At 43.0% G+C, this 140815-nt stretch overlaps 11 protein-coding genes across 21 annotated transcripts in view; 6 read left to right on the top strand and 5 right to left on the bottom strand.

The window, feature by feature from the left end:
* The window catches only part of LOC110534391 (chloride channel protein), a 55868-nt gene extending 47862 nt beyond the window's left edge, over positions 1-8006 (bottom strand). The window contains exon 1 of the mRNA XM_036941153.2: positions 7469-8006. Within this exon, the coding sequence (XP_036797048.1) occupies positions 7469-7519 (51 nt within the window). The 5' untranslated portion in view covers positions 7520-8006. The remainder of the gene's footprint in view (positions 1-7468) is intronic.
* An 876-nt stretch (positions 8007-8882) lies between these two features.
* Positions 8883-21989, bottom strand: casp2 (caspase 2, apoptosis-related cysteine peptidase). Of its 4 annotated transcripts, XM_090191625.1 has the most exons (12): positions 21867-21989; positions 20970-21126; positions 19506-19667; positions 19205-19345; positions 16202-16274; positions 15574-15665; positions 13914-14096; positions 13433-13561; positions 13261-13351; positions 12964-13152; positions 11122-11231; positions 8886-11010 (listed from the first exon to the last, which is right to left on the bottom strand). In XM_090191625.1, the coding sequence occupies exons 2-12, from the start codon at positions 21120-21122 to the stop codon at positions 10876-10878; spliced, it is 1458 nt and encodes a 485-aa protein (XP_090047751.1). In that variant the 5' UTR covers positions 21123-21126; positions 21867-21989; the 3' UTR covers positions 8886-10875. The 4 variants fall into 4 exon arrangements, with proteins under 4 accessions (XP_036797029.1, XP_036797036.1, XP_036797031.1 ...); XM_036941134.2 differs by lacking the exon at positions 19205-19345 and having other exon boundaries at positions 8883-11010; XM_036941141.2 differs by lacking the exon at positions 19205-19345 and having other exon boundaries at positions 8883-11010; positions 20970-21123; positions 21867-21934.
* Positions 21990-33715: 11726 nt separating this feature from the next.
* LOC110537306 (rap1 GTPase-activating protein 2) lies at positions 33716-43174 on the top strand. Of its 4 annotated transcripts, none has more exons than XM_021623252.3 (19): positions 33716-33969; positions 34118-34150; positions 34319-34409; positions 34754-34789; positions 34903-34950; positions 35212-35409; positions 35532-35629; positions 35727-35805; positions 35921-35974; positions 36168-36251; positions 36349-36449; positions 36625-36754; positions 36856-37035; positions 37141-37212; positions 37298-37384; positions 38695-38850; positions 38940-39026; positions 39136-39161; positions 39270-43174. In XM_021623252.3, the coding sequence occupies exons 1-19, from the start codon at positions 33899-33901 to the stop codon at positions 39367-39369; spliced, it is 1731 nt and encodes a 576-aa protein (XP_021478927.3). In that variant the 5' UTR covers positions 33716-33898; the 3' UTR covers positions 39370-43174. The 4 variants fall into 4 exon arrangements, with proteins under 4 accessions (XP_021478927.3, XP_090047734.1, XP_090047723.1 ...); XM_090191608.1 differs by having other exon boundaries at positions 33761-33969; positions 35218-35409; XM_090191597.1 differs by having other exon boundaries at positions 33775-33969; positions 34316-34409; positions 35218-35409.
* Positions 43175-43328: 154 nt separating this feature from the next.
* On the top strand, positions 43329-53242 carry gstk1 (Glutathione S-transferase kappa 1). Of its 3 annotated transcripts, none has more exons than XM_036933452.2 (9): positions 43329-43487; positions 46558-46582; positions 47087-47158; positions 47428-47509; positions 47669-47797; positions 49877-50022; positions 50271-50387; positions 50544-50637; positions 53132-53242. In XM_036933452.2, the coding sequence occupies exons 3-9, from the start codon at positions 47087-47089 to the stop codon at positions 53173-53175; spliced, it is 684 nt and encodes a 227-aa protein (XP_036789347.1). In that variant the 5' UTR covers positions 43329-43487; positions 46558-46582; the 3' UTR covers positions 53176-53242.
* A 303-nt stretch (positions 53243-53545) lies between these two features.
* Positions 53546-63782, top strand: LOC110534384 (tyrosine-protein kinase STYK1). The gene is made up of 10 exons (XM_036941118.2): positions 53546-53979; positions 57044-57099; positions 57251-57436; positions 57712-58083; positions 58643-58824; positions 58948-59028; positions 61621-61829; positions 61921-61961; positions 62135-62231; positions 63343-63782. The coding sequence occupies exons 2-10, from the start codon at positions 57045-57047 to the stop codon at positions 63533-63535; spliced, it is 1416 nt and encodes a 471-aa protein (XP_036797013.1). The 5' UTR covers positions 53546-53979; position 57044; the 3' UTR covers positions 63536-63782.
* A 3766-nt stretch (positions 63783-67548) lies between these two features.
* LOC110537299 (polyhomeotic-like protein 1) lies at positions 67549-75847 on the bottom strand. Its single transcript, XM_036941117.2, has 15 exons — positions 75644-75847; positions 74905-75026; positions 74390-74503; positions 73570-73635; positions 73302-73445; positions 73052-73216; positions 72837-72918; positions 72004-72701; positions 71760-71901; positions 71361-71539; positions 71161-71227; positions 70735-70822; positions 70409-70580; positions 69063-69303; positions 67549-68497 (listed from the first exon to the last, which is right to left on the bottom strand). The coding sequence occupies exons 2-15, from the start codon at positions 75019-75021 to the stop codon at positions 68346-68348; spliced, it is 2427 nt and encodes an 808-aa protein (XP_036797012.2). The 5' UTR covers positions 75022-75026; positions 75644-75847; the 3' UTR covers positions 67549-68345.
* Positions 75848-84451: 8604 nt separating this feature from the next.
* On the bottom strand, positions 84452-91566 carry LOC110537283 (cation-dependent mannose-6-phosphate receptor). The gene is made up of 7 exons (XM_036941114.2): positions 91165-91566; positions 89705-89883; positions 89170-89336; positions 88873-88982; positions 88551-88681; positions 88029-88155; positions 84452-86878 (listed from the first exon to the last, which is right to left on the bottom strand). Exons 1-7 carry the CDS (start codon positions 91168-91170, stop codon positions 86756-86758), a joined length of 843 nt encoding a protein of 280 aa, XP_036797009.2. The 5' UTR covers positions 91171-91566; the 3' UTR covers positions 84452-86755.
* On the top strand, positions 91555-108074 carry LOC110534373 (uncharacterized). Of its 2 annotated transcripts, none has more exons than XM_036941106.2 (15): positions 91555-94817; positions 96314-99666; positions 101877-101919; positions 102590-102639; positions 104072-104472; positions 104662-104822; positions 104966-105118; positions 105245-105374; positions 105516-105590; positions 105703-105792; positions 105939-106081; positions 106242-106385; positions 106512-106582; positions 106694-106798; positions 106997-108074. In XM_036941106.2, the coding sequence occupies exons 2-15, from the start codon at positions 96336-96338 to the stop codon at positions 107137-107139; spliced, it is 5040 nt and encodes a 1679-aa protein (XP_036797001.2). In that variant the 5' UTR covers positions 91555-94817; positions 96314-96335; the 3' UTR covers positions 107140-108074. The 2 variants fall into 2 exon arrangements, with proteins under 2 accessions (XP_036797001.2, XP_036796993.2); XM_036941098.2 differs by having other exon boundaries at positions 96314-100452.
* A 1012-nt stretch (positions 108075-109086) lies between these two features.
* LOC110537275 (gamma-aminobutyric acid receptor-associated protein-like 1) lies at positions 109087-113521 on the top strand. Its single transcript, XM_021623198.3, has 5 exons — positions 109087-109341; positions 111898-111987; positions 112326-112404; positions 112641-112759; positions 113032-113521. Exons 2-5 carry the CDS (start codon positions 111898-111900, stop codon positions 113095-113097), a joined length of 354 nt encoding a protein of 117 aa, XP_021478873.1. The 5' UTR covers positions 109087-109341; the 3' UTR covers positions 113098-113521.
* Positions 113522-113666: 145 nt separating this feature from the next.
* Positions 113667-123096, top strand: LOC110537264 (uncharacterized). Of its 2 annotated transcripts, XM_021623177.3 has the most exons (8): positions 113667-114129; positions 114352-114453; positions 115496-115573; positions 121091-121195; positions 121366-121533; positions 121765-121916; positions 122086-122183; positions 122313-123096. In XM_021623177.3, the coding sequence occupies exons 1-8, from the start codon at positions 114051-114053 to the stop codon at positions 122437-122439; spliced, it is 909 nt and encodes a 302-aa protein (XP_021478852.2). In that variant the 5' UTR covers positions 113667-114050; the 3' UTR covers positions 122440-123096. The 2 variants fall into 2 exon arrangements, with proteins under 2 accessions (XP_021478852.2, XP_021478861.2); XM_021623186.3 differs by lacking the exon at positions 115496-115573.
* Positions 123097-129483: 6387 nt separating this feature from the next.
* The window catches only part of ecac (epithelial calcium channel), a gene marked incomplete at its 3' end in the record, with an annotated part of 12374 nt that continues 1042 nt past the window's right edge, over positions 129484-140815 (bottom strand). Inside the window, 15 exon segments of the mRNA NM_001124455.1 lie at positions 129484-129806; positions 129950-130056; positions 130262-130530; positions 130697-130763; positions 130904-131069; positions 131185-131261; positions 131369-131455; positions 131566-131701; positions 134982-135061; positions 135141-135293; positions 135386-135561; positions 135656-135754; positions 135840-135980; positions 136085-136305; positions 139290-139450. Coding sequence (NP_001117927.1) covers positions 129533-129806; positions 129950-130056; positions 130262-130530; positions 130697-130763; positions 130904-131069; positions 131185-131261; positions 131369-131455; positions 131566-131701; positions 134982-135061; positions 135141-135293; positions 135386-135561; positions 135656-135754; positions 135840-135980; positions 136085-136305; positions 139290-139420 — 2184 coding nt within the window. The 5' untranslated portion in view covers positions 139421-139450.

Here is a 140815-nt window from a genome sequence, read left to right as displayed (position 1 = left end):
TGTACATACACCATAGCCAAATACATTTAAACTCAGGTTCACACAATTCCAGACATTTAATCCTAATAAAAATTCCCTGTTTTAGGTGAGTTAGGATCACCACTTTATTTGAAGGTAAAATGTCAGAATAATAGAGAGAATAGAGAGAATGATTTATTTCAGCTTTAATTTATTTTGTCACATTGCCAGTGGGTCAGAAGTTTACATACACTCAATTAGTATTTGGTAGCATTGCCTTTAAATTGTTTAACTTGGGTCAAACATTTTGGGTAGCCTTCCACAAGCTTCCCACAATAAGTTGGGTGAATTTTGGCCCATTCCTCCTGACAGAGCTCGTATAACTGAGTCAGGTTTGTAAGGCCTCCTTGCTCGCACACGCTTTTTCAGTTCTGCCCACAAATGTTCTATAGGATTGAGGTCAGGGCCACTCCAATACCTTGACTTTGTTGTCCTTAAGCCATGTGGCGGCAGGGTAGCGTAGTGGTTAGAGTGTTGGACTAGTAACCGGATTGTTGCAAGTTCAAGCTGACAAGGTGCAAATCTGTCATTCTGAACAGACAATTAACCCACTGTTCCTAGGCCATCATTGATAATAAGAATTTGTTCTTGACTTGCCTAGTTAAATAAAGGTATAATAATACAAAATTAAAAAAATTGCCACAACTTTGGAAGTATGCTTGGGGCCATTGTCCATTTGGAAGACCCATTTGCAACCAAGCTTTAACTGATGTCTTGAGATGTTGCTCCAATCAATCCACATAATTTTCCTATCCTCATGATGCCATCTATTTTGTGAAGTGCAGAAGTCCCTCCTGCAGCAAAGGACCCCCACAACATGATGCTGCCACCACCGTGCTTCACGGTTGGGATGGTGTTCTTTGGCTTTGCAAGCCTCCTCCCCTTTTCCCTCCAAAGATAACAATGGTCATTGTAGCCAAACAGTTCTATTTTTGTTTCATCAGACCAGAGGACATTTCTACAAAACGTCCTTTGCTGTGGTTCTGGGATTGATTTACACTTTTCGGCACCAAAGGACGTTCATCTCTCGGAGACAGAACGTGTCTCTTTCCTGAGCGGTATGACGGCTACGTGGTCTCATGGTGTTTATACTTGCGTACTATTGTTTGTACAGAGGAACGTGGTAACGTTTGGAAATTGTTCCCAAGGATGAACCAGATTTGTGGAGGTCTACAATTTTGTTTTGAGGTCTTGGCTGATTTCTTTTGATTTCCCATGATGTCAAGCAAAGAGGTACTGAGTTTGAAGGTAGGCCTTGAAATACATCAACAGGTACACCTCCAATTGACTCAAATGATGTCAATTAGCCTATCAGAAGCTTCTAAAGCCATGACATAATTTTTGGGAATGTTCCAAGCTGTTTAAAGGCACAGTCAACTTATTGTATGTAAACTTCTGACGCACTGGAATTGTGATACAGTGAATAATAAGTGAAATAATCTGTCTGTAAACAATTGTTGGAAAAATTGTTTGTGTCATGCACAAAGTAGATTTCCTAACTGCCTTGCCAAAACTGTAGTTTGTTAACAAGAAATTTGTGGAGTGGTTGAAAAACTAGTTTAAATGACTCCAACCTAAATGTATGTAAACTTCTGACTTCAACTGTAACTGTATCATCTGCTTATAGATGTAACTTCGCTGGTTGCATCCCATTTCCCAAATCATTAATAAAAAGTGTGAGCAACACAGGAGCTAAAATGGAACCCTGGGACACACCTCTATTAATCTCAAGAATGCTAGAGTTGTGATTGTCAGTATATACACACTGTGTCTGTCAGAAAGATAGTTCCAAACCAAGCTCCTGCCCCTTTAGTCTAGCTAGCAACAATTCACGGTCAACTGAATCAAAGGCCTTTGATAAATCCACAAACAGAGCAGCGCAATATTGCTTTTTATCAAGTGCATTAATGATGTCGTTTGCCAACCACTGCCATAGCTGCAGTTGTGGTGCTGTGCCCCGATCTAAAGCCAGACTGAACCCCGCTCAGTATGTTCTTTTCAATTAACTGTGAGTTCTGTGAGTTCACTAGGGATTCATAGATTTTGGCCAGGATGGGGAGTTTAGAGACAGGATGCATCTGAGGGATCTCCACCCTTTAGTAGTGGGAGTACATAAGCTGATTTCCAAATGTTGGGTATGGAATTGGTCAAGAGACTCAAGTTGAAAATGTGAGCCACAGGTTCAATAATAATACCAGCTGCTATCTTTAACCTCTCTGGGATATGTGGGACGCTAGTGTCCCACCTGGCCATAAGCCAGGGAAAATGCAGAGCGCCAAATTCAAATAAATTACTATAAAAATAAATCACATGCAAGATAGCAAATTAAAGCTACACTTGTTGTGAATCCAGCCAACATGTCAGATTTCAAAAAGGCTTTTCGGCGAAAGCAAACGATACTATAATCTGAGGATAGCACCATAGTAAACAAAGAGAGAAAGCATATTTCAACCTTTCAGGTGCGTCACAAAATGCAGAAATAAAAATATAATTCATGCCTTACCTTTGACGAGCTTCTTTTGTTGGCACTCCAATATGTCCCATAAACATCACAAATGGTCCTTTTGTTCGATTAATTCAATATATATCCAAAATGTCAATTTATTTGGCGCGTTTGATCCAGAAAAACACCGGTTCCAACTTGCTCAACGTGACTACAAAATATCTCAAAAGTTACCTGTAAACTTTGCCAAAAGATTTCAAACGACTTTAGTAATACAACTTTAGGTATTTTTTTACGTAAATAATCGATACAATTGAAGACTGGATGATCTGTGTTTAATACAGGAAGAAAACAAACTGAAGCATGCTTTCTGGTCACGCGCCTCTATCTAACAGTACACTTCATGTGACCCTCGTTCAAGATGGCCGTACTTCTTCATCACACAAAGGAAAAACCTCAACCAATATCTAAAGACTGTTGACATCCAGTGGAAGCGATGGGAACTGCAAGAAGGTCCCTTAGATATCTGGATTCCCAATGAAAGCCCATTGAAAAGAGAGTGACCTCAGGGTTTCACCTGCTAAATAAGTTCTGTTATGCTCACAGACATGATTCAAATAATATGCACATCTTATCTTCTGGGGATGAGTAGCAGGCAGTTGAATTTGGGAATGCATTTCATCCGGACGTGAAAATACTGCCCCCTGTCACCAAGAAGTTAAGAGGTAGCGGTCCAGGTTGTCTGGACCTGCAGACTTTTTAGTGTCTATTGCCTTTAGTGCTTTATAGACCTCAGTATAAGAAACAGGCTCAAAGTTCAAATGGTTCACATGAGGGCCTATATCATAGTTGACTGTAGCCGAGTTTACATTAGAGGCCTGGGCCCCACCATTATCAAAAACTGACCCAGCAGATATGAAGTGCTTGTTAAAAGCCCCTACAATATCGGCTTTATCCTTCACAGCCAAAGGATACATTAGAACCTGATACTGATTTGATTAGCTTCCAGAACTTGGTAGGGTTGTTTAGGTTCTCTGTCACTGCATTTAAATAGTCATCTGATTTGGACTTCCTGATCAATCCTGTGCAATTGTTTCTTAGCACTCTGAAGGAGGCCCAGTCAACAGGAACATTTGTATGTCAAGCTTGAGCCCAATAGATATTTCTCTTTCTAATCAATTCTGCCAAGTTATCTGAAAACCAGGGATTGTCCCTTCCACTGATTCTAAATGTCTTCACAGGGGCATGCTTAGTCCCAGGCAGTGTCAACATCGGGAATCAGACTTACTGTCAACATTATGGTACAGATCATGTAAGAATGCTTGCTCATCAAATTGTCTAAATGTCGTTTAAAAATATAATGGGTTTTGGCTTTGGTCATTTTTGTATTTCTAACACAAGTAATTGCACAGTGATCACTGACATCATTACAGAATATCCCAGTCGATGTGTATTTGTGAGGAGTCTTCGTTAGAATAATGTCCAATAGCGTTGATTTGTTAGGTGCTCTTGGATTCGGTCTTGAAGGCGCATTAATTCATTGAGTGAGATTCAGAGAGTCAAACAGTTCTTTAAATGAGTTCCATACAGATGTAAACATGTCCCAGTTCAAATCTCCTAAAATAATGAATTCAGAGTGATTAAGCTTGCAGGACATCAGAAAGAGAGTTGAGAGCGTGTCCCGAAGCCGAGGGCGGTCTGTAGCAGCCAACTACAGTGATGTGGGAGTCCTTATATATGTTCACTTTAACCGCAAGCAATTCAAAATGTTTGGCTTTGGAAATTGAGAGAATTTCAGAGGTGTTAAACTCAGATTTCACATAAATTGCAATCCACCGTACTTTACTCATCTGATCATTCTTAAAACCATGTACCCATTATCTGACTCAGATTTATTTAGCCAAGTTTCTGATACAACCATTACGTCTACATTTGTCATTTTGGCCCATTTTCTAATCATGTTTGGAAATAGACTTCTGACGTTAACATGCAAGTGGCCAAAATCTGCTTTGTTTTTAAAATCATAGAGAGTCGGTAGAGATAGCATGGTATCTACCGGCCCAGGGTTTGGTCGCACGTTACCAGAGATCAACAATAAAAGCATATCAATATATCCCAGTTGCCCAAGTGTGAGGACTTGGTGGAGCCTGCACCATTGTTAATAAAACGTACTGAGTCTAAGCCCCAGAGCAGGCAAAGAAGGTATTTAGCTTGTCTGAAAGCAAGACGTCACTGTCCCTGACGTGGCTCGTTTTACCTTCGTAGTCCGTGATTGTCTGTAGACCCTGCCACATACGTCTCATGTCTGAGCCATTGAATTGTGACATTTTGCCTGTTTGATTGCCTTATGGAGGGAATAACTACACTGTTTGTATTATACCATATTCCCAGTCACCTTGCCATGGTTAAATGCGGTGGTTCGTGTTTTCAGTTTGCGCGAATGCTGCCATCTATCCATGGTTTCTGGTTAGGTTTTGATAGTAACAGTGGGAACAACATCCCCTATAAACTTCCTGAAGAACTCAGTCACCGTGTCCGTGTATACTTCAATGTTATTCTCAAAGGGTACCCAGAACATATCCAGGCGGCGTGATCAAATCAATCTTGAAGCATGAATTCTGATTGGTCAGACCAGCGTTAAATCGACCTTAGCACGGGTACATCCTGTTTGAGTTTCTGACTATAGGAAGGGAAGAGCAAAGTGGAGTTGTGATCTGATTTGCTAAAGGGAGGGTGGGGGAGGACCTTGTAGGCATCTCGAAAGGGGGAGTAGCAGTGGTCAAGTGTTTTAGCAGAGCGAGTACTACACTAAATGTGTTGATAGAACGTTTTCCTCAAATTTGCTTTGTTAAAATCCCCAGCTACAATAAATGCGGCCTCAAGATATGAACAAAAGGACTTGAGTTTCTGTTTGTTATCACAATCACACAATCACTCACTTCTTCCCGGAGAGTTCTTTATTCCTGTCTGTGCGATGTACTGAGAACCCAGCTGGCTATATGGACGGAGAAAGTATATCCCGAGAGAGCCATGATTCCGGAAACAGAGTATGTTACAGTCCTTGGTGTCTTCGTGGAAGGGGTTCCTCGCCCTGAGCTCGTCTACTTTATTGTCCAGAGACTGAAAATAAGCGAGTAATATACTTGGAAGTGGTGGATGGTGTGCACAATTCCTGAGTCGGACTAGAAGTCCACTCCGAATACCTCTTCTCCACCGGCAGGGTCTTGGAGCAGCCTCTGGGATAAGTTAAATTGCCCTGGGGGGTAGAAACAAAGGATCCAATTCGGGAAAGTCGTATTCCTGGCGGTAATGTTGATGATTTACCGTCACTCTGATATCCAAAAGTTATTTCCGGCTGTATGTAATAACACAAAAAACGAAATACTGCAAAGCTGCAATGTCTGTCAGCGCCATCTTGCCACATCGGAGAAATTGAAGCTGTTCCAAGGGCAAAAGGAGGGGGGGAGGATGAGGGTGCAACTCAATATTAGGAAGGTGTTCCTAATGTTTGGTATACTCAGATGAATGGGGGGCCATGAAATCTCATACATGAAGAAGCAACAAGAATTCAGATTCTCTTCTTGAAGACAGGCCAGGAGAGAACGAGGGAGGACTAGGTTCTCTACAGCGTCAGATATTTATGTCATCACACCAGCAGAACAGACAAGCTCATAACACCTGAGCACAGAACATTATTATAGCTTCAAGTTCCTTGGCGCTCACATCACAACCTCAGGAGGCTGACAAGAGTGGTGTGGTGAGTCCAGTACATTAATGTGGCCGAGCTCCCTGCCATCTAGGACCGCTATATCAGGCGGTTTCAGGGAAAGGACCAAAAAATGACCAAAGACTCCAGCCACCCAAGCCATAGACTGTTCACTCTGCTACCGTCCGGGCAAATGGTACTGGAGCATTGGCTCTTGGACCAATAGGCTTTGAGTCAGCTTCTACCCGTAAGAAATAAGAATGGCACCCAAACTATCTGCATTGACTATCTTGCACTGACCATACGCACACACACTAGACTAAATTCTGTATACAAACCATATGCACACACTAACTCACACACATTACATTGACACTCCCACACATACTCACAAGCACAGACATGCAGACCAACACAACACAAACACACATACATACACAATACACATCATTTGCTGCTGCTACTCTGTTCTTTATTTTACTCTTATTATTATTTATTCTGATGCACAGTCACTTTACCTTGCCATCATATACATATCTACCTCAAATACCTTGTACCTCTGCACATTGATCTGGTACTAGTACTCCCTGTATATAGCTCCATTCTTGATCTGCTACTGGTACTCCTGTATATAGATCCATTCTTGTTTTTTATTTTATTCCTTGAGTTACAATTTTTATTTTTTTGCATTGTTGGGAAGGGCTCATAAGAAAGCATTTCATGGTAAAGTCTATACAAGTTGTCACAAATAAAATTTGATTTGCAAATGAGAGAGAAGTGGACGGATGGACAGACGGGCAGAGAGTGAGAGGTGGACAGGCGGGTAGAGAGTGAGAGGTGGACAGACGGGTGGAGAGTGAGAGGTGGACAGGCGGGTAGAGAGTGAGAGGTGGACAGACGGGCAGAGAGTGAGACGTGGACAGACGGGCAGAGAGTGAGAGGTGGACAGGCGGGTAGAGAGTGAGAGGTGGACAGACGGGTGGAGAGTGAGAGGTGGACAGACGGGCGGAGAGTGAGAGGTGGACAGACGGGCGGAGAGTGAAAGGTGGACAGACGGGCAGAGAGTGAGAGGTGGACAGACGGGCAGAGAGTGAGAGGTGGACAGACAGGCAGAGAGTGAGAGGTGGACAGACGGGTAGAGAGTGAGAGGTGGACAGACGGGCGGAGAGTGAGAGGTGGACAGACGGGCAGAGTGAGAGGTGGACAGACGGGCAGAGACAGAGATGGACTGAGACGGACGGACACTCGGACAGGTAGAGTGAGAAGTGGACAGACTGATGGACAGACAGACAGAGACCTACCAGGGTCTGTTGGTATCTCAGAGCCTTCCTTTGCGACGCATCTGCAGCCATTGACACGCTGTCACTGACCCAAAAATAACCCTGATGGTGGCTTCAGCATTTCCACCCGCACACTCTCAGCTAAACAAACACACGTCAAGAGTGTACACACTTTCTTACATATGCATTCTAACATACACAGCAGTTCAGTGCGCACACACACACTTGAGATTGACACTTGTTCAGATCCAATCTTGTTCAGTTGATCCAGAGGCGGTGTACCCTCCACCTGTCCTGTAAGACAGTCAACAGAAAGACGTCTGTACAGAGACTCCTGGTAGTGATATGAGGCAGAGACAGACGCAGCGCTTTCCTTTATTAGAACAGCAGACACCTAATCACACACACAGCAGGGCTCACGTTAACGACACCGATACTGGCATACAAGCCTCTTGTCCCCGTGAGCAGGCCAGCTAGACCCATGGGCCATTAGATCTTTGTTTTTGGATGGGGTGTTTTTGTTTGGACAGGCAGGGGTGAGGGTGATGCCACCCCCCACAGGGCTGCCCCTGCAACGTGAGGGTAGGTGCACATTAACACCCCCGTCATCAGCCAATGATGCAAGGCTATCCCTTCGAACCCTCACATGCTCCAAGCCCTCATTCCCCCTGCTGTATCAGCATACCTCTTCCCTATCAGCAATCTGTAATGGACTTCACTAGGCCAGATGTAGCAGTCAAAATAACGCACATTGCCATCTATCCCATCTGATATAATGGTTTTCAGTCTGGGTTGTAGGCGTGCATCTCAAAAGTCTGAAGTGGTTCTCACTCAATCATGTTTACTGCTCTGAAATCACCTGTTTCCATTTCAGCCGGATGAGACAGCATGGCACATGGCCCGCCCAAAGAGAGGGAGAGAGAGAGAATGGCCCGGCCCCACCAATCCCTTAACCCTTCTCTGCTTTGGAGACCACACGCCACCACATTACAACCTAATCTCACTGCATGGTGGTGGCCAGAGAGAAATGTGTCACTCCGACCGCGGGCGAGTGTGTGATGTGTGTCAGGGAGAATGATTATGGACAGCTGGCTGAGGCACTACCTGATACACAGAGAACATTATCACAGTGGTGGTGGTCAGTGTGTGATGTGTGTCAGGGAGAATGATTATGGACAGCTGGCTGAGGCACTACCTGATACACAGAGAACATTATCACAGTGGTAGTGGTCAGTGTGACTCACGACGCATATTGTGCAGTCATAAAACAGTCCTTACTATAGGGTTATGAGATATACTATACCAGTACACTGAGGGGGACTGGATGTACACTGTGATATAAAGGAACAGCAACAAGGAGAGATCAAAATATATCATGCATAGTGTACATATGTACAGTGCTCTCACACACACACACAGCGCACGTCAACACAACTCATAGAAAAACCAAAAAGGCTGTTTATTTTCCTGAACATTTGGCAGTCTTTGTTTTAGACATAAATACAGTCATCTTCTCCCCCCATCCCCAGCAGCTCCTTAGCTTATGGCAGTGAACCCCAGCCCTCAGTACTTCACTTTCAAGGGATAACCTACTTCACCACAAAATCTTTCTGAAAATGTACAATAACAAAAAATATGACTTTGTCACGACACCAGTTGTGTAGATGCTATATTGTATACATTAAGTTAGTTGAAACCGAACTAGAGGCTTCAAACCGAATGGAAAACGTCTAACAAACATCTGGCACTTAGAATTTGGGGTGAACTGTCCATAGAATTAGAATACTAATTTAACAGGATCTCTATGGAACTGTATTTTTTTTAACATGAGCACCACATGCTGCCGCTGTGATTGGTTGGTCAACAGCTCAATTCATACTGTTCCTGTCATATCACTCCTCCCTACAACACTGTTAGAACCAAACACATTGCTGCTCATTCTGAGAAACATCAATATTGCTGCTCATACAGTTGAATGTGATGCATGGTCCTATGTAAATGATTAACTAAGTATTTTAAAGACAATACTTACCACAGCTTTCACATGGCACACATTGCTATGGAATATTTCATATAAAATCTAAAAGGGAAATACTGTAGCTGCTTTAAAACCAATCCATACATCTTTAAACATCCATGTACATCCATCTTGTGAACTGAAATCTTAATGGCCAAGGAAGCATTGACAGTGGATAACAAGCAGTTACATAGAATTCTAATATAATTCATTAGTGTAACATGTAACTAATGTAAATACAATGTTGACATCTTTCATCACATCTAAGTAATAACAGTCTGGTTACCAATGTAGTTATAACATTAATTAACCTACGTGTCTTAACTTGTCTACATTTTTTATTTAACCTTTATTTAACTAGGCAAGTCAGTTAAGAACAAATTCTTATTTACAATGACGGTCTACCCCGGCCAAAACCGAATGACGCTGAGCCAAATGTGCACTGCCCTATGGGACTCCCAATCACGTCCAGATGTGATACAGCCTGGATTCGAACCAGGGACTGTAGTGACGCCTCTTGCACTGAAATGCAGTGCCTTAGACCGTAACCCCCTCATGGAGGTAGAGATGGGAGGGAGAGGACAGTTGTTTGTGAGAGAAATGGTCATGACTCCATTCTATTCAAATGGAATGCAGTACACTTGTTGCCTCAATAACACATCAAATCATTGCTAACAAACATGAAACTCCCAATATCACATCTACTTGTCCCAGTATCCTTCAGTGGAAGACTCAGATTACTAGGAGGGTATTGAAATGCAGCTCCCTCCATGCTGCATCCTCAGCCAATACCTCTACACCACCACCTGTCTGCCCATCAGATGGACACAGATACATACCTTCATTTGGTCAGGGGGGATTTCCTATTATAATGCTATGCATTTTATAATTAAAAAACATTTAATACAAAAAGGAGACGAGGGCTTTACAATTCTTACAAAAAAACAGCTTCAAAATGATTTGATACAAAATAAATGGATAAAAATAGATCTGCATACAAAATACATGTTTATAAAAAGAATAAACTTCAAACACAAAAGTTGCTGTTTAGTAAGAAATTAAAAGCGATACATTTAAATATATTCTGGTGTGTTAGCAAGCTAAAATATTTTCCTAGAACATTTCAATCCCATTTCTAACTGGCACAGATACACATATAGCAAGCCTAGCTGATAGGTAGGTACACACATCAGCTGCATACCAGTCATGTATACTTCATGCCCATTACCAAGCACATAGATTTACAACAACTCGGTCCATTTTCCTTTCCAAGTTCGTCTGTGAGAGGGAATTTGCACAGCAAATGTGAATGAATTAATCCTCTATGATTGTGTGTAACAGTATGTGTGTGTGTGTCAGTAGTGGGTGCGGTATGTGTGTGGTGTTGTAGAGGTGCAGAAATGTGTGCGTGTCAGTACTGAGGGTGGTACTTGGGGAACAGGTAGAGGTCTTTGCAGAGGGAGCTGGTGAATTCAGACATCTCCTTACAGCGATGGTGGGGGGTGCCAGGAGCATAGCCTTCTCTGTCTTTAATACGACCATTCACCTGAGGACAGAGGTTACAAAAGGTTACTAGCACTGAACTTGCTGATAACTACTTTATTGAGGGAAAATGTACTTACTATGACTGTGATATGTGGTGTGTGTTTGTGTTTACCTGCACCAGTATGTCTGATAGGTGTGTGTCTCTGGCTCTGAAGCGGAGTGCTGAGTTGACCTCTTGGATGAACCAGGATCCTCTCTTGGTGTTCCTCATGGCTGCAGTGCCTAGTAGGGCCCAACAGACACTACATTACCTAGTAGGGCCCGACAGACACTACATTACCTAGTAGGGCCCGACAGACACTACATTACCTAGTAGGGCCCGACAGACACTACATTACCTAGTGGGGCCCAACATATTACCTAGTGGGGCCCAACACATTACCTAGTGGGGCCCAACAGACACTACATTACCTAGTGGGGCCCAACAGACACTACATTACCTAGTAGGGGCCAACAGACACTACATTACCTAGTAGAGGCCCAACAGACACTACATTACCTAGTAGGGGCCAACAGACACTACATTACCCAGTAGGGCCCAACAGACACTACATTACCTAGTAGGGGCCAACAGACACTACATTACCTAGTAGGGGCCCAACAGACACTACATTACCTAGTAGGGGCCAACAGACACTACATTACCCAGTAGGGGCCAACAGACACTATATTACCCAGTAGGGGCCAACAGACACTACATTACCCAGTAGGGGCCAACAGACACTATATTACCCAGTAGGGCCCAACAGACACTATATTACCTAGTAGGGACCAACAGACACTATATTACCCAGTAGGGCCAACAGACACTATATTACCTAGTATGGCCCAACAGACACTATATTACCTAGTGGGGCCCAACAGACACTATATTACCCAGTAGGGCCAACAGACACTATATTACCTAGTGGGGCCCAACAGACACTATATTACCCAGTAGGGCCAACAGACACTATATTACCTAGTGGGGCCCAACAGACACTACATTACCCAGTAGGGCCAACAGACACTATATTACCCAGTGGGGCCCAACAGACACTATATTACCCAGTAGGGCCAACAGACACTATATTACCTAGTGGGGCCCAACAGACACTACATTACCCAGTAGGGCCAACAGACACTATATTACCCAGTGGGGCCCAACAGACACTACATTACCCAGTAGGGCCAACAGACACTATATTACCCAGTGGGGCCAACAGACACTATATTACCTAGTAGGGACCAACAGACACTATATTACCCAGTAGGGCCAACAGACACTATATTACCTAGTAGGGGCCAACAGACACTATATTACCCAGTAGGGCCAACAGACACTACATTACCTAGTAGGGGCCAACAGACACTATATTACCCAGTAGGGCCCAACAGACACTATATTACCTAGTAGGGCCCAACAGACACTATATTACCCAGTAGGGCCCAACAGACACTATATTACCTAGTAGGGCCCAACAGACACTATATTACCTAGTAGGGCCCAACAGACACTATATTACCCAGTAGGGCCCAACAGACACTATATTACCTAGTAGGGCCCAACAGACACTATATTACCTAGTGGGGCCCAACAGACACTATATTACCCAGTAGGGCCCAACAGACACTATATTACCTAGTAGGGCCCAACAGACACTATATTACCTAGTAGGGCCCAACAGACACTATATTACCCAGTAGGGCCCAACAGACACTATATTACCTAGTAGGGCCCAACAGACACTATATTACCTAGTAGGGCCCAACAGACACTATATTACCCAGTAGGGCCCAACAGACACTACATTACCTAGTAGGGCCCAACAGACACTATATTACCTAGTAGGGCCCAACAGACACTATATTACCCAGTAGGGCCCAACAGACATACACAACAAAGAAACACCACCAAATATTCCAACATTCACATCATAAACAGACAACACACATAATAAGCACACACACACACCTTTGAGGGAGGCGAAGCCACAGATCATGTCAGAGCGCTGGGGCAGTTTGACTCTGAGCCTGCCTCTCTCCTCCGTCTGCCTGGTGTCTCCATCTCCCTCTCCCTCCCTCCCTGCATCCCTCTGTTCACAGCCAGGAGACTGGGTCCTCTCTGGCCCGTCTGACTGCTCCACCCCACAGTCCATCTCCTCTGGAGGGAGACAGAGAGAAGACGGGTTAGAAGAAGAGAACAGGGGAGGGAGTGTTGGGGAAAGGGAAGGAGGGAGAGTGAGGGCAGAGAGATTGTGTGTGAGCTCACCTCCTCTGCAGGCCTGGATGAAGAACATCTTGGGTTTATTCTGCAGTAGAGGACAGTGGGCATTGTCAAACGCCTCAAACACCCAGTCCAACTGAGAGAGAGACAGAGATTCAATTAATATGATTATTATCATCAGAAAGGGTTTCACTCAACTGAATGAGGTCACACACACCTCCAGCAGCTGTCCGTCTGTGCCGTAGATAGCCCCCTCTACTCCATGGGACAGCAGACACACCACACAGCTGGATACGGTCTGGTGCTGCTGCCGTCTGCCAAACTGCTCAATGCACTCCCGCATGCCCTGTCATAGAGAGAGATTAAACTATATTTTAATTACATTGCACTTTTAGAATTATTTTGGTACATTTTGTCACAAAGTGCAAGCGCCACTAGTTATACAGAGAGGAAGTGTAGAGCTGTAAATTCACCCTTTGTTCTTTGCATTAAACATGGCCATGGAAAGACCAACGCTACAAACAGCTGTCTCCACTAGCTAACAACATGACTCTAATAGCAACAGGTCTATGAAGATCAAGGCAAACAAATGCCTGAGTGCCACTGATTGAAGCCAGTGGAGGATCCACCGATACAGTCCATGTTGGTTGAAGCACTGCTGTACCTTTGGCACCACTGTCTTGCTCTGTGTGTGTTACCTGAGCTGTGAGGTCTCTCCGGACAGTGACTATGTAGTCCAGCTCAGTGAACACCTTCCTGAGGACCTCCTCGTCCACCTCCCCTCCTTTCCTGGAGTCCAGGTCAGGAGCAGCACAGGGGTCAAAGGAGACGTTACTGATCACCAAGGCCAGGCCACGAGGACTGGACACCATACTATAGGACTGAAGGGGAGAGGACGGGACAAAGAGAGGAGAGGGGGAAGAGAGAAAGTGTGAGGGGAGTAGAAAAAGGTGCGAAGGCAGGAAAGAAAGCGAGAAGGGAAAGGAGGAGAAAAGAGTGAGGGACAAGAGACAAAAATGCAGCGTGAGAAAATGACATGGTTTACCTGAAGGAAAATAATGATGTGCTTATGTTGCTGCTGTTCTCAGTAGTGTTTGTTGTGGTTTCTGTCCCTGTACTTCAATGACAGTTTTACAACCCAGTGGAGCTCAGTGATGAATCATCCTCAACCTGAGCAGGTTTACAGAGACTTCAACACATGGGCTGGGGGAATTCTCCCCGTGTCTCTTTCCTGTCAAACTGACTGCGGTCTAGACAAACACTGTCTTCTACGGACCAGTGGGACTCGCCTGGTACTGTCTATACCGCAGAAGTCTAATAGCTGTCTGTTTAGAGTGGAGACACTTCAACAGCTGTTACAGGTTGAGGTGGATGAATAGGAAGATCTACTCTCCTGCTCCCTAGAAATACCTTGGGGAACAATGCAGCTAAACAGCAGCTGGAAACACATTCTGGACACAGGAAGTGCATGCATGCATTTGTTGCAAAGGTGCATGTTGCAGTGGGTGCTGCCTTGAAACTAACTGCCCTAGGGGGTTGCATAAAGTTGCATTGTAACAGTTGTATTTGCAGTGACAAATATGAGAACCAAAAATATACAGCAGTTAACAACGTTAATCGTCTCAGGTAAGAGATACCAGACAGAGACTGTGTTTTATCTGTTGGCAGTGACATGGTACAGACAGTGATTTACTGGTTTGTATTAACAGTGAGCATTGTACCTGTTGGAAGTGACATGGTACAGACAGGTGATTTACTGGTTTGTATTAACAGTGAGTGTTGTACCTGTTGGCAGTGACATGGTACAGACAGGTGATTTACTGGTTTGTATTAACAGTGAGCGTTGTACCTGTTGGCAGTGACATGGTACAGACAGGTGATTTACTGGTTTGTATTAACAGTGAGCGTTGTACCTGTTGGCACTGACATGGTACAGACAGGTGATTTACTGGTTTGTATTAACAGTGAGCGTTGTACCTGTTGGCAGTGACATGGTACAGACAGTGATTTACTGGTTTGTATTAACAGTGAGCGTTGTACCTGTTGGCAGTGACATGGTACAGACAGGTGATTTACTGGTTTGTATTAACAGTGAGCGTTGTACCTGTTGGCACTGACATGGTACAGACAGGTGATTTACTGGTTTGTATTAACAGTGAGCGTTGTACCTGTTGGCAGTGACATGGTACAGACAGTGATTTACTGGTTTGTATTAACAGTGAGTGTTGTACCTGTTGGCACTGACATGGTACAGACAGGTGATTTACTGGTTTGTATTAACAGTGAGCGTTGTACCTGTTGGCAGTGACATGGTACAGACAGTGATTTACTGGTTTGTATTAACAGTGAGCGTTGTACCTGTTGGCAGTGTTTTAAGTAGAAGTCTGGTGTACAGGGAAGAACAGAGCTGGTGATGGGACTGTCTGCATCCAGACACATCTCCATTGACTCTGAAACACATATTAGGATGACATTACACTCTGCATTCATTCCAGAAATTACACCAGTGGAGACAAGCAATTACAATAATGTCCATCAGAGCAGGGTTCCAGTCAAGGTCACGTTTCTGCCTTGAAAGGGAAGCTGTTAGCAACATATAATGGTGTTGTAACAACCTTTGTACTACAGCTATGTGAGCAAGTCACACGGGCGTGGTGCCTGCAGGTGGCGAGACTGGCTGGGCTGTGGCACTCCATACCAAGGCTACAGCACACTGCTTCCACACTGATCAAATTATACAACTGGACTCAATTGGGACATTTTCATTTACAGTTTTATTGGATTTATTAAAAATAGCTTTTTTTTAAAATAAAAGACTGAGTTACAAGCCAACAAACAGAATAATTACATTTATTCATTTTTTCCCCAAACAACCACACAAACAACCCCTCCCATGATCTCCTAGGAAACGTGCAAATATTGTGAATGAAACAGCTGTAAAACTGTGATCTTGAATGCACCCAGCTCAGATGACTGCTCTACTCACCTTGTGTTCTGGCTCTCTTGGCTGGAACCATCCCCTCCTGGGTGGGAAGTGGGAGGGGAGAGTCCACATATCTCTGAAGGACAAAGGAAAAGGAGAATTTAACCATCTTTTAACTTACCTTCGACGTCAATACAATCTAAACATTTTTGGGAAAACCAGTTCATTCCTGATTTGTTTCCTCGCCTGCAGTGTGAATACCAAAACATCCAGAGGAGGCTTGGGTTGGGAGTGATGGCTGACTCTCACCTCTCTCCCAATCTACATCTCTCCTCCTCTTTTCTTATTCCCCTCTTTCTCCCCATCCCCCTATTTATTCCTGTTACAGCAGTCTGTAGCTTGGGTTGGGAGTGTTGTGGTCACTTCTTTCTCTAGTGACTATCTGGGGACTCTGGGGGGGACTGTCTGTAGTAGAGTTGAATGGCAGGAACCCGGTTTCCGAGATTTACTGTCCAAAACCACTCCTCTTTCCAGGGATAAATAACTGCGAGAAACCGGTAAATTATAATAAATTATTTATATGAACAGCATGGAGTGAAATGGAACTGTTAAAATTATATGCAATGTCCAAATCTGGCTTCTCTACGGCCGCTGATTGATGAATCAACGCTCAGGGTGGGGACAGACAGCCCATCTCAGTATGGAGCGCAATTCACAGTGCATGTAGGAGGACCTACTGTATTGGCATTTTATTAGGATCCCCATTAGCTGTTGCAAAAGCAGCAGCTACTCTTCCTGTATCATCTCATCATGGTAACGTGTTTTCTTGTGACAGGTAGGCCTACATTAACTGCAGCATAGCCTATGCTACAGTAATATAAAAACAGAATGATCTGGCTTTCAGGGGTCACCTTGTTTTTCTTGTTTTTTAAAATTGTATTTATTGTAAAGATTTTTAAAAACAGCCTATCACTCGATTAGCGTTGCTTTAAATGAGTGCACACACACAATCTCCATCAACTCCATTCAAGTTGCATCCAAAATTGATAATCCTGTTCTAAATTGACATATGTAGGCTAGAAAATCTATATAAAAAATATATTGCATCCCTCTTCGAATAGTCTATTGGTGTAAGAAATGCTAAAAAGATTGTCTAGCTTTTCCTGCATGGGACTCAGAGCTAAGGACGTTTTGTAAGGCGAGGACAGCGGAGCACAGGCGCTTGCGTAAGAGACAGAGGCTATAAGTTAGATGCTTATTATGCGTAACCCATCATTAATTAGCTAAATATAAGGCTAATAATGTATTACCTTCTAATAATGTATTACCTTGTATTATATTTAGCTAATTAATGCAATATATTTTTTGCTGAATGTTAAATACAGCAGCCAACAGAACTCACGGGTAGTTTGAAAGAACAGTGAACGCGTGCGATGGCGGCAGGCTATAGCAGTTGTTTATTCAGACCCATAACCATTCAATCTTCATGAAGAGAAGCCTTCTGCATCTAATTCTAGCCATATATTTTTTTATTTCACCTTTATTTAACCAGGTAGGCCAGTTGAGAACAAGTTCTCATTTACAACTGCAACCTGGCCAAGAATAAAGCAATGCAGTTTGACACATACAGCAACAGAGTTACACATGGAGTAAACAAACATACAGTCGTCAATAATACAGTAGAAAAAATCTATATACAGTGTGTGCATTTTAAGTAAGCATTTCACCTGTTGTATTCGGCGCACATGACAAATAAACTTTGATTTGATTTGCAAATGAGGTAAGATAAGGAAGGCAATAAACAGGCCGTGGTGGCAAAGTAATTACAATATACCAATTAAACACTGGAGTGATTGATGTGCAGAAGATGAATGTGCAAGTAGAGATACTGGGGTGCAATGGAGCAAGATAAGTAAATACAGTATGGGGATGAGGTAGTTGGATGGGCTATATTACAGATGGGCTATGTACAGGTGCAGTGATCTGTAAGCTGCTCTGACAGCTGGTGCTTAAAGTTAGTGAGGGAGATATGAGTCTCCAGCTTCAGTGATTTTTGCAGTTCAGTCCAGTCATTGGCAGCAGAGAACTGGAAGGAAAGGCAGCCAAAGGAGGAATTGGCTTTGGGGGTGTTTAGTGAGATATACCGTCTGGAGCGCGTGCTACGTGTGGGTGCTGCTATGGTGACCAGTGATCTGAGATAAGGCGGGGCTTTACCTAGCAGAGACTTGTAGATGACCTGGAGCCAGTGGGTTTGGCGATGAGTATGAAGCAAGGGCCAGCCAACAAGAGCGTACAGGTCGCAGTGGTGGGTAGAATGTGGGGCTTTGGTGACAAAACGGATGGCACTGTGATAGACTGCATCCAATTTGTTGAGAAGAGTGTTGGAGGCTATTTTGTAAATGAGATCGCCGAAGTCGAGGATCGGTAGGATGGTCAGTTTTATGAGGGTATGTTTGGCAGCATGAGTGAAGGATGCTTTGTTGCGGAATAGGAAGCCGGTTCTAGAATTCATTTTGGATTGGAGATTCTTAATGTGAGTCTGGAAGGAGAGTTTACAGTCTAACCAGACACCTAGGTATTTGTAGTTGTCCACATATTCTAAGTCAGAACCGTCCAGAGTAGTGATGCTGGACGGGCGGGCAGCGATTGGTTGAAGAACATGTATTTAGTTTTACTTGCATTTAAGAGCAGTTGGAGGCAGTTGTATGGCATTGAAGCTCGTCTGGAGGTTAGTTAACACAGTGTCCAAAGAAGGGCCAGAAGTATACAGAATCTATGTAGAGGTGGATCAGAGAATCACCAGCAGCAAGAGCGACATAATTGATGTAGGGCTCATTAAATTTATCGGACTCAGGTAGCATTAGGTTTGAATTTTCATTACATATTTATATGCTTTATAATGCTTTTGAATGGCACTTCCAGTTTTGGCAAGAAACACATAGTTTTTTTCATGGGAAACACCCATGAGAAAAGTTGTTTTATTCTTGGGATGGAACATTTGTAAGAATACCAGGAAAATATTCTAACTTAGTATGTAGCTTGGGCTAGGTGTTGGGTAGCGCTCACCTCTTTCTCTTCATCCCCCTCTTCCTCACTGTCTTTGACTGGGGTCTTTGTGAATGGGGAATAGCGGTCTGAAGCTTGGATTGGGTATTTTGTAGAACTCACCCCCTCAGCCCTGTCTTTCACCCTAGCTGTCTGGGGACACTGAGTAAGGGACGCAGTTTGAGGCTTAGGTTGGTTGTGGCACTCACCCCTCTCTCCATGTCTACCCTCTCCCCTTTCTATCTTTGTCCTTCTGCTCGTCTGTCAGGATCAACATCTGATTATTGTGCTGGTTGTGGTGTGGCTCCCAGTGCCCACTCACCTGTCTCTCTCCGTCCCTCTCTGGTGACTCTGTGAGCAGGGCACATAGGTGCTGCTGCTCTGTGTCTCTCAGTGCTGAGCAGAAGCTGCTGAAGGCTCTGGGACCACGCTTGGGGAGCAGGGACAGCAGACGCCAGCTCCGCTTGTGGGAGGTTGGCTCCGCCTGGGGAACAACGGATATCAACAGATTAACAGATTAGAAAGAAAAAATAGAAAGTGAAATACATGTTAATCTACACCAGGGTTTCCGAAACTGGGTCCTGCTGCCCCCCCAGGTGCACATTTAGTTTTTTGCCATAGCACTACATAATTCAAATAACCAACTCATCATCAAGCTTGGGGGGGGCGGCAGATTTAGTGGCTAGTGAGCCTTATAATTTATACTTGCTCAACAGTGCCTGCTACTGCCCGTAGATGCAGGTGACCTATAAACTTTTCTCAATTTTACTCCAGGCATGATTTGGGCAGCTACTTTCCTACATCCCTAAACTGAATCAATCCATACTACTTTCAGATCCAATGATGTGGTTAATTAACCTCAGAAGTGAGGAAATAAAATTGTCAGATTATGCAAATAGATCATTGCTATCAGCACGGCAATCCTATATTCATGCCAGGCATGGCCATACGTGTGTGTGTGTGTGTGACAGAGTGGAAATTCCAGAGGGGGGCAAACACTCCACACAAACACACCCAAGATGCACCATGGTCTGGGGCAACAGTACTTCTAGGTCTCAGGAGAGTAGTAGTGATGCACCGCTACATCCTCCTCCTGCATCCACAGCAGCCAGGCAGAGCACAATTGTGTGATCCAAGTCAAAGCACTGTGACAGAGTGGGGAAACCAAGCATACTATTGACCCATAAAATGCATTTTTATATCTGTGGCAATAGTACTTCTACATCTCTGGAAGCTTCCAGCGATACACTTAGTCATCCGCTATGACACATTTTATACAAGTGTATAGTAATGAAAGGTATATTATCAATACACTGGTAAAGGATAGGCCTATGTCAGTGTAGGCTGCTGAGGGGAGGACTGGTCATAATAATGCCTGGAATGGAGCGAATGGAAACCATGTGTTTGATGTTGATCTCTTTTCACCTATTATTTTCCAGCTATTACCATATGCCTGTCCTCCCCAATTAAGGTGTCACCAACCTCCTGTCGCCTATGTATAATACACTGGTAGCATAGTGTACCCTACTCTACCCTATTATGCACTTTTGGATGTAGCTAAGGGGGGGGGGGGGGGGGACATGCACATAGGGGGCAAGGACGAGTTTCAAGGACCAAGTATGGGAAACCCTGATCCACACTAACATTCACATTTGGTTACGTGATTGAAGTTAATGACATACATCAACAATAAGACATTTGGGCATACATTTTTTGGAAGTTGATAAGGGTCATAAGTCACCTGACCTGGTAGTAGTATCGAGCTACACAATTTAACACAACATACCAGGATGCTTTCTGCCATGCTGTCGGTGAGAATGTCGTCTGTCTGCAGCGACTGAATGAACAGCTCGTCCACCACCATCTCTTTGCAGAGAGTCACAGCGTATTTCCGAAGCCCCCTTCTGTCTCGTTCCTGCATACCGCATTCTCCCAACATTCTGCTACGAGACAACACACAAGAAAACGCTTAATTTACTGTCAACTTCCATTCTTCTTGCAAAACCGTGGCGCGGTATATAGGCCTAGCTTCTCAACAACGTGTTAACGTTACTCATTGGAATTGTATCTAGTTACTATAATAGCTCAATTTACCTTGTTTTCTAAATCGGAGTGGTAAGGATGCTGAATACGTTTTTCTGTAAGATAACCAACATTATACTAGCTAGCTATAGTAGCTGTCTGGATGAATACTTGAAAGTAATTGGTAGTTATATCTCCTATTCTTTCCAAAGTCTGGTAACACTCAGCAGCAGATACTTACAATGGCTGTCAGGTAACGTTAGCCAACTGTCTCCAGCTAACGCGTTAGCTAGCTAATAATTAATGTGTGAAGGAAAAGTTGACATCACCTTGACGTCCGAACAATACTAACTTGTAAGCTATTGCATAAAAACAGGTAGCTATGCTAAGAAATTTGTTCAAAATGTAAGCAAGTGTCAATCAGTTTCGTTGCATTTTTCAAAACAATGTACATTTACCTTTAGATATGCAACTGCAAATAGCTAAGTTAACGTTACATCGGCATGCTAACGTTGGGATTTTTTTGTTGTTGGTGGATTTCAAACATTCAGAACACCTTCAACGCGGTCATCTGCTCCCAACCCATATGTCCTAAAACTAGATAGCCAATTTAGCTAACTGTATTTGAAAATATTTCGCACAAATTAACAACATAACTTACCCAAGTAAACCAACTTCCGCGCCTCTGCAATGTGTGAAAATGGTAGCGGGAGTGGTCTAAATTCATTGTGTTGGATTATAGCCAATGACAGTTCAGAGGATTTGGATTGACGTTTTCCTGGTCGAATACGAGTCAGCTTTCCCAGGGCGAGGTTGGAAACATATAAGCAAATACATTTTGAATTTGAATCGGTTGTTACAGTAAATAATCAACCAATTGATAAGAATATCATGGAAGACTGACATAAACAGCTACCTAATTTTTAGATGAAGTAAAGAGGATGGCATGTCCTTTGTAGGAAATAAGGGAGGGGATTCAGGAATGAACTGGAAACAGCTCACATCTGTCCACAAGGAATTTTTGATTGTGAGAAATCCATATTTGCCCAACTGCTGTTGATTGATGTGAAAAATGATTCTTAAAATGCCACGACATAATTGACCTTATTGCACAAATGGAGCCTAATATGGTGTATTTATAGATACAGTATGAACATACAGTGCATTCGGAAAGTATTCAGACTTTTTCCACATTTTGTTACGTTGCAGCCTTCTTCTAAAATTGATTGATCTACACACAATACCTCACAATGACAAAAAGCGGAAACAGGTTTTTCAACATTTTTGCACATTTTATTTACATTTACTATGAGACTTGAAATTGAGCTCAGGTGCATACTGTTTCAATTGATCATGCTTGAGATGTTTCTACAATTTGATTGAAGTCCATCTGTGGTAAATTCAATTGATTGGACATGATTTGGAAAGGCGCACACCTGTCTATATAAAGTCCCACAGTTGACAGTGCATGTCAGAACAAAAACCAAGCCATGAAGTCAAAGGAATTGTCTGTTGAGCTCCGAGACAGGATTGTTGAGGCACAGACATGGGGAAGGGTACAAAAAAAATTCTGCAGCAGTGAAGGTCCCAACGAACACAGTGGCCTCCATCATTCTTAAACTGAAGAAGTTTGGAACCACCAAGACTCTTCCTAGATCTGGCTGCCCGGATCAAACTGAGCAATCGGGAGAGGTCCTTGGTCAGGGAGGTAACCAAGAACCTGAGGGTCACTCTGACAGAGCTCCAGAGTTCCTCTGTGGAGATGGGAGAACCTTCCAGAAGGACAGCCATCTCTGCAGCACTCCAAACCCAAAAATAGCTGTTCAGCAACACTCCCCAGCCAACCTGACAGAGCTTGAGAGGATCTGCAGAGAAGAATGGGAGAAACTCCCCAAATACAGGCGTGCTAAGCTTGAAGCGTCATACCCAATAAGACTTGAGGCTGTAATTACTGCCTAAGGTGCTTCAACAAAGTACTGAGTAAAGGGTCTGAATACTTATGTAAATGTGAAATGTCTAAAAACCTGTTTTTTTGCTTCGTCATTATGGGGTATTGTGTGTAGATTGATTAGGGAAAATGTAATCAATTTTAGAACAAGGCTGTAACATTACAAAATGTGGAAAAAGTAATAGGACAGTTTTCAGACCCCAAGGCAATGTATATGGATCTGTGCCATTTACTTTGAACTGGACTGTGTTTATAGCATGAGCGGTCATGAGTAGATGTGCTTGTTTTGAGATCAAAGCGAGAGCCACGTGTGCATATTTTGTTCATATCCTTTGCTAGTTAATGAGTTTTTAGCCCAGTTACATTTATTTGTTGACAGCAATAGGGGAATGATTGCTTCCTACAAGAGGACAAACGTGTACATTACTTGGCATCTTTGAAAAGCGAGTCAGGTAATTAGCTTTTTTTGTCTTGAAGGGGCAGTGTTGTGTTTTGGGACAGGATTGAATAAGCTAAGTAGCCAATAGGCAGAGGGTAGCATCATTTATCTGATTCTCTGTAATAGTGGTATGGGAATAATAATACATTTTATTTTGTAAAGTGGTTTCTTGCATCAAACAACACAACAACATTTTCAGACACCTCCTTGTCTGAAGGACAAGTGGATAAACAGGTTAATGTCAAGCCCTGCATGTTTTTTTCAAAAGTCTCATGGAATGTAGGCCGACATTGAACACCACTCATTGGCTGCTGCTGTGGGCTTAACGGCAGAACAGCTATTTCTATGTAAAAATGTTATGGGGTGCATTTTCTCCATTGTTTTTGCTGGTAGCTTTCTTTGGACACTGTGTTAACAACCCTCCAAACAAGTGTCACGTTCTGACCTTTATTTCCTTTGTTTTGTATTTATTTAGTATGGTCAAGGCGTGAGTTGGGTGGGCAGTCTATGTTTGTTTTTCTAGGTTTTGGGTATTTCTATGTTTCGGCCTAGTATGGTTCTCAATCAGAGGCAGGTGTCAGTAGTTGTCTCTGATTGAGAATCATACTTAGGTAGCCTGGGTTTCACTGTGTGTTTGTGGGTGATTGTTCCTGTCTTTGTGTTTACACCAGATAGGACTGTTTTAGGTTTTCTCACGGTTGTTGTTTTTGTTAGTTATTTCATGTGTAGTGTCTTTATAAATTAAAGAACATGAATAACCACCACGCTGCATTTTGGTCCGCCTCTACTTCACCTAAAGAAAACCTTTACAACAAGCTTCAATGCCATACAACTCTCCTTCCGTGGCCTCCAACTGCTCTTAAATACGTTAAATAAGTAAAACTAAATGCATGCTCTTCAACTGATCGCTGCCTCCACCTGCCCGCCCGTCCAGCATCACTACTCTGGACGGTTCTGTTAAGGGAATTTTTACCTATAATGACTAATTATGTATACATTTCAATCAGGCCTGACGAATCAGAATACTGTTATGTTACTGTACATGTATGAATTTTCTTTCTTGATCCCAGTACTGAATATAATATAATGTGTGTGAATGTGGTCAAGAGTTAGAACAATGACGGTCTGTTCCTTGGTACAAATGAATGAACTATATCTCCAGACTGACTAGAATGCTTATCTACACTGGCTGACCTTGGCTCTAGGCGAGGAGAGAAGGCTTGAGAACTATAGAGCCTTTCTGCCAGTGTCAAGAAGAGACGGAACATTTAGAAAACGCTGACGTCATTTTCAGTTTATAACCTGTGGTAAAATGTGTAAGTACTCAGTACTCTTGAGAATAAACTCTGCTGTTTGATTTTGAGACTGGGCTCTGTCTATTATTATAGAATAAGGGTCTTACAAGTCCTTATGAATGGACAGAGTGTTTAATTTTAATTGGATATTAAAACAGAGTAATTTAATTCCTTCAACAGGTTCTGACTTAGAATATGTGGACAACTACAAATACCTAGGTGTCTGGTTAGACTGTAAACTCTCCTTCCAGACTCACATCAAACCTTTCCAATCCAAAGTTAAATCTAGAATTGGCTTCATATTTCACAACAAAGCATCCTTCACTCATGCTGCCAAACATACTGACCATGTTTAACTGACCATCCTACCAATCCTCGACTTCGACGATGTCATTTACAAAATAGCCTCCAATACCCTACTCAATAAATTGGATGCAGTCTATCACAGTGCCATCTGTTTTGTCACCAAAGCCCCACATACTACCCACCACTGTGAACTGTACTCTCTCGTTGGCTGGCCCTCGCTTCATACTCGTCGCCAAACCCACTGGCTCCTGGTCATCTACAAGACCCTGCTAGGTAAAATCCCCCCTTATCTCAGCTCGCTGGTCACCATAGCAGCACCCACCTGTAGCACGCGCTCCAGCAGGTATACCTCTCTGGTCACCCCCAAAACCAATTCTTCCTTTGGCCGCCTCTCCTTCCAGTTCTCTGCTGCCAATGACTGGAAAGAACTACAAAAATCTCTGAAACTGGAAACACTTATCTCCCTCACTAGCTTTAAGCACCAGCTGTCAGAGCAGCTCACAGATTACTGCACCTGTACATAGCACATCTATAATTTAGCCCAAACAACTACCTCTTCCCCTACTGTATTTCTTTATTTCTTTATTTTGCTCCTTTGCACCCCATTATTTTTATTTCTACTTTGCACATTCTTCCACTGCAAATCTACCATTCCAGTGTTTTACTTGCTATATTGTATTTACTTCGCCACCATGGCCTTTTTTTGCCTTTACCTCCCTTATCTCACCTCATTTGCTCACATCGTATATAGACTTATTTTTCTGCTGTATTATTGACTGTGTTTGTTTTACTCCATGTGTAACTCTGTGTTGTTGTATGTGTCAAACTGCTTGGCTTTATCTTGTAAATGAGAACTTGTTCTCAACTTGCCTACCTGGTTAAATAAAGGTGAAATAAATCAAATAGATTAAGTAGCCCACTCTGGTAGGCCTACATTATGATCAGATAGCCACAGTAGCCTACATGGCCACTGTTTAGACTGTAACTTAAAGTGGGTACAGCCTCTGTGTTCACAGTAAACGCATGCTCGAAGTTGCACTGACTTTTCACAACTGTCAAGCCTGCACACTGCAGACCTTAAATTTGCTCAGTGCCGGAAAAAAATGTGAGGGAACATTGCTCATGACTTGTATGGGATTTGTGCCACAAATGCTAACGTTTGCATGTGCAAACTGCCAGGGAAACTAAACCAATTCATGGATTGCTGTCATACCTTTTCCATAGACTGCTTCCAGGATAACTCAATTGTTATCAACCCTGGTTCCAAAGGTTAACCTACCCAGTGCAAGGTTTAGTCCTGGTGTACTGTACAATAGATAACTTTGGTAATATACTTCTAAAACAGTGACATAACTTTTGGAAAATCATAGAAGCAACTGGGATTGCCTATTTGTTATTAAATAGCTGCACAAGTAGGGCTGGCACTTTAAACATATAGCCAGCCGTATAACCGACAATTCTAGACAACAAAAAATCTGCAGTTATGGCTAGTCATGAACTACAAACTATAATAGTTATAATCGTTTTAGCTAATACATTTTGTATATAGTAGATATATTTTCAGGTATAGGCTTATACTTTACCCAATAGCAGTTTTAATTTTTTACATGAAGAGGGTAAAATTAGTATTTATTTTAGGAGCAGAGTGCACTTAGCTTATAAATTAACTAGAGACAATGTCCAAGATGGATGCCCGTTGTTTTCAACATAAACTACTCACTTTCGCATGGTCATTGCTAGATGGGATACAGTTTATCAAATTGATGTCAAAAGTTGATTATTTTTTTTATTTTAGCGAACCCTAACCTTTTTCCCAAATCTAACCTAATTCTCCAAACCTGCTACATTTATTACCCGAGCCTACGGTGTAAGTTCTCCTAACCTGCTATGAAAAGTCCTTTCTGACAAACTAACCATCTAGGCAAAACCTGTTTGCAAAACCTGTGTTTATTGCCCTCTTTTTAGATTTGGTTTATCAGAGCAGATAACACCTGCACACTAGCACAGCTCAGTGCTATCCAAAATCCTTGTGACGTCCCTACCCCATTGAAGTTGACATTTCTGAAATGTAACATGGTTAACATGGATAATTAACAATTAACAGCCTAAGCATTGCTTCCACTGTCTTGATGGCCTTCCTCCCTGTGGTGCCTAGTAGTCATAATGCCCTGTAGAAGGATTGACCTTCGAACCTTCTGCATCCCACTTCGACAGACTCAGAACTTGCTCTTTGGTACTGCTCCACCAGGTCCTCGTACTTCAGCCCATTTTCTTTCATTTGCCTCCTCAATGCGGTCCTCCCAAGGGACAATGAGCTCCATTAAGATGACCTGCTTGGATGTTTCAGAAAGCAGCACATCTGGCCTCAGTGTTGTTGCTGTGATGATGTCAGGGAACTTGAACTGTTTTCCCAGGTTGACTTTCAGCTCCCAGTCTTGAGCTGTTGCGAAAAGACCTGTGTAGGTTCTGGTAGCTGGTGTTGGCTTTTCCCCGGCTCTGATGATTGCAATTGCCTACTTCGCTTGTCGGGGGCGCTTGCAGTGGCTGAACCCACTGAAGATGGTTTCCACAAAGGCTTTAAACACCAGGTTGTGGCACCAGCGGTAGTGACCCTAGCCTAGGGCTTTTGAGCAGCAGTTGAGGATGGATGTACTCCTCTCTTTAGGCAGAGAGCATGATTGTGAATCGATCCTTGCCCCAGCAGAACAGGTTAGATGGGCTTGGTAGGATATTGTAGATTATACCCTGATGAAGACAGCTGGGCTGTTTATTGCATCTGAGCTCCTAGAGTCTGCGGCTCTCCTTTTCTTTTTCAGGACATCGTAGACATCATAGAACTTGATGCGATGGGGCTCGGCCTTCCACAGCTCGGACCATGTGCTTTCCACCATTTTCTCCCATCTTGTTGCCTTATTGCCGCATTCCTACCATCCTGCTGGCTCCCTCCTCCTCGACTGTTGCTCACACTTCCTACCGCAACCAGCTTTCGCATGTCTTTCCCCTGTGCCTGGTCATAGTGTGGTGTTGCAATGCTACCAAGGTCAGCTCTTCCCAGAGTCACCTTACCCACCAGCACACTGTGCCATAGCCGTGACTCAGCCTGCTCTACTGCATCCTGAGCCCTCCCCTTCCTTTCTGTCCTCACCTCTATACCTGCCTAGGATACTTTCGGGTTGCTTGAATCCCTGTATTGCAGCACCTCCCTTGTACGAGTTACAATGAATTCCTCATTCAGGCTGCTGATGGGTAGCTTCAGTTTGTTCTTGTGAATGTACAGGGCAATGCTGCTCAGGCTTCAAGATAATCCCAGCCATTTGCAGAGGTAGCTACTGAACCTTCTTTCAAAGCACTTAACTGTAGAAATCGGGACCTTGTAAACCAGGAGGGGTCAGAGGATCCGTGGGAGGACACCATGTTGGTATATCCAGGCCTTGAACTTGCCAGGTAAACCTGACATGTCCACTGTAGCCAACCACACTCCCAGCTCCTGGTTGGATGTCTTGATGGATGCTGTATCCCCCAGGCTGCTGTCAAACTTGAAGTTCAAGTGGCAAGCTTCCCCAACCCCTGCACAATCCATCTACTCCCTGGGATGGATGTTGTTGTCACAGTCAGGTCGTCCATGAAGACTCTGTTGTCGCATGCCAGACTTGGTCAGCAGGCCTCAACATTCCACCTCCGCTGACATGGCAAGGGCGAACAGGATCACTGAAATGGTGCAGCCTGTGATGATTCCATTCCCAGGCCTGTGCCATTCCAATATTGTGGACGCAAAGGTGACTCTCAAACTGAAACTGTTGTAGTAATTCAGTATGAGATCCCTGATCTTGTCTGGGATGTAGGGTATGAAGCCTTTGGCATTTGTGAGGTCTAGCCACATTACAACAAGGTATCTTCTGTTCTCCCGGGCTTCCCTGATCATCTGCTTGACCACACCTGTGTGCTCCAGTCATCCTGGCACCTCCAGGATCCCTTCTTTCTGGACTGATGTAGAAGTTCTTCAGGATGTCGTCTGTCAGAAGGCTGGCCCCAATGCTGAATAATATATTTCCTTTAACACTGAGCAGCGAGATGGTTCTGAAATGGTTGATGTTCTTCGAGTTCTGCTCCTTCAGAATCCATACTCCTTCTGCACATCTCCACTGTTGAGAGACTTAGCCCCTCCTCCAGGTCACCTTCAGGATGCTCTTGCCCTCTTGACAACCTCACATCCTTCCAGCAGGGCTCCTTCTTGTTTAACTCTGTGGTTGGTACTGGTAGATTTATCAAAGCCTTGCATTGCTCCAGATCTTTCTCTCTGATTGCGTTGCTGTACGTGCTGCAGAGATGGTTGTTGATCTCATCTTTGGAGCAGGTAAGGTGACCACTGTGCGTCTGACCTAGCAGCTGTTCGGTGAATCCAAAGAGATTTGCTAAAAGGCAGCCCGCTTCCTTGCCCTCTTTTTCCTGTGCCTTCTATGCCACTCAGCTCTCTGAAAGGCCCTGGGGATGTTCCGTAGTTCTGACAAGGCTGGTCTTTCTTCTTCACTCGCCTCCTTGAACTGTTCTTAACTCCTGCCTTATCTGGTGCATCTTTGCCGCTCTATGCCCAGTTGGTTAACCAAGCTGTCTATGACCTGAAGGAGTATTCTCCTTTTGACAGCTCTCAGCTCTCACTAATTAACGTTGGCCTACGGTTCACTATACATCCCTTTATTCCTGTACATATCTACGTCAATTAACTCGTACCCCTGCACATCGACTCGGTACTGGTAAAAAAAAGTTAGCATTACTCATTACTTTTATTATTCACATGTGAAACTGCAATTCACACAATGTGAGTTGAACACATTTTATGTGAAAAGGTGGTGTTAACATGTGATCTTAAAATGTAATACATGTGAACATATGGTTTCACGTGAAAATTTCAGCTCAACATGTGAAAACAGCTATTTCATATGTGAAAATGCAAGTATGACATTTTTTTGTAAGGTCGATTCTTAGATGAGCTTCACAACAGCTCACTGATACGGATGATTCTGCAAGGTTACCATGTTTGATCTCTAGGAAGCAGCTCCTTGAAATCAATAAGAATGTCGCCATTATGGAACCAGTTGTGAACTTTGATTCAAATCAATATTTGTGGTGGATAAACAGAACTAGATTGAGCAAATTCAGACTTCTTCTCTTCAATGTTCATGAATACAATTACATGTATAATATGTTCCTGGTACATTTGATTTATCAGTCAAACTGGGGAAATATCATTCAGCATGCCAACTGAAGGGTTTTCATATAGAATATAGTAATCTGTTCATCCAACATAGCTAAAACTTAATACCACAAACGTTGTCTCCATTTGAGAATCTTGAGTTTCATTGATTGGAGAGCCCGGCTCTATAGTAAGTGGGGCTCCTATGGTCACAGCCAGAGGAATAGATCCTTTGTCTGGATATGACAAAAAATGTGACATGTCACTCCCTATGCAAATGAGGTGTAAGATTTCAAACCCTGCATCTCAGCTCCTTGCGGAGAGCGCCAAGCTGAGTTGGGAGACTCAGCTGTTTTGCTGAGTTTAAAGCAATTGACGTTGCACTGTTCACAGAACGTTCTGTACACAAAAATTGAGGTCATTCGGAACCAGTCCAGAACTGCTACTAGTCCCCTAAATAAGGGACTTTACATCAGAGGTTAACAATGTACCCTACTAACAACCAACTTCCGCACCTCTGCAGTGTGGGAGTAGTGGGACTGATAGAAGTTTTGGGTTACAGCCAATGACAGTTCAGGGAATTTTGATTGACGTTTTGCTGGGCAAACACATTTTTGGTTTCTCATACACTTAAAATGTTTTGATTATTGCTTGAATAGTCGCAAATATTATATTTGTTTGTGATCTTTAAAAAACACTATTTTGGATGTACAGTGCCTTGCGAAAGTATTCGGCCCCCTTGAACTTTGCGACCTTTTGCCACATTTCAGGCTTCAAACATAAAGATATAAAACTGTATTTTTTTGTGAAGAATCAACAACAAGTGGGACACAATCATGAAGTGGAACGACATTTATTGGATATTTCAAACTTTTTTAACAAATCAAAAACTGAAAAATTGGGCGTGCAAAATGATTCAGCCCCCTTAAGTTAATACTTTGTAGCGCCACCTTTTGCTGCGATTACAGCTGTAAGTCGCTTGGGGTATGTCTCTATCAGTTTTGCACATCGAGAGACTGACATTTTTTCCCATTCCTCCTTGCAAAACAGCTCGAGCTCAGTGAGGTTGGATGGAGAGCATTTGTGAACAGCAGTTTTCAGTTCTTTCCACAGATTCTCGATTGGATTCAGGTCTGGACTTTGACTTGGCCATTCTAACACCTGGATATGTTTATTTTTGAACCATTCCATTGTAGATTTTGCTTTATGTTTTGGATCATTGTCTTGTTGGAAGACAAATCTCCGTCCTAGTCTCAGGTCTTTTGCAGACTCCATCAGGTTTTCTTCCAGAATGGTCCTGTATTTGGCTCCATCCATCTTCCCATCAATTTTAACCATCTTCCCTGTCCCTGCTGAAGAAAAGCAGGCCCAAACCATGATGCTGCCACCACCATGTTTGACAGTGGGGATGGTGTGTTCAGCTGTGTTGCTTTTACGCCAAACATAACGTTTTGCATTGTTGCCAAAAAGTTCAATTTTGGTTTCATCTGACCAGAGCACCTTCTTCCACATGTTTGGTGTGTCTCCCAGGTGGCTTGTGGCAAACTTTAAACAACACTTTTTATGGATATCTTTAAGAAATGGCTTTCTTCTTGCCACTCTTCCATAAAGGCCAGATTTGTGCAATATACGACTGATTGTTGTCCTATGGACAGTCTCCCACCTCAGCTGTAGATCTCTGCAGTTCATCTAGAGTGATCATGGGCCTCTTGGCTGCATCTCTGATCAGTTTTCTCCTTGTATGAGCTGAAAGTTTAGAGGGACGGCCAGGTCTTGGTAGATTTGCAGTGGTCTGATACTCCTTCCATTTCAATATTATCGCTTGCACAGTGCTCCTTGGGATGTTTAAAGCTTGGGAAATATTTTTGTATCCAAATCCGGCTTTAAACTTCTTCACAACAGTATCTCGGACCTGCCTGGTGTGTTCCTTGTTCTTCATGATGCTCTCTGCGCTTTTAACGGACCTCTGAGACTATCACAGTGCAGGTGCATTTATACGGAGACTTGATTACACACAGGTGGATTGTATTTATCTTCATTAGTCATTTAGGTCAACATTGGATCATTCAGAGATCCTCACTGAACTTCTGGAGAGAGTTTGCTGCACTGAAAGTAAAGGGGCTGAATGATTTTGCACGCCCAATTTTTCAGTTTTTGATTTGTTAAAAAGGTTTGAAATATCCAATAAATGTCGTTCCACTTCATGATTGTGTCCCACTTGTTGTTGATTCTTCACAAAAAAATGCAGTTTTATATCTTTATGTTTTAAGCCTGAAATGTGTCAAAAGGTCGCAAAGTTCAAGGGGGCCGAATACTTTCGCAAGGCACTGTAGCAGTTGTTAGCTAGAATGTGAAAATCCAATCATAATCCCTAAGTAATGTTAAATTGGGCAGCAGGTAGTTGAGCATTGGGCCAGTAACCGAAAGGTTGCTGGTTTCTAATCCCCAAGTCGACTAAGTGACAAATCTGTCAATGTGCCCTTGAGCAAGGTACTTAACCCTAATTGCTCCAGGGTCGCAGTCAATCATTGCTGATCCCTGGCTGTGACCCCACTCTCCGAGGTTGTCTCAGGGGGAGAGGGATATGCAAAAAACAAATGTCCAATTCACAAATGTGTATAATACACACGTGTACATGTGTGAAATAGGACAAATGTAAGCACCCACCTAATTATTATTATTATTATAAATCTACTCATAAGCAACATGTAAATGGAGGCTTTCTTAGCTGGCCGTCTATGAGAACTTCCAATATGGTGCGCATCACCCCCCTGCGGAAATGTTTGCAAACACAGAAAAGGGTCTTTTGATTGACATGAAAAATCTTCCTTGATAACAAAGATTTGTTTAAATACTACCAATGCCACAACATAATTGACCTTATTGCACAAATGAAGCCTAATGTTGTGTTCATAGATACAGTATTTCTAACCTCCCTTCCTCTTTTGTATTCCCCCTTTAGCAGGGTGCCTCAACACCCCTCCCCCTCCACTACCACCCCTCCCCATTCCCCTCCTCTCTCCTCTCCTCTCCCGCTGCCTTGCACCTCTCTCAGTATGTGCTGTCAATAATTGATGGTTCTACAGACTCAAAGGGTAACAGGTCCAATCTCTCATGTATTTATTTATTTACCATTCCTACACACACCCAGTCAGTGAGACCACTATCTGTGTTTCTTAGAGCATGGCGATCGATACCCAGCGACTCCTCTGTCTCTATGTCCATACATGTACTGTATGTCAGGGCAGGGTCATGGGGGTTTGTTATCCATCAGTGCGTGTCCCTGCGGCCAAGATGGGGTTAATATTGCTAGTCTGGCTGACAGCAGGATAGATGGAAGGAAGTAGAGAGATTAAATGAGTGAGAGGCAGGGGGCAGAGGAGAGAGAGAGAGAGAGAGAGAGAGAGAGAGAGAGAGAGAGAGAGAGAGAGAGAGAGACGAGTGATTTAGTACATCCCTGATTGACTATAGCTAGCACACTGGCGCTCACAAGCACTAACACCCACACCGAACGATGGAGAGAGACAGCAGAAATGAGAAGTTCTTCTCCAGAAAGAGAAGTTTCACTTTTGGGGCATATGGAGGGTGAGTAGCAGTCAAAGTATTGACAACGAATTAACATGCTTTGGTTCTAGTGTCAGAATCTGAATAAAATCTTGAAATAGTTCATAGAAGTAGTCCTTAATGTCATGTGTCAAATTGTTGAAAGAGTTACCACTTTCCCCATTCACAGTGTGGACAAGTTCATCAGTGAAAATGAGACTAGGTGAGAAAAACTTAAAAACACCTTTATTTACCTTTATCCACATTAGATGTAGTTTATTTCTCACTGGTCATTTTACACTGGATTTAAAGCTTGATACACTTGCAGTTGATGAATAGGAAAAGTGATGGGTTGCATTGCTTTGCTCTGTCATTCCACTTGTTGCAGCAGACCAGAACCTTTAGAACACAGCATTCTGGATATTTTGGACTCCCCTACCAGCGAGACCAAACCGTTCCTTTCTGCTGGCAGCAACAGGAAGGTAAAAGGACTTAATTGTGATAATGTGTCTTTCATCATATCCTTTTTGCATTTGTTGATCACATCGTCACTAATTTAGTCTCCCTGCATTTCCCTTCATCTGTGTTTGTCTAATGTTGTTTCTCTTTCTCTTCCTGTTTCTCCCTGAACCTCCTTTCTGTCTCTGTCTGTCTGTCTGTCTGTCTGTCTGTCTGTCTGTCTGTCTGTCTGTCTGTCTGTCTGTCTGTCTGTCTGTCTGTCTGTCTGTCTGTCTGTCTCTTTCTGTCTGACTTTGTCTGTCTCTTTCTGTCTGACTTTGTCTGTCTCTTTCTGTCTGACTTTGTCTGTCTGTGTTTTCCATGTAAGGTGACAGAGCTGTTTGAGATCATTGAGAAGTTGCAGGTGAGTGTACAGCACCATTCCCTCTCTGTTTTGTGTAGTCTCTATGTGTACATCAGTTCTCTTTCCAGTTAGTCAATCAGTCAGTCACTGTTACCTTCACTCTCCTTCATCAGAGCAGCAGGCTAGATGAACAGCGCTGTGAATTCCCTCTGCCTTTGAGGGTGAGTCTTTCTCCTAAAATATAATGTCAAGATCTGTGTGCACACGTGTGTGTGTTGACATTTGACCTTTCAATATTATCAACGATACAGACATTTTTGTTCCCTAAAACACTGACGTCAGAATAGTTGTAACACTCATGCCAGCATACATAAAACTCATTATTAGGTATGCTGATGCAACCATCATCCTACAGATACTGCTAGATCTACATTTAATTTGATACACCAGACTTTTTAATTCTCACCTCACTCTTTTGAAAGTCTCAGATTTTGAAGATAGGTCATGACCTTCCTCTGATCCTGCCTCCAAAGCTGGGTGGTTACTGGATAGACCCCCCGCTACAAAAGTTTGCTGAGACCAGTCCGACATCCTCTCATTATGGACTAGACCGAGAGACCTATGACATCATGGAGAGAGACAGCGAGGCCACATACTACCAGGAGTTCTTCCGCTCACGAGTTAGTAGAGTACCGCCCATAGGACTACTCTTATTCTGTTCCATTTGATGGTAGAGATGGACTATGATCCAAGATGATGAAATACATACATAGTAGCTGTGTGACTTTCTCTCCTATGTCAGTATCATCACTCGTTCACAGCAGTGGACCCCTCCCTGGGACCCCTCCTTCTCTCTGTCTGTTTGGAGGAAGAAGAGAAGAGGCTGAGAGTAATCCTGAGGTTATATCTGAAAGAATGGAATTTATTCAATTAATGTAATGAAACACCCTGGTGAATTCCATGAGCAACAGTATTTACGTCTGTCTTTCCTTTCCAGGATGAGGGAATGCTCTATGCATGGGGTTTTCTCTGTGTCTCTATTCCCAAACATCCCGTCTGCTGTGGAGCTGGCCAAGGTACCATTACTAGTCTCTCCAACAGACGTGTGTATTTTAGATGAACCTTTACTGTGCTTTTACTGAAAACATTTACCATCATTGAAAAAACCCAAAATGACCATGTCCTTTTCAGATGCTATGCGACAGTGTGACTGTGTCCAGATTTGATGTGGTCAGTTACCTCAAGGTACTTCTTTTTCACTGTACACATTCCCAAATGCTTTAGGCCTTCATGTTACACAGAATGTACTCTTCAAATGACCTCTAAACCCTGAGACCATTTTGACAAAAATGTGTGCTCTCTCCTTCCCCTTTATCTCTCTATCTCTCTCACCCTCTCTTTGCTTCTTTCTTTCTCTCTTCCCCTCTCTGTCTTTCAGGCACCAGATCTTATAACAGCATTTGATGAACACAGAGTGTCTCTGAATTTCAAGTTTGGTGTCTTGTATCAGAGAGAGGGACAGGTAAATAACTGGAATGCAGGCAGAAGCTTGGAAGCATTAAATAGTAGCACTTGTCTACTGTACATTACCTCTCATATTTTCTCTCTATCTTTTACAGTTGACAGAGGAGGACATACTCTGTAACAATGAGGAAAGTGAAGAGTTTCAAGAATTCCTCTCTATTTTGGGAGATACAGTCACACTTCAAGGGTTCACTGGGTAATGTACAGTAACCGACATTTTGACATGGCCTTATGGAGAAATTACAGAAATATGACATTGTAACAGGAAGAGATGAATAAGAAGATACCAGCAGCTTACTGTCACTCCCTCTCCCCGACTGCCTCTTCCCTCTTTCTCTCCCACATTCTCTCTCTCCCTCCCTCTCTTCCAGGTTCCGAGGAGGTTTGGACGTGTGTCACGGCCAGACAGGAAGTGATGCGGTCTTCACTTCCTTCCACAGCAGAGAGATCATGTTCCATGTGTCCACCAAACTGCCCTTCACAGAGGGCGATACACAACAGGTTAGCTCGAATAACGACACCTAATCATCCTCACCCACAGTCAATCACTTCAACCCAGCTCCAGTGGCTCCCGCTTACCCTCTGCTCATTACTCCTTACAGCTACAGAGGAAGAGACACATAGGCAACGACATCGTTGCTATTGTTTACCAGGAGGGCCACACCCCTTTTCTGTCTGATGTCATCGGCTCACACTTCCTGCACTGTTTCCTAGTGGTCAGGAGGGTGAGGAAGAGAGTGGGGGAGGAGGGGGAGGAGGCAGGAGGAGGAGGGGTGTTCCAGGTAAGAAGATAAAACAAAAGGAGAGACACATTGATCTCTTATCACTGTAGGTATTTTTATTGGAATGGAAAGCCTTTTTCAAACCTGGAAGTGGTCTGTTTGCAGGTGTCAGTCACAGCGAGAGAGGATGTACCTCCCTTTGGTCCCTCCCTCCCTGATCCTCCTATATTCACAGAGGTGAGCAGAATTCACATCTGAACTTGGTGACAAGGTAAAAGACCATGATGCATTCTTAGTGTGTCTCTGTTGGCCTATCTTCCAGAGCTCCCTGTTGAGAGAGTTCCTTCTGACCAAGCTTATCAATGCAGAGATCTCCTGTTATAAGGCTGAGAGGTTCAGTAGACTGGAGGTAACCACAGAAGAACAACTCTAACACCATTATAAATGTATACAATAATTCTTGAGGCATTACACGCACATATCCAAAGACTTTCTAGATGCAAATCTGGTATATTTTTATGTGGAACAGAAACAAAAGAAACAGGTCTTTCCTCTTCTCTAATAGCCTCTAGTGACTCCCCATCCCAGGTGCGGGAGCGTAATCATCGACTGACACTAATTAGCATAACGCAACGGACATAAATATTCCTAGAAAATATTCCTATTCATGAAAATCACAAGTGAAATATATTGAGACACAGCTTAGCCTTTTGTTAATCACCCTGTCATCTCAGATTTTCAAAGTATGCTTTACAGCCAAAGCTAGACAAGCATTTGTGTAAGTTTCTCGATAGCCTAGCATAGCATTTTGTCCAGCTAGCAGCAGGTAACTTGGTCACGGAAATCAGAAAAGCAATCAAATTAAATAGTTTACCTTTGATGAGCTTCGGATGTTTTCACTCACGAGACTCCCAGTTAGACGTAGCCATTGTTCCTTTTTTCCAAAAATATTATTTTTGTAGGCGAAATAGCTCCGTTTGTTCTTCACGTGTGGCTGAGAAATCGCCCGGAAATTGCAGTCACGAAAACCCAAACAATATTCCAAATTAGCTCCATAATATCGACAGAAACGTGGCAAACGTTGTTTATAATCAATCCTCAAGGTGTTTTTCAAATATCTATTCGATAATATATCCACCGGGACAATTGTTTTTTCAGTAGGACCGATTGGAATAATGGCTACCTCTGTATTTTACACGAGAATCACTCTGGGAGCCATCAGGTGACCAGTTGCGCAATGTAGCCGCTTACGTGTATTCTTCAACATAAATGCGTAAAACTACTTCACAATGCTGTAGACACCTTGGGGAATACGGAGAAAAAGTCATCTGGTTGATAGCCCATTCACTGCTCAATAGGGACGCATTGGAACGCAGAGCTTTCCAAAGATGAGTCACTTCCGGATTGGATTTTTCTCAGGCTTTCGCCTGCAACATCAGTTCTGTTATACTCACAGACAATATTTTTACAGTTTTGGAAACTTTAGAGTGTTTTCTATCCTAAGCTGTCAATTTTATGCATATTCTAGCATCTTGTCCTGACAAAATATCTTGTTAACTATGGGAACGTTGTTTTTCCAAAAATGAAAATACTGCCCTCTAGTCACAAAAGGTTCTAATTCCTCTCTTCTGCTCCCCATCTCTTACTTAACTCCTATATGATGCCTCCTCCTCTCCTCTGTCTCTGCCTCCCTCTCTCCTCTCATCCTATCTTTTCAAGCTGCGCACTCGTTCATCCCTCCTGGAGGGTCTGCAGGCGGAACTGTCCACACGCTCCCAGTGCATGATGGGAGATTCGCCTGTGTCCACCCTCTCGACTTCTGACGGGATGAGGGGTGTAACTGAGGGTAGTGGCGGGTTCATCGAAAACTTTAAGGTGAAGTCAGAAATCCTTGACTTTTCACTCCAGTATGGGGAAATAGTGGGTTTTGGACTTGGCATCCATATTTCCTGTCTTTGTTGCAGAGAGCCATTAGGGTGCGCAGTAATTCTTTTGACACTCTTGGGGGACCTAGAAAGATGGGCGGGGTGCCGCTCCCACAGAAGCCCAAGGTAACCCATACTGAAGATGGAAGCACTTTCTCTTTTTTCACTGAATATCTTATTGATATATTTGTGGGAAATACTGACCACCTCTGTTGGTTTTTGTCTCCCTCTCCAGGCTGCTACAGAGAGAGATGGAGAGAGGTAAGACACTACAGAGAACGGACAAATCAGACAGATGTACGGACAGACGGATGGACGGACGGACGGACTGACAGACAGACAGACAGATGTTGTTTTTTTGTCTTTCAGTGAGTTGGCCTACAAGCCCCCTGAACCCAGCTTTCCGCCCACAGACAAACTGGGCTCCACAGAGGTCAAAGACCACTCCAGTCCCCAGGAGAATATGTAGACAGACAAAATTATGTGTATATTTTAGTAATAACCGAGTGGATACTTTGTATGTACAGTGCATTCAGAAAGTATTCAGACCCCTTGACTTTTTCCACGTTTTGTTACTTTACAGCCTTATTCTAAAATTGATTATTCTAAAATGGATGAAAAAAAATGCCTCATCAATCTACACACAATACCCCATAGTGACAAAGCAAAAACAGGTTTTTAGACATTTTTGCAATTTTATAACAAATAAAACACTGAAATATCAGACCCTTCAATCAAATCAAATCAGATCGTATTAGTCACATGCGCCGAACAGGTGTTCACCTTACAGTGAAATACTTACTTAGGAGCCACTAACCAACAAATGCAGTTTAAAAAAATATGGATAAGAATAAGAAATAAAAGAGCAGCAGTAAAATAACAATAGCGAGACTATATACAGGGGTACAGGGTCAATGTGCGGGGCACCGGTTAGTTGAGGTAATGTACATGAACATGAAGGTAGAGTTATTAAAGTGACTATGCATAGATGATAACAACAGAGAGTATCAGTGGTGTAAAAGGGGGGGGGGGGGGGCAATGCAAATAGTCTAGGTAGCCATTTGGGTAGAAGCTGTTTAGAAGCCTCTTGGACCTAGACTTGGTGCTCCAGTACCGCTTGCCTTGCTGTAGCAGAGAGAACAGTTTATGACTAGGGTGGTTGGAGTCTTTGACAATTTTTAGGGTCTTCCTCTGACACTGCCTGGTATAGAGGTCCTGAATGGCAGGAAGCTTGGCCCCAGTGATATACTGGGCCGTTAGCACTACCCTCTGTAGTGCCTTGCAGTCGGAGCCCGAGCAGTTGCCACATCAGGCTGTGATGCAACCAGTGCTCTCGATTGATCAGCTGTAGAACCTTTTTGAGGATCTGAGGACACATGCCAAACCTTTTCAGTCTCCTGATGGGGAATAGTTTTTGTCGTTCCCTCTTCACGACTGTCTTGGTGTGTTTGGACCATGTAAGTTTGTTGTTGATGTGGACACCAAGGAACTTGAAGCTCTCAACCTGTTCCACTGCAGCCTTGTCGATGAGAATGGGGGCGTGCTCAGTCCTCTTTTTCCTGTAGTCGACAATCATCTCCTTTGTCTTGATCACGTTGAGGGAGAGGTTGTTGTCCTGGCACCACACGACCAAGGCTCTGACCTCCTCCCTATATGATGTCTGTTTGTTGTCGGTGATCAGGCCTACCACTGTTGTGTCATCAACAAACTTAATGATGGTGTTGGAGTCGTGATTGGCCGTGCAGTCATGAGTGAACAGGGAGTACAGGAGTGGACTGACCACGCACCCCCGAGGGGCCCCTGTGTTGAGGATCAGCGTGGCGGATGTGTTGTTTTGTTACCTACACTTACCACCTGGGGCTGCCCGTCAGGAAGTCCAGGATCCAGTTGCAGAGGGAGGTGTTTAGTCCCAGGGTCCTTAGCTTATTGATGAGCTTTCAGGGCACCATGGTGTTGAACGCTGAGCTGTAGTCAATGAATAGCATTCTCACATAGGTGTTCCTTTTGTCCAGGTGGGAAAGGGCAGTGTGGAGTGCAATAGAGATTGCATCATCTGTGGATCTGTTGGTGCGGTATGCGGGTCTAGGGTTTCTGGGATAATGGTGTTAATGTGAGCCATTCAAAGCACTTCATTGCTACAGACGTGAGTGCTAAGGGTCGGTAGTTATTTAGGCAGGTTATCATAGTGTTCTTGGGCACAGGCACTATGGTGGTCTGCTTAAAATATGTTACAGACTTACAGGAAGAGGTTGAAAATGTCAGTGGAGACACTTTTATTTTATTTTATTTATTTATTTTATTTTATTTATTTATTTTTTCTAAGGGGTGGATCAGCTTAATATTGCGGAAAGATTGTTGCTTCCATCAATGTAATTGTCTGCATCATTTCCAATCCCCCATATATTTTTTTGGGGGTAAATATATATATCCATATACATATGCACATACAGTGGGGAGAACAAGCCGATTTTGCAGGTTTTCCTACTTACAAAGCATGTAGAGGTCTGTCATTTTTATCATAGGTACACTTCAACTGTGAGAGACAGAATCTAAAACAAAAATCCAGAAAATTACATTGTATGATTTTTAAGTAATTAGTTTGCCTTTTATTGCATGACATAAGTATTTGATACATCAGAAAAGCAGAACTTAATATTTGGTACAGAAACCTTTGTTTGCAATTACAGAGATCATACGTTTCCTGTAGTTCTTGACCAGTCACTGCACAGCTATTTTCGGGTCTCTCCAGAGATGTTCGATCGGGTTCAAGTCCGGGCTTCGGCTGGGCAACGCAAGGACATTCAGAGACTTGTCCCGAAGCCACTCCCACATTGTCTTGGCTGTGTGCTTAGGGTATTTGTCCTGTTAGAAGGTGTACTTTCACCCCAGTCCTGAGTGCTCTGGAGCAGGTTTTCATCAAGGATCTCTCTGTACTTTGCTCTGTTCATCTTTGCCTCGATCCTGACTAGTCTCCTAGTCCCTGCCACCAAAAACCATCCCCACAGCATGATGCTGGCACCACCATGCTTCACCGTAGGGAGTGTGCCAGGTTTCCTCCAGATGTGACGCTTGGCATTCAGGCCAAATGGTTCAATATTGGTTTCATCAGACCAGAGAATCTTGTTTTGTCATGGTCTGAGAATCCTTTAGGTGCCTTTTGGCAAACTCCAAGCGGGCTGTCATGTGGTTTTTATTGAGGAGTTGCTTCCGTCTGGTCACTCTACCACAAAGGCCTGATTAGTGGAGTGCTGCAGAGACGGTTGTCCTTCTGGAAGGTTCTCCACAGAGGCTCTGGAGGTCTGTCAGTGACCATCGGTTTCTTGGTCATCTCCATGACCAAAGCCCTTCTCCACTGATTGCTCAGTTTGGCCAGGCAGCCAGCTCTTGGAAGAGTCTTAGTGGTTCCAAACTTCTTCCATTTAAGAATGGAGGTCACTGTGTTCTTGGGGGACCTTCAATGCTGCAGAAATGTTTTGGTACCCTTCCCCAGATCTGTGCCTCGACACAATCCTGTCTCGGAGCTATACGGACAATTCCTTTGACCTCACGGCTTGGTTTTTGCTCTGACATGCACTTTCAACTGTGGGACCTTATATTTGTCTTGCCTTTCCAAATCATGTCCAATCAATTGAATTTACCACAGGTGGACTCCAATCAAGTTGTAAAAAACATTAAGGATGATCAATGGAAACAGGATACATTTGAGCTCAATTCTCATAGCGAAGGATCTGAATATGTAAATAAGGTATTTCTAAAAACCTGTTTTCACTTTATCATCATTGTGCTTAGATTGAGGAGGGAAAAAAATATTTCATACATTTTAGAATAGGGCTGTAATGTAATAAAATGTTGAAAAAGTCAAGGGGTTTGAATACTTTCCGAATGCACTTTACAAAATATAAAATAAGATGTCAAAATGTATACTTTCATAACAGGTAATACAAATATATTATTTTAGAATATTTTCACTGTTAATATATGTACATCATTGTAGTAAAGGTATGATAATGAAATCATGCAATAATTATTACTATTTTACTATTTCAGAGCATTGTAATAATTCAGGGCTACCAACTTTTGAAGAAAGTTTGGAGTGAGATTTGCTATGTGAATTTCATTGCCCCCTGGCCAATCCATAGACGGAAGACTAGTAGTTTACTGTTTTAAAGCGAATTTCCTGAAATTCTATGTATTTTGACATGGCTTAGGCCTATTACCAAGGTGTACAATTAGGTTTATTCAGGATGCTTTGAACATTAAATGAACACTCCAAATTTGACTACTTTGCTACTTTTGGGTATGATATGTAAAGTATGCTAATATGTTTTTAAATGTTTTTTTAGGTGGTTTGACACTTTTTTCAGACAGTAATGAAATGAGATAGGGAGACAGGCAAGTGTTATAAACAGTGGGAAGGTTGGAAGCCGGGATTGATCCCTGTTCTCAGGTAGAAAGTTATGAGACATGTGCCCGGAAGTGTTAGCACTACAACAAGGCTCTGCACAGGAAATGTCAATATCAATGGTTGAAGGCAGTGGGTCACCAAATCATAGATTGGAGTCTGCTTGTCCATAGACTGCTTTGAAGGTAAGGAGACAAACATTTCATATTTTGTCATTTGGGATCAATCTCTTTAAAATGTTGGTGGAAGAAAATCCTCTCCAGGAGGGTTGGCCACCCAGATCTATGTTCACCAAGTGCTGGGTGTTTGAAAATGTTCTTGTTGTAACACCACATTTTTCAAGATGACCCAACCTTCAAGAAAAATCGAATGAAGATCAATATTTAGGTGGTTTATGACAACTAGTTGAAGATCAGTATTCAGGTGGTTTATGACAACTAGTTGAAGATCAGTATTTAGGTGGTTTATGACAACTAGTTGAAGATCAGTATTCAGGTGGTTTATGACTACTAGTTGAAGATCAGTATTCATGTGGTTTATGACAACTAGTTGAAGATCAGAATTCAGGTGGTTTATGACAACTAGTTGAAGATCAGTATTCAGGCGGTTTATGACTACTAGTTGAAGATCAGTATTCAGGTGGTTTATGACAACTAGTTGAAGATCAGTATTCAGGTGGTTTATGACAACTAGTTGAAGATCAATATTCAGGTGGTTTATGACAACTAGTTGAAGATCAGTATTCAGGTGGTTTATGACAACTAGTTGAAGATCAGTATTCATGTGGTTTATGACAACTAGTTGAAGATCAGAATTCAGGTGGTTTATGACAACTAGTTGAAGATCAGTATTCAGGCGGTTTATGACAACTAGTTGAAGATCAGTATTCAGGTGGTTTATGACAACTAGTTGAAGATCAGTATTTAGGTGGTTTATGACAACTAGTTGAAGATCAGTATTCATGTGGTTTATGACAACTAGTTGAAGATCAGTATTCAGGTGGTTTATGACAACTAGTTGAAGATCAGTATTCAGGTGGTTTATGACAACTAGTTGAAGATCAGTATTCAGGTGGTTTATGACTACTAGTTGAAGATCCTTGCCATCATTTTACTCTACATAGACATTATGTGATGTGTTTATGAGTTGTGAGTCCACCTACCATCTCTGCCTAGCATGTGCACAATAATAAAATGTTAAAAATGATATTTGATTCCTGGAGCATATAATATCCAATGCAATGTATGACTTATTCAAAACTGTCCATGACTGGCAAAAATACATAGCCTCATATAATTCATATTCAAAGATACAAGTAGGCATATCAGATTTCAGATATGAGATTGCGCTGGCAAAACTGGAAAGAAGTGGAATACTAAAATACGTGTGGGGGGTGACAGTAGTGTTCTTGTTGACAAGCACAGTAATTACCCTATATTTTAGCCCATTGTTAAGAATGAGAATTGTTCCACTAATCAGACTAAATAAAGTAAATAGCTAATAAAATCTCCTGAAGAAAATATTACATAAATCTGCCCCTACACTCTACCCAAACTATTTTATATTTTTTTGTATCCCCTCTAGAATGAAATGTACTCTTTTGGGTTCGCAATCTGTTTGACAAAAGGATTTCATAGTTACAAATCAGGTCATCCTACCCAACGTCCCTGCTAAAACCTACTGCAGGTCTGTCTTCTGCCCTTTCATTGTCACAGCATAAATGCCAATCACCACGTGAGGGGACTAACGCAAGTGTGGATGAAATCGACTTTAGTACATAAAATCAAATCAAAATTGATTTGTCACATGCGTTGAATGCACCTTATCGTGAAATTCTTACTTACAAGCCCTTAACCAACAGTGTAGTTTTAAGAAAAATAATAAGGAAATCAGTGAATTGAAATAAATGAATTAGGCCTTAATCTGTAGATTTCATTACTGGGCAGGGGCACAGCCATGGGTGGGCTTGGGAGGGCATAGGCCCACCCACTTGGGAGCCAGGCCCAACAACTGGAGGGCCAGGCCCAGTCAATCAGAATGAGTGTTTCAGACAGAAATACTGTCTTCTCCCCAATTTCGTGGTATCCAATTGGTAGCTCCAGTCTTGTCGCATCATTGCAACTCCAGTGAGAGGTGGTCGAGAGCCATGCATCCTCCGAAACACGACCCCACCAAGTCGCAGTGCTTCTTGACACAATGCCCACTTAACCCGGTGCCAGCCACACCAATGTGTTGGAGGAAACACCGTGCACCTGGCAACCGTGTCAGCGTGCATGCGCCCGGCCCGCCATAGGAGTCGCTAGAGCGCGATGGGACAAGTACATCCCAGCCGGCCAAACACCCCCTAACCCGAATGATGCTGGGCCAATTGTGTGCCGCCCCATGGGTCTCCCAGTCGCGGACGGCTGCAACAGAGCCTGGACTCGAACCAGGATCTCTAGTGGCACAGCTAGCAACTGAGATAAGTGGATGGACTATCTTGACAAAGGATAAAATGCTCACTAACACAGATGTAAACAAATGTGTGCACAACAGTTTAGAGAAATAAGCTCTTTTTTTTGTATGAAACATTTCTGAGATCTTTTATTTCAGCTCATGAAACATAGGACCAGCACTTTACATGTTGCGCTTTATATTTTTAGTGGATGGCTGCAAACTAGGGCAGTGTTTTTGTATCAAAACGAGCAAAGCGGTAGAAGAATGTCTAGTGGTACAGGTACGGTAGGTCGTGACCGGTATCACACTCCAGGGCAGTAGGTGGCAGTGTATGCACATATCAGTTGGTTGCGATTCGCCAATAAAATTTGAAGAAGAATGTATAAAGTAAACAAACACGGTTTTGACTAGACGGAGTACAGTTTATGTCACAATTGACTATACTTTACTTTTCGCAGCAGGTTATGATAATTAACGTAGCAGGTTATGATAATTAGGTTAAGGTTATGAAAAGGATTAGCTAGTAAAACTACTTTATTTAACGTAATTTAACACAATGTATCCCATCTAACAATGACCCAGAAGCACTGCGCGCTAGACTGCAGCTAAATCCAAATTAGTGTCTTTATTGTTAGTTTACATGTATCCTTGAAATACACAACGAAAGAACAAAGTTAACAGCTTGTTTGACTTTTGCATGGGTAATTTGAATGATCGTTTGGTGCATATGTACACATTTCTAAACTTGAAAACATTCAGAGTTCAAAGTGCATTTGATTGTTTTCAATGGTTGAACTTTGACATTTTTTTCTTTGACAGACGGACATCTAGCTGGTGGTCAAAGGTAACCTGCACATAATTAACAATGACGTAAAATAGAACGTTTTAATTTACCCCACAAAATAACGTTATAACCAAGTGTATGTGGCTACAGAAATGTTTTTACTTGCAATAACAATGTTACACGGATGTTACAACTAGCTAAATATTTTGGCTACAGGAACGTTTTTACTTGCAGTGCGATAACAATGTTACACGGATGTTACAACTAGCTAAATATTTTGGCTACAGGAACGTTTTTACTTGCAGTGCGATAACAATGTTACACGGATGTTACAACTAGCTAAATCTTTTGGCTACAGGAACGTTTTTACTTGCAGTGCGATAACAATGTTACACGGATATTACTGTATCCACACATTAATGATGTCCTGAATTATATTTTTTTCGGGGGGGTTTGCCTGGTGTTCTATTATTTCTTTTTTTTTCATTGTATTCACAAGAATGTCCCTGTATTGATGTGTAATATTGTTATTATTGTTGCAATAATACAAAAAAAATCCTTCAGATGGCAAGTTCTAGGAAAGTGATTGAACTGTTTTATGACGTGGTCTCTCCCTACTCATGGCTTGGCTTTGAGGTTAGTGTCTTTAGATCAGGGCCCAACCCTCTTCCTGGAGATATACTATCCTGTTGGTTTTCAGTCCAACCCTAATTTAACACAACTGATTCTACTAATTAGCTGCTGAATCAGGTATGCTAAATTAGGGTTGGACTGAAAACCTACAGGACAGTAGATCTCTAGGAAGAGGGATGGGCAGTTTGGCTTTAGATTGTACATTGTTAAATTTCAGACGTAGAGTTATATGCATTGACTGATCATTGTGCATGCATGTATCCGATCCTTAGGTCATGTGCCGTTACAGAAATGTTTGGAACATTGACCTTAAACTACGTCCTGCGTTCTTGGGTGGCATCATGCAAGGATCAGGTAAGTAGCTAAGATCAACATTACACAAACCAGGCTTCACAATAGGCTATGGATGGATTGTTATGTTTACATTGCACATGTTGTCAGTCAGCCATTAAGTCATTATGATGAGGCATCTGCATTGTGACATAAAGTATGTACTTTTATCCTATATTCCAGGTAATAAGCCCCCAGGTCTGGTCCCAAACAAGTTCCTGTATATGACCACAGACCTGCACCGTCTAGCCCAGTACTTCCAGGTCCCCATCAGTCCCCCTGCTGACCCCTTTGAGGCCATGTTTGAAAAAGGTGCACCCCCCCCCCTGCATGTCCTTTATGTAAATTTGCCGGTAGCCTATTTTGCCAAGCTTATGACAACGCTATTGGATATATATTCAGGATACACATGGGTGGGAACAGCATTAATATGCCAGTACTGTTTCTTATATAGAACGTATCTTAAAGATCAATGACGGTTTCCTAATATAGATGGAACAGCATCTTTAACAGGTCTAGGCCTCAATGCAGTAGGCCAAGATTTGGTAGCTGGTCCTGTCAGGTCCCTCCCTGTAACATTCCACTGAGTACTGCTGTCTGTTGGGGACACTCAAGGGGAAAAACGTCTGTGCTGTCAACATGCCTGTTCTATATTATCAATGAGCTTTATCCTTCTGAACCTAATACACTGCTCTGTATAGCCTCTCTTAGCCTTTTTGTGCCTTGCTGTCATGTAAAATAAACTCCTTGCTGACCTCAGTCACCACATTTTTCTCTTGCAACCATGTACAGTGGGGCAAAAAAGTATTTAGTCAGCCACCAATTGTGCAAGTTCTCCCACTTAAAAAGATGAGAGGCCTGTAATTGTCATCATAGGTGCACTTCAACTATGACAGACAAAATGAGAAAACAAATCCAGAAAATCACATTGTAGGATTTTTTATGAATTTATTTGCAAATTATGGTGGAAAATAAGTATTTGGTCAATAACAAAAGTTTATCTCAGTACTTTGTTATATACCCTTTGTTGGCAATGACAGAGGTCAAACGTTTTCTGTAAGTCTTCACAAGGTTTTCACACACTGTTGCTGGTATTTTGGCCCATTCCTCCATGCAGATCTCCTCTAGAGCAGTGATGTTTTGGGGCTGTTGCTGGGCAACACGGACTTTCAACTCCCTCCAAAGATTTTCTGTGGGGTTGAGTTCTGGAGACTGGCTAGGCCACTCCAGGACCTTAATGCTTCTTACGAAGCCACTCCTTCGTTGCCTGTGCGGTGTGTTTGGGATCATTGTCATGCTGAAAGACCTAGCCACATTTCATATTCAATGCCCTTGCTGATGGAAGGAGGTTTTCACTCAAAATATCACGATACATGGCCCCATTCTTTCCTTTACACGGATCAGTCGTCCTGGTTCCCGTTGCATAAAAACAGCCCCAAAGCATGATGTTTCCACACCCATGCTTCACAGTAGGTATGGTGTTCTTTGGATGCAACTCAGCATTCTTTGTCCTCCAAACACGACGAGTTGAGTTTATTACCAAAAAGTTATATTTTGGTTTCACCTGACCATATGACATTCTCCCAATCTTCTTCTGGATCATCCAAATACTCTCTAGCAAACTTCAGACAGGCCTGGACATGTACTGGCTTAAGCAGGGGGACACGTCTGGCACTGCAGGATTTGAGTCCCTGGCGGCGTAGTGTGTTACTGATGGTAGGCTTTGTTACTTTGGTCCCAGCTCTCTGCAGGTCATTCACTAGGTCCCCCCATGTGGTTTTGGGATTTTTGCTCACCGTTCTTGTGATCATTTTGACCCCACGCGGTGAGATCTTGCGTGGAGCCCCAGATCGAGGGAGATTATCAGTGGTCTTGTATGTCTTCCATTTCCTAATAATTGCTCCCACAGTTGATTTCTTCAAACCAAGCTGCTTACCTATTGCAGATTCCCAGCCTGGTGCAGGTCTACAATTTTGTTTCTGGTGTCCTTTGACAGCTCTTTGGTCTTGGCCATAGTGGAGTTTGGAGTGTGACTGTTTGAGGTTGTGGACAGGTGTCTTTTATACTGATAACAAGTTCAAACAGGTGCCATTAATACAGGTAACGAGTGGAGGACAGAGGAGCCTCTTAAAGAAGACGTTACAGGTCTGTGAGAGCCAGAAATATTGCTTTTTTGTAGGTGACCAAATACTTATTTTCCACCATAATTTGCCAATAAATTCATTAATCTTACAATGTGATTTTCTGGATGTTTTTTTCTCATTTTGTCTGTCATAGTTGAAGTGTACCTATGATGAAAATTACAGGCCTTTCTCATCTTTTTAAGTGGGAGAACTTGCACAATTGATGGCTGACTAAATACTTTTTTGCCCCACTATTTATCTGTCCCAGGCTCGCTGTCTGCCATGCGCTTTGTGGCGGCGGTACAGGAGAGGGAGGTGGGAGGAGATAAGCAGGTAGAGCAGGTGTCACGGGAGCTGTGGATGAGGATCTGGAGCCAAGACAAAGACATTACCCAGCCTGCATCACTCTCTGAGGTACCAGGAAGTACTCAGTCGCTGTAGCTTGAGTTCAAGGTTTCTCTCCATTCATCTGTCTAGTGTTGGTCACATGTGCCTTTCATATAATATCTGTTAAATAAGTGCTATCTCCCAACACTAATGGAGTTGCACTAGTGGAGGGCATAATCCTCCTAGAGCATTTTGAGATTGGGTCTGGTTAGATGGTGGCGTGACGGAGTTACATTGCAGGTTGTTTGTTTAATGTGATTCATGTTTTTTTCCAGGCAGCCATGAAGGCGGGGCTCTCAGCCTGTGAGGTGGAAGAGCTGCTGAAACTGTCCACCTCTAAGGAAATCAAAGACAAGCTGAAGAGATCCACCCAGGAAGCACTGGACCATAGGGTCAGTATCTCCCCCTCGTCTCCCTGTTCCCTCCCAACCAACCCCACCCCATACATGTAGATGGTTTAGATGGCTGTTAATGATAATAGCAGCCATCAGCATCAGTACATTCACTTATTTTGTTATCTCACCTTGTCTCTGTACTCTTTCATTCAGGCCTTTGGTTTTCCTCTGGCTGTGTGTCATGTGAATGGAAAGGCGGAGGTGTTCTTTGGCTCTGACCGGTTTGAGCTCATTGCCCACTGCATAGGTGAGCCCACACTTCCTCTGGCATCATAAGATGTCATGTTCCTGCATAAACTCCCACTTTGGCTGCATCAGAATATTCACAAATAGCATATTATAGAATTGACTTTAACCAATATGACTTATTAATTAACCATTATACCAGGGCATGTAATGCTTAAAAACAAATACAATTTGGATGAATACAATATTTAGCTACAGAAGTGCCATTTCTTACCGATCTCTATAGCGTCTGTCCAAAAACGAATCCTGTGATATTAGGTCAACACATACTGGAGGAGTTACTGGCTAGCTTAGCTAATGAACTAGCTACGTCGGTCGCGGGGTGCGCATGACCAGAATGACACATCGATGAACCACCAAAGTCACACCCCAAATTGAGAAAGGGGCGGAGTTCAACCGTTTTGTGTCCAAAGTCAACCTTTAAGATAACAATTACTGTAGGCTATATACAGTGCCTTGCGAAAGTATTCGGCCCCCTTGAACTTTGCGACCTTTTGCCACATTTCAGGCTTCAAACATAAAGATATAAAACTGTATTTTTTTGTGAAGAATCAACAACAAGTGGGACACAATCATGAAGTGGAACGACATTTATTGGATATTTCAAACTTTTTTAACAAATCAAAAACTGAAAAATTGGGCGTGCAAAATTATTCAGCCCCCTTAAGTTAATACTTTGTAGCGCCACCTTATGCTGCGATTGCAGCTGTAAGTCGCTTGGGGTATGTCTCTATCAGTTTTGCACATCGAGAGACTGACATTTTTTCCCATTCCTCCTTGCAAAACAGCTCGAGCTCAGTGAGGTTGGATGGAGAGCATTTGTGAACAGCAGTTTTCAGTTCTTTCCACAGATTCTCGATTGGATTCAGGTCTGGACTTTGACTTGGCCATTCTAACACCTGGATATGTTTATTTTTGAACCATTCCATTGTAGATTTTACTTTATGTTTTGGATCATTGTCTTGTTGGAAGACAAATCTCCGTCCCAGTCTCAGGTCTTTTGCAGACTCCATCAGGTTTTCTTCCAGAATGGTCCTGTATTTGGCTCCATCCATCTTCCCATCAATTTTAACCATCTTCCCTGTCCCTGCTGAAGAAAAGCAGGCCCAAACCATGATGCTGCCACCACCATGTTTGACAGTGGGGATGGTGTGTTCAGCTGTGTTGCTTTTACGCCAAACATAACATTTTGCATTGTTGCCAAAAAGTTCAATTTTGGTTTCATCTGACCAGAGCACCTTCTTCCACATGTTTGGTGTGTCTCCCAGGTGGCTTGTGGCAAACTTTAAACGACACTTTTTATGGATATCTTTAAGAAATGGCTTTCTTCTTGCCACTCTTCCATAAAGGCCAGATTTGTGCAATATACGACTGATTGTTGTCCTATGGACAGAGTCTCCCACCTCAGCTGTAGATCTCTGCAGTTCATCCAGAGTGATCATGGGCCTCTTGGCTGCATCTCTGATCAGTCTTCTCTTTGTATGAACTGAAAGTTTAGAGGGACGGCCAGGTCTTGGTAGATTTGCAGTGGTCTGATACTCCTTCCATTTCAATATTATCGCTTGCACAGTGCTCCTTGGGATGTTTAAAGCTTGGGAAATATTTTGGTATCCAAATCCGGCTTTAAACTTCTTCACAACAGTATCTCGGACCTGCCTGGTGTGTTCCTTGTTCTTCATGATGCTCTCTGCGCTTTTAACGGACCTCTGAGACTATCACAGTGCAGGTGCATTTATACGGAGACTTGATTACACACAGGTGGATTGTATTTATCATCATTAGTCATTTAGGTCAACATTGGATCATTCAGAGATCCTCACTGAACATCTGGAGAGAGTTTGCTGCACTGAAAGTAAAGGGGCTGAATAATTTTGCACGCCCAATTTTTCAGTTTTTGATTTGTTAAAAAAGTTTGAAATATCCAATAAATGTCGTTCCACTTCATGATTATGTCCCACTTGTTGTTGATTCTTCACAAAAAAAATATAGTTTTATATCTTTATGTTTGAAGCCTGAAATGTGGCAAAAGGTCGCAAAGTTCAAGGGGGCCGAATACTTTCGCAAGGCACTGTACTTACAGCAATTTGGCATTTTACGTCATTTAGCAGACGCTCTTATCCAGAGTGACTTACAGTAGTGAGTGCATACATTTTAATACCTTTTTGTGCTGGTCCCCGTGGGAATGGAACCCACAACCCTGTCGCCATGCTCTACCAACTGATCTACACGGGACTGCAATCAATACTGTACATCTTATTGTAATATGTCATTGTACACGTTTTATGTCATGCACCTCACAATCTTTTGATAGATTTAGCTATCAACAGGTATGTAAACACACAAGACAGTCAATATCATTATTGCGTCCTGGTTGCTAAATATGGTAGATTCTATTGTTTTGAATTTTGGTTCCTATATCATTACTATCATCTCTTTGAGCCCATCAAGATTCACCTCAGTGCAGACCGTATCCAATCGTATCTTCTGTCTTCTAGGAGAGAAGTGGATGGGACCCCAGCCTGCTGCTGCCAAACTGTGACTTGAAACATGAAACTGGGACTGTCATGTATGGAATTCATTAAGATTAATAAATACTATAGATATGATTTGAAAGTGTCTTTTTTCTAAATCTGCCTGAAATGTATTCTTTGAAATAGGTGACTGTCTTTTCACTAATCACGTTTACTGCCACAAAGAAACCTGACATTTACATGTAAGGACAAGCAAGGCTTTAGGAAGATTAGATGCCAGATATGCGACACAAAAGGAAGAGGACAGAAAGAGGTGGAAGGACCTGTTTCCCCAGACAAAAGATAGTTGACAAAGGGCTAGCAAACACAACGAGAGTTTGACAGGTCAAGACAGAATAAGGAGGGAAATAACTTCTACAGAGAGAAGTCCACTAAACTGGTTTAATATTACGATAGACTCCCTGGATGAGGGAGGAAATGGAGTGAGAAACGGTGGGAGAGAAAGATGGCTGTAGTGCAGGTGATGAGGGCGGGGTTGAGACGACACTGAACGTGTGACTTACACAAACACAGAGCCGCACAACCGTAATCCCTGGAGCCTGACAAACCCCCTGAGAGGAGAGAGAATGGGAGAGAAACCACGACACTAACCCTGGACTACACACACTGACACACAACAGTAATCCCTGGAGCCTGACAAACCCCCTGAGAGGAGAGAGAATGGGAGAGAAACCACGACACTAACCCTGGACTACACACACTGACGGAACAGGGAAAATGTATGAAATGTGTTGGTTTCTGTGACGGAAAGGACCAAGGATTGTATTACTGGATTGTTAAGGTTTATTTCTTAAGGTCTGAGGCGGAGAGAGGTAAGATGACTACATGATCTTGATCAGATGTTTACTTTGTCTATGTGATTGTTTTATAATTTGTCTGAACTAGATCTTGGTTCCATTACTGTATATACGCGATAGAGAGCGATTTGTGTGTGTTCCTCTGAGTGTGTGTCATTGTGCTTTACCTGGTTGAAAAAATGCAGCCGGGCAAGTTAAGTAATCACTGCACTGACACACAGGTGATTAGGGAGATTTAGTTTCCTTGTGTAACTGGGAGACACATTTTCATAGTTGGCCTGCAGTAAAACGGTAGTAATGTGTTAATGCCAAACCAGGCAGAAACCCCAGATGCTGTGTCTCATATGTGTACAGATGTGCATTGGTCCTGCAACGTGATGCTTTATACCAGGTTGTGCCCTTTTGTGAAGTTTGGGCATATAATTCTGCATTCACAGCTACAATGAGCTGTGTATGTGAGAGTGAAACGGGGAGTGGAGGTTGAGAGAGCAGAATAGAAAGACTTGACAGGACAAAGAGAGAATTTGATTCCTTTAAGTTAGTACAATTGGTTTCCTTTAAGTTAGTACAATTTCTGAATAAATTGGAGGTGACTGTGTGTGTGTGTCTATGATAATCACAAGTTGTATTAGTGTCTAGGCACACCTCAGATTGATTGTGAGAATCTCTGAAGGTACTTGCTAGGTTCCTGCAAGGTGAAACATCTGTCTCGTGTGTCTTTCGGGGTAGTGGTTGGGATAAAACAGAAGTCCAATTTCAGTTGGACTTTGTGTACACCTGACGAATAAAGTGATCATAATCTCAATCTTAATTCACATCACAGGATCTGATCTAGTTAGTCCACTATAAACAGAGGATCTGAAACTCACTATTACTGGCCATCATGCGAGGATGATGTTGTTCATCATTCATGTGATTCATCCGTTCTTGTGTTTTAATGTTTAAGCAGGTTATGTGTGTAAGTGTGACCTTTCCTCATGGGAAAAAAATAAACAGAGGATGTGTTACGTGAATATTCCTCTCCCAGTCACTGAGCTGTCTGCCACTGAAACCTTGTTTTAAACCTGATTGAATGTCATCTCTTGACATACAGTACTAGTCAAACGTTTGGACACACCTACTCATTCAAGGTTTTGAATTTATTTTTACTATTTTCTACATTATAGAATAAAAGTGAAGACACCAAACTATGAAATAACACTTATGGAATCATGTAGTAACCAAAAAACTGTTAAACAAATCAAAATATATTTTATATTTGAGATTCTTCTAAGTAGCCTCCCTTTGCTTTGGTGATAGCTTTGCACACACTAGGCATTCTCTCAACCAGCTTCACGGGGAATGCTTTTCCAACAGTCTTGAAGGGGTTCCCACATGTTGAGCACTTGTTGGCTGCTTTTCCTTCACTCTGCGGTCCAACTCATCCCAAACCATCTCAATTGGGTTGAGGTTGGGTGATCGTGGAGGCCAGGTCTGATGCAGCACTCCATCACTCTCTTTCTTGGTTAAATAGCCCTTACACAGCCTTGAGGTGTGTTGGGTCATTGTCCTGTTGAAAAACAAATGATAGTCCCACTAAGCGCAAACCAGATGGGATAATGTATTGCTACAGAATGCTGTGGTAGCCATGCTGGTTAAGTGTGCCTTGTATTCTAAATAAATCACTGACAGTGTCATCAGCAAAGCACCATCACATCTCCTCCATGCTTCATGGTGGGAACCACACATGCGGAGATCATCCGTTCACCTACTCTGCATCTCACAGAAACACAGAGGTTAGAACCAAACATCTCAAAGGAGTGATTTTCCACCGGTCCACCGGCCCAAGCAAGTCTCTTCTTCTTTTTGGTGTCCTTTAGTAGTGGTTTCTTTGCAGAAATTCAACCATGAAGGCCTGATTCACACAGTCTCCTCTGAACAGTTGATGTTGAGATGTGTCTGTTACTTGAACTTTGTGAAGCATTTATTTGGGCTGCAATCTGAGGTGCAGTTAACTCTAATGAACTTGTCCTCTGCAGCTGAGGTAACTCTGGTTCTTCCTTTCCTGTGGCGGTCCTCATGAGAGCCAGTTTCCTCATAGCGCAAGATGGTTTTTGCGACTGCACTTTAAAAAAAATGTTTGACCTTTATTTAACCAGGTAGGCCAGTTGAGAACATGTTCTCATTTGCAACTGCGACCTGGCCAAGATAAAGCAAAGCAGTTTGACACATACAACAACACAGAGTTACACATGAAATAAACAAACATACCATCAATAATACAGTTGAAAAATCTATACATAGCATGTGCAAATGAGGTAGGATAAGAGAGGTAAGGCAATAAATAGGCCCTGTTGGCAAAGTAATTACAATATAGCAATTAAACACTGGAAATTTAGGACGTGCAGAAGATGAATGTGCAAGTTGAGATACTGGGGTACAAAGGAGCAGGATAAATAAAAAATACAGTATGGGGATGAGGTAGATTGGATGGGCTATTTACAGATGAGCTATGTACAGGTGCAGTGATCTGTGAGCTGCTCTGACAGCTGGTGCTTAAAGCTAGTGAGGGAGGTAAGAGTCTCCAGCTTCAGAGATTTTTGCAGTTCGTTCCAGTCATTGGCAGCAGAGAACTGGAAGGAGAGGCGGCCAAAGGAAGAATTGGCTTTGGGGGTGACCAGTGAGATATACCTGCTGGAGCGCGTGCTACGGTTGGTGCTGCTATGGTAACCAGTGAGCTTGAAGAAACTTTCAAAGTTCTTGATCTTTTCTGGATTGACTGACCTTCATGTCTTAAAGTGATGATGGACTGTTGTTCTTGAAGCTGGTTGAGAGAATGCCAAGGGTGTGCAAAGCTGTCATCAAGGCAAAGGGTGGCTACATTGAAGAATCTCAAATTTAAAATATATTTTGATTTGTTTAACACTTTTTGTGTTATTTCATAGTTGTGATGTCTTCACTATTATTCTACAATGTAGAAAATAGTCAAATAAAGAAAAACCCTTGAATGAGTAGGTGTCCAAACTTTTGACTGGTACTGTACAATGTTGTAACCTACAAGGCCTCATGTTTTACCCACTTTGCCTTGCTTTGTTGTTAGAATGTCTTCAATGTCAGAAGCAGACTCCCGCTGTAAACCGGGAGACACCATCTGTAGTAAGTGTTACACACACACACACACACACACACACACACACACACACACACACACACACACACACACACACACACACACACACACACACACACACACACACACACACAGTTATCTCTCTTCGTTGTCTTAATGCTCACGTCTGTTCCTCAGATATTAGTGTGTACGAGCAAGAAGTGATCATCGTGCCCATCCTCCTATTGGGTAGCTTCCTGGTCGTGCTGGTCTTCATCATCCTGCTACGGTACTGTCCTGAGAAGGTGGACAACATTCGACCACAGAACACTGTGGCCACGTCCAGATCACAGCGCTCCAGGAGACAACTGCACGGCATTGATGGTGAGTGTGTGTGTATGTGTATTTGTGCTCAAGGATGTGACTTTGAAAGACTGTTTTCATAGTGAAACACTGTAGGTAATTCGAGGTAATGAGTGTGTATGTTTCTGTCTATGTCAACAACATAGGCGCTTATTCTATTTGCACAGGCTAGTAATGAACAGAATCAAACCTGTTATTATAATGTAGCTATCTACTTCTAAACGTCAGGTAATAACCTCTTCCTCTCTCTGTCCTCCCCCTCCTCTCTCTATTCATCCTTCCATCCCACTCCGCAGCTCCCCTGGGTATCAACCCCCTGGAACATGAGACTATTGCTCTCGATGCCCCCTCCTACTCTACCTTCTCCCCAACTCACTCCCACCCCTCCTCAAACTGTCTCTCCTTCTCTGTGAGGACTCCCTCTCTCCCCCCTATCCCCCCACCCAAGACCTTTACCCCATCCTCCCCGTCCAGCCCCCCACCCCAGTCCTTCACACCTTCCTTCACCCCTATGGTCCAGCCCAGGGAGCTGCCTCGCCAGAGGCTGCCAGAGTCCTTCAACCTAGTGGCCTCGCTGCCCGCAGCCTTCTCCCTGCGCTCTGACAAGGCTGTCTCTCTCTACAGGGCCCGCATGGACAACAGGAACGCTGTGCTCCGAGTGCTCAACGGTGAGAGGAGTGGGAGGAGATGAAAAACAGCTACTACTGAAACAAGCTATTTAATAATGGCTTATAAGCAGTGTATTAGCATACCAAAGTGGTGATATAGTCAGAACTACTTAGGTTTAGGATAAGGGTTAAAGTTAGGGTTGACATTAGTGTAAGGTAGAATTTGTGGTGAAAGCATGTTACTTCAATCTTTTCCAGCATGGTCAAGAAGTGAGGAAACAGCCACTGTAACGAGCAATTGAATGGGGGAACAGCGTCATTAGGTAGTTTCTTCCCTGGTTTCAATAGGTGTGGCTGGTGCTTGTGGATTGTTAGACAATCACCACTATAATTACAGCAACTGTTTACTTTGTAAAACTGGTCTCTCTACAACCTGTTTCTCTGACCTCCCTTTCAGAAATGTAATTACCAACTGGTACAGCAAATCTGCTTCAAGGCTTTGAGATAAAGACAAAATATGTTCAGCCATAGCAGTTGTTTATCAAAGGCTTTGGAAGGCCGTTTTCGCACAGCATGTTGGCAGGCAATTTCATTTTCCTCTCCTCCTACTCTCCCTCAGACTCTGCGAGCGCCACAGAGAGGCACAACTTCCTGTGCTTTGCTTCCTTCTTGTCCCAGCTGGGGCCACACCCCTTCCTGCCGGAGCTCTTGGGCGTGGTCTCTCTGCGTGTGCCCCTAGTTACCGTTGTTGAGGAGCTAGAGAACAGAGATCTGCTCAGCTTCCTGTGGCGGTGCAGACAGGTAGGAACCACATTACCGATGAGACATTGTCTCTACTAGCCCATTATTTATAGTAAAATTAGGAGCTGTTTGTGATAAGGATGTTTTGGGGTATAAATTGATTCTCTTTGTGTGTAATGTAAGGATGGTGTGGGCGGGGACCCTCCATGTGAGATCACAGAGAGACGTATGTTTACCATGGCCAAACAGGTAGCCTCTGCTCTGGTGAGTAGACTATGGTAATATGTTGGCTTAATGTGTTTCTGCCATATGTTTCTGTCACAGAAATCAACATGTTTAAACCATGAACATGCCCCATTTACAAAACATGAACATCCCCCATCATCAAACCATAAACATGCCCCATGTTCAAACCATCAAACCATGAACATGCCCCATGTTCAAACCATGAACCTGCCCCATGTTCAAACCAAACCATGAACATGCCCCATGTTCAACCATGAACATGCCCCATGTTCAAACCAAACCATGAACATGCCCCATGTTCAACCATGAACATGCCCCATGTTCAACCATGAACATGCCCCATGTTCAAACCAAACCATGAACATGCCCCATGTTCAACCATGAACATGCCCCATGTTCAACCATGAACATGCCCCATGTTCAAACCATGAACATGCCCCATGTTCAAACCACACCATGAACATGCCCCATGTTCAAACCATGAACATGCCCCATGTTCAACTATGAACATGCCCCATGTTCAAACCACACCATGAACATGCCCCATGTTCAAACCACTCCATGAACATGCCCCATGTTCAAACCATGAACATGCCCCATGTTCAAACCATGAACCTGCCCCATGTTCAACCAAACCATGAACATGCCCCATGTTCAAACCATGAACCTGCCCCATGTTCAAACCATGAACATGCCCCATGTTCAACCATAAACATGCCCCATGTTCAACCATGAACATGCCCCATGTTCAAACCATGAACCTACCCCATGTTCAAACCAAACCATGAACCTGCCCCATGTTCAAACCAAACCATGAACATGCCCCATGTTCAACCATGAACATGCCCCATGTTCAACCATGAACATGCCCCATGTTCAACCATGAACATGCCCCATGTTCAAACCATGAACATGCCCCATGTTCAAACCATGAACCTGCCCCATGTTCAAACCATGAACATGCCCCATGTTCAAACCATGAACCTGCCCCATGTTCAAACCATGAACATGCCCCATGTTCAAACCAAACCATGAACATGCCCCATGTTCAACTATGAACATGCCCCATGTTCAACCATGAACCTGCCCCATGTTCAAACCAAACCATGAACATGCCCCATGTTCAACCATGAACATGCCCCATGTTCAAACCAAACCATGAACATGCCCCATGTTCAACCATAAACATGCCCCATGTACAAACCACACCATGAACATGCCCCATGTTCAAACCAAACCATGAACATGCCCCATGTTCAACCATAAACATGCCCCATGTACAAACCACACCATGAACATGCCCCATGTTCAAACCAAACCATGAACATGCCCCATGTTCAACCATAAACATGCCCCATGTACAAACCACACCATGAACATGCCCCATGTTCAAACCAAACCATGAACATGCCCCATGTTCAAACCAAACCATGAACATGCCCCATGTTCAAACCAAACCATGAACATGCCCCATGTTCAACCATGAACATGCCCCATGTTCAACCATGAACATGCCCCATGTTCAAACCAAACCATGAACATGCCCCATGTTCAAACCAAACCATGAACATGCCCCATGTTCAAACCATGAACATGCCCCATGTTCAACCATGAACATGCCCCATGTTCAAACCATGAACATGCCCCATGTTCAACCATGAACATGCCCCATGTTCAAACCAAACCATGAACATGCCCCATGTTCAACCATAAACATGCCCCATGTACAAACCACACCATGAACATGCCCCATGTTCAAACCAAACCATGAACATGCCCCATGTTCAAACCAAACCATGCACCTGCCCCATGTTCAACCATGAACATTCCCCATGTTCAACCATGAACATTTCCCATGTACAAACCAAACCATGAACATGCCCCATGTATTTTCCACTGTGGCTTCCTGTGCTTATGTATTTTCCACGGTTTTCTGTGCTTATGTATTTTCCACAGTGGCTCCCTGTGCTTATGTATTTTCCACAGTGGCTTCCTGTACTTATGTGTTTTCCACAGTGGCTTCCTGTGCTTATGTATTTTCCACAGTGGCTTCCTGTGCTTATGTATTTTCCACAGTGGCTTCCTGTGCTTATGTATTTTCCACAGTGGCTTCCTGTGCTTATGTATTTTCCACAGTGGCTTCCTGTGCTTATGTATTTTCCACAGTGGGTTCCTGTGCTTATGTATTTTCCACAGTGGCTTCCTGTGCTTATGTATTTTCCACAGTGGCTTCCTGTGCTTATATATTTTCCACAGTGGCTTCCTGTGCTTATGTATGTTCCACAGTGGCTTCCTGTGCTTATGTATTTTCCACAGTGGCTTCCTGTGCTTATGTATTCTCCACAGTGTGTTCCTGTGCTTTTGTATTTTCTTTCTCTGCATTGATTTGGTCAGTTGAATTCCATGGTAGGTTTCCTGTATGTCAGTGTACTGCACCTGTCCTGTGTATTCTGTACAGAAGAGGGAAAGGAAACAAGAGGACAAAGTCACTGTGGACTTTAGAGACTAATTGAATGAAAGGGAATAATTTACGAATGTTGAGATATGACACTGTCCCACAGCTTTAACCTCTGACCTTTGACCTCACGTTATCCCCTGTCATCCAATCAGGAGTTCCTCCACAGCCGAGACCTTCTTCATGGCAACGTCCGTGCTCACAGCGTACTGGTCAGCCGGGAGCTGACGGCCAAGCTGTGGGGACTGGGCGGGGTCTACACCAGGAATACCCAGGGAGCTACTCAGACTGAAGTTCCTGGCATGAAGAAATGGCAGGCCCCCGAGCTATTGGCTAGGAGGCCTGCCAATCATAGCAGTGACGTGTGAGTTACCCTACTTAGTCTATGCTGACATTTCAATCAATTTTCAAGATATGCAAAATACACTGATACATGTTTGTCTTTCTCTCACTAGCTGGTCGTTTGGCATCTTGTTGTTTGAAATGGCAACCTTGGGTGAGTTACATGAAATCTATTCTTCTGACTTTGAGTGCCCCTTTTGGCCAATGATACACATAACAACCACTCTCATTTATTCTGATATAATCTCTTTCTCTGAGCTACAATCTCTAATTTGTGTCATTAACCTTTCCTTCTCTCCCCTCTTTCTCTCTTTCTCCCTCTCTCAGGTGATGCTCCGTTTTCAGATATCTCCGTCAACGAGCTTCTACAGTTTCACCAGAGAGGGAAAACACTGAGAAAGCCAGCCAACTGCTCCAACTCACTGTAACTATCCATTATACAGCACTATTATTACTGCGTTATTGCCAGGAGAGGGGGCTTCTTTAGACTGTTACCAAAGAGATAGATAGAGGACTCTAGTTCCTAAAAGCCTGTTTTAGTATGGGCAGCACCATTGAGGAATTTCACAATTTTGAAGTAGTCAACTGGGTGGGACTTCCTATGGGTTAAGGAAAGGTCACATAATTCCATCCAGGTGATCAGGAGGGATCGGCCAATGAAATATACTTATGAGCAGGGGAAAGGCGGTACGGGGTCCTGGCAAAATAAATAGTTGGGGTACACCGTACCGATAAAACACGAATGAGCATATGGTAATAATTAAAACAAAATGTAGGCTCTTCCACCTCTTTTTATCATTAACAAATGTCAGAGGCATGACAAATGAGCGAAACTGACTTGGAAACGGGTGGTATTGCCAAAATGTGATGTGATTCGACGAGATCACAAACATTTGGCAAGGCAGAGATGAGTATCCGACACCGAGGTGAGTACAGACAGCAGTGGAAGCATAAGTTATTGCCTTATGTACACTTAGTGGGGTTTGGTGTAACAGATTCACGTGCCTGGATAGCCTAGTAAAGGAGGCCTTTGAAGAGATGGTTTGACAATCAGATGAAAATATCATGACAGGTTGTGTTTATGCCACAGTAGAAGGTAATACATTGTAAAAGTTCATTGACACATTTTGACGACTAGATCCACAGAGATCCTATTAAATGAATAGGGATTCTATATGTAAGTAATGATTAAGCACATAAAAAGATTTATGCACGCACTAATAGGAGGTCCCGTACCAGGAAGAAATGAATTCTACTTTCATCTGTGCTTGTGAGCAAACATTCCGTAACTGCAGGTGGCAGTAAATCCCAAACCTTGGCTTTATACTTCAAACAACACACTCCAGGTGGCAGTGTGCAGCCTTTCAGTTTGTTTACCAACTCATGGAAGTAGTAGAAGAAGAAAATTGACTAGTTCATGCCCATGCTCTCACAGACGCCATAATGGGACAGACAGATACAATGTTCTTTATCCTCTGTCTTTATAACTGAGATATACCTCTATTCCCTCTTAACCACGCCCACCCTTCTCACAGGTACTCCATCATCAAGGCCTGCTGCCAATGGAAGGAGCAGGATCGCGCCACATTGGCTGAGGTTGACCGCAAGCTCCAATCAGGAGAGAAGAGTGCCAACGACAAAGTCCTCAAGGTGACTGAGCCAATCAACATCGAGCAGTACCTGCAAGAGGCTGGATATGGGGAGTCCAACAGCTACACTGTTTTCTGAGTGGCGGCTGTGCCGTCCAACGAAATGCACTATGCCGAGGGACGACGGTGGATGTTTATATATGTATGCCTCCATTCATTCCAGAAAGATATTAATTTCCTTCTGCCCTTTTTGTCTTTGTACCATAGACTTAAGATAGTTGAACAGACACAATCGTTGAGTCAACTTTGTAGTTGATTGTTTGTAGTTGATCGTGTATACCAGTAGAGGCTGCTGAGGGGAGGACGGCTCATAATAATGGCCAGAATGGAGGGAATGGAATGGTATCAATTTCATTTGTTTGATACCATTCCATTCAATCAATTCCAGCCCTTCCACTCCATTCTAGCCATTATTATGAGCCGTCCTCTCCTCAGCAGGCTCCACTGATGTACACTACTGTTCAAAAGTTTGGGGTCACGAAGAAACGTCCTTGTTTTCCATGAAAACATACATAAAATGAGTTGCAAAATGAATAGGAATTATAGTCAAGACTTTGACAAGGTTATAAATAATTATTCATTTTTTATGATTTTTTAAATGTATTTATGAAGCCCTTCTTACATCAGCTTATGTCACAAAGTGCTGTACAGAAATCCAGCCTAAAACCCCAAACAGCAAGCAATGCAGGTGTAGAAGCATGGCGGCTAGGAAAAACTCCCCAGAAAGGCCAGAACCTAGGAAGTAACCTAGAGAGGAACCAGGCTATGTGGGGTGGCCAGTCCTCTTCTGGCTGTGCCGGGTGGAGATTATAACAGAACATGGCCAAGATGTTCAAATGTTTGTAGATGACCAGCAGGGTCAGATAATAATAATCACAGTGGTTGTAGAGGGTGTAACAGGTCAGCACCTCAGGAGTAAATGTCAGTTGGCTTTTCATAGCCGATCATTAAGAGTATCTCTACCACTCCTGCTGTCTCTAGAGAGTTTATAACAGCAGGTCTGGGACAAGGTAGCAGGTCCGGTGAACAGGTCAGGGTTCCATAGCCGCAGGCAGAACAGTTGAAACTGGAGCAGCAGCATGGACAGATGGATTTGGGACAGCAAGGAGTCATCAGGTCAGGTAGTTGTGTCCTTCAAACTTTGCTTTCGTCAAATAATCCTTCATTTGCAGCCTTGCAGACCTTTGGCATTCTAGTTGTCAATTTGTTGAGGCAATCTGAAAAGATTTTACCCTATGCTCCCTGAAGCACCTCCCACAACTTGGATTGGCTTGATGGGCACTTCTAATGTACCATACGGTCAAGCTGCTCCCACAACAGCTCAATAGGGTTGAGATCCGGTGACTATGCAGGCCACTCCATTATAGACAGAATACCAGCTGACTGCTTCTTCCCTAAATAGTTATTGCATAGTTTGGAGGGTCTTTGGGTCATTGTCCTGTTGTAGGAGGAAATTGGCTCAAACTAGACACTCAAATGTACTTGTCCTCTTGCTCAGTTGTGCACCGGGGCCTCTCACTCCTCTTTATATTCTGGTTAGAACCAGTATGTGCTGTTTTGTGAAGGGAGCAGTTCACAGCGTTGTATGCGATCTTCAGTTTCTTGGCAATTTCTCGCATGGAATAGCCTTCATTTCTCAGAACAAGAATAGACTGACGAGTTTCAGAAGACAGTTTTTTTTTTATCTGGCCATTTTAAGCCTGTAAACAAACCCACAAATGCTGATGCTCCAGATACTCAACTAGTCTATAGAAGGCCAGTTGTATTGCTTCTTTAATCAGAACAACAGTTTTCAGCTGTGCTAACATAATTGCAAAAGGGTTTTCTAATGATCAATTAGCCTTTTAAAAGGATAAACTTGGATCAGCTACCACAACGTGCCATTGGAACACAGGAGTGATGGTTGCTGATAATAGGCCTACGTACGCCTATGTAGATATTCCACTAGAAATCAGCCGTTTCCATCTACAATAGTCATTTACAATATTAACAATGCCTACACTGTATTTCTGATCAATTTTATGTTTTTTTAATGGACAAAAACATTTTTTTATTTAAAAAACAAGGACATTTCTAAGTGACCCCAAACGTTTGAACGGTAGTGTATATACTGTATATCAGGGATGGGCAACTCCAGTCCTCAGGGGCCTGATTGGTGCCACACTTGTGTCCTAGCCCCAGCTAACGTATCCGACTCCAATAATCAACTAATCAGGATCTTCAGTTTAGAATGCATTTAGTTTAATCACTAGGAATGGGGATGGGGAAAAGTGACACCACTCCGGCTCCCGAGGACTTGAGTTGCCCATCACTGCTGTTTATGAAGGTTTACAAATCTCGTCTTCAAAATGATTGTGTAATAGCAGTAATAATATATGACTAGAAATCATTATTTTTGTTGTGATTTGAGGGACTGAAAGAACACACGGGTGGAGACACCAGGCTTCATAAGAGATTTATAAGGTGTTTATAAGTTGTTTTGTGACACTTCATTTATCATTTTAAGTCCAAAAATGTATGTAGCAACTAATGATTCTAGCTTTAAATACGCCTGTCTCATAAGTAGGACCAGAGTTCTCCTGACCACGTAAGGTGAACAGGAAAAACTCAGGACCCTGGTTGCGCCTCCAGTTTGTTCTGGTCAGGTCATGTGATCATGAAACCTCCCGGAAGAGGAAGCAAAATCTCACTCACTCCTTTTTTCTGGTTCATAAACAATCAATGAAATTAAGAAGACCAGACTCAGCCGCTAATGCCATGGTGCCACCCTTAAGCAGACTGGAACTGTGACAATTTTTTGTTCTATGGTAAATGGCATGAGTGGGATATTTGATACAAGCTATATGGAAGGTCAGAGTTCAGTGGTTGATGTTCTACTGTAAATGAGCACATCTGAAGTCACGTCATTTGCACACTTTCCACAATGTGAATCAAGATAGAAGTTTACCAATGTCAATTAAAACCGTTCACAGTGATGCTTTTTCTCATCTGAATTGGTCAGGAGTACTCTGTGCCAGTGGCTGTTTTTGTCTTTTGAATTCTGTTGTCATTTTTTTCTACTTCTACTTAATGCATTTCTACAAGCCAGGTGTTACAGGAGTTTGGCCTTGAATGATTGTATCATTGCGCAGTGAGAACCCTACAAGTAATTGAAATACCACTATAGAGTCAGGGCTAATTATACTGAACAAAAACAGTTCATATGAGGAAATTAGTCAATATAAATAAATTCATTAGGCCCTAATTTATGGATGTTAATTGACAAGGAATAAAGATATGCATTTGTTGGTTACAGATACCTTTAAAAAAATGGGCCTGACAATGGGCCTCAGGATCTCATTGCTGTATATTTGTGCATTCAAATTGCCAATTGATAAAATGCAATTGTGTTTGTTGTTCATAGTTTATGCCTGCTCATACCATAACCCCACCGCCACCATGGAACAGTCTGTTCACAATGTTGACATTAGCAAACTGCTCGCCTACAGCGACATTGGAGGCTGTTTATGGCAGAGCAATTTACATTATTTGCTAACAGCTCTGGTGGACATTCCTACAGTCAGCATGCCAATTGCATACTCCCTCAAAACTTGAGATGTCTGTGGCATTCTGTTGTGTGACAAAACTGCACCGTTTGGAGTTGCCAGCACAAGGCAAACCTGGGTAACGACCATGCTGTTTAATCAGCTTCTTGATATGCCACACCTGTCAGATGGATGGATTATCTTGGCAAAGGAGAAATGCTCATTAACAGGGATATAAACAAATTTGTGTACAAAATTTGAGAAAAATAAGCTTTTTGTGCATACAGAACATTTCTGGGATCTTTTATTTCAGCTCATGAAACATGGGACCAAGATTTTACATGTTGTGTTTGTATTTTTGTTCAGTGTAATTCTGGTCCCGGAGAGCTGAAACATTTCTAGTTTTCATCCTCTCCTAATAAGGGACTGGTTCAGACCTGGGACACCAGGTGAGTGCAATTAACTACCAAGTAGAAAAAAAAACAGAAGTGTTTCAGCCCTCCAGGACCGGAGTTGAATAGCCCTGACAGTCTGTAGCAGCCATATACAAACAACACTCAGAGCATAGTTCCAGTAACAGGTGTTTATTGGTAGTACTGCATACAGAGTATCTCCCCTCTCAGGACAAATACCCATATTCAGGTAGTTCAGTCAGTTACTAATACTCACTACATCCCCCTCCATGAAAAACTTCCACACCAAAATAATAACTTTGATTGTAGTACAAAAGATCAAAGCTATAAAAGAGTCATATCTGGTGACATAAAAAAACTATTTGTTAAAGCTCTTCAATGTCCTTTCATACACTTGATTAGAGCCTGGCATCTACATTAACATTACAAATCCACTTTGTAGAAAGAAAAGTGAAATGGACCATTTTCAATAATAACACTATGGTTATAGCACCGTTGAAATGTAGAAAAAGGCAACTTGAACTGTCCTAGCTAGCTAGCCACGGTTACTGTAGGTGACCACGTTTGCAGTGTCAAATGAGTGTGTATATGTTTCTACTGACAGACACACACATACATGAACTCATCCATGCTTTGTCAGTTTACCTCACAAACATGAACTCTAAAGACAGACTATCTGATGCTCATGCTCACCTCTCACTCATAACAGATTTTTTGCACAATCAATGTCCAGTAAAGTCAAAGCATATTCTAATTATTTCCCCTCTTACCTATATTTAACCCCCTTCTCTTCATCTAGTCTCTAAAATGATTGATGTTTATGATAAAAATCAAACCCCATTTTCCCCTCCCTTTCAGTCTTGGTCTCAGGCTTGAATGTCACTAATACAAGTCTTTAGTGTTGGTCCCAGTTTCAAGTTAATTGAAACCCCTTTTCCTCCTCCCTCCCCCGTCAGTCTCGTAGGCTGTTGATGAAGGCACAGATCTTGAGGGCGGGTCCTAGTTTGATGTTCATGGTGGAGATTAGGTGTTCTTCTCTGAGTAGCAGCAGGGCCTGTCCGTCAATCTCCTGTGACAGGAACTGGGCAGCCAGGTCCTCACAACCTGGGAGGGGAGGAGAGTGAATGCGCTATGAAAAGGGACTGCTCACTAGCAATGAACATCGACCTAAAATACACTTTGGCGTGGGTTATGGGCAAACCAGAACTCTTGGTTTCTTTGATCTAATTCAAGGTTACCTAAACTGGGTCCTGGGGCCCCCCTGGATGCACATTTAGGTTTTTGCCCAAGCACTACGAAGCTGATTCAAATAAGCAACTCATCATCTCAGGCTTTGAATCAGCTGTGTAATGCTAGGGAAAAACCCAAAACGTGCCCCCAGGACCCAGTTTGGGAAACCCTGATCTAATTGACCAGATGGCCATGGGTTCCATTTTTACAGATTCCCCTACTATGAAGACTCTTAATTCATTGTTTACTTCATTGACTGTTAATGAATGTTTTCCTGTTTTTCTTTGATTTTTTGTTGGGTTTTTTTCCCACTTTTGTAATTTTAAGACTCTTAATTCATTGTTTACTTCATTGACTGTTAATGAATGTTTTCCTGTTTTTCTTTGATTTTTTGTTGGGTTTTTTTCCCACTTTTGTAATTTTAATTTTTCATTTTCACCTTGTAGTGAAGAGATGAACCTGCAGACCTCCTCCACACCCCAATGGGCGGGGCTCCCAGACAGGAAGTTGGCCTCGTCCAATGGAAGGCTGCCTTGAGCTGAGTCATCCAAATGGGGATCACAGTGGGCGGGCCTAGGGCAGGAGAGGGAGGAGCTAGGGGAGAGTGATGGGGAATCTTCCTCCTCCTCCTCTCCGTCACAGCTGGACACATCCTCTGAGCGACTGGACTCAGAACGACACTACAGCCAATCATAGAGAGAAGAGCGTCATACATGTAGGCCTGCAGTTTAAATATGGTACTGGAACTGACCCTGTATGTATGTATGTATGTATGTATGTATGTATGTATATTATACATACACACTGAAGAAAACTATAAACACATCATGCAACAATTTCATTGATTTTACTGAGTTACAGTTCATATGAGGAAATCAGGCAACTGAAATAACTTCATTAGGTCCTCATCTATGGATTTCCCTACTGGGAGTACAGATAAGCATCTTTTGGCCAAAGATAGCAACAACAAAAAAATGTCCTCAGGATCTCATCACTGTATTTTTGTGAATTCAAATTGCCATCAATAAAATGCAATTGTGTTTATTGTCCGTAGCTTATGCCTGCCCATAGCATAACCCCACCATGGGGTACTCTGTTCACAATGTTGACATCAGCTGACCACTCAACATTCTGCCAAATTCTCTAAAACAAAGTTGGAGGCGGTTTATGGTACAGAAATTAATATTAAATTATCTGGAAACAGTTCTGGTGGACATTTCTGCAATCAGCATGCCAATTGCACACCTCAAAACTTGTGACGTCTATTGTGTTGTGTGACAAAACGAAACATTTTAGAGTGGCCTTTTATTGTCCCCAGCACAAAGTGCACCAGTGTAATGATAATGCTGTTTAATCAGCTTCTTGACATGCCACACCTGTCAGGTGGATGGATTATCTTGACAAGGGAGAAATGCTCACTAACAGGAATATAAACAAATGTGTGCCAAAAAATTGAGAGAAATAAGCTTTTTGAGGGTATGGAAAGTTTCTGGGATCTTTTATTTCAGCTCATGAAACATGGGACCAACACTTTACATGTTGGGTTTATATTTGTGTTCAGTATAGTATGCTTACTTACTTTATCATGTTCTTCTCTCTGGTGTGTTTCAGTTCTACCTTTTTTAGTTTTAGTATTACATTGTTATTGATTACTGCAGTGTTGGGGTTAGAGCTGGTTAGAAACTATTTTCACTGTACTTGTGTATGTGACATTCAAACTTGAAACAGGAGGAGAGTAAACAACAACAACATTTCTATTTCATGGATCAGAAACATCCCCTTTACCTCCTTGACAGGCAAATGTCTGCCGGCTATTTTAGCGCAGGCGATCTCCGAGCTACTCCTGCGAGGACCCCTGCGTCTGACGATGTTTTCTGGGGGAACGGGAGGACCGGGCGGCCGTGCAGAAGCTCGCCCCCTACTGACCTGGAAGTGATGACTGCAGCTCACATTGTATCTGGAGGAGAGTGGACAAAGCACAAGGAGTCAATAGTGTTGGCTGCACCCAGGACAAAAATGTGATGTCAACAGTGCTGACTTTAAAGTGTAGACCTGTTCTGGTCAGAGAGGTGTGTGATATAGTGAGAAGACAGGTGAGGTGGCTAGGGTACCTCTTAGCGCAGGTCTTGGAGCAGAATCTCTTGGAGCCCCTGAACTGGCTGGCTGGAGCCAAGCTCTCACAGTACTCGCACTTCAACACTGGTGAGGAGAGAGTCAGACTGTTAGTACAGAGATGACTAGGGGTCAGAGGAGGCTGGTGGGAGGAGCTATAGGAGGATGGGCTCATTGTAATGGCTGGAATGGAATAAATGGAACGTTGTCAAACACATTACAATGATTCCATCCTCTTATAGCTCATCCCACCAGCCTCCTATGCTAGGGATGACAACTACTGTACAGAATCAAGCTATAGTACTGCAACCTCTCACAGACAACTGGATCAGAGGCAGAATCAAATCAAAATAAAGGCTGGTGCATTAGTTAGCTGGTATGGAGTGTATTCTTTAAGGAAGGTAGAAAATATACCACCCACTAACCTGCAGGGCCTCCATTGTCAGCCTGTTGAACACCCATGGCTAGAGGCTCCTTCACTGGCCCAGTCACCTGTCAATCGATGTCAAGTTTGGGTGTTAGAGAAGAATATGTTCTGGCCCTAAAGCAAAGTTCTGTGCAAACAAAACCACATCTCCTCTCCTGATCCATGGTAAGCAGGTGCTAGCCAGGTATGTGAACTCACAGGGAAAGGCTCAGCTCCCTCCTGGATGACAAAACCCTCTATGAGGTGGGTGAGGACCTGAGGTTTGACCACCGCCTGGGGCAGAGGGGCTCTGTCTATCTGACCCCCCACGCCCCGAGACAGGGGCAGAGGCAGAGACAGGGTGGGGGGAGAGGAGAAGGCTGGCACCACTTTAGGAGCTGGAGAAAAGGAGAGAGAGGAAGTGAGGGAACCAGGGTAGAAAAGAAAGTGGGTGAAATGTCAGAGTTTTTACACTATTCATTAAAAAAACAAACATGAATTTATCAAATATGAATCTAAGTTTTACAACTTAACCTTAAATCCTTGTATCAAGCGATCGCCAACCTTAGATAGGATTCAACTAAACAAGAACACACATTATGTCTTCAGACATCTTACCTGAGTCCAACGTGGGGGCAGGAGATAGAGGAGGGGCAGAATCTCTCATTGGTGGACAGCAAAGTTGGGAAAGTTCGACTGCCATCTCATTGGTTGCATCAGTTTCCGACTTCCTCTTCAATGAGCCAATTGCAGGCTTTGCCTGATGCAACAGGAAGAGACACGTTTTTATTAACACACACACACACACACACACACACACACACACACACATCCCAACTCTTTTAGTATCTAAGTGGGTTACCGTGGTGTTCCCTCCAGTAGAGGCTATAGCAGTGCCGTTGTCCTGGGGGCAGCAGCTTCGGGCCTGTGCCAAAGCCTGGGAGTTTCCTACTGAGCCCTGCCTAGCTCCCACCAGCTGGACTGGGACATGGGGCGGGTGATGGCACCCCGTATTGGGCGGAGCCGGGAGGATAGGTGGAGGGTGGCGTGGGGGCAGCTGGACAGGTAAGCGGTGACCCTGTGAGGTTTTGGGCTGTATGTGCACAGGGCCAGAGCTGTGGCTCACCTTGTCCATGTTAGTGTTGGACTGCTGCAGTGGCTGCACCACCAAGGTCTGGGTGTTGATGTTAGTTTTGGGAGCGACTGAACCTATGGGGTAGCCCTGGGAGGAAGTAGGAACGTTGGAGGTGGGGACTAGGATGTGCGTTACCGTGGCAGCAGGGGTAACTGTGGTTACCGCCCGGGCCTGACAAAGGCCTGAGGGGGAGATGAGGAGCTGGGAGAGAGGGAGCGTGGGGGAGGCAGGAACTGAGGTGGCAGCGGTTGGGGCCATATTCAGCTGATTTCCAGTCTTGACATTTATACTGGGGAGAGCAGTGGGATGAGTGTAGCTAGTCAGTTTGTTGGCCATATGTTGCTGTTGCTGCTGGGTGTTCTGAGAGAACTGCTGCTGTTGCTGCTGAGAATGCTGTTGTTGTTGTTGACTAAAAGAATAGTTGGCTGATAGAGGGAGAGAGAGAGAGTTTAAAGCATGTTTAAAGTTGGAATGAGAGAGACAGTTCTTTGCATCTTAGTGGCACACAAATTGATAAAGAATTGTGTCTGCATATTGGAGGCAAAGATAAGTCTTTTCACCTGCGTCTCTCCTGTCTGGAAACTCAGTTTTCACTGCGGCCACTCTGGGAGTGGAGATACAATGGAGAGCCAGGTTCTGCACCTGAGAGAGTAAGTAGAGGGAGAGAGAAAATAAGGCAAACAATTAGAAACAATATTATCTGTGCAAAATCTTAATTACAGACAAAAGTTGACTGACAAAAAAATTGCTTTTCACAACAGGAAGTGGTTACTACCTGGTCATTGTCGGATTGGGCATTGGAGGTGGGATGGACTTCCTGTTGCTGCTGTTGTTGCTGAGGCTGTTGCTGTGCAACTGTCGCTACAGCAGCCGTTGCTGTGCCACCAGGCATGAAGATGAGCTGGGAGGCTGCGAGGGGTGCCCTGAGGGAGCGGTTGACCTGTGGGCTCATAGGTCAGAGGTTATTGAATATAAAGAGGCTTCTTCTCAATTGACAAAAAAAGTATTCTCCTCGTTCAACTCACTCTCAGGTACATCTGGCCCTGTCCGGCTGAGTTCCCACCCAGCAGCACTGATTGGCTGAGAGCTGATGATGTCACTGACGTGGCAGGGCCGAGGGGGCGGGTATTGGTCATGGTCCCTCCCCCAGAGGCGGTGCTCAGATTGACCTGTGACAAGAGGGAAAATGTTGACGCTGCCATATGTGAGGAATCTCAAAGAAAGCTAAGAAACTGCAATTAAGGATAACAGCGCTTGCCACGTTTTATTTGAATTATTGACTGTGAAACTTACAGTGGTGGTTGCTTGGGAGACACTGTGGTTGGGAGAGTTGGACTGGCGACTAGCAGCGAGGGTGGCCTGAGAGAGAAACACAAAATGAAAGAGGTCAAGAGAAAGTAAAAACTTTGAACGTTGTGGCAGTGCATTCCTCTGCTTAGTGTTATTGTGGGAGAACTAACCTGTTATGTAAGGGATAACTAACGACGGGTGATGCGTTCTATGGAAAATAATGAATGACGTGGAAGGTGTGTTCCACGATGCGCTAGCGAAGTGGAACTGACCTTCCATGAGGTTGCATTATTTTCCAGAGAACGCAAAGTCCTGAGTTGATTATCCCTTTTATACCATGGCTATAATTTAACACATTTACTGCTAGACATGTGTTAATTTGCCGGTAGAAATGTGTTCAACATCCACTGAAGTAGCTAGCAAGTTTACTAGATAGCTACAGTTGTCTTAGTAAAACAAACAAATTTGCTAGTTTAGCTAACCAAAACATCATACCTAGCTTGCTACTATGAACATCGAATTCAACAATACCAATGCTTTCAATTCAACTTTTGCTTTCAAAAGCAGCTCAACAGAACATGCACGAATGAACTATAGCCATTGAATTCTACAGTGTGTTATAGGGAAATAATGCATGCTCTAGAATGCCATTCAAGCCAATCAGAAACAAGTATTCAACAATGCCATGGTATAATAGTGTTATTACCTGTTGTTACCTGCTACTGTGTTATTAGCTGTTACCCATTAGTCTTATTACCTGTTCTGTTACCTTTCATTGTGTTATTAGCCGTTGTGCTACCCGTTATTATTGTGTTATTATTACCTGTTGCACAGCAGCCAGGTTGTGAAGCTGCTGGGCACTGTTGATTTGCTGCTGCAGCATGAGCTGCTGGAAGTACTGGGCTGCGTTCGGCTGTCTCTGCAGCGCCTGAAGGGCCTAGAGAGTACATCATCCTCAACATCATATGCATTAAGATTAACATCACTTCATTGTTCAAATACACACAAGGTCCAAAGGAAAATTGACTTCCGCTTTTAACCTAACCACTACGAAAGACACACGTACAGGTATTTTCTGGAGAGGTGCGGGGGGCTGCAACACTGGGCGCCCGGGGAGCTGTTGTTGTGTGTGGGGGGGGGGGGGGTTAAGTGCCTTGCTCTAGGGCACAACTGCAGGCAATGGCATCTAGGATTTTATACCAGCAACCCTCCAGTATGCACATGCTCTTCTTGACTGGCCATTCCTAGACAAGGCTAGTCGTTCAACATTCAGTGCAGACAGTCACCCTGTTATCAAAGATAATGATTCATGCAGCAGGCTTCTTAAAATAAAATCACCTGCACAGCTTGCCTCTCATACAGAGACATGTGGGCTATCTGGGGAGGGCGGGTGTTCCCAGCAGACGGAGCATTCCCATTGGTAGAGCCCGTGTTCTGGTCATCACCTGCATCCATGCTCTCTGCACAAAACACAAATGTCAATCAAATCATGCACTAATTTCTTACAGTACTGTCAAATCATTATTATTTTTCTTTCTTATATGAAAATATATACCATAACAATTGCAAAGTAATTATATAACCTAGAAATCTATATTCTCAGTATCACACATTTGACCTCAATAGACCCCTACCTAGTTATCACGTTCTAATCTAGTCTATAAATTAACTGGCCATAACTGCTAAAGCTATATCTTGCTGTATGTTTTTGCAGTTGCTATTTTTAGCTAGCGAATGCAATGGGTGAAATTGTCATTAGCGGTAGGAGGCTGGCTGGCTGTCAACAACATGATCGATGACCGAGGGATGCAGCCAGAAGGGAACAAGGACGGACAAGAAGTTGCTCTTCCAAACGTTTAAAACGTTAAAATAGACATTCATTTAAGGACAGCCAATTGCGTTTTGATATTAGCTAGCTATATAATTTACTTTCAATGACTGGCAATGTTGAATTAGAACAAAAACTAGGCGAGATCATTGCAGCAACAGTGCATATGGCTAACATTAGCATAGCTAGCTATTAAACTAGAGCTAGATAATAAGTTAACCGCAAGACTTTGTGAAATCTTTCTCTTACCTCAATCTCCTGGACCTTTATTTGTACTTTTTTAATATACAATCCAGCTTTTATCCGTAAACGTTTTACGCAATTTGCTTTTGGAAGAAACCTTTGGTGATGTTTTTCAGATTTTTGTTTGAAGCAAACAACGGTGAGGCAGATGAGAAAAATCCCGCCCCCTCTCTTTCTTTACCGTTCCTTTCCGGCGCCAAAAATTACGTCATTGAGATGCATCAGAGACAGAACAGTAGGCCAATCCAATTATTGCAAGAACTGCGAGCTCTTTAAATTTTAGGTGTCCAAATACCTTAGAAAATGTGGTAGTAATCTTGCTAAGACCAGAAGAGCTGAGGAGGAAAAGGTGATCATTAAGATAACGTCCCTTTCTCAGAGGTCCCCAGCAGGCCTCTCGGGGAGAAGAAGGTGGAACTGATTGAGTTACAAAATTAACTGGATAATATATATAGATTCAAAGCAGAAGGAGCCTTTATTAGATCTAGGGAAAAATGGATTGAGGAGGGAGATCAGAATTCATCCCATTTCTTCAGACTTGAGATATTTCACTCTACAAATAACACTATCCATAAGTTAAACATTGATGGTGTTATTACAGATGACCCAAAATTAATCGCTAAATACTGTGGCAATTTTTACAGAAATGTGTATAGCTCTACGTACTGTCAGGAATCCACATACAGTGCCTTGCGAAAGTATTCGGCCCCCTTGCGACCTTTTGCCACATTTCAGGCCTCAAACATAAAGATATAAAACTGTATTTTTTTGTGAAGAATCAACAACAAGTGGGACACAATCATGAAGTGGAACGACATTTATTGGATATTTCAAACTTTTTTAACAAATCAAAAACTGAAAAATTGGCTCTCCATCCAACCTCACTGAGCTCGAGCTGTTTTGCAAGGAGGAATGGGAAAAAATTTCAGTCTCTCGATGTGCAAAACTGATAGAGACATACCCCAAGCGACTTACAGCTGTAATCGCAGCAAAAGGTGGCGCTACAAAGTATTAACTTAAGGGGGCTGAATAATTTTGCACGCCCAATATTTCAGTTTTTGATTTGTTAAAAAAGTTTGAAATATCCAATAAATGTCGTTCCACTTCATGATTGTGTCCCACTTGTTGTTGATTCTTCACAAAAAAATACAGTTTTATATCTTTATGTTTGAAGCCTGAAATGTGGCAAAAGGTCGCAAAGTTCAAGGGGGCCGAATACTTTCGCAAGGCACTGTATATGTTTTTGACTCACTGAATAATGTTCACTCTATCAGTGATATAGAATCTAAACAGTGTGATGAACCCATCAAAGTTGAAGAGATTATAGAGTCTACCAAACATCTAAAGAACAATAAATCACCAGGTGTTGATGGAATTACATCAGAATTTTACAAATTATTTTCTGAACAAGTAGCTCCCTTCCTATTTGAAGTATTTTTTTTAGAGAGTATTAAAAACAATGTTCTCCCTCCTACAATGACTCAGGGGTTAATAACACTGATACCCAAGCCTAAAAAATAAGTGCTGTTCATCAATAACTGGCATCCAATTTGTCTTCTTAATGACTATAAGATATTAGGCTTACCACCTGCAAAAATAATAAAATAAGTCCTGGATGCAATCATTGATGAAACACAGTCTGGCTTTATGAGGAACAGACATATTTCTAACAATATCAGTGCCACGTTCTGACCTTAGTTCTTTTCTGGACGGAAAGGGACCCTGGCCACAGGCTGGAGAATATCGCCGCCCCAAGGCTGAGCTGGAGGCAGCGAAAGCCGAGAGGCGGTGGTATGAGGAGGCAGCGCGGCTGGAAGCCCGAGAGGCAATCCCAAAAATATCTTGGGGGGAGGCACATGGGGAGGGTGGCGAAGTCAGGTAGGAGACCTGCGCCAACTCCCCGTGCTTACCGTGGAGAGAGGGACCAGGCAGGCACCGTGTTATGCCGTGAGGCGCACGGTGTCCCCGGTGCGCAGGCATAACCCGGTGCGGTACGTAGCAGCACCTCGTATCGGCCGGGCTAGAGTGGGCATCGAGCCAGGTGCCATGAAGCCGGCTCAGTGCATCTGGTCTCCAGTGTGTCTCCTCGGGCCGGGGTACATGGCACCAGCCCTACCCATGGTGTCCCCGGTTTGCCAGCACAGCCCAGTGCGGGCTATTCCACCTCGCCGCACTGGCCTGGCTACGGGGAGCATTCAGCCAGGTAGGGTTGGGCAGGCTCGGTGCTCGAGAGCTCCAGTGCGCCTTCACGGTCCAGTCTATCCGGTGCCACCTCCACGCACCAGCCCTCCGGTGGCAGCCCCCCCCCACCAGGCTGTCTCTCCATCTCCTTCCTACAGGTGCTCCCGCCTGCTCAGCGCTGTCAGAGTCTTCCTCCTGCCCAGCGCTGCCAGAGTCTCCCGTCTATCCTGAGCTGCCGGAGTCTCCTGTCTGTCTGGAGCAGCCGGAGTCTCCCGTCTGTCCGGAGCTGCCGGAGTCTCCCGTCTGTCCTGAGCTGCCGGAGCCGCCCGTCCGCCAGGAGCTGCCGGGGCCGTCAGTCAGCCAGGAGCTGCCGGGATCGCCGGCGCTGCCGGAATCGCCCTTCACACCGGAGCTGCCGGAATCTCCCATCCATTCTGGACCTGTGGCTTAGGTCCCCAGTCCGAGGTCGGCGGCAAGGGTCGCCGCGTTAAAGAGGCCACGGAGGCGGGTAAAGAGGCGGAGAAGGACTATGGTGGAGTGGGGCCCACGTCCCGCGCCAGAGCCGCCACCGCGGACAGACACCCACCCAGACTCTCCCCTATAGGTTTAGGTTTTGCGGAGTCCGCACCTTTGGGGGGGGGGGGGGGGGGTACTGTCATGTTCTGACCTTAGTTCTTTTATTATGTCTTTGTTTTAGTATGGTCAGGGCGTGAGTTGGGTGGGTTGTCTATGTTAGTTTTTCTATGATTTTCTATTTCTGTGTTTGGCCTGGTATGGTTCTCAATCAGAGGCAGCTGTTTATCATTGTCCCTGATTGAGAACCATATTTAGGTAGCCTGGTTTCACTTTTGAGTTGTGGGTGATTATTTTCCGTATTAGTGTTTGTTACCACACGGGACATTTGTTTCACTTTGTTATTTAGTATTTTTGTAGTGTTCAGTTTGTCTTATTGAAATGGACACTTACCACCTTGCAAATTGGTCCGACCTCTCTTACTCCTCATCAGAGGAAGACGACGAACGTTACAATCAGACTAGTATTAGACATACATGACTACTCAGACCTAATAACCGAGGACAGCTTCATATTATTTTTTAGATTTTTATAAAGGATTTGACATAGTAGAGCATCAGTTCCTCTTCCACTCCCTTGAGAGACTTGGCTTTGGGGATTTTTTCCGTAAGGCTATTAAGACTCTAAACAAATGGTAACAGCTCTATCAAATTGAAATATGGCACCTCACCTAGATTTGTGTTAAAGAGAGGAATTAGGCAAGGTTGTCCTATCTCTCTGTACCTGTTCTTATTGATCACCCAACTTCTTTCTTTAAATAATAGTCCTGTACAAGGTATTTCCATAGCTGGTAAAGAAATTATTATAAGCCAGCTGGCTGACGATACTACACTTTTTCTGAAAGACGCTAACCAAATTCCCATATCAATCAATGTGATACAATTCCAAAGCATCTGGTCTATATCTTAACATTAATAAATGTGAACTCATAGCTGTCAAAGATTGTGTGACACCTTCATATTATGGTATTCCAGTAAAATAACTTACATATTTAGGCATAACCATTACAAAGGATCAGATGTCTAGAGGCTAACTAAATTTTAACCCTCTTATTAAAAAAACCCAGAAGAAGCTAAATCAATGGCTACAGAGGGACTTGTCTTTAAAAGTAAGAGTCCTAATAACCAAGGCTGAAGGTATCTCTAGACTAACATATGGCGCTCTATCTTCATATCTTGATGGTAAAATGAGATAGACCAGATGCTTTTCAACTTTCTGTGGAGAAACCATACCCATTACATTAGGAAAACTGTTGTAATGAACACTGAGAATGGTGGGCTGAATTTTCTGGACTTTACTACCTTAAATAATACTTCTTAAGATTAATTGGATAAAACAATTCCTAAGAAGACCCACTTCTATGTGGAATTTCATTCCTCATCATGTCTTCTCTACTTTTGGTGGCCTTAACTTCATGTTGGTTTGCAATTATAATATTGACAAAGTTCCAGTGAAACTTTCTGCTTTTCATCAGCAGGTTTTCTTGTCATTGTCCTTAATTTATAAACACAATTTTTCTCCACACAGATATTATATATGGAATAATCGGGATATATTGTATAAAAATAGTTATTTGTTTTTAGAATATTGGTTCTGAATTAATATCCTATTGGTGAGCCAACTGGTAAATGCAGAGGGTCTTTTACTCAGTTATAAAGAATTCTTATCACTTTACAAGGTCCCTGTAACACCTAAAGATATTGCAATTCTTTTAGATGCCATTCCCTCAGGTGTTGCTTTATTATTCAGGAACATGTCAAGAACTGACCCTCAGAGCCTACCTTCTATTGACCCTGTTGACTCATCAGTAGGAAAGATTTGTTTCTCTTTTGGTCCATTAAGCAACAGAGCGATACGAACCTTGTTTCAGCAGGATGTTGTATCTATACCTTATGTCATGCCTTATTGGAATGGATTTATTGATAATATCTGTTGGGAAAAAGTTTGGATGTTGCCACATACAAACCTAATTGTTAACTAAATGAAGGAAGTTTCCTTTAAAATTATTCATAAATATTATCCTGCCAACCACTATATGAAGAATTCTAAGGAAAACATCAACTCAAATTGCTCCTTTTGTAATGACCACCCAGAAACAGTGTTGGATCTTTTTTTGGCATTGTATTCATGTAAGAAAACTGAGGCAAGACATCAGTAGATTTATAATTAAACACATTTATGAAGATCTTACACTAATGTGGAGAGATGTACTGCTTGGATTCTTTACCTATGATAGAAATAAGCTGAAACATTTTTATGTCATTAATTTCATTATTCTTTTGGCCAAATTTCATATTCACAAATTTAAATTTACAAACAAACACCACATTGTCTTACCTTATAAAAATACATTGATCTGCATTTTAAGACAAGAAAGCTGTTAGAATAATAAGTGTCTATATGTCCCTTAAGGTCCTTGTGTAATGTGATATTGTACCCCCTAGCCCTGCCCCTAGCCCAATTGTCCTCTGTATATTGTGTATATATATATACACTTGTTCCCACATGTACTTCCTGTATTGATTTATTGTTAATATTTTTTTTTATTTTTTATAAAAACAGTAGGCCAATCCAAAATGGGACTCCTAGACCCTACAACCCATGCACTTGTGGAGCTCTAAGACAATGACAGGTGTTAGTAATATGGCAATAGCTCCACATTGCCCTCTGATAGTCTCTGAATACATTTCACCATATTGCTTACACCTGTCAAATCCTCTCTTATACAATAATGTGGATGCTACCAAGATTATGGATAGTCTTGAATGAATCGTGAATAATGAGTAAAAAAGTTAGACGCACAAATGGCATTCCCCCAAGACATGCTAACATCTCACACCATGACAATAAGTCATTTGGGGGGGGGGGGGGGGGGGGGGGGGGTTGATACAGTATTTGTGCGTCTTAACTCTTTTAATCATTATTCACGATTCATTCAGGATTATCCGTAATCATGGTAGCATCCACATTAATGTAGAAGTGTTTAGAGACATATTCTATTATTATTTACAATAAAAGTGACTCCAAAATGACAATACATTATTTTGCATTCATTTCTATTGGGCTCAAAATAATCTGAAACACAACCAAACAAACAGCAAATGCATCAAACAAGTTTGTACAGTCACAAGCTTGATGTAATCATTGCGTGCTAGGAATATGGGACCAAATACTAAACTTTTGACTACTTTAATACACATAAGTGAATTTGTCCCGATACTTTAGGTCTCCTAAAAGGGGGGACTATGTACAAAAAATGTGGTAATTTCTAAACGGTTCATCAATATGGATGAAAATTCCCTCAAATTAAACCTGACAGTCGGCACTTTATTGTATCATTTCAAATCCAAAGTGCTGGAGTGAAGAGCCAAAACAACAAATGATCACTGTCCCAATACCTTTGAAAATCACTCTTTTTTTATACTTGTGTGACAGTAAAGTTTAGTTTTGCCTACCTATTTCAGTGATTAAGAAGGTCTACTTTGCTATTTTATACAACATAAAAGGGAAACGTGTAATCTTTATCATTTCAGCCAGTAGTTTTGAAAGTAGAGCTCACGAGCCAAAACAGGTCCCCGAGAATAAAGTCATCCATTTCGTATAATATTTTACATCTTGCAACATTATTTTTTCCTGCAATTCATGTGATGTTACAAATTCCAATTTCTACGATATGTTACGAATTTGTAACTGCTTTGGGGCCCGTTCAATATCTTTAACTGCTCTGGAAAAAGATTGATGTATGTTTTGTGTTTATTTTATTTGTAGTCATTGTTGTTGATATTAGAGGCATTTTTATCAGAAAGGATGAAATTTGATGTCATTTATTTTTTGTATCAATAGGTCCACACCACTTTACATTGGGAGTTGCCTCTTTTAGGCATATGGCAATGATTACAACACTGTCATGGAGAAAATAAACTGACAAGAGAGAGGATATTGTGAAATAGTGCGCTGGCAGATCCCAGTCTTCTCTACTTTGAGGTTTGTCTGATTGTGAGTTACTTCATCAAACCAAACGGGTCTTTCTTTTTATTTTCCATTTCCATCCACTACAGAGGTTAGAGTTTCTGACCGTAACTCTGGCCAACATGACAGGCTTCCACATGAGATCGTAGCTTTGGCAGAGGAGGAAGAACGGGAAACAGAGGAGTGAAGGTGCGACAGACAAGGGGGAAAGGAGGTAGTGGGGAATGAGGTGAGGAATTAAGATCTCCAGTTAAGGAGAAGAGGAGGGGGAGTAGGGCAGAAAAATGTGCTCTAGGTCAGGAAAATATTGGAGGAAAGGGTGCAAAGACCGGTGTTGGAAAGGGGGGAGGCAGAGTAGGAGCAGCATGGGGGAAATACAGAGGGGGGGGGGGGGGGGGAGAGATGCAGGCGGAGGAACAGAGCTAGTAATCAAATCAATTATATGTGTCACAAATGGAACAAATGGAAAAGAAAATGTTAGAGAGAATGGAAAGGTCGTAGGGATAGGAAATGGAGGAGAAGAACTCAAAGTAAGGGACAGAGGTCCAGGATGAAGGGGGTGACTGCAAATACAGACGGACTAGGCCAGGGAGATGTAGAACCAGTAGAACTGAAGATAGAGAAGAGAGAAAGAGTGAACAGAGGGGTGGGTGGGAGAGGTAATGGAGGTTTGGGTGTAAGAGGTGGAGGGAGAGATGGATTGGGAGGAGGGGGTGAGAATGAGGTAGGACAGAGAGGAGATGTTGAAGCAGGAGATAGCACTGTGGTTGGTGGAAGACCAGGAGAAGACACATCTAACCCAGCAGGACTACCTCCAGCTGATGAAATCACTGAGCGTCAGGCTCCCTGAAGGTGTCCTAACCCCACAGATGATTGAGCTGGCTAACATGGAGAGCAGAATAAAGGATGTCCTGGCCATCATCCCAGAGCTGGAACACTTTAACATCCGGTTCAAAGCCGTTCCTCGACTGGGCTGCCGGGAGGTTAAAAGGGACAGCCAGGTCCTTCAAATCACAAAACTCCTCTTCTTTGACCAAGAGGATGATGAAGAACAGCGTAGGAAACACTGGAGGGGGAGCAAGACCAACACAGGCTGAGGAATAGGTACATGGGTGATATGGCCGTCTCAACACCGGCGATGTACACCAGTGCTGCCACCAGGAGTTGGGCTAGGTTGGAGGGGGGTGGGGGTGTCTTCGATAGTGACTAAAGGAACCAGAGTGAATGTGAAAGACATTGAGAGCAAAGAGTATTGTGACGAGTCAGTGTTTTGGAGGAACGGAGTGTCACCCGGGCCTTGGAGGTTCGGTATGTTCTTCCAGAATAAAGCAGGGGAGTTGGAAATGCTCAAGTTCTTTCATGACCTGGGAGAGGACGGGTCAGGTGGAACCAAGACCGCATCATACACCAAAAGGCAACAAAAGTTTAGTATGGATTCCTCAGTGGAAAGTACAGCTACCAGGTCCAGACCTACATGTACATTCTGAATAGGGAGGGGGAGGTAGAAAAGTGTTCTCAGATGAAGAGAGCAGTGATGATTGAGACACTACCACCAGGGAGGGAACCCTCCCAGGGACTTCCACTGGCATTACCTGCAGATAGAGCCCTCTGTCCAGGCTGAGATAGACAAGCTGAGGGCCCTACTCCAGGTGGTGTTGGCTTGCTACTTAGCCCTCCTCAACCTCATATTCCAGAGAAACTAAACCTCAATAACTGTGATTTTTATTATTAATTAGGTAGTATGTTTATGTTTAGTATATGACTTATTAAACTATTAAAATAAAGATTATCTAGATCATGTTTAAATTCCGGGGTGGTTCGAGCCCTGAATGCTGATTGGCGGAAAGCTGTGGTATATCAGACCGTATACTACTGGTATGACAAAAACTACTTAATGTTCTAATTACACTGGTAACTAGTTTATAATAGCAATAAGGCACCTTGGGGTTTTTGTGTACACTATTTGACCAATATACCACAGCTAAGGGCTGTATTCAGGCACTGCGTTGCACCGTGCATTAGAACAGCCCTTAGCAGTGGTATATTGGACATAAATATAAATCATATTTTATCAGTACATACAAAGAGCAATCGTTTTAAAAATATATTTATTATGTTTTACATTGCGTTGCTTTGGGAGTTAATTGTCCCTGCAAACACAGCAGCACTCTAAAACTTGTCATACATGACAGATTCAGAACTGTAATAAAACACAATTCATATTTAATTTGATGCAAAAGCACAAAACAAAATAAGCAAATTCTCTTTTACTCTTCCCCTCTTCTGCAAGTACAAACAGCATCACAAACTAAAGCCAAAGTCAGAACTGACCAAATCCTTTGAACCCAGACCTGGTTTAGTTCTGATCCATTTCGCCACATCTTATTGGGGCCTGTTGTCCTGGGTCGGGTCTAACTAATGCCATCTTTCAGGTCTTGATTGAACTAAGCGAGTGCCATGGGCTAAGTTTTTTTGTTTTTAAAACACCACAAAGAAACAAAAATTAAATTTTAAAAAACATTCACCCACATGTCACAGATAGTACATGTGTATTTTTCATGATTATATAAATTACTTAAGTTCCTCCATTTTACTGTTGAACACAAAGTGCCTTCTGTTGCCTTATGAAGGACCTGTTCAATCACAGCATTATATTACAAAATCCTAAACATAATCAATATCCTCAGTATCATTAATACTGCGTTCATAACCAAGTGAGAAGGTGGCATTTACCACATATGACTGGGAAAAACCCACTTTAACACCATTCCAACTGGTAATTACTAGTGGGAAACTTGTCTATCATCCCTGAGCTCCGACTTCTCCCTCATGGTGACCTCTGACGTCACCTATAAGAAAATTACCTCGATAATAGCATTTTTGGCTGTTAAATGCAACAAAGCATTATTTATAAAAAACTATATATTAATATGGTTTTTGAACACTAATTTGTTTACAAGCGTGAAAGCTGTACTTTTAATTTACAGTTGACGCCACCTGTTGGCCATTAGCCAATCAGCGAATCAGCGTTTCCCAACAAATTCAAAGAACGTAAAACGTATCCAACTGGTATTTACGACTTCACAACTGGCAATTACCACCTTCCCACTTGGTTATGAACACAGCTACTACTCAGTACCATAGTTTGGGGTCAAAGCCATTTCAATTTTGTCAACATAGGAAGTGAACTGATAGGAACAGAATTCAAATGGAATTGGTTCCAACCCTACTCTTCAAATAGCTAAGGAAAAGGTAGAACGGGTCAGAAGTACATTTTGGTCAAGGTCCAGTCAGCATCCTGCTCTAAAATAGCAACACGGACTAAATGTGTATGTCTAGCAGTGCATTGGTTGAAATGGCTCTGTACTGTAGTGTAGTCCAACTGAATTTGAAGGTCATTATTCAATATTTTTACCCAATCACACATTTTAGGCTAAGTGATAGTGTTTCTTTATTTCTTAACAGTAAACATATCTAACCGTTTTAAATGTAAACAATTTATTACAATGACTTGTAAGTGTGTAATCGTGAACAAAAGCCTGCTTTTTCACTTACTGTGATATTACTATGTAAAATTTATTCTAAGCAGTGTATAAGCAGACCTTCAAATAAAGTGTGACCTACGAGTCAGTACACAGCCATCAGCTACTGAAACAAACTGGATGGGAGTGTCAGAAACTGTTCCTATGGTTGCATTGTCAGCAGTAACATGTCAGTCATGTAGAAAGGTCTTACGGTTTCCACTAGATAATACAGTCACAAAGTCAAAATTGGCTCTATTGTGAAAATTCAATGAAAACAAAATTGTGCTTTTGGTCTCAATTTAAAAGGTGACTTTGTTAGGCATCAGGTTATCCGTTTGGTTAAGGTTAGTTAGGTTTAAAAGATACATTGTAGAAATAGGTGGGGTTTCATGACTTTGTGGCTGCGTTAACTAGTAACGACACCTTGTATTGTGCCAGATGAACCAGATGTAACAGAGTGTTTGAGACGTCACTCTCCATCCAGAGGTGGCCACTCCAGTTCATGAAAATTTTTTTAAAAAAGAAGTGTATCCAGGTTTTTGTTGCCACCTCCAAATAATGACGCCTGGGCCATGCAAACCAGGGCAGGTGACTTACCATATAATATAATGAACTAAGTGTTTAGGAATCCTGGATGTCACAAATCCTCCAGTCTTCCATAAACTGGTGTGCCCACCTCTAAACTCATCCCTGAAACTGTCAAAATGAACTAGGATGACGTTGCGCCTAGACACTGAACTGAGGTCAGTTTTATGTTTCTCCGGACTTGGAGAGAGTAAGTGATGATCCTAGATCTGTGCCTAAGGGCAATATCTATCCGAAGTGTCAAAAGCTTCACACGGGATAGATCCCTCCCACTACTGACATCAGATCACATGGGAAGCAAGTGGTCATCCCTCTCTTCTGGCTCCTCCTCTGGCTCTGTGGACACACCCCTGTATGTGGGAGGTTCCTCTTCGGGGCCCTGTGTTCTACACACGATGTTACATCCATCCTGAGGGTGAGGGAGAGAGTGAGAGTTATGACTGACTAGCCAATCCCAGCCCTCAAAAGAACAGCTAAGTGCCCTCAAGTAATGCATAATTGTGGCCTTCAACATAGACCCTGAATCCCAAATCAACCCATATATCCTCCTTCAACATAGACCCTGAATCCCATATCAACCCATATAACCTCTTCCAACCTAAAACACTCGTAGGGAATAGGGTTTGGTTTGGGATTGTACCAGAGAGATATGTGACGTCCATAGTCTCACGTCAGATAGTTCAGTGCAGATGGCCGTTGTGCTATCTGATAACTCGCAAACACTCATGGCATAGCTAGAAAGAAGCTTGAAGATGTTACCAAGTTGACATAGTCCACTAAAACCCCTTTCATCCTCAAAAAAGTGTCAGACTTAATCATACCAAAAACAATAAACCTGTAGCTAATATTGATGTTTTTTCATGAGCAAGTTCACTACCTAATTCTCTAGCTAGGTATTTTGTGGTGGTAGAATCAGTATTTATGAAATTCGAAATGTGCACAGAGATTTGCTAGCTGTGTGCTTACTGAACCAGTCTCAAATAAATCCATATGAAATGAAAGGCAGGAATGCTAACAACACCAGTTCACACACTCCATGCTGAATACTCCCTCTAGTTAGCTAGTGCAGTGAAGTTCCAGCTAATGGACAAATTCGTTTTCATGATATCTGTTCTGCCGTCATTAGCGCGCCGAGTTCTACTGCTCTCTGGGACATTATCGAGTTGGCCAAATGTTCCAAAGTAGCGAGGCACAGTGCTATCTGTCCGAGTCAGATACATGCTGATTTCTGAGAACAGTCCCAGAACTTTGCTGCCGTAACTCATCAATAAGCTGGCAAACTAGATACTGTATGGCCATTCAAACACGTTGCACTAGGCTGCTAGCTGGAGCAAGTTTGCTCAGCTGACTGAGCAGGATATGCCGTAATAGCCAGCACATCATAGCTACCAAGAGGAGTGATTTTCAGAATTAGCCATTAGTGTTAGGCGGATGAGCAAAATCTAGATTTTTTTCGATTATGTCCTCGTCCTACAAGACAGAACAGTTGAGGGACGAGCTTCACGTAGTAGTGACGCCGCCTGACGTGAGACAGTGATGTGACTTCTACAAACACTCACCGCTGCCAGGTTGCCAACCTGCGTCCAGAAGACATAGTTGGGGAACTGCTGCAACCCTTTGGCCCCGACAATCAACCGCTGGTAGAGGAATCCACAAATGAGGTACACTGACAAGAGGACGAACCCACTGGGACAGAGGAATGAATAAACATTTTAAAAAGGTGTCAAATCCCCAGTTGGAAACCCATCCCATGAATTGACATATAAACAAGCATAACAATGATTCACAGTGATAATTATTCTGGTGTTCTGTTTTGTTAAGCGTTGAGGAAATAAGAGACCATTATTATAATGAATACCAATAAATGTAAATATGATCTGTTTTGCTTGGTCTTGTAGCTTTGTTTGTTGTGAGCGAATGACAAGTCCATTTCATAGGGTATTGAGTATTTGTTGGAGAGAGAAATGGAGAGCTTTGGTTGCTACCCTGCGTGCCAGTCAGCGGGTTGGGGATAAGTCTGAGTATTTCTGTAGTTGCCGGAATGTGTGTAATCAGGAAGGATGCATAATCTTAGTACTAACATGATGAGTATTATGGAGCCTGCACTGAGCTGGGATGGCAGAGCGGGACAGACCGCACTGGAGTCCAGTTCAAACAGATAGAAACAGTCCCTGTCCCTCTCCCTCTCCTCCAACACCACTTCCAGATTCCCCTAAGAGATACATGGGGAGAGAGAGAGAAAGAGAGAGGTTTGAGCAAGAGGGGGGACGATAGAAGGGGATGTAGAGAGGTGTGCATCAGTGTGTGACAGGGAGAGAGGGAGATAGGCAAGTCAAATCATCACACCACAGTGATCTACAGACATTGAAGAATACGGACCAAACCCTCCCTTCCCTCTCTCACCATTTCCACTCCTCTGTTGCAGGAGATCATGACAATGGCTTTCCTCATCTCCTTGGAACAGTGGCCGTCATACTTGGTGCCGTTGCTGTAGATCAACATCACCCAGTCACCTGTAGGGGGTGATGGGTAGCAGAGAGCGAGAGAGAAAGAGTGAGAGATGGAAGGGGAGAGACAAAGGGCATCACTATATCTGGTCATGCTAGAGCTGACTTACAGAGATACTATAATATAAACACACTGATACGACCGCCACATGACAAACAAAAAAAAGAAGATATAGAACCTAGACATTCTTACTTCCTCCGATAGCCTGTGTTACAGTGTACAGGCCAAGCACGATCTCAAGTTTCTTCTCGGTATGGTCGATCTGAACGAGTCCCGCTCCGACCGTTTTCCCCACATCCCCACACACTTGGAACTGGTACGTGTAGCTCGCCTTGTCGCTTGTCGTCTCCACAGAGAAACTGTAACCAAGGGAACCGTGAAAAAAAAGAGGCAACGTTACCTTGTATAAGTGTTACGTGTGATGTTACATGAGTGAGGTAGACTATAATGAACAATCTCTGGAAAATTAAAACTAAGGGAGTTTCCAAGCTTAATGTGGCCTCCTGACTGCTGAACAATAACCCTTTTATACCATCATGCAAGGCTCATTTCTGTGACAGCTGACAAAGTATAATTTCATCTCCACAAGCAATGGACGTCAGTGTGCGTGGAGTCTTACTTTTTGGCTGATAAACAATTGCTTTGATACCCCTCACCTGGTAAAGCAATAGGATATACCACAGATATTTCTATGTTTTCTTCCATTTCTAAAATGGTCATTCCTTACGTCTTGTTAGTGAGCGGTTCTAGAAGACTGAGGACCTTCCGTTCTGCCGGGGACTCAGAGAACAGCTTACACCTCTTGGTGTCGTCACGGGCCTGGCTTCCACACACCAACAGGACCAGCTGAACAGCCAGAACTAACAGCCGCACAGGCGTCGCTGTGTGTGGGGGGGACATGGACACCTGGGGGAAATATATAATGGTACACGATTAAAATACTATACTTAGTAAGGCTTATTTGGTCTGTTTCACTGCATGACTGATTCATTGCCTAACCAATTCATTTGACACAGTGACACCGATAAAAGCAGTAAACGAGTGCTGCACTTTTAACGCTGTAGTAGGACTACTGAGAAAAAACACCTGCCTTGTGATATTTACAATGAGTGTACAAAACATTAGGAACATGTGCTCTTTCCATTACATACTGACCAGGTGAAAGCTATGATCCCTTATTGATGTCACCTGTTAAATCCACTTCAATTAATATAGATGGAGGGGCTGAGACAGGTTAATGAAGGATTTTTAAGGACATGGATTGTGCCAATCAGAGAGTGAATGGGCAAGACAAAAGATTTTACAACCCCGCTGCTGGGTTTTTCCACGCTCAACAGTTCTGTGTATATCATGAATGGTCCTTCACGCAAAAGGGCATCCAGCCGACTTGACACAAATGTGGGAAGCACTGGAGTCAACATGGGCCAGCATCCCTGTGGAACGCTTTCGACATCTTGTAGAGTCCATGCCCCCAATGAATTGAGGCTGTTCTGAGAATGGGGGTGCAACTCAATATTTGGAAGGTGTCCTATTGTTTTGTACACTGTCTGTGATTCCTAAGACAGAGACACATATCATGAGCAAGTAGGCCTACCAAGACAAAACTCTACTACAACAGCGAGTCAGACCACTGAACTCTGACAAATGACGCAGCAAAGCTGCTTTCAAAAATGGTGCGTTCAAGAGAACTGGGAACTCGGAAAAATACCAAGTAAAATCATGACGTCAGTGATCTACAACTCGGAGCTCTTGAAAAAGGCCATAGTTATAGTTAGAATTAGGCGGACAGTTTAAAAAAAATAACGATCGGAGCTAGTTTCTTCCCCTGAGTTCCCAGTTGTCTCGAACGCTCAGAAGTTTGAGATTTCCGAGTTTACAGTTGTTTTAAATGCGGCATAACATCTCTGTTTGCAGGAGGAAATGAAACTATCCCGCCATCTTGACTTGCACACCCATGACCTAAGGTACATTCAGGATGGTTTCTGCAACGTTCCGTGAGCGCTCAAGGCAAAACTGTCGAAGATAAACTGAACACCGTGGTAGATGCCGTAAATCATTGCGAAATAGATAAAGCTGTAATTAACAAAGCAGCTGTCATGCAACTTTTGAAACGTTTTAGAACGTTACGCATCCTGAATCCACCCTAGCCGCGGCTGATACTGTAACACAAACTACTTTTAGACATACCTTCATTCCGAAAAGATGTAGCCAGTTATTCCGAAGTGTTGGTTGGGTTAGGTTGAAATGGCTACAACCTAGCTGATCATGTAGCTAGCAAAAGAAAGCTAAGCTAGCTAAACTGGACACTGTCCCCTGTTTTGTCTTGCAAATGCAACAGACTAACACCTGGTAATCAATTTCGATCACGCACAATTACGAAATCATGTTCGTTAACAGTCCGCTATAAAATTTACTTTAAAGTAAACGATTTATGCTATAAAATCATTATACAGCGTCTAACGTTACTTTATGTGATATGCGGAAGTGGAACTAAACAAGGAAACTCATGTGACTGTAGCAAAGATGTAACTAAACCAAGATAGACCCCAGCTTGTCGTTTCAAATGGTATCAAATGAGTCGTAGCGGGCAGAGCAAGCACGCGCTAGCGATAGCCTATTGGCGTGTTCTAGTATACATCTGCATATTTATGTTAGGGAACACCTACTCTGTGAAGTGTGTGTGTGTGCAATAACTCAATTGCTTTTGCACTCCTAAACAGTGAGATTTCTTTTTTTAAATCGAGCAAGGTATCACGTTCATCTGTACAAACAATAGTACCCAAGTATAAACACCAGGGGACCACGCAGCCATCATACCGCTCAGGAAGGCGATGCGTTCTGTCTCTTAGAGATGAACGTACTTTGGTGCGAAAAGTGAAAATCAATCCCAGAACAACAGCAAAGGACCTTGTGAAGATGCTGGAGCAAAACAGATACAAAAGTATCTATATCCACAGTAAAACGAGTCCTATATCAACATAACCTGTAAGGCCGCTCAGCAAGGAAGAAGCCACTGCTCCAAAACCGCCATAAAAAAGCCAGACTACAGTTTGCAACTGCACATGGGGACAAAGATTGTACTTTTTGGAGAAATGTCCTCTGGTCTGATGAAACAAAAATATAACTGTTTGGCCATAATTACCATCGTTATGTTTGGAGGAAAAAGGGGGAGGTTTGCAAGCCGAAGAACAGCATCCCAACCGTGAGGCACGGGGGTGGCAGCATCATGTTGTGGGGGTGCTTTGCTGCAGGAGGGACTAGTGCACTTCACAAAATAGATGGCATCATGAGGAAAGGAAAATTATGTGGATATATTGAAGCAACATCTCAAGACATCAGTTACCGGCTGTCACAATCTCTGTACAATCAGCACAAACCCCTCTGGATGTAGCACTCAACAGTGCCTCCCGCTTGTAAAGCAGCTGTTTTATCTTGATGTTGTTCTTCTTTATCAAAGCTACCACAACGCTTTTCCATTTCAAACAAACACGCTCTCTTTCTCCCGGATTCCTCCATTTCGCTTGCTGTGAAGCAGCACAATAGTGGTCATATTCCTCCTTCAACGGCTTCACAACCCTGTCAGCTGATTTGGGAATTTGTAGTTGGGAAGTGCTTGGTAAGGGTGGCAAGAACGAACAAACATCACACAGCAAGTGATGTTTTGAATTGAAACCCTCACCATTCTCTCGTGTTTTCCCATTACTTTAGCCAGTGTAAATCTGTGAAACAACATTAATGTCTTCAGCAATGCACAGCTTCAAATCAAATTTTATTTGTCAAATGTGCCGAACATACACCTTACAAATACTTACTTACAAGCCCTTAACCAACAATGCAGTTTTAAGATAAATAACTGTTAAGTAAAAAATTAAAGTAACAAATAATTAAAGAGCAGCAGTAAAATAACAGTAGCGAGGTTATATACGAGGGTACTTGTACAGAGTCAATGTGCGGGGGCACCGGTTATTCAAGGTAATATGTACATGTAGGTAGAGTTAAAGTGACTATGCATAGATAATAAACAGAGTAGCAGAAGCTTAAAAAAATAGTGTGTGTGTAGGGGTGTATAGGATGATATAGTTGATATAGAATATACAATACAATAATTTTGTCCGTCTTTATTTACTTACAAGTCATTAGGCATTTTATAAATAATATGTTCAAGGCCTGAATGGACCAGTTATGTGCATCATCACGCAGAGCAGAGGTCTGATACCATACACACAGTTTAAAACCGGAGAGATGTTTGATGTAGGGGGAAGTCACATGGATGTCTACCATGGCTGAATGTGTCACTAAATTCATCATGCTGACCATTCTTCCCACTCTTCCGAGGAACCTCAACTCAGCTGACAGTGAAATAACTACATCAAGCTCACAATGATATAGACAAAAGTATGTTCCAGGATCAACAATGTTTCTTCACTGATCACTGTGTGGAGTGGTGATGGTGATATAGTCCAAACCTGTTTTCTCTGTCTGATTGTCACTAACCTAATTGTCATCCTCCTTCAGGCATTTACATGAAAGGATTAGAGGTAGCCCACCACTTCATTTATTAGTTTAAACAGAGTGCATGCACTCCAGGTATGTTTGATCTTGGGATGAGGGTACAATAGGATTATCTACAGGTGGAACGGACAGATGTGAAAATACACTTTCTTCTCCACAAATATTTTGCAACAGACTTGATGAATATTTTCATCATTCAATTGCAATTGATTGCTGTCTCCCATCCAGGGGGGGTGTAGCTTCCCTCCACTCTGACACCCCAGAAAATACCAGCGGAAAGGAGCGTTAACTTATGGATTTACATGATTTAGTGATCTTATAGATTCCAGTCATTTCTCATAGATAATAAAAAGACTGTTTACATACCTAAATCATTGGTATTTGTAATGACTCGGGCCCCAATGTTTCCTAATCATGTCACGTGGTCTGGGTAAACTCCTGGCCCTAGCAGCACTGACAGTACAGCTGACATATATAATTCTCTCTTCCTTTTCTGTCATTGCCCAATCCTGTTACTGTGATCTGAAGAACTAGCTTTCCTTTTCTGTGGAACTTGGAGTTCTTTCCCACTTTACTACTTCTCCAGGGAATGTTAGGGAAGTTTTTATAAGCCTGCTGTAGGCTGTGTTGGTGGTTTGTTTGCTGATTCGCAGTGTGTTCTCACTCCTCTTTGCCTCCCATCCCCCTTCCTTGATTCTAGAATCTACAACCCTTACCTACCTTAAGTGTGCTATGCAGACACACCCGACTATCCTGCATCAACCAATCACAGACAAGGGAGAGTCACCCAGGAGGTGTACTTCCTGTATTTAGTGAGAGAGGAATGGAGCAGGAGAGAGAGAGATAGTGAGTCAGCGAGCTTCATCTCGGGATCAACAGTAACTGATCACGTCAGTGTTGGAGGAAGGAGAACAGATTGATTTGTGGGATGAAGTCCGCGGGCTTTCATTTAGTTTGTCCAGATTCTTCTGTTCATTAACAGCGGCTGTGAAGACAAGACAGAGAGAAAAATAGGAAGGGGAAGATAAGTGTCAATCTGTTCAGACTTGTTTGGGAATTTGAGCAGGGAAGGAGGGAGGAGGAGGGGTGAAACAGCAAGACAGAGAGAAGAACAGAGGGGAGAGGTTGACAGACAGACCGAGAAGAAAACAGATGCTGAGAGAGACAGAGGGTCAGGATTGGATTAAAGTTGAAATAGAACTCCCCCCCAGCAGATCTGGAGAGGAAGGATTGCTTGTGTTGCGCAATCCTTGTTAGTTCACACTACTAAACTAACTGAGAGCTGCAGAGAGAAGGGAGACTGGACATCTCTAGCGTACTAAACTCAGGTGAGTCCCTTAGATCTCTTTACTGTGTTTCTCTGCTGATCTACCAGTCATTCTACAGTTCTAACATTGACTCATGGCTAATTTGTCTAGTGGTTTATGTGTTACATGTGTTTTCATTGTGTGTAAGAGTCCTGTTTTAGGGTTAGTTGGTGTGCTGAGCGATGTTCTGTGGACTGTGCTATGCAGACGTGTGCTGAGCGATGTTATGTGGACTGTGCTATGCAGACGTGTGCTGAGCGATGTTATGTGGACTGTGCTATGCAGACGTGTGCTGAGCGATGTTATGTGTAAATCAGTGTTCCCAGGTGTCACAATCTGCGGGGCTGTAACTGTCATTATCTACAACACTTTGCTGTTGGCTCTGTTGTTGTATAGATACTTGGCGCTTAAAGGGAAAATATAGTTTTTGAGTAGATTTTCTCTTTAAATTAACTCAAGCAGTTAGCAGTAGAACCCATTTGAGTTCAAGTGTATTGAATTACAGGGTTGGCTATTAAGTGTTGTCTGACTAAAGGTTGTGATGCTGTGGTCTCAAACTGATCGCATAAACACATTGTTGCCTGTGATTCTTATCATCATAACACCCACAGTTATAACACATTGGACTTGTGTTGTATTATAGTATTTTCACCTTTTTGTAATTACCTTTTTTTTCTACTTCCAATTTGAATGAATGAATAGTGAAGCATTGGTCAGGGCTGGTAAAGACACTAGGCCACTATTCAGCTTCAGTGTTCAGAGGCCACAAAAGGCCTAACACGACGTGCGCTATCGTGCATACATTTATTTTGTCCCCCTACACCAAACGCGATCACGACACGCAGGTTAAAATATCAAAACAAACTCTGAACCAATGACATTAATTTGGGGACAGGTCGAAATGCATTAAACATGTATGGCAATTTAGCTAGTTAGTTTGTATTTGCTAGCTAATTTGTCCTATTTAGCTAGCTTGCTGTTGCTAGCTCATTTGTCATGGGATATAAACATTGAGGTGTTATTTTACCTGAAATGCACAAGGTCCTCTACTTCGACAATTAATCCACACATAAAACAGCCAGCCGAATCATTTCTAGTCATCTCTCCTCCTCCCAGGAATTTTCATCTTTGAATTTATATGGGGATCCATCTACACTTTCATAGTATTACCACGACAACCGGCAAAACAGTTTGTCTTTCAATCACCCACGTGGGTATAACCAATGAGGAGATGTGAGAGGCAGGACTTTCAGCCTAATCTGCGTCAGAAATAGAAAGGAGTTCTATTTTAGCTCTTGGCATCGCAGACGCTCGTTGGCACGCGACGTGTCCGGTCTGGTCAGCATGTAATGCTGTTGTTATCCTTCCATTTTCATTGATCTCAATATTATTTATCTCCATTTCGTGATTGAAAGTGTTGCTACTTTAAGTGATTATATTGGTTGTGGCAGTATCCTTGCAGAATGTCCAGATTGTGATGAATTATAAATTAATGAGAGAATATTACCATCTTTCAGGTTCTGAAAAAAGTATGTTACCATGGGGACCAAACGCCCCAGTCTGACTCCCTTTGACACATCTGATCCATCCAATCAAAGCGCTTCCTACTTGAACCCTCAGCCAATCAGCCAGATCTGCCGTGAAACAAGTCCCAGACCTGGAACAGTGGCCCGGACAGACAGAGAGAGGGAGAGGATCCAAGAGGAGGAATGGAGGAGAGAAAGAGAAATGGAGAGATTTAAGGACAAGACAAGAAATAGAAGAAAAGAGATGGAACCCGGACCAAGAGAGAGGAACAGAGAGAAGGACTGTTCCCCCATATCCAGAGGGAGGGAGGAGGAAAGGGAATGGAGAGAGAGAGAAAGGGGGGGAGCGGGAGAGAGACGTGCCAATGGAAGACCTACTTCAAATCTGGAGATCAGGAACCACAGAGACAGAGAAAAGGAGAGAAAGAAGGGAGACACGTTTCCTACAATTGTAAAACATAGCAAAGAGAGAGACAGAAGAATACGTGCATTTGTGGAGGAAGATGTGGGGAAAGAAGGAATGAGACAATTGGAGAGACCGAAGGGAACAGAGATGGACGACTGGGAGAGAGAACGAGAAACAGCAGCAAAGATACAGCGGTATCGAGATGCAGAGAGGGACTTCCAAAGGCAGAGGGAGAGGGAGAAGGAGAGAATCAGGGCACAGGAGGACGGAGAGAGAAATGGAGGAAAGCCCATGGAGGATAAGACTGTGAGACGGAGGGAGAGAGCGAGGGAAGCGGAGCCAGATTTCAGAGAGAGGAGAAGAGAGAGGGACTCAAAGGCTAATGACCTACGGAGCAAAAGAGAGAGGTATATGGATGGAGAGAGAGAGAGGTCAAAACTCTGGCAGGGAGAAAGAGAAGTTAGAGGAAGAGAGGGAGATTCACAGAACTATTCCGATAGAGAGGGCAGGGATGGAAGGAGGGAAGGAAATACAGAGGGACAGAGGGACACCAGGAGTGAGGGAGACAGTGATGGAGAGAAGAGGAAAGAGAGAGTGAGAGATGACAACAGAAGAGAACTGAAACATCTGCACAGTAAAAGTGAGGGGGACACTGAGGGGAACGCAGCATGGGATAGAGTGAGGGAGAAAGAGAGACAGAAATGGAGAGGGGGGGAGATGTACAGAGAGAGGGATGGAAGTAAAGATGCTTATAGACAGAGAGTGAGGGACGGGGGCAGGGACATTGATGGAGAGAGGGACATGGACAGATACAGAGAGAGGGACCGGAGAAAAGTGAGGGAAGTGGAGAGAGAGAGGGATGGGGTGAGAGAAGGGGGCAGGCGAGAGAACGGACCAAGGGAAAGGAGGGATCCGGAGAAAGATAGGGAGAAAACACAGCCCAGTGTAACAGGAGAGAGAGGGAAGCGGATGGATGGAGAGAGATTCAGAGAGAGGGAGAGATATTCCAAGGGGAAGGATGAAGAGAGGAGGTGCAGGGAGAAGAGGGACAGAGAGACAGATCCCAAAAGGGAGGGAGAAGCAGATGGAGCTAGCCGATCGCCGAGTGAGACAGCCCCAAGGGTGCCACCACGAGTCCAGAGCAGTGGAGAATGGAGCAGTGACATAGAGAGGGAAAGAAAATGGAGAAGAGAAAGTCATGAAGAAAAGGAGTCAGAGGGAGATGTGGACAGGGGGCAGAGAGAGTGTAGTGAAAGAGAGAGACCAGATAGAGTGAGGGGGAGAGAAGAAGGAAAGGAAGAGACGATACCAAAGCGCCCTGAGCAGAGGAAGATGTGGTTAGAACCACAGAAGGTCAGATATAACAAAGACTCCTCTTTAGAGGATGAGGTTATAGAGCGAGAAAGAGAGAGGCACACTAACAGATGGAGAGAGAGAAGTGAAGAAGAGGACAGATCCGTGGAACAAAGAAAGTCTATAGATGAAGAGAGAGAAGCTGAGAGGGAGGGAGGGAGGGAGAGGTATTTGGAGAGAGGGTTAAATGTAGATGAAGACGATGAGACAGAAGCCTGGAGGAGTTATAGCAGAGGAAAGGAACACCAGACTTACAGTGATGGAGAGAGAGAGGAACGCTGGCAGAGGGACAGTGAGATGGAGAGAGAGAATGTGACAGATAACACAGAGGGTGACAGAGAGGAAGAAGGAAGAAGTGATAGATATGCAGAGTGGGAAGGAGGGAGGGATAGAATCCCTTCCTCTGAGGACGGCTTTATCACTGTGTCCAGTGGTGGAGAAGAGGAATTTGAGGACTGCAAGGAATTCGTGGAAGTTGGGTTCACTAATCATGTTACCAGGCAACCTGTTAGCTTTCAGGGGAGCGAGGGAGAGATGGAGAGAGGTGGAGGGAGAAGACATGAAAGAGAGAGAGAAAGAACAGAAGAGTGGACAGAGCAAAAAGATGATGCATTGGAGGGAGAGGTGAATGATGGAAAGGGGAAGAAGCAACCCACCTATGTATTCTGTGTGATTGGACAAACACTGCCCAGGTCAAAACCCAATCAGACAGCAGTCCTGGGTAACATGGAATCAGAGCGGACCAATCAAAATCCTGGATATGGTCATAGGGACAGTGGTGACATCACACACCTCCCTCATGAGAACCCTTCCAGAGATGGAGACCAAGGGGCAGAGGATGAGAGAAAAATAGTGAGGGATGAGATCCACGTGCCAAAGGAGGAGAGAACAGACACAGAAGAGAGCTCCATAGTGGACGTCAGTCACACTACCCTAGAACGAGAGACCGGAGAACGACTGAAGGTCATGGAGGAGAACCCATACGCTGAGATAGAGCGAAGGAGGAACTCTGAGACCGAAAAACTCCTCAAAGAGTGGAGAGAAAGACATGAAGAGTACACAGAAACAAGAGAGAGGGACCCAACAGACAGGAGGAGGACAGAACCAGAGATAGGTCCATCTTCACATCCCAGTGGAGAGTACCACCACCATGGGATCCCTGTAGTTGACCAAGCCACCTCTGACCAGAATAACCCTGTAGTGATGAGCCCAGAGGAAGCTGTGGCCATCCAAATCTGTATAAGGGGAGCCTGGAGCACAGAAGAGGAGGCCAAGCGCCACTCCCAGGCCTCACACATGAAGTGGGCCAAGAACGTATTGAGCGAGATCCTTGGCAGCTCAGAGGAACCAGCCCTCGGCAACCCCCAGCCAGAGTCACAGGGAGGTCAAGAGGTCAGCCAGACTACGAGAGGGACCGAGAGGGTAGAAGAGGAGCTAGAGGAAGAAAAGGATGAGACGCTAGAGGGGGGAGGAGCCTCAACCGTCTACGCCACGGTTCAGAAGAGGACGAAGCGTGGGAGGAAGTCGGTAGAGGAGAGGCTGGCTGAACGGGAGGCAGAGCCAGGGAAGGTGGAGGATGAGAGAGGTACAGGGGAGAAACTAACAGACGTGCATGCTGATGCTTTCACAGCTATGCTTGGTGATGGTAAACCCATAGACATGCATGCTGCCCTGACCCTACACAATACTCATGGTGACACACCTACAGACACACAGGGAGAGGAGGTGGAGGGTAACAATGTGTGTGCGGACAGACAAACAGACAGTCATATACATATCCAAGTAGAGATGGTGACAGAGGTTGAGGGTGAGATGGAGAAAGGGGTCAAAGTTGGGGACGAGGTTCATATACTGGATGCAGAGAAAGAAGTGAATGCCCAGAAAGAGGAAGATCTGTTTCTCTCTGTGAGCAACACCCTGTACAAACCAACCAGCTGCCCCAGCCTTATATACAACCCTGATTCAGAACAACCTATCACCACCACAGAGGAAAAGACTGAGGAAGAAGGGGAGAAAGAGAGAACTGTGGGAGATGGGGAAGAGAATAGTGTGGTAGAGAGGAAGCAGGAAATGAGGATAGAGGATGGGACCGAGGACAGGGGGAAAGTGGGAGAGGCGACTGAGGAAAGGAAAGTGGAAAGGGAGGAGGAGAAGAGGGTAGGAGGGGAAGAGGAGAGGATGAGGGAGGGCAAGGAAGAGAGTAAAAAAACGGGAGGAGGGGGGGTGAAGAGCACTTGTAGCTTCCAAGATTTGGGCACCGATGTTCGATATAGGAGGCTGGGGTTCCACAAGACAACAGAAAGAAGAAACGAGGAAGAAGAAGGAAGAGGAGATGCAAGGGATCGCAGAACAAGAATATTCCAGGTGTCAGGTGAGACAGACAGAAAGAGAAGGAGGAATAAATCAAGAGAAAAGCAGCTCAACACCTCACACAGATTAACATTAGAACATCCTAATCATGATCTTCATGCTCAACTCCTTTCATGATCATCTCAATCATCTCATTTTGTCAACCTAACCAAACCTTTTAGAACGCCAGACAGAAGAGTTCAAACGTTTTCATTTGAAGACAGTTATACAAATGTTCATTCTTAGTTATTGATACTCACATGAAGAAATACTATAGTATACTATGGTATAAATACTATATTATAAACCAGGTGTTTCGAGCCCTGAACGCTGATTGTCTGAAAGACGTGGTATAACAGACTGTCTAACACTGGTATGACAAAAAAGTAATTTTTACTGTTCTAAATACGTTGGTAACCAGTTTATAATAGCAATAAGGTACCTCAGGGGTTTGTGGTATATGGCCAATGTACCACGACTAAGGGCTGTATCCAGGCACTCTGCGTTGCGTCCTGCATAAGAACAGCCCTTAGCCATGGTGAATTGGCCATAAACCACACCCCATCTCGCCTTTTTGCTTAAGTATTCACTGTAGGGTTTTTGCAGACTTTACTGTAGTATTTGCTGTAATGTTTTTGCAGAATACTGGAATATTTACTGTAGTATACTGTAGTATTTACAATTAACTATAGTATAAATACTGTAGTAAAATAACTGTAGTATATACAAAAGTAATTAATGTAGTGTTTTTGTGAATTGTAATATACTGTAGTATTTACTGGAGTGTTTTTGCTGACGAGTGTTTTTGTGGACATTACTGTAGTATTTACCATAGTATTCTACAGTATACTACAACATTCTATAGTAAGTATTGTAATATTCTATAGTAAACTAGTATTTTTTCATGTGGGATCTCACAAAAATCTTAATGAGACCCAACCTCTGATGCTAACTAACCCAACCTTACCACAACTGTGGACTTCTGTTCTGCTGTTTAAATGTCCTTATAATCTTGGTGTGAATTTCATCATCAGTTCATTGAAGTGATTTTATGCGGAGACATACAAGAAACTGCCATCAGCTGAGTCACTGAAATGGGGGAAGGGGGCGGGGGAAAGGGAGGAGGACAGTGTAGGTGGAGACAGTGTGGCAATCCCAGAATCTCGCAATAAATAGGCAGGGTTAGACTGTCTGGAACCAGAACTCATTCCTCCTCCATGACTCTTCTAGCCATTCTATCCCAGCTCTGTTTTCAGTTCAATAGTTCTGTTTAGAGCACACCACCTAGAGTGGAGCACAGCCAGGGGAGTTTTGCAAACAGCCCAACTCTGCCTGTTCTGTAGGCCATATTGGGCTGAGCTGTTCTCAGCCACAGTATAATACATTATTGGGTTATGTTGCTCTACCTCTCTGGACTACACTGGAACCAATATGTTCTGCTTCCAGATGATGAGGAGGTGAGCGTCAACTGGGGAGACGTGGACATGAGGTGAGTAGAAGAGGGGGCACATGTTATGTTAGTGCACTGGGCACTGTTTTATTACATTCTCATATTTTATTTTATGTATAGTCAGTCTTTTTATGTCATGCATGCAATAAGTACAGTTAGATTTGTTGCCTGCCATTTAACCCTAACATTAGGCTCTGTTAGTTAGTGCCTGAGTTAAAATGTTCACGAACCGGCTCAAAGTCTGTCCAAAAAGGGAGACAACGTGGAGATTAGGGATAACAAAAATAAATTTATTAACTGCGGTAACGTAAATACTATTAACAATGGTGTGTGTAATCAGTAGTGTAAGTGAGTTGTTGCGTGCATAAATGTGATAATGAGGGGAGTTGAAAGGTGCCAAAGCAAACAAACAAAACAACCACAAAAAATGCTACTACCAAAATCTAACAGTGTGTCTGCATGGATAGAGTTTTCTCAATTAATGGGGAAGAGGTGTATTTATCCCGGGACACACCCGGGCCCAGGTGTGTCCCATGTCGCTGACGACCCGACCCGCTCAGCTCCGCTCGCCGAAAACAAGGAAACCAAGAGCAAAGAGAAAGAATACGGCAGACAGAGTGGGAGGGTTGTCACAAAATATACCACACTACTTCTGTAGATGAAGTGTGGACGGTTCCCTGTTCTGACTTCTGTCTCTCCCTCTGTCCAGGAATGTCACGGATACCATCAGAATGGATAGGAGGAACTCCAAATTTTACAGTGAGTATCTCTGCTCTACCTCTACTGCACTACTTCTACTGCTCTGCCTCTACTGCTCTACCTCTACTGCTCTACCTCTACTGCGCTACGTCTACTGCTCTGCCTCTACTGCTCTACCTCTACTGCGCTATGTCTATTGCTCTACCTCTACTGCTATATCTCTACTGCTCTACTTCTATTGCTCTACTTCTACTGCTCTAGCTCTACTGCTCTAGCTCTACTGCTCTGCTTCTACTGCTCTACCTCTACTGCGCTACGTCTACTGCTCTGCCTGTACTGCTCTGCCCCTACTGCTCTACCTCTACTGCGCTATGTCTATTGCTCTACCTCTACGGCTATATCTCTACTGCTCTGTCTCTACTGCTCTGTCTCTACTGCTCTGTCTCTACTGCTCTGTCTCTACTGCTCTGCCTCTACTGCTCTGCCTCTACCTCTACCTCTACTGCTCTGTCTCTACTGCTCTACCTCTCCTGCTCTGCCTCTACCTCTACCTCTACTGCTCTGCCTCTCTTTTCTCTCCTTCATCCCTGAGGCACTCACATCCACTTTCACACATCCACTTCTCTGACATGTATTTTATATGTAAAAATATGATAGTAATGTTAGTTCAATAGCACCTTTTATGCTACAATGGGCAGAGAGAGCTAGTCTTGTGTTTATGGCTATGTAGGTATGGAATCTGTGAAGGCACATGTATTTCTAGGTTGACTACGCTCCTTGTAATTTGAAATGAAAAAGTCAGTAAAATCAAACAAGATACTTCCACAGACAGAAATCATCTGCCAGTGAAGGTACTGTTAAACAAACGTGTCCACAGACAGATTGAATCTGAGACTAGATATGACTGTATAGCAGTGTACTGTGAGTCCCAAGACAGACTTCTTCCTGTGAATGGCTTAATCATGTATACAGTGTGTGCTTGATCCCTTTCTGTATTTTCCCAGATTGTTTTCCAGCTCAAACATGTTGTAGGTTTCTTCCACGGAACCTATAAACTGTAGGATTTCATTTTCAGTTCTACTTTCCAACCCAATCGTTTAAACATACCAACATGGCAGCAGGTTTGCAGGTCTATGAGTCATGGTGATATTGTATGAAATGGGGCAGGTGTGTGTGTGTGTGTGCGTGCGCTCCAGGGCCACAGGCAGGTTTGTGCAGGTATTCATATCTCTTAACGCCAATTAAAACCAACTGTTGCTGCTACAGCATGGCATTCCAAAAAGTGTAAAATGCAAACCATACACTCTGGCTAACCCACTTCTCTGTCTCTCTATACCTCTACCTTTTCATCTATACCCATTCTGTCCCTGTCTAACTTCTCTCTCTCTCTTACTCTACTCATCTCTCTCGTCACCTCTATTTGCCTCCCCTCCACCTCTACTCCTTTCTCTCTCTTCCCTCTCTCTCCTTTCCTCCCTTTGTCCTCTCTCAGATTCCCAGCTCTACCAGCAGTACAGTGAGACGGCTCAGAACAGGGAGATCCTCAGTCAGTCTTGCTCTGACGCCCTCTCCATCTACGAGGAGCTCCCTGTCCCCCTGTCCCCCGTACCCCCCTCTCTGGCCCCCTCGCTCCCTCCGGCACGCAGGCCCTTACCCTGTCTCCCCCCAGTCATCCACCCCCACTCTCTGTCCCACTCTGGATCTACCTCCAGTGGCACCAGTGCCAAGTTCCTACCCATACCACAGCCGCCCCAGGCCCCCTCAGCCAGGCCTTCCTCTCCCCGCCTCTCCATCTCCCTCACCCAGTCCCCCAGCCTGTGGCAGGAGATCCCTGAGGTCAGGAACAGTGCTGAGTTTGGGGAGCTGACTAACGACCAGAGACGCCTGCAGGAGGTAAACAAAAACAAACAGTTGACCCTTCAACCAGCGATGTCGATGATGACATTTGCCAGGGGCCTAGTAGCTAATGTTGATTTTTTTTAGAGCCTGGATCTATGGGTCCTCTGGGTATTTGGAACAGTGCCTGTAATCCCCCCCTCTCCCCTCTCTCCCCCTCTCCCCTTTCTTTCTTCTTCCTGTCAGGTGCAGTTTGAGGTTGTAACTTCAGAAGCGTCATACTGTCGTAGTCTGGATATTGTGGTGGATCACTTTGTCAAGTCTAAGCAGCTCGGGGAGCTGTTGACTACTCAGGACAGGAGCTGGCTGTTCTCCAGGCTGGCTGATGTCCGAGCCATCAGCCACAGGTGAGAGGACTGGGACTTATTTGTTTGTTCCACAAACTAGCAAACCCACAGGCTGAATGTCACGGGCCTCTCTATGCCCCTCTTTATCTTGTTTCTGTCAACGTTTACCACATAGTCCTTTTCTGTATTTGTTGTTCTCATAGTTTTCTGTCGAAGCTGGAAGAGAGGGTAGAATCTGATATGATGCACTTCACCGTGTGTGACATCATCGCTCGCCACTGTCAACGCTTCAAGAAGGTCTACGTGCCCTACCTCACCAACCAATCATATCAGGATGCCACTTACCAGAGACTCATGTGAGTCCTCACCCAGGGTTCACTGACTGGACAGACTCTTTCTGACACTCTTTGTATTACTGCACATTTATATGTGTTTACGTTGACTTACAAACAGCACCTTCTTTCTCTCTGTCTGCCTTGCAGGGATGAGAACCAAGGGTTCAGGCGGGTAGTGGAGAAGTTGGAACGCAGTTCAGTGTGTCAGCGTCTTCCTCTTCGCTCCTTCCTCATCCTCCCCTTCCAGAGGATCACACGAATCAAACTCCTTGTGCAGGTGTGTTTGTGTGACTGTGTGTATGTTTTAAGTGCACAATCTAAGTATGCGACTCCTTATAATCCTCTCTTCGACTTGGTCTCACTCTCCCCTTCTCAATCTCTCTCATTCTCCCCATTTCTCTCTGTATTTTTGCCTCAGAACATTGTGAAGAGAACAGCCCAAGGCACAGAGGAGGAGGTCCAGGCCATCAAAGCTATGAAGCTACTGGAGAGGGTATGTTACACCCCCCCCCCCCCCCCCCCCACCCCTTCTGGTGGTGAACTGTTACATGATGTAGCCAAGAGATAACTGTTAACCATCTCTCTTCTCTCCCTCTGTCCTTCAGTTGATCCAGGAGAGCAATGACAGTATTACTCAGATGAAGAGCATTGAGTCGCTGGTCTCTCTCAGTGCCAGAGTGGACTTTGAATGCAGGGTGAGTAATAAACTACATCTCCCATGATCCCCTGCTTTAATGCTATCCCTTGAACATATCTGTGTTGAACTGATCACAATAACAAGTTGCAATACAAGTACAGCAGCAAGCTTTAACCGAGTTTAACCCATGTGTGTGTGTTGTAGACTCTCCCACTGGTCAGTCAGTCTCGTAGGCTGGTGAGAGAGGGACCGGTGACTGAGATGATGGATTTCTCTCTGAAGGAGACAGAGAGGAGCGTCTACCTTCACCTCTTCAATGACTATCTGCTGCTGTCGCTGCACAAAGAGTGAGTCCCCTCAGACAAACACACTCACACAACAACCAAAGCAAACCAAGCATTTGGAAATCTAGACTGATATCACTTTTTATTGACAAGTTTTTCAATGTTCTCATCATTGGGCATTATTTACTCTCCACTCCTCTCCCCTTCTCCTCCCTCGCTCTAGAGGGGGCAGGTTCACGGTGATAGACCATGCTCCAGTGTCAGAACTGAGAGCTGAGAACTGTCGGGTCAAACTGCACTCTCTAGAGAAGAACCTTTTCCGCCTCCACCTTAACAAGAAAGCCCTGCTACTTAGCACCGACACACAGTAAGACAGAGAGGGTTGTGTGTGTGTGAGTGTGTGCCTGTGTGTGTGTTACAAAGAATGAGAGTAGTTTAATCCACAGGTGTGTGTGATTGTGTGTAAAAAGTGTGTTTTCTTGTGATCTTTCAGGGGTGATAAACTGCGTTGGATCTCAGCTGTCTCCAGGCCCCATCCTGTTATTGACTACTCTACAGCACAAGGTGGGTTGAAAATTGCTATACTGCCATCCAGCCTAGCATGGCCAGACAATGGGGACATCTTGACCCTCATGGCCCTGCTGTATTTGTCCTCTGACCCGCTCTCCCATTCAGACTTCACACAGATGCAGTGCGTCCGAGCCTTCGTTGCCCACCAACCAGATGAGCTGTCCCTGGAGAAGGCTGAGGTCATTCTCGTCCACCAGCAGAGCAGCGACGGTAAGGAAGACAGAACCACCCACTTCCTGATTGGGTGTGGGAATACACAACATCTCCATACCTCAGTGTTTTTGAGTGCTACAAATGTGTTGCTTTTTTAGTTGCTTTTTGTTAAAACTCTTCTCCCCCTCCTTTCCTCTCCCCCTCCCTGTTTCCCTCTCTCGCTCTCTCCCTCTACCTCTATCTGTCATTCCTCAGGTTGGGTGGAGGGGACCAGGCTGTCAGACAGACACAGAGGATGGACTCCTGAGTCCCACTTGGAAACCATAGCCAGCCTCAGGGTCCGACACCGCAACCTGCTGGACGCTCTAAAAATTACCACAGCCACGGCTGCAGTATGACATGCCAACCACTGCATGACTGCACTAGTGGAATCCTAGTCACTGTGTTACTGGGGACATGTGGATTTGGACAGTGGATGAAACATTGTGTTTCAGACTGGAGTTGTCCCTCCCGGCCTCACCCTGCTTATTGGGGATGAATGGCAAGGGGATGAATGGCTTTAGAGGGGGTGCCTTAGATGGGGGTGCCTTAGAGAGAGGCACTGGACTGACATTAATACCTTTTAACACTTACAGGAGTGTCAACGTAAATTATTGAAAGGCTTTTGGAGGTGCCTGGGAGTGTGCCTGGGAGTAGCCTTGTAAATCGAACCCTGGCAATGAATGTCGATGGACTGTTACAGGATGTATTGGAAATCAGCCATCTAAGAACATCGTGGATTGAGGTCCTGTGGCCCCGGAGAAGGACAGCAGTTTCTCCATAACTGCTTTACTTGGGGACTTTAAAGACATGGCATGGGGCCTCCCGAGTGGCGCAGCGGTCTAAGACACTGCATTGCAGTGCTAGAGGCCTCATGATACACCTGGGTTCGATCCCAGGCTGTGTTGCAGCCGGCCGCGACCGGGAAACCCATGAGGCGGCACACAATTGGCCCAGCGTCCTCCGGGTTACGGGAGGGTTTGGCTGGCCGGGATGTCCTTGTCCTATCGCGCTCTAGTGCCTCCTTGTGGCAGGTCGGGGGGTTTCAGAAGACGCATGGTTCTCGACCTTCACCTCTCCCGAGTCCGTACAGGAGTTGCAGCTATAGGAGAAGACTGTAACTACCAATGGGATATCATGAAAAAGGGGTAAAAAAATACAACAACAAAAATAAGACATGGTATGATGCACCATGGCAGTGTTTTGCAATAGAGGTTATTGTCTTTGAACAAAATGTTTCTATATATTCAGGGCAATGTATTATTTGTGTATATTAAAAAGATTTTATAAATTACTTTTATGGTGGGTACTTATTGGTTGACGGCTCAAATTGAATACTTCCGCTGCTCTATGTTCACTACATACTTCAGTATAAGACTGCCATAGTTGAAGTCGTTTGTGGTGATGTCTAATTGAGGGGTGCTGAACAAAACAAAGTAATCAGCGATTTGATCATCTTTAACCAATCAGAGTATCAATGCCAACGACAAATATTTGAAATGCCCCTTTACCGATGTGTGCTCTGGATCTGGCCCAACCCATCGGTTTCTGGGACCAATCAGAACGGTTAGAATGTGTTTGCTTTCTAGAAATCGTCAGGGAGGTATTCAGATCCAAACTAATGTCTGCGGGCATGGCGTAGCGTTTGACTGGAACAAGGAGTTTGAGTAGCCAGGCGAGGATACTTAATCCCCTTTTGAGATACAGAAGACTATGAGATAAAGAGAGAGTTTGTATGCACATTGTTAAGAATGTTGAAAGGGCTGTAAGTGCAATACATTTCCAGGACTGTGCATGTAGCCTACACAATATCATTTTATGGCAAAATAGGTGCAATCATCAAAATAAGCTGTTCTGTCTGTGTCGAGGAGACTGAGAAGTATGCTTTGGAAATAAATGGCCTATGTGAAATACTTTTTCATTTTCTGACTTTTGTTTTTGATAGCAAATAGTGAACAGCAGGAGAACTTGGCTACACCATAGACTTTAGGCCTAAAATCAATAGCAGACCCTGGTCAAAGGACTTAGACTGAACACAACTATGTTTACAGCCCTGATTTAAAGCGTTAATTTCTTTTTACAGGACAAATGGTATGTAACGTCTGGCACGTATGCAACGTCTGGCACGTAGAGGAAACAGCTCCTGGCCCAGTTTTCCAACAATTTAATTGGTTGGTTAAAACGTAATTCAAGCAAAAACCGAGTTGGGGGGCTGGAAACAGCACCATTACTCCAATGGGAGCATTGTAAACAAACTTAAACGCCGCCCCCCAACTCTGCCCCAGTGGTTAAAAACTTTGTCCGTCAGCGCAAAGGACGTTCATTGGTCTAAATAACTCAAATTGGGCGTGACGGTATTTGTTGTTGTTTCTGGGGCAAGAAGTAGCTAGCTGGTTAGAACAGTCGGCTATTTAAGAATATATTTCGTTTAAATAATTTCATCCAAAATAACTGTTCGTCGTGCTCATTATATGATAGCGTTGGTTACGTGAAGAGTCGGTGGGAAAGATCGGTGTGGAATTTTCACTTGTATTTGTTTTTATTACGTTTTTCCAAAGAAGGTGAGTGTCTGGCTGTTTATTCATTGTCTTCGCTTCGAGATCGTGCAGCATATTCCTCAATCTCGCACAATATCAGAAATAGCTCATTGGCTTTGATCGATTTGTTGGCTGGTATTGGCTTTCTTTTGGATGTCATGTGAATACGTTTTTCATTCAGCCTAAAGGATTCGCCATAACATCCGCTTGCAACGTAAACTAGCTACTGGAGGCAGCTGACGTTAACCTTCGCCTACTCAGCTGACCAAGCCCAAAACTGTAAATAATGACGTGGCTACCTTGCCATTGTCTGAAAAACCACAACAGTAGGCTACTGTAGGTGGCTGTGATATAAACAGGGCTATACAGAATTCAACCTGTAGCTATTATGATAATACATTTTAGCTAACGTTACCTTGGCTATCACACGATGTTTGTAAATAAGCTGTGTAGCTAATTAATGTATCCACTAGAAAGCAAGACAGTGTGTTCACGCAATGTAGGCTATGTTGTACATTTTCATTTCTAATCTCAATATTTAGTTGACCAACAAGTGCAAATATAAGACTATATATGCATATCACATTTATAAAGTTTAAATTAAAAATTAATAAACGTTTAAACATTGTAGGCCCCTCCACATACAATACATTATTTCAAATTATTGAGTTGTCAAGACAGCATACAGTAGCCTATCTGACTCTCCTTGACAAGTTCTTGGTACCTTGATATCAAGGTACAGCTGATAAGTGGCTCCAGGCTTCACACATAGTCAACTAGTTAGGCTATATTTTACTTTTAAATTAACTATACACTTAAGAATAGATATTGTTTGAAGAGTATCACTTAACATATTTTATCCTGCATTATTATTTGCAAAACTGCAATTAACAGAAGTATACATACAGTGGGGCAAAAAAGTATTTAGTCAGCCACCAATTGTGCAAGTTCTCCCACTTAAAAAGATGAGAGGCCTGTAATTTTCATCATAGGTACACTTCAACTATGACAGACAAAATTACAGAAAAAAAAATCCAGAAAATCACATTGTAGGATTTTTAATGAATTTATTTGCAAATTATGGTGGAAAATAAGTATTTGGTCAATAACAAAAGTTTATCTCAATACTTTGTTATATACCCTCTGTTGGCAATGACAGAGGTCAAACGTTTTCTGTAAGTCTTCACAAGGTTTTCACACACTGTTGCTGGTATTTTGGCCCATTCCTCCATGCAGATCTCCTCTAGAGCGGTGATGTTTTGGGGCTGTTGCTGGGCAACACAGACTTTCTATGGGGTTGAGATCTGGAGACTGGCTAGGCCACTCCAGGACCTTGAAATGCTTCTTACGAAGCCACTCCTTCATTGCCCGGGCGGTGTGTTTGGGATCATTGTCATGCTGAAAGACCCAGCCACGTTTCATCTTCAATGCCCTTGCTGATGGAAGGAGGTTTTCACTCAAAATCTCACGATTCATGGCCCCATTCATTCTTTCCTTTACACGGATCAGTCGTCCTGGTCCCTTTGCAGAAAAACAGCCCCAAAGCATGATGTTTCCACCCCCATGTTTCACAGTAGGTATGGTGTTCTTTGGATGCAACTCAGCATTCTTTGTCCTCCAAACACAACAAGTTGAGTTTTTACCAAAAAGTTATATTTTTGGTTTCATATGATCATATGACATTCTCCCAATCTTCTTTTGGATCATCCAAATGCTCTCTAGCAAACTTCAGACGGGCCTGGACATGTACTGGCTTAAGCAGGGGGACACGTCTGGCACTGCAGGATTTGAGTCCCTGGCGGCGTAGTGTGTTACTGATGGTAGGCTTTGTTACTTTGGTCCCAGCTCTCTGCAGGTCATTCACTAGGTCCCCCCGTGTGGTTCTGGGATTTTTGCTCACTGTTCTTGTGATCATTTTGACCCCACCGGGTGAGATCTTGCGTGGAGCCCCATATCGAGGGAGATTATCAGTGGTCTTGTATGTCTTCCATTTCCTAATAATTGCTCCCACAGTTGATTTCTTCAAACCAAGCTGCTTACCTATTGCAGATTCAGTCTTCCCAGCCTGGTGCAGGTCTACAATTTTGTTTCTGGTGTCCTTTGACAGCTCTTTGGTCTTGGCCATAGTGGAGTTTGGAGTGTGACTGTTTGAGGTTGTGGACAGGTATCTTTTATACTGATAACAAGTTCAAACAGGTGCCATTAATACAGGTAACGAGTGGAGGACAGAGGAGCCTCTTAAAGAAGAAGTTACAGGTCTGTGAGAGCCAGAAATCTTGCTTGTTTGTAGGTGACCAAATACTTATTTTCCACCATAATTTGCAAATAAATTCATTAAAATCCTACAATGTGATTTTCTGGATTTTTTGTTTCTCATTTTGTCTGTCATAGTTGAAGTGTACCGATGATGAAAATTACAGGCCTCATCTTTTTAAGTGGGAGAACTTGCACAATTGGTGGCTGACTAAATACTTTTTTGCCCCACTGTATACAGTGGTATTGCAATGATAACGGTGCATCCATATATGATGTATTATCAAATGTTAACTACTGTTGACCCATCCCTGTGTGTCTCTGTAGATGGACAGTCAGTACCAGCGCTCTGTACCACTGGAAGTGAGGAGGGCAGAGGGTGAGAGGGTGCGAGCCAAGCATCCCGACAAGATACCAGTGAGTGTGAACAGAATAAATGCCAGTAGTGTTGGATAGCTTCCTTTCCTTAACTCCTTTCTCTTATGACCATTGGCCACTGATCTGTAAGGACATCACACTCATGATTGTGAATTAATTTTCAGGGCCTAAAAACCCTATCCATCCCTTTTATTAGCAGATAAGTGATCCTGGCATAGGATTAAAGGAAAGGAAGCTAGTAAGGTGTTATTAAGGTCAGATAGGGTTCAATACATGGATGTTAGCCTTGCATGCCAAGTTTCTTGGCTCCAGTTGAATGGGACATGACGGTGCAGTGTGTAATTACTGACCAAGTACTGTATTCCCTCTTAAACCAGATCATTGTGGAGAGGGCTACCAGGTCGAGAGCTCCTGACCTGGACAAGAAGAAGTACCTTGTGCCCTCTGACCTCACAGGTGAAACTGACGAGATGAGATGTCTGTCTTTCTCACAATTATTTCCTCTCTTCCAACTCATGACCTTGTTCTTATCCTCTTCCCTCTCCCCGTGCCTCTCTTCCTTCTCTCCCCCTTCCTTATTTTCTCCACTATAGCGCCACTCTTCCTCTTCTTTTGAAATGAAAGTCTAGGTAATGTGTTTAGTTTTGTTCTGTAAGTCCCTGTCTGACCATCTCTCTATTTTTCTCTCTCAGTGGGTCAACTGTGCTTCCTGATCCGACAACGTGTGTCTATGAGACCTGAGGAGGCTCTCTTCTTCTTCGTAAACAACTCCCTTCCCCCATCCAGTTCTCCTCTCTCTGCTGTCTATGAGGTAAACACACACGCACACTGACACAACCTTTTATCCTACCCCCATGACCCCCTAATGCGAGATCCAGATGCCAGGCATTTCCTCACGGTCAGTGACACAACTCAATTATATTGAGATTGTGTTGTGTGGGTTTTGCGTATGTTATAAACAATTAGAATTAAAGTATCATGTTTTATTCAGTGTACATACTTCAGTTATTGTCAGCAGTTCTGCTTTTGCCATTTTAAATCCTTATTTCCCTCCCTGTCCCTGTCCTCCCCGGTCCCTCACAGGAGCACCATGAAGAGGACCTGTTCCTATACATGACCTACAGTAACGAGAGCGTCTACGGTGCCTGAGTCGGGACAAAAGGAGGAAAGAGAGAGAGAGACAGGAGATGGGAGAGAACTCTTTGTAATGTTTCATCCCTATTATTCTTTAAGTATTTAGGAAATGGCGGTGGGGAGGAGATGGCGGTGGGGAGGAGATGGCGGTGGGGAGGAGAGTTTGGTGGGTTTTGTCGGTATTTTTGGGGTGATTATATTCTGTGTCAGTATGCTCTCAACCATGGTAAGGCATTCTAAATTTGAAAAATAACGGGGTAATTGGAAATAGGGGGAGTGAAAAAGATATTTCAATAAAAGAAGAGTGTTAAGGGGAAAGCTCTTTTAATTTCTATTTTTCTTTCTCAGCCAGCCATCTGTATTTAAGGCAAATAGTATTTTTTTTGTGTAAATTAATATCATGGACTTTTGTGGAAAATAAAATCCGAAATGCATGGTTTGCTAGTTCTGCAGTTTGTCATTTAAAAAAAAAAAAAAAGTTTTATTCAAGCAAGACAGTGTGTATTGTCATATCACAAGCTGTCCCCATCTCATGCTCTATTTATAAAAGTTGTGAATATAAGACATTTGTCTTTTGCAGAAGTTCTAAGATGTTTCATTTGGATATACTGTGTGACTCATTTTTGTCACATTTCCCAGAAATCACAATTCAAATAAATTGCTGACACTCGGTAATGGCGAGTGGGAATGACGAAACGTCCTTAATAAAAAAGAGTGAGTGAGCCAAAGAGAAATCAGTGAGGAAGTGTAACTTGTAATTGAAAGGAGGGATAACTTTAGTACATTGTTTATTTTGTATTCAAGTGACATTAGCTATAGAGACTAAGGGAGATAATTTGAATAGACATATTTGGTTTGTGTGTGGGAGACTTGCTACACAAGTAACTTTCTGGAGTTTTTGCTGAACAGGCTTATAGGCTTTCCAGGGAAATAGAAAGTTCTAGACCCAGACAAAAAACAAGAGAATCATGGAGATGCAAGAAACCCCCCGAGAGAAGGAAAGAGTCGTGGAAGTGGACGAGAGTCAGATAATTCTGGAGACCTCAGGTAAAGAAAGAGAACATCTTCATCACCAAACTTCAGCTACTGGGGTAAATTTGCACCGCTTTCCTCGGAATACATCAGCATATTTTCATTTCTATTACGGTATTAGGTTCAATCCTTTTAAAAGGCGTCTTAGGCTATATGCTATTTTTTGTTGTGTTCTGAGAAGATTAATTTGGTCCTAAGCTTCCACATAACCTATTTGTGTGTCTGCATGTCTATCAGTCGAGGAAGCTGAATCTACAGTCTATTCCAAACTGAAGAGTCCATCGGAGGACATTTATGCTGAAGCTTCTCCTGGCCAGCCCTGTGCCAAAGACAGACCAGGTACAAGTGGCTACAACACTGTTATTATATTATTCATCAAATTTAATCAATTAAATATATTTTATTAATACATTTTTACAGAAGCAGATGTCCCTAAGTGATTTACAGACACTCGGCCTAAACCTCAAATATTATAATTATAAGATTATTACATTATTATTACATATGTCTGAACTAATCCTAAATAAATGGATGTCTAAAAATGTCCTATTAAAATAATAAACATTATTTCTACTTTTACGCAAGAGAGGAAAAAGAGGAATAGAGAAACACTCATTCAGTCTATGTGTGTGTGAGAGAGAGAAAAATAGTCAGTGCGACAGTGAAAGTAATTTTCCCAGTTCCGAATTTTGATTACCGACACATTTCCTTGGTCTAGCCTACTATTAATGTTGTGTGTGGTGTGCAACTTGCAGTTTGCATCTGCATGTCTAGACTTTTGAGATCATTCATTGCCAACCCTTATATAGCACATGTTACAGGTCAGGTGAAGTTGTTATTACAAAAACAGAATGTCAATGTTCCAAAATGTCCATATAACAGGATTTCTATATTTCTGTCATGGAAACATGAAATAATGTGGTGAAAATGTCTAGTTTTAGGGGATAATATTATCTAGCTTGTAACATAACGAAACCCATCTGGAGAGAAAGGACCTGTTTGTCTGTCTCACAATCAAGGCTGAGACATGATAATAGCAGACCTCCAAGCAGAGACCCAATCTATTGTTGAAAAACACAGCCTGGCTGAATGGACATCACTCCAAGGACTTATTATTACAGTTATTTAGAACGCTGTCTCTAGACACGCAGAGATAGAGAGACAGAAAGTAGCAGCAGCAGCCAAATGATTTTGGGACAGACTGAGTATTGTATTACAGGAATTAGTTATAAATCTGTAAAGGGCACGTTGCTATAGAGACTGAGAGGGATTTTTTTTTTTTAAACCACAGTGCATGCCATTTAGCATTCACAGTACTTTACAGTCGCAGTCTGTGGGTCAGGAACGACAGTAATGTATATACAATTTTGCCGTATTGGAGGAAGTGGAGGGACAGCCAAATTACCAGACGAGGCAAACACAAAGTTATCGGTTGAAGTGAAGGAACAGCAAGATAAAGGTAAGCAGGATTTCAATTGTTGCTCGTAGTGATTGCTTATAAAATGTCTGATGGTGCCGGCCATATAACAAAGCCAGGGCCGTCCAATAACGATACCTATAACGAACTATAACATCAAACAATTGAAATCGTTCTAGTTCAAGTGAACAGGAGCGTTCACATTACACCTATAACTACAAAATTAGTGGATAACGAGATCGATCTAATCGTTTGGGGTCACTTTCAGAGCGATGTTTACCCATGACCTAACAACCAATCAAAAACGCGCTCTTGGTTCTAGCTGCGTGAGGCTGCTCCGAGAGGAGGGCACAGTAAACTTGCCTAAAGAAAATAATGTACTTTTTTTACTTTATACATTTTCTCTGACACCCAAAAGTACTCGTTACATTTTGACAGGAAATTTGTCAAATTCATGCATTTATCAAGGGAACATCCCTGGTCATCTCTACTGCCTCTGATCTGGCGGACTACCTAAACACAAATGCTTCATTTGTAAATTAATGGCTGAGTGTTGGTGTGCCTCTGGCTATTCGTACATTTTAAAAAAAATGTCATAAAAATGGTGCCGTCTGATTTGCATAATATAAACGATTAGACATTATTAATACTTTTACTTTTTATACTTAAGTATATTTGAGCAATTCCATATACTTTTGATGCTAAAGTATATTTAAAACCAAATACTTTTAGACTTTTACTCAAGTAGTATTTTACTGGGTGACTTTCACTTTTAGTTTAGTCATTTTCTATTAAGGTATCTTTATTTTTACTCGAGTATGATAATTGAGTACTTTTTTTTCACCACAGCTGATATAGGACGACTTGGGAGAATGATGATCCATGACAAACAGCCCATATCATCATTATAAGGCCATATTTTCCGATGGTACAGTACCAGTCAAAAGTTTGGACACCTACTCATTCAAGGGATTTTCTTTATTTTTACTATTTTCTACATTGTAGAATAATAGTGAAGACATCAACTATGAAATAACACATGGAATCATTTAGTAACCAAAAAAGGGTTAAAAAAAATCTAAATATATTTGAGATTTTTCAAAGTAGCCACCCTTTCCCTTGATGACAGCTTTGCACACGCTTGGCATTCTCTCAACCAGCTTCATGAGGTAGTCACCTGGAATGTATTTCAATTAACAGGTGTGCCTTGTTAAAAGTTAATTTGTCGAATTTCTTTCCTTCTGAATGCGTTTGAACCAATCAGTTGTGTTGTTAAAAGGTAAGGCTTGTATACAGAAGATAGCCCTATTTGGTAAAAAAACAAGTCTATATTATGGCAAGAACAGCTCAAATAAGCAAAGAAAAATAACAGCCCATCATTACTTCAAGAACTTTGAAAGTTCCTTTAAGTTCTGTCGCAAGCCCTATGGAGTTGGGAGTTGGCTCTCATGAGGACCGCCACAGGAAAGGAAGACCAGAGTTACCTCTGCTGCAGAGGATAAGTTCATTAGAGTTAATTGCACCTCAGATTGCAGCCCAAATAAATGCTTCACAGAGTTCAACAGACACATCTCAACATCAACTGTTCAGAGGAGACTGCATGAATCAGGCCTTCATGGTCAAATTGCTGCAAAGAAACCACTACTAAAGGACACCAATTAGAAGAAGAGACTTGCTTGGGCCAAGAAACACGAGCAATGGACATTAGACCGGTGGAAATCTGTCTTTTGGTCTAATGAGTCCAAATTTGAGATTTTTGGTTCCAACCGCCGTGTCTTTGTGAGACGCAGAGTAGCTGAACTGATGATCTCCGCATGTGAAGAATGGAGGAGGATGTCTTATGGTGTGGGGGTGCGTTGCTGGTGACACTGTCTGTGATTTATTTATAATTCAAGGCACACTTAACCAGCATGGCCACCACAGCATTCTTCAGCAATATGCCATCCCATCTGATTTGAGCTTAGTGGGACTATCATTTATTTTTCAACAGGACAATGACCCAAAACACACCTCCAGGCTGTGTAAGGGCAATTTGACCAAGGAGAGTGATGGAGTGCCTCATCAGATGACCTGATCTCCACAATCACCCGGCCTCAACCCAATTGAGATGATTTGGGATTAGTTGGACCGCAGAGTGAAGGAACAACAGCCAACAAGTGCTCCGCATATGTGGGAACTCCTTCAAGACTGTTGGAAAAGCATTCCTCATGAAGCTGGTTGAGAGAATGCCAAGAGTGTGCAAAGCTGTCATCAAGGCAAATGGTGGCTTTTTTTAACACTGTTTTGTTTACTACACGATTCCATATATGTTATTTCATCATTTTGATGTCTTCACTATTATTCTACTATGTAGAAAATAGTACAAAATACAGAAAAACCCTTGAATAAATAGTTGTGTCCAAACCTTTGACTGGCACTGTATATGTTAATAGCAATACATCCTGACAAAATACACACTCTCACTGTCCTGTTAATGTGCCTTTCGGAACCTTGTGAACTGTCAAGAAAAGACCCATTACTGATCCAAATGGTTGCCTAATCAGGCCTAGGCTAGATTATTATTATTTCAGAATGAAACAGGCATTCAAATGCAAGGCTTTTTAGAGGTTATTGAAATGATATATTCATTTTTATGTACAGTGTACACAACATTAGGAACACCTGCTCTTTCCAAATCAGGCACTAGAATTACTTTAAAAATATGAATGTTTACCAGAAGACAGCCATCCAGAGTTTCCTAGGACCACGTCAACATCCTTTGTCAAATAAACTTGCATTTGCTTCCCTCTGGTGGTTGGCTGCATCATTACATCCATTTATATCACTTCACTGCAACGTTAGGTCAAAGGGGCGGTCCTTAGAAAAACATTTATCCGTCTTGACTGCTTCATGGCACAGACATGGCAAAGCAATTACTGAATTTGTCTCGAGCAGTTAGATCTAAATATATAACTTTCATAGCTCTACGATAAAGATTGCGACCTACACACTCACAAGTTTGTGAGGAAGTCAAACATTTTATGTCAGTGCCTCTAGATACATTGAGATACATTGCATGTGTTCAGAATGACAAAATTGTCCCCTTGTCTATAGGAGGGATGCAAGCTGTTTAAATGGCCCAAATGTTGATATAGACGTTCACACATTTAACTGATTTTGACTATCATTAATACAGTGCCTTGCGAAAGTATTCGGCCCCCTTGAACTTTGCGACCTTTTGACACATTTCAGGCTTCAAACATAAAGATATAAAACTGTATTTTTTTGTGAAGAATTAACAACAAGTGGGACACAATCATGACGTGGAACGACATTTATTGGATATTTCAAACTTTTTTAACTAATCAAAAACTGAAAAATTGGGCATGCAAAATTATTCAGCCCCCTTAAGTTAATACTTTGTAGCGCCACCTTTTGCTGCGATTACAGCTGTAAGTCGCTTGGGGTATGTCTCTATCAGTTTTGCACATCGAGAGACTGAATTTTTTTCCCATTCCTCCTTGCAAAACAGCTCGAGCTCAGTGAGGTTGGATGGAGAACATTTGTGAACAGCAGTTTTCAGTTCTTTCCACAGATTCTCGATTGGATTCAGGTCTGGACTTTGACTTGGCCATTCTAACACCTGGATATGTTTATTTTTGAACCATTCCATTGTAGATTTTGCTTTATGTTTTGGATCATTGTCTTGTTGGAAGACAAATCTCCGTCCCAGTCTCAGGTCTTTTGCAGACTCCATCAGGTTTTCTTCCAGAATGGTCCTGTATTTGGCTCCATCCATCTTCCCATCAATTTTAACCATCTTCCCTGTCCCTGCTGAAGAAAAGCAGGCCCAAACCATGATGCTGCCACCACCATGTTTGACAGTGGGGATGGTGTGTTCAGCTGTGTTGCTTTTACGCCAAACATAACGTTTTGCATTGTTGCCAAAAAGTTCAATTTTGGTTTCATCTGACCAGAGCACCTTCTTCCACATGTTTGGTGTGTCTCCCAGGTGGCTTGTGGCAAACTTTAAACGACACTTTTTATGGATATCTTTAAGAAATGGCTTTCTTCTTGCCACTCTTCCATAAAGGCCAGATTTGTGCAATATACGACTGATTGTTGTCCTATGGACAGAGTCTCCCACCTCAGCTGTAGATCTCTGCAGTTCATCCAGAGTGATCATGGGCCTCTTGGCTGCATCTCTGATCAGTCTTCTCCTTGTATGAGCTGAAAGTTTAGAGGGACGGCCAGGTCTTGGTAGATTTGCAGTGGTCTGATACTCCTTCCATTTCAATATTATCGCTTGCACAGTGCTCCCTGGGATGTTTAAAGCTTGGGAAATCTTTTTGTATCCAAATCTGGCTTTAAACTTCTTCACAACAGTATCTCGGACCTGCCTGGTGTGTTCCTTGTTCTTCATGATGCTCTCTGCGCTTTTAACGGACCTCTGAGACTATCACAGTGCAGGTGCATTTATACGGAGACTTGATTACACACAGGTGGATTGTATTTATCATCATTAGTCATTTAGGTCAACATTGGATCATTCAGAGATCCTCACTGAACTTCTGGAGAGAGTTTGCTGCACTGAAAGTAAAGGGGCTGAATAATTTTGCACGCCAAATTTTTCAGTTTTTGATTTGTTAAACAAGTTTGAAATATCCAATAAATGTCGTTCCACTTCATGATTGTGCCCCACTTGTTGTTGATTCTTCACAAAAAAATACAGTTTTATATCTTTATGTTTGAAGCCTGAAATGTGGCAAAAGGTCGCAAAGTTCAAGGGGGCCGAATACTTTCGCAAGGCACTGTATAATAAAGAAGGTGAAATATTATGGGTAGATATTCCTACATCCGATTATAACTATATATGGACACTTTATGAAGTATTAAAAGGCTTATTCATTCACAAAAAAATTAATAAATCATATTTGTATTATACTTGTATTGTGTATTAGATCATATGGGTTGAAGTGTTATTTTCTCAGACATAAATAAACAATTCCAGGTGAAAGCCAAAGGTCATAGCTTTCTAGGGGGGGAAACATTACTACATTAATAAAATATTGACCTCTTGCTAGATTGATGACTAAAACCACAGCGAAACAGTGAAAAACGGCTGTCTGCTTTAAAGCCTTGAGACAATTGAGATATGAATTGTGTATGTGTGCCATTCAGAGGGTGAATGGGCAAGACAAAATATTTAAGTGCCTTTCAACGGGGGATGGTAGTAGGTGCCAGGCGCCCCAGTTTGAGTGTGTCAACAACTGCAACGCTGCTGGGTTTTTCACACTCAACCGTTTCCTGAGTGTATCATGAATGGTCCAGCACCCAAAGGACATCCAGCCAACTTGACACAACTGTGGGAAGCGTTGCATCGCAGTGGAACGCTTTCAACACCTAGTAGAGTCCACGTCTCGATGAATTCAGGCTGTTCTAAGGGGAAAAGGGGGGTCCAAATCAATATTAGGAAGGTGTTCCTAATGTTTTGTACACTCAGTGTATAATGTTATTGTTATCGTTATAGTTATTGTCTTTGGTGTGGATGTCCCTTAAGACTATTCTTTCCTTGTCTAGACCTGCAGGTCCTGGGGAACGTTGGTCTGTACCGCGCAGTGTGTTTACTACTGTCTGTCATCTGTCTGGTTCTACTGATCATCATCATCATCCTCTGTGTCAAATGTGAGTATCATAGACATTCTATTCTAGAATAGTGATTTAGAAACAGGCAAGACTCATTTTTAATTTGATAGAATATCTAGCATGTTGGTTTAGATAGCCTTCTATGCAAGAAAGAACTAAACACGTGTGTAATAGGATTCCATTCTCTTTTTTTCTTCATTATTCTCTAGTTCCATCCCAGCCTCAGGTCTGTCATGGAACTGAAAAAGGGATTGAGGCTAAAGAGAAGGGGAGTGTGACTGAAAAAGGGATTGACGCTAAAGAGGAGAGGTTCCAGTCCACTGAGGTGTGCAGCCTGCAGACATGCCAAGCACAATACTTCCAACAACAGAGCCAGGGTGAGTCCACTACTGTAGTGTGTTAGTCTAATGTAACCTATTCAACTATATCGCTCTACATATTGTCGATGTATCGATCTAATGCTTTGAGATGTATTGTACCACTACAATGTTTTCTCTTTGACTTCATACCATGCTAATAATAATGCTAATAATAATAATAATTGAACCTACATGTATTAATTGAACTACATGTTGTACTTGAAGAGTAATTTCCCTCCTTTCCTCCAGTCCCTGCCTGCCACATGTGTGATGAAGGCTGGCTGCACTTTGAGAGCTCCTGCTACTTCCTCTCCAGAGACAGAATGAACTGGGACGAGAGCAGGGACGAGTGTAAAAAGAGAGGGGCAGATCTGGCTGTCATAACAAACAAAACAGTGCAGGTGGTTCTACTACAATTGTTACTCCTCTCTACCTCTTGTTTCTCTTCTTTGTATAACAGTGACCATACAATGATGATAGCAACGCAACAGTGATTGTATGACAACCATACATAACAGTTGGATTGACGAAGGTTACTAATAGTCCAATAAAAACTGTGCATTCTCCCAGACCTTTCTAACGAAGAAGGGAAACCTGATGTACTGGATCGGCCTGAGACAGAGAACCAGGAACTGGGTTTGGGTCAACAACACTGCACTGGGACAGAGGTGACACAACCGATGATGATGTTTATTGGCCTTCAAGATGGCAAACAGACTTTGTTATCCAGAAATGAAAATAAGTGTAATGTTTTAGTATGGACAGTACTGAGCTGTTCCCTTTCCTCTCATTGGTAGTTACTGGTCAGGATCCAACAGACAAGGGGATTGTGGGTTACTGACAGGAAGGGATCCTCCTGAGAGAAGCTGGAGCTCCACATCATGTGACCAGTACAGCTTCTACATCTGCCAGAGGGGGCGCTAAAGGACAGACTTCACCATCTGCCAGCAGTCACCAACCCTGGTCCTGGAAAGCTATACGATGTACAGGCTTTTGTTCCAGCCCAGCAGTAAGACACATGATTTAGCTAGTCAACGAATCACCTTGATTAGCTGAATCATTTAAGTGTTGTACACCATGTAGGTCAGCAGGGTTGGTGGCCACTGCCATATTCCGACTAAGAAACCTGTCAATACGGATTCTCTTTAGACTTCTATCATTCAATCCTATTCCATAGCCTTTTATCCCATGATTACACATCTCTATCAACAGCCTTTTAAACCTTGATTATACACTTTATGACATACGTCTATGTTATTATTCATTAGACATCCAGGTATGACCATTGATGGTAAATATAATCACATTACAGTCAGTTATGCCTTGTGAAGAACAATCAAGTCGGCCTTACAGTTTCAGTTAGAATCTGCACTAATGTTAAAGATTAACACTGTATATTGCACTTATTTGCTTGTTTGCTGGGATGTTTTCTATATGTTTTCTTAATGCCTTTGAATGTGATAATGACCTACATGATTATGTGCATTAACCAATCATTATGTTTTAAGTATTGATTCACAATCCTGAAAGAAACAAAAGTTGAATATAATTTGTCCCTGTAATAAAGAATCCGTTATTATACTGTCTCGTCAAATCTTTCATAAAAAGTGTTCATGTACTTTACCTGGAATGATAAAGTACATGGTCCAAGAAAATTGAAAATGAATCTAGTCTGCATTTCAACCCAGTCATACCCATGTACAAATATTTCGTTTTTGACATGTAATATTGCATATACAGTTGAAGTCGGAAGTTTACATACACCTTAGCTAAATAAATTTTAGCTCAGTTTTTCACAATTCCTGACATTTAATCTGAGTAAAAATTCCCTGTTTTAGGTCAGTTAGGATCACCACTTTATTTTATGAATGTGAAATAGTAGAAAGAGATTTATTTCAGCATTCATTTATTTAATCACATTCCCAGTGGGTCAAAAGTTTACATACATTCAATGAGTATTTGGTAGCATTGCCTTTAAATTGTTTAACTTAGGTCAAACGTTTGTAGGCCTCCTTGCTCGCACACGCTTTTTCAGTTCTGCCCACAAATTTTCTATGGGATTGAGGTCAGTGCATTGTGATGGCCACTCCAATACCTTGACTTTGTTGTCCTTAAGCCATTTTGACACAACTTTGGAAGTATGCTTGGTGTCATTGTCCATTTGGAAGACCCATTTGTGACCAAGCTTTAACTTTCTGACTGATGTCTTGAGATGATACTTCAATACTACTCGTGATACTATTCGTTTTACTGTGGATATAGATACTTTTGTACCTGTTTCCTCCAGCATCTTCACCAGGTCCTTTGCTGTTGTTCTGGGATTGATTTGCACTTTTCGCACCAAAGTACGTTCATCTCTAGGAGATAGAACACGTCTCCTTCCTGAGCGGTATGCCGGCAGCGTGGTCCCATGTTGTTTATACTTGCGGACTATTGTTTGTACAGATGAACGTGATACCTTCAGGCGTTTGGAAATTGCTCCCAAGGATGAACCAGACTTGTGGAGGTCTTGGCTGATTTCTTTTGATTGCCTGTGATGTCAAGCAAAGAGGCACTGAGTTTGAAGGTAGGCCTTGAAATACAGTGCCTTGCGAAAGTATTCGGCCCCCTTGAACTTTGCGACCTTTTGCCACATTTCAGGCTTCAAACATAAAGATATAAAACTGTATTTTTTTGTGAAGAATCAACAACAAGTGGGACACAATCATGAAGTGGAACGACATTTATTGGATATTTCAAACTTTTTTAACAAATCAAAAACTGAAAAATTGGGCGTGCAAAATTATTCAGCCCCCTTAAGTTAATACTTTGTAGCACCACCTTTTGCTGCGATTACAGCTGTAAGTCGCTTGGGGTATGTCTCTATCAGTTTTGCACATCGAGAGACTGAATTTTTTTTCCATTCCTCCTTGCAAAACAGCTCGAGCTCAGTGAGGTTGGATGGAGAGCATTTGTGAACAGCAGTTTTCAGTTCTTTCCACAGATTCTCGATTGGATTCAGGTCTGGACTTTGACTTGGCCATTCTAACACCTGGATATGTTTATTTTTGAACCATTCCATTGTAGATTTTGCTTTATGTTTTGGATCATTGTCTTGTTGGAAGACAAATCTCCGTCCCAGTCTCAGGTCTTTTGCAGACTCCATCAGGTTTTCTTCCAGAATGGTCCTGTATTTGGCTCCATCCATCTTCCCATCAATTTTAACCATCTTCCCTGTCCCTGCTGAAGAAAAGCAGGCCCAAACCATGATGCTGCCACCACCATGTTTGACAGTGGGGATGGTGTGTTCAGCTGTATTGCTTTTACGCCAAACATAACGTTTTGCATTGTTGCCAAAAAGTTCAGTTTTGGTTTCATCTGACCAGAGCACCTTCTTCCACATGTTTGGTGTGTCTCCCAGGTGGCTTGTGGCAAACTTTAAACAACACTTTTTATGGATATCTTTAAGAAATGGCTTTCTTCTTGCCACTCTTCCATAAAGGCCAGATTTGTGCAATATACGACTGATTGTTGTCCTATGGACAGAGTCTCCCACCTCAGCTGTAGATCTCTGCAGTTCATCCAGAGTGATCATGGGCCTCTTGGCTGCATCTCTGATCAGTCTTCTCCTTGTATGAGCTGAAAGTTTAGAGGGACGGCCAGGTCTTGGTAGATTTGCAGTGGTCTGATACTCCTTCCATTTCAATATTATCGCTTGCACAGTGCTCCTTGGGATGTTTAAAGCTTGGGAAATCTTTTTGTATCCAAATCCGGCTTTAAACTTCTTCACAACAGTATCTCGGACCTGCCTGGTGTGTTCCTTGTTCTTCATGATGCTCTCTGAGCTTTTAACGGACCTCTGAGACTATCACAGTGCAGGTGCATTTATACGGAGACTTGATTACACACAGGTGGATTGTATTTATCATCATTAGTCATTTAGGTCAACATTGGATCATTCAGAGATCCTCACTGAACTTCTGGAGAGAGTTTGCTGCACTGAAAGTAAAGGGGCTGAATAATTTTGCACGCCCAATTTTTCAGTTTTTGATTTGTTAAAAAAGTTTGAAATATCCAATAAATGTCGTTCCACTTCATGATTGTGTCCCACTTGTTGTTGATTCTTCACAAAAAAATACAGTTTTATATCTTTATGTTTGAAGCCTGAAATGTGGCAAAAGGTCGCAAAGTTTAAGTGGGCCGAATACTTTCGCAAGGCACTGTACATCCACAGGTACACCTCCCGTTGACTCAAATGATGTCAATTAGCCTATCAGAAGCTTCTAAAGCCATGACATCATTTCATGGAATTTTCCAAGCTGTTTAAAGTCACAGTCAACTTAGTGTATGTAAACTTCTGACCCACTGGAATTGTGATACAGTGAATTATAAGTGAAATAATCTGTCTGTAAACAATTGTTGGAATTTTTTTTTATGTCATGCACAAAGTAGATGTCCTAACCGACTTGCCAAAACTATAGTTTGTTAACAAGAAATGTGTGGAGTGGTTGAAAAATGAGTTTTAATGACTCCAACCTAAGTCTACTGTATGTAAACTTCCGACTTCAACTGTATATAGTACCAGTCAAAAGTTTGGACACATCTACTCATTCAAGGGTTTTTCTTGATTTTGACAATTTTCTACATTGTAGAATAGTAGTGAAGACATCAACACTATGAGATAATAGATATGGAATCATGTAGTGACCTAAAAAGTGTAGTGACAAATCAAAATCTATTTTAGATTCTTCAGAATAGCCACCCTTTGTCTTGATGACAGCTTTGCACACTATTGGCATTCTCTCAACCAGCTTCACTTGGAATGCTTTTCCAACTGTCTTGAAGGAGTTCCCACATGAGTACTTCCGGCGCCGACTACGATGGCCGCCTCGCTTCGCGTTCCTAGGAAACTATGCAGTATTTTGCTTTTTCATGTGTTATTTCTTACATTGTTACCCCAGGAAATGTGAGGTTTTATTACATAGTCGGGAGGAACTATTGGATGTAAGAGCAACGTCAACTCACCAACATTACGACCAGAAATACGACCTTCCCGAAGCGGATCCTCTGTATGGCCCACCACCCAGGACAATGGATCGGATCCCAGCCGGCGACCCAAAACAACGGCGCCGCAGAAGGGGCAGACGGAGCGGTCTTCTGGTCAGGCTCCGTAGACGGGCACATCGCGCACCGCTCCCGAGCATACTACTCGCCAATGTCCAGTCTCTTGACATAAAGGTAAACGAAATCCGAGCAAGGGTTGCCTTCCTGAGAGACATCAGAGATGGTAACGTTCTTTGTTTCACGGAAACATGGCTCACTTGGGATACGTCATCAGAGTTGGTACAGCCACCCGGCTTCTTCACGCATCACGCTGACAGAAACAAACATCTCTCTGGTAAGAACAAGGGCGGGGGGTGTATGCTTAACGAAACGCTTATGATTACAAGACGTGGTGTGATCATAACAACATACAGGAACTCAAATCCTTTTGTTCACCTGACCTAGAATTCCTTACAATCAAATGCCGATCGCATTATCTACGACTCTATGTAAACTGGAAACCACATATCCTGAGGCTGCATTTATGTAGCTGGGGATTTTAACAAGGCTAATCTGAAAACAAGGCTCCCTAAATTTTATCAACATATCGAATGCGCGACCCAGGCTGGCAAAACCCCAGATCATTGTTATTCTAACTTCCGCGAAGCATATAAATCCTTTTGGAAAATCTGACCACGACTCCATTTTGTTGCTCCCAGCCTATAGACAGAAACTAAAACAGGAAGCGCCCGTGCTCAGGTCTGTTCAACGCTGGTCCGACCAATCTGATTACATGCTTCAAGATTGCTTCGATCACGTGGACTGGGATATGTTCCGCATAGTGTCGGACAATAACATTGATGAATGCGCTGATTCGGTTTCGAGTTTATTAGCAAGTGCATCGGTGATGTTGAACCCACAGCGTCAATTAAAACCTTCCCCAACCAGAAACTGTGGTTGATGGCAGCATTCACGCAAAACTGAAAGCGCAAACCATTGCTTTTAATCAGGGCAAGGTGACTGGAAACATGAAAGAATACAAACAGTGTAGCTATTCCCTTCGCAAGGCAATCAAACAAGCTAGTCTCCATTCGTCTGGGAAGGTTTTCCACTGACCGTTGGAACATTGCTGCAGGCACTTCCATTCAGCCACAAGAGCTTTAGTGAGGTCGTGCACTGATGTTGGGCAATTAGACTTGGCTCACAGTCAGCGTTCCAATTCATCCCAAAGGTGTTCGATGGGGTTGAGGTCAGGGTTCTGTGCAGGTCAGTCAAGTTCTTCCACACTGATCTCGACAAACCATTTCTGTATGAACCTCACTTTGTGAATGCATTTGGGCTTTGTCATGCTGAAACAGGAAAGGGCCTTCCCCAAACTGTTGCCACAAAGTTGGAAGCACAGAATCATCTAGAATGTCATTGTATGCTGTAGCGTTAAGATTTCCCTTCACTGGAACTAAGGGGCCTAGCCCGAACCATGAAAAACAGCCCCAGACCATTATTCCTCCTCCACCAAACTTTACAGTTGGCACTTTGCATTTGAGCAAGTAGAGTTCTCCTGGCAACCGCTAAACCCAGATTCGTCCGTCGGACTGTCAGATGGTGACGCGTGATTCATCACTCCAGAGAACGCGTTTCCACTTCTCCAGTCCAATGGCAGCGAGCTTTACACCAGTCCAGCTGATGTTTGTCATTGTGCATGGTGATCTTAGGCTTGTGTGTGGCTGCTTGGCCATGGAAACCCATTTCATGATGATCCCGACAAACAGTTATTTTGATGATGTTGCTTCCAGAAGCCGTTTGGAACTCGGTAGTGAGTGTTGCAACCAAGGACAGACGATTTTTACACACTACGCGCTTCAGCACTCAGCAGTCCTGTTCTGTGAGCTTGTGTGGCCTACCACTTCGCAGCTGAGCCGTGGTTGCTATTAGATGTTCCCACTTCACAAAAACACCACTTGCAATTGACCGGGCAGCTCTAGCAGGGCAGACATTTGATGGAAAAGATGGCATCCTCTGACGGTGCCACGTTGAATGTCACTGAGCTCTCAAGTACGGTCCCTTCTACTGCCAATTTGTGTCTATGGAGATTTTATAAACCTCGATTTTATAAACCTGTCAGCAACGATTGTGGCTGAAAATAGATGAATCCACTCATTTGAAGGGGTGCCATATACTTTTGGCCATGTGGTGTGTATTCTATCATAAGACAAGAATTAAAGCAATTTTTGTATTATCTAAAGTCTAGCAACCTTGCCAGCTGGCATGCCTGCTAAGCTAGTTAGACAAGCCATTCTAACTTAATTGATAGCCTGAAATGACAAGGTAGCTAGTTACGATGATCTAGCTGGCTAGCTAAAACAAACTTTATAAAATTGCTAGGTGGCTAATATGACAGAGAAACTTATTGTGACCACTGCACCCAGAACAGGTGCCGGTAGCAAAATGTAATAGAATTCCTAAATTGTTTAGCTGGTCCACACTCAAAAAAGAGATTCAAGGTAAATTTTTTGTATTTATTTCATTCAAGGGTGGGTAGATAGACAAACGTTTCAGCCTTCGTCAGTGTCATCAGCAACCCCCCTGAAGGTGCACTTCTTTACGTCTTGCTTTATTTATTCATCAAGAAGGAATCAACATAGCTTGATCAAATTCATTTACAAACAGTCCTGCCCATCACCGGCAGCTAAAATCAGATGAAACGCTGTGTGTCACTCGACACTCTCTCCTCCTTCACTCATGAATACAGTCTTCACACATATCTTTGCTCAGTGGTTCACCTAGGAAGGAACCACTTACCATGGAGAATATGGGGGAGGGGCATTGATTAGGATGCTGTATACACTTTCATCATGGTTTTCAGGTATTTTTATGGAGTATGTAGGAGAGACAATATGTGTGTGTCTGAGTGTGTTTGCATGTGTGTTTCAAAATGTGTGTGTGCCTCGTATACTATATAATAACAACATAACGATCTGTTTTGTTGTCTTAAACCTCAGCTCTATCTTACTTCCTGGTCATCCTCAGGCTCTTCCTGTTCCACATCTAAACCCAGAGCGCTGTGGCGAATCATCTGCCAGCGTGCCAGGGACTTCCTGTATCCATCTATCCCACCCCTGTGTTTGGGTCTGATCAGAGTGCTTCCAGGTCCTTTTGACATGTCAGTGTTCTCCATCTCCTCCCGCTCCTTGCTCTGGTCCTCATCCTTAGAGAAGGCTTGGATGTAGCGACGCATCTTTTGCACCAGTGGGTCGTTGCGATCCTCAACCCTGCAATGGAGATATTAAGAGAGTCATTATAATGTAAAGCCTGTATATGATGGGGATGGGGAAGGGGAAACACTGTTAACACCACCACACCTAAGACAGAGAGTACAGTAATAGGCCAGTTAGATGAAGTGTTGTTGTCTTACCGGAGGTACCACCGCTCCCCCAGGCCGTAGAGCAGTCCACACACCCCCAGCCGGGGCCACAGGCAGCGGGGCAACCTTCTCTCCAACATCAGGGTAGTGGCCACCACCTACACACAGTGAGCAGGGACAAAGGATGTAAGGATCATTAGAATGGCACTGATTGGGATGCTGTATACACTTTCATCATGGTTTTAAGCTATTTTTATGGAGTATGTACATTTTTTATTTGATGTAGGAGAGACTATGTGTGTGTGCCTGAGTGTGTGTGTGCATGTGTGTGTGTCAAAATGTGTGTGTGTGTGTGTGGCACACCTGTGTCCTCCAGAGCTCGTCCCTCTCCTGGGCAACTCTCCATTGTGTATCACTCATCATGGCTGTGAGCAGGTTGAGCAGCAATACGTAGGAGACCACAGAGAAGGTGCAGTGCAGCACATGGACAATAGGGGGCGTTGTGATGGTGTGGTCCACTGGCAGGTCTATCAGACCCACACTCAGCTCAAACTGGGAGAACAGCGTGATGGGGAAGGAGCGGTACGCAGGTAGAGAGTCTGGGTCCTGAGTCATATACACCACCCACAGGGCTGGGAGGGAGGGAGGGAGGGAGGGAGGGAGGGAGGGAGGGAGGGAGGGAGGGAGGGAGGGAGGGAGGGGGAATAACCGGCAAATAAAAATAGGAATTATATTTGGTTTAATACATTTGTACTATTAATATGGTTTTTGAGTTTCTCTTTTACAGAATGTACTTACAGGTGGAAAACCCTATGAGCACGATGAAGCTCAGCCACATGAACTTGGTCAGGTCTCCAAATATAATCTAGGAGGAAATGAGACAAAACACCACAGCAGTTTAATATGGGAATCAAAACAGCAAAAGCATACATTCTACAGTAACGTCATGCTAATGCTTGTGTGTGTGTGTGCATTCACATGTGTGTGTCTGCTTCCCTTACATACCTTCTGTATCATGATGACGTAAGGCCCCAGCATCTGAAAGCCTCGGGCGAAGAACATAACATTGCTCCAGCCCAGCACCAGACACACAGCCATGACAACTGTTTCCCCCTGCACCCCACTGACCCTGAACACACACAGCAGCACCACCAGGAACGCATAGGCAATACTGGGGAGGAAACATAGGTTGTTACACAGGTTATAAAGGCTACATAGACATGACAAAACGCAACAACATCACTAGGTAGGTAATAAATGCTACATAGGCACCAAGGTTGACTTACAGAATGACATGGAAGGGCCCCCCCAGGGCCGTTTGTCCAAAGTAATGCTTGGCCCCTACTCTCAGCATATCTGGGACCTTAGGAATTGGGAATAACACAGATTATATTGACAGCCAATAATGTGATCTAATCTACAGTGTAAATATAAGTGACATGAAAAACTATTGGGTGATGTATGTTTTACCTCCAGTAGCAGAATAACCAGGGCACCCAGGACACTGATCATCTCTCCTGCCAGACGCAAGTTGTCCCCATAGGTCACATAACTCTCCTACAGGGACAGAGAACAGGGCACGTGGATCACAAAGGGTTCATATGAACACCTCTGATTGAGGTTTGCACACAGGCTGTCATATGAAGATGCCTTCATGTCTCTCCCACCTTCAGAGTTTTCTGCACGCGGATGGTTTTGTCCATGTCAGATACAGTGTAATTCTCTGGAGCGTCCTTTAGGGGGCGATACACACAACACAGTGTGAAGGTCCCAATGTACAGGAGGTACAGCAGCAGCAACAACCTGTACACAACACAATAATAACATCACAACATTAGACATAAACAAATGACAGCATCTCAAACACAACATCAGAACATGATCACTGTACAATGAGGGAAAAAGTATTTGATCCCCTGCTGATTTTGTATGTTTGCCCACTGACAAAGAAATTGTCAGTCTATAATTTTAATGGTAGGTTTATTTGAACAGTGAGAGACAGAATATCAACAAACAAATCCAGAAAAACGCATGTCAAAAAGATTATAAATTGATTTGCATTTTAATGAGGGAAATAAGTATTTGACCCCTCTGCAAAACATGACTTAGTACTTGGTGGCAAAACCCTTGTTGGCAATCACAGAGGTCAGACGTTTCTTGTAGTTGGCCACCAGGTTTACACACATCTCAGGAGGGATTTTGTCCCACTCCTCTTTGCAGATCTTCTCCAAGTCATTAAGGTTTCGAGGCTGACGTTTGGCAACTCGAACCTTCAGCTCCCTCCACAGATTTTCTATGGAATTAAGGTCTGAAGACTGGCTAGGCAACTCCAGGACCTTAATGTGCTTCTTCTTGAGCCACTCCTTTTTTGCCTTGGCCGTGTGTTTTGGGTCATTGTCATGCTGGAATACCCGTTCAATACCCATTTCAACACCCTGGCTGAGGGAAGGAGGTTCTCACCCAAGATTTGACGGTATATGGCCCCGTCCATCATCCCTTTGATGCGGCGAAGTTGTCCTGTTCCCTTAGCAGAAAATAATGTTTCCACCTCCATGTTTGACGGTGGGGATGGTGTTCTTGCTGTCATAGGCAGCATTCCTCCTCCTCCAAACACGGCAAGTTGAGTTGATGCCAAAGAGCTCCATTTTGGTCTCATCTGACCACAACACTTTCACCCAGTTGTCCTCTGAATCATTAAGATGTTCATTGGCAAACGTCAGACGGGCATGTATACAGTGCCTTGCGAAAGTATTCGGCCCCCTTGAACTTTGCGACCTTTTGCCACATTTCAGGCTTCAAACATAAAGATATAAAACTGTATTTTTTTGTGAAGAATCAACAACAAGTGGGACACAATCATGAAGTGGAACGACATTTATTGGATATTTCAAACTTTTTTAACAAATCAAAAACTGAAAAATTGGGCGTGCAAAATTATTCAGCCCCCTTAAGTTAATACTTTGTAGTGCCACCTTTTGCTGCGATTACAGCTGTAAGTCGCTTGGGGTATGTCTCTATCAGTTTTGCACATCGAGAGACTGACATTTTTTCCCATTCCTCCTTGCAAAACAGCTCGAGCTCAGTGAGGTTGGATGGAGAGCATTTGTGAACAGCAGTTTTCAGTTCTTTCCACAGATTCTCGATTGGATTCAGGTCTGGAATTTGACTTGGCCATTCTAACAGCTGGATATGTTTATTTTTGAACCATTCCATTGTAGATTTTGCTTTATGTTTTGGATCATTGTCTTGTTGGAAGACAAATCTCCGTCCCAGTCTCAGGTCTTTTGCAGACTCCATCAGGTTTTCTTCCAGAATGGTCCTGTATTTGGCTCCATCCATCTTCCCATCAATTTTAACCATCTTCCTGTCCCTGCTGAAGAAAAGCAGGCCCAAAACATGATGCTGCCACCACCATGTTTGACAGTGGGGATGGTGTGTTCAGCTGTGTTGCTTTTACGCCAAACATAACGTTTTGCATTGTTGCCAAAAAGTTCAATTTTGGTTTCATCTGACCAGAGCACCTTCTTCCACATGTTTGGTGTGTCTCCCAGGTGGCTTGTGGCAAACTTTAAACAACACTTTTTATGGATATCTTTAAGAAATGGCTTTCTTCTTGCCACTCTTCCATAAAGGCCAGATTTGTGCAATATACGACTGATTGTTGTCCTATGGACAGAGTCTCCCACCTCAGCTGTAGATCTCTGCAGTTCATCCAGAGTGATCATGGGCCTCTTGGCTGCATCTCTGATCAGTCTTCTCCTTGTATGAGCTGAAAGTTTAGAGGGAAGGCCAGGTCTTGGTAGATTTGCAGTGGTCTGATACTCCTTCCATTTCAATATTATCGCTTGCACAGTGCTCCTTGGGATGTTTAAAGCTTGGGAAATCTTTTTGTATCCAAATCCGGCTTTAAACTTCTTCACAACAGTATCTCGGACTTGCCTGGTGTGTTCCTTGTTCTTCACGATGCTCTCTGCGCTTTTAACGGACCTCTGAGACTATCACAGTGCAGGTGCATTTATACGGAGACTTGATTACACACAGGTGGATTGTATTTATCATCATTAGTCATTTAGGTCAACATTGGATCATTCAGAGATCCTCACTGAACTTCTGGAGAGAGTTTGCTGCACTGAAAGTAAAGGGGCTGAATAATTTTGCACGCCCAATTTTTCAGTTTTTTATATGTTAAAAAAGTTTGAAATAGCCAATAAATGTCGTTCCACTTCATGATTGTGTCCCACTTGTTGTTGATTCTTCACAAAAAAATACAGTTTTATATCTTTATGTTTGAAGCCTGAAATGTGGCAAAAGGTCGCAAAGTTCAAGGGGGCCGAATACTTTCGCAAGGCACTGTATGTGCTTTCTTGAGCAGGGGGACCTTGCGGGCGCTGCAGGATTTCAGTCCTTCACGGCGTAGTGTGTTACCAATTGTTTTCTTGGTGATGATGGTCCCAGCTGCCTTGAGATCATTGACAAGATCCTCCCGTGTAGTTCTGGGCTGATTCCTCACCGTTCTCATGATCATTGCAACTCCACGAGGTGAGATCTTGCATGGAGCCCCAGGCCGAGGGAGATTGACAGTTCTTTTGTGTTTCTTCCATTTACGAATAATCGCACCAACTGTTGTCACCTTCTCACCAAGATGCTTGGCAATGGTCTTGTAGCCCATTCCAGCCCTGTGTAGGTCTACAATCTTGTCCCTGACATCCAGAGTTTGGAATCTGATTGATTGATTGCTTCTGTGGACAGGTGTCTTTTATACAGGTAACAAACTAATATTAGGAGCACTCCCTTTAAGAGTGTGCTCCTAATCTCAGCTTGTTACCTGTATAAAAGACACCTGGGAGCCAGAAATCTTTCTGATTGAGAGGGGGTCAAATACTTTTTCCCTCATTAAAATGCAAATTAATTTCTAACATTTTTGACATGCATTTTTCTGAATATTTTTGTTGATATTCTGTCTCTCACTGTTCAAATAAACCTACCACTAAAACTATAGACGGATAATGTATTTGTCAGTGGGCAAACGTACAAAATCAGCAGGGGATCAAATACTTTTCCCCCTCATTGTATGTGTTGTTACCTAAAGTAGTGTTTTCCATAGAGGTTCCACTTGAGACTGACCAATTGCCTAACAGGAGTCACTTCCAGTATCCTCTTTGCCTGAAGTAGGAGATCATCATCAGTTTCCCTGTACTGTATATTACAATGTATCATGTTTGTGTTTTGTAATGTACTGTACCTCTCTCCTCTTGCTGCCCACGATGAGCTCAAGCACAGAGCAGTCGTCGTCGGCAACCAAGGAGTCGATCTCTGTGAGGTCATAGAGGTTAGAGGTCAAGGGTCCCAGGTTCCACTGGTTGATTCGCCTCCGATTGACCAGGTGCTGGAAGGCCTGGGAGGGACAGATATTGTTTCATTTTTTATGTTTTACTGTTCCCATGTCTCCCACTGTCCCCTTCTTTCTATCCCTCTAGCCATCCTCACCACAAGGTTGCCCTCCTTGGCAGCCAGTTTGAAGGGTGTTAAGCCATGGTAGTTGGGCACCATGTCCAGTGGCACAGCCTGGTCCAGCTCAATGTCACGTGCCAACAGCAGATCCAACACCAGGCATGCTATAGTCTTATTGGGCTGCAGGACCAGGATGTGGAGCACTGTGTTACCTAGGGGGGAGAGAAGGAGATATTAAGCTGCTGAAAAAGGGAGAAGAGAGAGGAGAGGTGCAGGACGAGGAAAAGAAAGAGGAATGTTTCATACCAATGGAGTCCTGGGCCCTGGTGCTGGCTCCTGCGTTGATCACCATGGAGATGATGTCCTGATTCCCCACACAGGCCGCAAATGCCAGGATGTGCTCACCTAAAGTAAAGCAAACGGAATCAAATAACCACATTTACCAAAATGCATTTTTCTACTCCTTACAGACCACAAACAATCATCTTACCATAGTAGAGCAGCCCTCCTCTTCTCTTCCTGAAGTACAGGCCTGTGACTCTGGGCGTGGCCACATCCGCCCCTTTACCAATCAGACTGCGGACTAGGTTAAAGTTCTGATTCACCACGGCAATGTGGAGAGGTGTCATGCCTGATTGAGAGCGAGTAAGAGAGAGAGAATATATGACTGTGTGATTAAATATCTGTGTGAGTTTTATGATATTATAGTGTATTTGTGTGTGAGAGTTTATGTACCAAGGAAGAGGTCAGAGGTCATGGGCTCATTGATGAGTTCAGGTGCTCCGTCCATCAGAGCTAAAGCAGCTTCCATGTTATCATTCATAACTGCCACATGCAGCGCGGTCTCCCCCAGAGCCCCTCTCTCAAAGATGTTAGTGGATGCACAGTCCAGAAGTTTCTTAATGCAACCTGCACTGTTCTCTTTGGCGGCAAAAAAGAGAGGGACGCCATTCGTCCTATGGGAGAGAGAGTGTGTTTGCAAGTTAAAATTCAAATGCTGTATTCATAACATGTTGTAATTATCAGCATATGACTGGGAAAAATTCACTTGAATGCTCCTCCAGCTGGTAATTACTAGTGGGAAACTGTCTATCATTTCTGAGCGCAGACTACTCCCACATGCTGAGCTCTGATGTCATATTCCACTGGGCACAGACATCAGTTCAACGTCTAATTTTGATTTACATTTGGTTGAGTTGTCAGCTATTGTGAATTCAACAGGAAATCAACAAAAAAATGTGGCCTTGTCATTGGAATGAGGTTAACTTCTTATGGCTGGGGACAGCTTGGATGAATAAGGTACCCAGAGGTGCCCAGAGTAAACTGCCTGCTACTCAGTCCCAGAAGCTAAGATATGCATATGGATAGAAAACACTCTGAAGTTTCTAAAACTGTTTTAATTATGTCTGTGAGTATAACAGAACTCACATGGCAGGCAAAAACCTGAGAAAAAATCCAACCAGGAAGTGGGAAATCTGAGGTTGGTCGTTTTTCAACTCATTCCCTATTGAAGATACAGTGGGATATTGGTTATGTTGCACTTCCTAAGGCTTCCACTAGATGTCAACAGTCTTCAGAACCTTGTTTGATACTTCTACTGTAAAGGAGGGGCTCATAAGGGCTCTTTGAGTCAGGGGTCTGGCAGAGTGCCACAACCTTGTGACACTCGTTCACGTGAGAGGTAGCTTGCGTTCCATTGCTTTTCTGCAAACAAAGGAATTCTCCGGTTGGAACATTATTCAAGATTTGTTAAAAACATCCTAAAGATTGATTCTATACATCGTTTGACATGTTTCTATGGACTGTAACGGAACTTTTTGACATTCCTAGTGAACACGCTTTGTGAGTTTGGATTTGTTTACAAAACGCGCTAACAAAAGTAGCTATTTGGACATAAATGATGGACATTATTGAACAAAACAAACATTTATTGTGGAACTGGGATTCCTGGGAGTGCATTCTGATGAAGATCAAAGGTAAGTGAATATTTATAATATTATTTCTGACTTCTGTTGACTGCACAATATGGCAGATATCTTTTTGGCTTGTTTGGTCTCTGAGCGTCATACTCAGATTATTGCATGGTTTGCTTTTTCCGTAAAGCTTTTTTGAAATCTGACACAGCGGTTGCATTAAGGAGAAGTGTATCTAAAGTTCCATGCACAACACTTGTATTTTCATCAACATTTATTATGAGTATTTCAGTAAATTGATGTGGCTCTCTGCAAAATCACCGGATGTTTTTGGAACTACTGAACATAACGTGCCAATGTATACTGAGATTTTTTTATATAAATATGAACTTTATCGAGAAAAAAACATACTGTCACGGCAGTCGTCGGTGGAGGAAGAAGTGGACCAAAGCGCAGCGTGGTGAAGGTACATTTTCCTTTATTATGGAATGATGCCAACAAAACAAAATAAACAACCGTGACGCTTACGAGGGCCACTAACACAAGTGCCACTAACACAAGTCAACTACCCACACTGAAAGGAGGGAAAAAGGGCTACCTAAGTATGATTCCCAATCAGAGACAACGATAGACAGCTGTCCCTGATTGAGAACCATACCCGGTCAAAACATAGAAATAAAGAAACATAGAAAACAACACATAGAATGTCCACCCCACATCACACCCTGACCTAACCAAATAGAGAAATAAAACGTCTCTCTAAGGTCAGGGCGTGACATACACATGTATTGTGTAACATGAAGTCTTATGAGTGTCATCTGATGAAGATCATCAAAGGTTAGTGATTAATTTTATCTCTATTTCTGATTTTTGTGACTCCTCTCTTTGGCTGGAAAAATGGCTGTGTTTTTCTGTGACTTGGCTCTGACCTAACATCATCGTTTGTGGTGCTTTTGCCGTAAAGCCTATTTGAAATCGGACACTGTGGTGGGATTAACAATAAGTGTATCTTTAAAATGGTGTGAAATACTTCTATGTTTGAGGAATTTTAATTATGGGATTTCTGTTGTTTTGAATTTGGCGCCCTGCACTTTCACTGACTGTTGTCATATCGATCCCGATAGTGGAATCTCAGCCAAGACGAAATGCCCTTATGTTGATGACTTTTTCCAAATCCAATAAGTTTTCCATGTTGATTCAAAATAGATCACATAGATTTCTTGGGTTGAAATGAAGTGGAAACAACATTGATTTGCCAAGTGGGATACTAAGCCAGCCAGAAGAGGACTGGCCACCCCACATAGCCTGGTTCCTCTCTAGGTTTCTTCCTAGGTTTGGGCTTTTCTAGGGAGTTTTTCCTAGCCACTGTGCTTCTACACCTGCATTGCTTGCTGTTTGGGGTTTTAGGCTGGGTTTCTGTACAGCACTTTGAGATATCAGCTGATGTACGAAGGGCTATATAAATACATTTGATTTGATTTGATTTGACTAAGGAAATGACCCCGGTAGCAGTATTTTTGGCAGTTAAGTACAACAACAAAACATAATAAAAAAAATACAAATGATTAATAACCTCTTTGAGCTAGGGACAGTATTTTGATGTCTGGATGACAAGCATGGCCAAAGTAAACTGCCTGTTACTCAGGCCCAGAAGCTAGGATATGTCGATTTGGATAGAAAACACTCTACAGTTTCTAAAACTGTTAAAATAATGTCTGTGAGTATAACAGAACTGATATGGCAGGCAAAACTCGAGGACAAACCATCCAGAAAAAATACATTTTCAGCCCACCATTAATTCCTAAGGCTGTCATTTTTAATATGAAGGGAATACCTCCCAGATTACCGGTTTGGGTTTAGCCAGTTTGGGTTTAGCCAATCAGCGTTCTAAGTGAGTTCAAAGCTTTTGAACACACACAACTCGTTGCTTCCAGGTTATAATTAATATTTTCAGAGTTTCCCACTTGTAATAATATAATATCAACCAATACCGGACAGTCACTGTTATTTTTTACCAGGAAACTCACCTTTTGTTCTGCAGCAAAAAAGTTTCATCCAGCATCTCTTTCCACCCCTTCCTGTTCTGGAGGCGGAACCTAAACTGGCTCCACCAATGGTTGAGCTCACCTGGAGCAGATCTTGCCAAGGCCGGGGCCATCCTCTCATATGGTGAGTCTATTTGAAATGGCTGGGAGGAGAGAGACGTGCATGTGTGTGAGAGAAATTGAGTGTCAGAAACAGAGATGTCCTACCACCAGACTTAACTCAGAAAGAAATACATCCTTCTCCTTATGTACTAGGGACTCAAATCAAATCTAGAATGTGTGAGCTGTCAGCAAACTAACTGACAGATCACTTAGGTTTGCACCATTCCACAGACCAGAGCTGAACCTGAAACAGAGGTCCATATTTCCCCATTAATCCCGGCAAAGGAAGATGTCCACAATAACGTCGTTTTTCTCTATTCTATCCTATTCTAAACAGTTCTGTAAAACGTAAAAGGTAAATACTTATTGTTCCACAAAAAGAGTGCCTTTTGCGTCCCTTTGATATTCCAAGTAGAAATTGTGAACCAATATTGCATTTTAAGACCCTGTTATATTAAATGAAGTGCCCTTGACATTTAAAAAATATTTGTTACATTTTATTTGTTTTAGCAGACGCTCTTATCCAGAACGAATTAAAGTAGTCAGTGCATACATTTTGTACTGAATTCCCCCCATGGGAATCAAACCCACATCAACCCTGACATTGCAAGCTCCATGTACTACCACCTGAGCAACACACGAAATTAACTGATACACTTCGAGAAAACAACCGCTCACGTATCCAAGATTGGATCCCAAATGTCACCTCGTAGTCTATATAGTACACGACTCCTGACCAGAGCCCGATGGCCCCTGGTCTAAAGTGGTGCTCTTTAACAGGGAATAGGGTGCCATCTGGGACAGCCTTAGAAAGGCCATTCTCTTCTTCTCTTATCGCTTTAATACATACCACATGGAGAATTCAATAAATCTGATTTTTTATATGAATAAAGACTTGCTAAAGTGCCCAAATTCAGTATTTTGACATGTCCCTCTGTGCCCCCTATGTGACTTCTAGTTAGATTGCTACCCACTTAACCCAAACATTTCTCTTAAGTTTTCGCCAAAGACATTTTTGAAAAGTATTATTCCTTTCATGTCTGTCCCTCATTTTAAGGTCCACCCTGTTGTGTGAACTGAACTCTCAATTCAAAATGGGTAAACTGTTCCTTTTAAAATGTTTTTTTTTTTCAGAAGAAAAATTTGACATCTAATAGTCAAATCATAGTGTAAAAGCAGGTGAGCTGGTTCTACTCTTTTTGGCCATTTTGTGTTGTTTTGTGGTGGAAAACTAAGTGGGTCAAGCTCAACACGCCAACACTATTAACCATAGGTTGACAGGCTAGAAATGTTTTAACAATTACACTTTTATTGTGAAGCTTGTATTCAATTGCCACTCCCTGTTGCAAACAACAAGCTTCAGTTCTGCCTGTCTCAAGGGGATTGATTCATGGCGGATTTAAGAT

The sequence above is a fragment of the Oncorhynchus mykiss genome, chromosome 2, assembly GCF_057628025.1.
Source record: "Oncorhynchus mykiss isolate SJ-2025 chromosome 2, ASM5762802v1, whole genome shotgun sequence".
In the NCBI taxonomy this organism is placed as follows: domain Eukaryota; kingdom Metazoa; phylum Chordata; class Actinopteri; order Salmoniformes; family Salmonidae; genus Oncorhynchus; species Oncorhynchus mykiss.
Note: the sequence above shows the minus strand (reverse complement) of the source record. Positions and strands in the feature narration are given on the sequence as shown.

Excerpts from the sequence above, each read along its gene's own strand:
- casp2 (XM_090191625.1), bottom strand. The coding sequence starts at position 21,122 with ATGTTGGGAGAATGCGGTATGCAGGAACGAGACAGAAGGGGGCTTCGG. Across the intron at positions 13,562-13,913 it reads GGAGAGACCTCACAGCTCAG|GGCATGCGGGAGTGCATTGA; the intron begins GTAACACACACA and ends TCTCTATGACAG. Across the intron at positions 13,352-13,432 it reads CAGACGGACAGCTGCTGGAG|TTGGACTGGGTGTTTGAGGC; the intron begins GTGTGTGTGACC and ends TCTCTCTCTCAG.
- LOC110537306 (XM_021623243.3), top strand. The coding sequence starts at position 33,899 with ATGGAGAGAGACAGCAGAAATGAGAAGTTCTTCTCCAGAAAGAGAAGT. Across the intron at positions 34,951-35,211 it reads AATTCCCTCTGCCTTTGAGG|TCTCAGATTTTGAAGATAGG; the intron begins GTGAGTCTTTCT and ends CTCTTTTGAAAG. Across the intron at positions 38,851-38,939 it reads GGTTCATCGAAAACTTTAAG|AGAGCCATTAGGGTGCGCAG; the intron begins GTGAAGTCAGAA and ends TCTTTGTTGCAG.
- gstk1 (XM_036933452.2), top strand. The coding sequence starts at position 47,087 with ATGGCAAGTTCTAGGAAAGTGATTGAACTGTTTTATGACGTGGTCTCT. Across the intron at positions 50,388-50,543 it reads AGGAAGCACTGGACCATAGG|GCCTTTGGTTTTCCTCTGGC; the intron begins GTCAGTATCTCC and ends TCTTTCATTCAG. Across the intron at positions 50,638-53,131 it reads GCTCATTGCCCACTGCATAG|GAGAGAAGTGGATGGGACCC; the intron begins GTGAGCCCACAC and ends TCTGTCTTCTAG.
- LOC110534384 (XM_036941118.2), top strand. The coding sequence starts at position 57,045 with ATGTCTTCAATGTCAGAAGCAGACTCCCGCTGTAAACCGGGAGACACC. Across the intron at positions 61,962-62,134 it reads GTTTGAAATGGCAACCTTGG|GTGATGCTCCGTTTTCAGAT; the intron begins GTGAGTTACATG and ends TCCCTCTCTCAG. Across the intron at positions 62,232-63,342 it reads GCCAACTGCTCCAACTCACT|GTACTCCATCATCAAGGCCT; the intron begins GTAACTATCCAT and ends CCCTTCTCACAG.
- LOC110537299 (XM_036941117.2), bottom strand. The coding sequence starts at position 75,021 with ATGGATGCAGGTGATGACCAGAACACGGGCTCTACCAATGGGAATGCT. Across the intron at positions 73,217-73,301 it reads AGGGCCAGATGTACCTGAGA|GTCAACCGCTCCCTCAGGGC; the intron begins GTGAGTTGAACG and ends ATGAGCCCACAG. Across the intron at positions 71,540-71,759 it reads TGCCCCCACGTTGGACTCAG|CTCCTAAAGTGGTGCCAGCC; the intron begins GTAAGATGTCTG and ends CCTTTTCTCCAG.
- LOC110537283 (XM_036941114.2), bottom strand. Across the intron at positions 89,337-89,704 it reads GAACCGCTCACTAACAAGAC|TTTCTCTGTGGAGACGACAA; the intron begins GTAAGGAATGAC and ends CCTTGGTTACAG. Across the intron at positions 88,156-88,550 it reads GGCTCCATAATACTCATCAT|TGGGTTCGTCCTCTTGTCAG; the intron begins GTTAGTACTAAG and ends CCTCTGTCCCAG.
- LOC110534373 (XM_036941098.2), top strand. The coding sequence starts at position 96,336 with ATGGGGACCAAACGCCCCAGTCTGACTCCCTTTGACACATCTGATCCA. Across the intron at positions 105,119-105,244 it reads GCCACTTACCAGAGACTCAT|GGATGAGAACCAAGGGTTCA; the intron begins GTGAGTCCTCAC and ends TCTGCCTTGCAG. Across the intron at positions 106,386-106,511 it reads CTACTTAGCACCGACACACA|GGGTGATAAACTGCGTTGGA; the intron begins GTAAGACAGAGA and ends GTGATCTTTCAG.
- LOC110537275 (XM_021623198.3), top strand. The coding sequence starts at position 111,898 with ATGGACAGTCAGTACCAGCGCTCTGTACCACTGGAAGTGAGGAGGGCA. Across the intron at positions 112,405-112,640 it reads TGTGCCCTCTGACCTCACAG|TGGGTCAACTGTGCTTCCTG; the intron begins GTGAAACTGACG and ends TTTCTCTCTCAG. Across the intron at positions 112,760-113,031 it reads CTCTCTCTGCTGTCTATGAG|GAGCACCATGAAGAGGACCT; the intron begins GTAAACACACAC and ends GGTCCCTCACAG.
- LOC110537264 (XM_021623177.3), top strand. The coding sequence starts at position 114,051 with ATGGAGATGCAAGAAACCCCCCGAGAGAAGGAAAGAGTCGTGGAAGTG. Across the intron at positions 115,574-121,090 it reads GAAGGAACAGCAAGATAAAG|ACCTGCAGGTCCTGGGGAAC; the intron begins GTAAGCAGGATT and ends TTCCTTGTCTAG. Across the intron at positions 121,534-121,764 it reads CTTCCAACAACAGAGCCAGG|TCCCTGCCTGCCACATGTGT; the intron begins GTGAGTCCACTA and ends CCTTTCCTCCAG.